This window comes from Triturus cristatus, chromosome 2_2, assembly GCF_964204655.1.
Source record: "Triturus cristatus chromosome 2_2, aTriCri1.1, whole genome shotgun sequence".
In the NCBI taxonomy this organism is placed as follows: domain Eukaryota; kingdom Metazoa; phylum Chordata; class Amphibia; order Caudata; family Salamandridae; genus Triturus; species Triturus cristatus.
In genome coordinates this window covers 110,742,715-110,886,893 of record NC_140582.1, presented here as the reverse complement: position 1 = coordinate 110,886,893, position 144,179 = coordinate 110,742,715, and positions in this window count along the sequence as shown.

Below are 144,179 nucleotides of genomic sequence, written 5' to 3'. Positions count from 1 at the left end.
CGCGTATCATTAGGACGGCAACAACATCCAAAACAACTCAATTTGCTAAAACACGGCATGGTTATTGTTGTCACGCATTCCTCATTCAATCATAAAAATAAACTTCCAAATATGGCCATGTTCAAACATTCGCAAAACATACAACCTCACGCTCATTCAAACATACACAAGACAATAATATATATATATACACAAAAAATATTCACAATGACGTCTTTTCAAACAAAGAACAGGGCCCGTCGACTCCTGTTCGTGGAGAATCAATCAAATTCAGATTCCAAGACCGACAGATACCAAAATCAAGCAGTCCAAAGACTACCAAGAGACCGTCAGACAGGTATAACCACAGACCAACCTACAGACCATCCTGCAGCCTTCCTGGTTCACTCTTGGGACTATTCTGACTAAGCCCGCTTCGTTAGCACCGCTTCAGATGTGTTCCCAAGGCTACCCAGGTACAGCCACAGGCGTTTCCGAGAGCGGTCCGGCCGGGCGCGCACCACACGTGCCACACCGGGCGTCCGATCGGTGTCTCTATTATTCACAAAAGGTCCGTGAAGCATCTGTACGTGAAGCTACCACAATGCTGCCCCGTCAGACCCCCAAGATTCTCCGTGACCACCAAATACTTACACGGTTAACTGCTTCAAAAGCACTGCTCAACAGTGCATGCCAAGAACATCAAAACAATTCCCCTCACCTGGTGCACACAGGTACAATTGCGTGTTCTCCACTGCCAACTCCTGAAGACCAACATGGTCAGCTCCTGGGTTACACTCGTAGAACTCCGGTGAAGGGTCACTAGCAGCAGGTGATACTCTGATCGTGAGAGCAGAGTAAGTTAATACCAAAGATGGCTACATTTCAAAGGATACTTTTTTCCATCCACCCGCTCAACCAGAATTACCCCTTGTCCTTACCACCCGTTTACGGGGAGGACGACCCAGTCACGGAGTCCCGGTGGAGTTGCCAACTGATGTACCATAAAAATATACTATAGGACTATACCTACCAATAGTCCCAGTACCATTACCAAACAATCAGTCAGTTGGCAGTGAAGAAGGTTCAATCATTTATTAAACAAAATACTCTATAGAGGAGCCTCTCCGAACCTCACCCATCAGGTGCACCAAGAAGACTGTTGGCTCGTATTCAAATTTGAGGTTGTATACTTTTCGGTTCAACACTTACAATCACTGTAAAAGGAAAAATACCAGTTGGCCCTCGAGCTCCAGGGAAGGACCATATATGGCACACATCAGATCAGTACAAAGGCTTGACTTTCTATTACTGAGGAGGTCAGGAGGGTTGACTCCCTTTCGTCTTGGAGCCTGGGAGTGTAGACACGGCGCCTCCAGGAATGCGCTTATCGCCCTCAAAGCCAGATGCGAACTTGAGTCTTAGAACAGTCGAGTAAAACAGCCTACCTACAGCTGCTACCAGTAACTCAGATGAACTGGGGCCTGACAACTGCACGTGATCAACACGTGATCACGGCCCGCGCTCGAGCATATGATCAGAAGATGGCGTCTGTATGGTTCTCGGCCTACTCTTTTAGCAATAGATATACAGAGAGGAAATAAACGAGTTTCCTCCAAGCAAAAGCATATATATCAAACAAAAAGTATACGTATAGATGCATCATGCTAACATAATATAGGTCCGATACTTCTTATATACGGGAAATCTACTTATTTATCCCTCAACCCATCAGCACAGGAAGGGACATCACTGGATCCCCCATCATCCACCTGCACAGAAAGTGACATCACTGAATTTCCCATCATCCACTTGGACAGGAAATGACATTACTGGTGTTCCAGCCAAAACAGTCTTCAAAAGAAGAAGCGAAGCAAGAGGACTTAATTCGCCATTACCCATCAGCACCGGAAAATACATCATGGCACCCTGGACTCCTCCCCCTCCCAGGACCTACCTAATGACAGCTGCAACACAGAAGCACAGCGGGCACACCGCTGGAGCACAAAAGGTAAGCCCATTTGTGCCCATCTGCTCACCGTGCCTGGCACCAGGAACTCTCATCCAATCATTGTCCAGCCATACTCTGCAGTACTCCTTAGGTCACTAGAGCCCGGACATCATTCCCCCAACTGCTGCTGCATCATACCTCACATCATGGTAGGAGATTTCACCTGTACCCACTACCACTGGTTCTCCTGCAGCCACCTACCAACACACCACACACAAAAACTAACAATGTCCCCAACACCCCCTCCCAAAATTCACACCACACAAGAACAGACAATGCCTGCACTCCCACCCCATACCACAGCAAACCCTCACATTAATACCCACTCACATTTATGCTTCTCAACACACAATCACAACACAGCCAATATATGGAACCTTCCGAGCCACGATGCACCCAACATCCTCTTCATCACAGAGTTCTGGCTCAACCCTTCTTGGCTCTCAAAACTGCTATGGGAATCACAACAGACTACAGTATCACTCTATAGGACTGCCTTCACAAGCCAGGAAGAGGACTTGCTATCATCTACAAGGAATCCAGCTAATGCATGGCATCCACAAAGAATACCACCCCATTTATGGAACACCTGCACTTCAAGCTTCAAATCTCTGAGAAATTCATCCTCAACTGAACTCTCACCTACCGACCACACAGACCATGAGCCACCTTTACCAACCTAATCACTGACGTTGTCGCACTGCGCACCGTCGACTCCTGAGCCTACATTCTCCTCGGTTACCTCAACTTTCACCTGGAAGACCAAAACGACCTCTGCACCACAGGACTCCCCGAAAGCTTGAGCAACATCGGACTTACCCAACTCATCACAGAACCAACACACACCGCAGGACACTCACTGGATCCCATTTTCACTCCAAGTGACAGCATCAAATACAATGCCACCACACAGCTCACATGGACTGACCAGCCACTCCATCATCCACTTCCAAATCAATACACCTCAACTCAACACCCCTACAAGGTTCAGCATTCCAAGCCTCATGTGGGGAAAAATCACAGAAGCAGACTGGCACAGCACCCATCAAACCCCACAAGCATAGTAGATCGAACAAGTAGGCCAGCTGGTACACAGAAGACCTCCAAAACTCAAAATGACACTGTAAATAGCTCGAAAGTAAATGGAGAGCCAACCATGACTTCACCAATATAACTACCTACAAGGCTGCACTTGATGCTATCACCAGCAAATTTGAGACACCAAGAAAAAAGCACTAATGGACCGCATCTAAGGAAGCTCCAACAGCTGCAAGGAGATCTTCTTGATCATCAAGGATTTCACCTCACCCTCAGCCACTGTCAACAAGATTGCTGTCCTCCAAAAACTCTGAGACAACCTAAGCAACTTATTGAACAGTAAAATCTCAAAAATCTACAGAACTTCGCACACCAACCTAGCCCAAGAAAACTCATTGCTAACCTACTCACCACCAACCAGGACGCCCACCTGACCAAATTGACAACCTTCACCAAAAACAGCACAGCAGCAATGAATGCAGACAATCCACTCAAGGGCCCCAATAGAGCCGTGCCCCACCACATCTATAACCTGAGAACATCACCAATCAACACCACCCTGACCAACATCATGAACACATCCACCACTTTCCCGGATGAATGAAACTTGCAGAAATCAACGTCCTCCTCATGAAGCCCACAGCCAACCCAAATCAACTGAGCAACTTACGACCCATCTCTCTGCTCCACTATCCAGCCAAAGTGATTGGGAAGGACATTAATAAGCAACTCACATCCCATCTCAAACTTCACCATCTTCTAGACAACACACAATCAGGATTCAGAAAGAACCACAGCACTGAAACAGTGTTCATCGTGGCCATCAACGTCATTCAAAACATCCTGAACCTAGGAGAAACAGCTTTTCTCATCTTTCTCTACCTCTTGAAGGCCTTCCAAATTGTCTCCCACAACACCCTCATCGAAAGACTCCACAAGATTGGCAGTATTTCACTATCAGGAAATGTTACTCACACTAGTACATGTCCTACCTTTCACATATACTGCACCCTGCACCTTGGGCCTACAATAGGGGTGTCCAATGTGTAAGAAAAGGAAAGGGTCAGGCCTGACCAGCAGTGGTAAAGTGCCCAGAGTCCTAAAGCCAACAACCACGGTTCAGTAAAAAATAGGAGTAAGAAGCAAAATGTTGGGGTTAACCCTGCAATAAAGATATATATATATATATATATATATATATATACACCATCACAGGAAACCCATTTGAAGTAGAGCCACACGAAGGGTAAATTTCGCTCACTTTAATGGAAGACAGCCTGCCAGCAGGACCCAACAAGGACAGCAAAGTTCAATACATCTGCGCCAGACGCGTTTCAGGGGTAAACCTTTCTTCAGTGGCGTTTCTTGCTGAATGACTGGAAATGTGGCTGAGAGCACATCTTATGATTTCGATCACCTGTCCCAGTGGGCGTGCCTTCTCTCACGGCCTTGTGGGTGATTTCAATTACCTGCCCCAGTGGGCGTGCCTTTTCTCCCGGCCTTATGGGTGATGTAGTGCTCTAAAATGATCCCCAGTGGGTGCACTCTCTCAGTCTCTATTGCAACTTGTTAAAACAAATGTCCAGGGCGGGGCCTGCCCCGCTTTGTGGCTGACAACCGGAGCGTCAAACTGGCTCCCTCCCTGCAAGGGCTCCAGCTCACCTTCGTTCTCACTGTAGACGCGCCTTCCTGGTGCTGTCAAAAGACCCGCGATACGCGGTGGGCTCCTCTTCGCGACCGGGTAAAGGCCGCCTTTTACATACACCATCACAGGAAACCCATTTGAAGTAGAGCCACACGAAGGGTAAATTTCGCTCACTTTAATGGAAGACAGCCTGCCAGCAGGACCCAACAAGGACAGCAAAGTTCAATACATCTGCGCCAGACGCTTTTCAGGGGTAAACCTTTCTTCAGTGGCGTTTCTTGCTGAATGACTGGAAATGTGGCTGAGAGCACATCTTATGATTTCGATCACCTGTCCCAGTGGGCGTGCCTTCTCTCACGGCCTTGTGGGTGATTTCAATTACCTGCCCCAGTGGGCGTGCCTTTTCTCCCGGCCTTATGGGTGATGTAGTGCTCTAAAATGATCCCCAGTGGGTGCACTCTCTCAGTCTCTATTGCAACTTGTTAAAACAAATGTCCAGGGCGGGGCCTGCCCCGCTTTGTGGCTGACAACCGGAGCGTCAAACTGGCTCCCTCCCTGCAAGGGCTCCAGCTCACCTTCGTTCTCACTGTAGACGCGCCTTCCTGGTGCTGTCAAAAGACCCGCGATACGCGGTGGGCTCCTCTTCGCGACCGGGTAAAGGCCGCCTTTTACATACACCATCACAGGAAACCCATTTGAAGTAGAGCCACACGAAGGGTAAATTTCGCTCACTTTAATGGAAGACAGCCTGCCAGCAGGACCCAACAAGGACAGCAAAGTTCAATACATCTGCGCCAGACGCGTTTCAGGGGTAAACCTTTCTTCAGTGGCGTTTCTTGCTGAATGACTGGAAATGTGGCTGAGAGCACATCTTATGATTTCGATCACCTGTCCCAGTGGGCGTGCCTTCTCTCACGGCCTTGTGGGTGATTTCAATTACCTGCCCCAGCGGTCGCCAGTAGATAGTTATAGTTAGGACCCTGTTTCCATAGGAAATCCGCAACATTCTATTTGGAATAACTTTGGCGCCGGTCGATGAATCCTCGCGAAAGTTTCAAAATAGGTGGGGCGCTACGCTCCGCTCCTACCCTGAAAGTCTCGGGGGGATTCGTCAAGCGGGGGCTGAGAAAAAAGGGGGGTCCCAAAACGCGTTTTTCCCATGCATTTTTCCATAGGACCTTTAGACACAGCTACAGCCCGAACGGCTGAACAGAGTTACTTGAAATTTGGCAGAGAGGTAGTCCTCAGGTCAAGGAAGTGCCTTTTGTAGGTCTGGTGTAAATCTGTTCAGTAGTTCCTGAGAAAATAGCATTTAAATCAATATATATATGTGGGCGGAGCCTAACCACACATCTCATCCTGAGATCTGATTGGCTGTCAGCACTTCATCCAAGAAGTGTTGGCAGCCATCTTGGGACCAATATACATGATAGCACCTCATTAAAAAGCATTGCAGTTAATAGAAGGTTTTAAGACTTTAGTTACATTATAAATCATTTGTTGATGGTACCATACTCATTTTAGGAATTGTGGTATATTCTAAGGTGATTTCACCATGTGAAAAAGCCTTCTGCTGGGATATCATGATTGAGAGAAAAATATTTTCTCATGCTTTTACCACAGAGGTTTGGAAGGTGATCTATAAGCTAAACTGAGAGCTTATTTTCTGTAAATTCACATTATCTTTCTCAGTCATGTGAGAATGAAGTCTGACATTCTCAGTAAAACATGTACATCCAACAAGGGCAGAGACTGTCAGTTGATTCCTTTGTGTTCTACTGCAGCTTTCCAGAGTGTTCCAAAGAACTACTAGAGCGCTAACCGTCCTACTTATGATAAATGTATGGCACACCTGAAGCCATCTTGCTTGGATTAAAGTGGTAACTCTTAAAACATTTAATTTAAAAAGGAACAAAATGAGGGGGTTCATTTTTCCATAAAAAGTATGATTAGTGCTGCAGAAAGAAAAATTAGGGCACATTTTGAGTGACTTCTCAAATCCTCTTCTATTTCATTAAAAAATTCTGACATGCAGACTGAAACATGCACTTTCAATACCAGCAGCAGTTTTCCCTGGTGAGCAGTAGCTTTACTACAGTGATCTAATGAGCAAAAAGAGTGCTAACATTCTGATTTTATGGCAAATGTGTGACACATTTGAATGCCTTCTTGATGGAATCAAAGTAAAAAACTGAAAGCATTTCCGACTGAGGAGACTGCAGTACATGAGGAAATTAGGAAACTTCATAACAAATAAATCTCCCAAGATGGCCACCGGAGACAAAAGAGCCCAAATGTAGCCCAAAATCACCCAGATGTAGCCCAAATATAGCCCAATGACAGAAGTGTGCAAAACACTTATTATTTTGTGTTTTTGCAGTGTTATATAGTGCAGACTTGTCAGGTATTGGAGTGCTTTACATGAGCATTGGTTACATCACACAAGAACAAATTCATTTTGGTTGTAGACATAGGGAGACTAAGTGATTTGACCAGAATCACAGAATGTCGAGCTGAAGCAGAAACTTCAACCTGGTTCCCCAGTTGCAAAGTCTGCAGTTCTGGAAGTAACACCACATCCTCTCCCCTAAGTGCAACATTTAATCAAGTTGTCAACTAGATAAAAAAACATAAAGATAACAAATAATTTAAAAGTGCTTTGTCGCTATTTGAAAACTCAGAAAATATGTCCTTATTTTAGTCTTTTAGAGCACTAACCATAATTTTGAAGCCAATAAGACCCTCTCATATATGTAATTTCTAAAGGAATGCTCTAGGTATTACAGTTTTGATTACATTAAGATGATGTCAGGCGTTCCACACTTTTGTAATAAATATAGAATGTTAGCAATCTAGTTGTTCATTAGGATACTGTTGAGAGGCAGAGGCCAGGGGCACGGACTCTGAAAATTGAAGGCAGGTAGGAGGGTGCAAAGGCAACAATTTAACCACACTGAGCAGGCAGGAAGGGCCGTGGAAGCACAACAGACTATGGAGGGCAGTGGAAAGGGGGGCAGGGGCAACAAACCAACAATACAGGACTTGCAAGAGAGGCTGTTGGAGGGAAGATCTATTACGGGTCAAGGAAGCTAGGGGCGGTCCCCAGAGCCCCGGGAGCCACCACAGAACTGAGCAGGAGAGTGAGTCAGGGACAAAAGGGGCACCTTAATTTGAGCCGGGGTGCCTAGGAACGCTTGCTCCAAAAATGAAGAAAACAGACATATGAGACATGGAATTGGAGGCAGAATACAATGGCAGTTTAATGAGAAGATGCAACTTCAAAAAAAAACGCAGAATAGAGACATAAAGTACAAAATACAGAATCCAGATAATCATACAGCTGTCATGATATTCTCTGTATCTCAATTAATGGACTGACAGAGAGAGAGAGAAAACACATCTATAAATGCATCATGAGAAACAAGTTACACCAAGGAAAATGTTACCTAGGGACACTCACATTTACTCTTAGAGCAAGCATTCCTGCAATTACAATACAACATCTTTTAAATGCAAAAGTAAAGAGAACAATGGTTAAAAAATAACATGACATTTCATATAGGTAAAATAGAATAAGATACTTCAAGCAAAGCAGAGCAAGACATTTTAAGCAAAGGAAGACAAGAGCTCCCAGTTCTTGGGGAAAACCTGCACAGCCTGTTAACCTACATACAGACGGCGAGGTTGTCCGTCGATATCTGTGGGTGCTCCCTTTTTATATCATTTTGTGGGCTCCTTTGCACGCTACATCTACCTACGTATGCTACCCAAAAGCTTCGTCTGCAGATTTTACCAGACATTTCGTCATTTACCCACTTAATGCTGACAATGGACTGGGTGAAAAGGTCAGTCTCTCAGGCCAATCGCTTATCGTAAGTTCCATAGAGCAAGCAGAAAATAATGGGTATTCTACAGGAATTCAATATATTCATGTATAAAATCTCCTCAGTTCTCCTAACTTGACGCTCTGCGGTTGCCACTTCCTTAAAAGCGGGAAACCTGCCCAGGAAGCAAGTACCAGTCCAGGATGCAGCCTACTGTATGTCGACAGCTTCAGGGGGATGTTGAACTTTGATACCGAGCACGGAGCACTCGGGTAGGGTGGGGGCTACTAGTTTGGAGCAGAAGGCCTCGCAGACCTGCCTTCAGACTGCTATACACTAAAATTGCAGAGCTATGGTCAATTTAACAAAGAGGCCTACATATTGAACAGAAGGGCCTACACAGGGGTTTTATGCTGGCTGAGTGGTAAGGATGTCTCAGGATAATTATATAGCAACACAGGATCCGCTGGTCAATTTAATACGGCCTACAAATGCGGCTGGCAGGGCAAGGACAAGGGTCTCATACTTCAGGTGTGGACAGAACGGGCCAGGGGCCCCCTGTGATACAAAATCTACCCTCCTTCAAGGCTGTGGCAATGTAATAGACCATTGTGGGCAGAAGGAAGAGGCAATGGAAGTACAACCATACATGCCAACAGACCCGATACAGCCAGGAAACGTCCAATGTTTTTAAGCTCAAATGGGCTTTATTTGATCTGTCTCCTGTCTACAATATCCTCTTTTTCAATGTAACTCAAAGGGGAAAATCAATACCCCAGTTTTTTTTCAAAATCTCCCTCTTACCAAGTTCAAAATGTTCGCAAGTATGGTACATTGGATCATGAAAGGAAATTGGATAGGGACATGGACTTGGATAACAGAGGACAGGAGAGACATGGAGAGGTGCACCAAACTGACCCTGCAGGGCAGGCATCAGGGTTTGCAGCAGCACAATACACTACACAGGGCATGCAGGACGGGAGTGCAGCACAACAATCCATAGAAAGCAAGAGGGAGGGGACAGGACCATGCACATGGACAACAGAGAACAGAGGGGCAAGAGGCAATGGTAGCTAGCTGACCATAATGGACAGACAGGAGAGAAGGCTGCAGCATAACAGACCATAAAGGGCAGGAGGGACGGATCAGGGGCATTACAATGGAACAGACAAGCCAGGAGGGAGGGAGTAGGGGTCTGCACATGTAAACAGAGGGCTGGGGGCAAGGGGGCAGGGCAGGAGCAGCAAGATAGCCATGGAGGTCAGGCAGGATGGGCACTAGAAGCAAGACACAACATGAAGAGCAACAGTGAGACTGTGATGGCATACACACAGACCATGGAGGGAAGGTGGGAGGGGGTCAGGGGCAGCTAACTGACCACACAGGGAAGGTGGGAGGGGCCATGGCAGCACAGAAGACCATGCATGGCAAGTGGGAGGGTTAGTGGCAGCACAATGGCTATGATGGGCAAGAAGGAGGGTGCAGGGGCATGCACAAAGGACGATGGAGGATAGAAGGGAGGGTCAGGACCTGTGCACAGACAAGAAAGTTCAGGGGAAGGGGCCTCACAACAGACCGCACGGGGCAGGCAGGAGGAGCAGTTGCAGCACAACAGACCAGGGAGGGCAGAAGGGTGTGGCAGTACAATGGACCATGTAGGACAGGAGGAAGAGGATAGAGGCATGGCATGTGGACAGGCAGGGTGGAGGTGGCAGGGACAGGTTACAGTCATCTGACAATGCTAGGCAGGTGGGAGGGGAGTGGCAGCTCAACAGAACACTCAGAGTAGATAGGAGTGGCAGGTCCACGGAACATGGTGGGCAAAAAGGATGGAGCAGGGGCATGCACAAAGACATCGGAGGGCAGGGGGAAGGAGAATAGGGGCAGCAAGCTAAGCACAGAGTTTAAGCAGGAGGTCAATGATGGGGCATAGAATTGGGCAATGGAGGGCAGGAGGAGTGGACTGGTACATCATACTAAATTGAGGGCAGTGGCAGCACATCAGACCATGCATGGCAGGAGGGAGGAGGCTAGTCCATGGATTCACACAACAGAGGATAGGGAGGAGGGGGATGGGGCAGCAAGCTAACTGTTCAGAGAAGGCGGGTATTAGAAACTTTATTGTTTTTAAAACATTTTGTCTGTGCAAACTACTTAAAATATGAACAAGTATGCAGCATAATCTCACTTTTATTCAGGAAGAAGAAGACGTTAGTGACTGTGACTCCGGGCTCACTTGGCAAAAACACCCCCTGACCCTCCACCCCCTATCGCAAAATGTAATGCCCGTGAAAAGGGTAGGTGAACACAGTGTTATATAGAACATAGTCCTGAGAGCACGATTGAAAATGAAAACTAGATATAGTGTATGGTATAAACTATGCACCAAAAAGTGTGATATAAGATGAACCAGGCGTGAAATATAATATGCAATACATTGTGCGCAATGACAGATTCATTAGAGAGCGCGAGATAGCACAGGCACTAGCGCGTGCTATGCGATATGCGCCTTGGAGTGTAATATGCACAGGGCAGTGTTGTGTAACCTAACTAGTCTCTAAAGTTGTAATATAAAATATGTGCTGGGGAGTGTAACATTGCATATGCACTGTGACAAAGATATGGATCCCAAATTGTAATATGTATGGCATAGCACTGTGCGTTATAACATAGGCATCGAGGAAGGCACGTTAGATGGGGCAATATAACCCGTGCGAAGACAAGTGTGGCATGACATTTTCACGGGGTGGTGTTACAGTGCACATGGGCTAGAGAGTGTCATAGCATATGCACTAGCTAGTGGAATACAATACAGAGGTGTGTGGCACTCGGCAGGCAATGGTGGGTGTAACACAGCATTGGGCTCTGTCGGGAGCGCGCTGTGACTCGCAAGTGATGTTCGTCCCCTTTCCAGAGAGTAAAATAAAAAGTATTACACATCCGGCAGTGGATGTGTGTTTTATTAACTGTGAGGGGGGTTTCTTGCATAGTTTTGGTCGAATTTTTGTCGAATCCCCTTTGAATGGCTTGGTGTGCATGTGTATTAAATGTGCCCGTCAATAGCTACCCATGTTTGTATAAATAAACGACAAGGGTGTCTACCGGGATTAGGCACGGTAGAGCATCAGACATGTCAGAGCTTCACTAGTGGTGTAAATACATTCCACGTGGATTAATTGCATGCATAGTCGCCTTTTAATGAATATCACGCAAATCGTCATGGTGATAGGTACGTACGGTTTGTCCAGCATGTCCTAGGTGTGTCTATAAATATATATTTTTTAAAAATAATAAAAAACAGTGGCCGGCCCTGGGGATTGGGGTCAAAAAAATATAATTAGGAGACAGGCCCTGGGGGATGGGGTCATCAGGGCCAATAAATTAGAATAAGAAGGGGAACCACACAGCCCCCCTTCTTAAAAAAATAAAATAAATAAAAGACTGGCATCGTCCCGGAGGCCATGCCCCCTCCATGCAGCACTCTGCAAACGCGCCCCCAACAGGCATCTCCAGTATGCGCCAGGGAGCTGCGCTGCAGACAGGTGTTCTGAGGCCAAGCCCCTTTTTACACCTCTCTGCAACGCAGCTCTGTGGCGCTTACTGGAGGTACCTAGTGGTCTAGTGTGACCCTAGGGACCCTTAGGATTCAAAGGGACTTAATCTCTCAACTTAGAACAGCCACAGGGCGCGTTTACACAGTGGTGAAGGGAGGGGACGGGGCCTGAGGTGACGTGTGCAAACACGCACCATGGCACATTTTAAATTGGGGATATAATTTCCCTTCAATACTGAGGGCCCCTGGGGGCTAACTAGCCCACCAAGTGCTTCCAGTAAGCGCCACTGAGCTGCATTGCAGAGAGGTGGTCCAGGCCGTGCCACTTTTTACACCTCTCTGCAACGCAGCTCTGTGGCACTTACTGGAGGTACCTAGTGGGCTAGTTGGACCCTAGGGACCCTCAGGACTCAAATGAACTTAATCTCCCAACTAAAAACGGACACAGGGCGTGTTTACACAATGGTGAAAGGAGGGGACGGGGCCTGAGTTAACGTGTGCAAAAACGCCCTGTGGCCTGTTTTAAGAGGTAGTTTTAATCCCCATGCCCTATTATATACTAGGGGCTTATAGAGGAGGTAAGGCTAATCACAGGGGGACCCCAACGCATAATGTTCCCTAGTGTATGTAGGTGTTTTCACTGTATTCTAAGTGTCTTTTAACATAGCACTGGCTCTAGGACTGGTTAGCCAGACTCAGTTACCACCAGTATCCGTCTGAAAAAGTTGAGGGTACAGGATGATTTTGCAACAAGGCTTCTTTCTGCTCTTCTTTTTGTTCTTTCTGCACGTTATCCTTCTTCCTGCACTTATCTTCGTATTTGAGGACTTCTGTTGCTTCTTTCTGCACTTCTTTTGTTTCTTTCTGTGCATTTTTTCTTCTTTCTTCACATGTCCTATCTCTGTAGGCATAGTTAGAAATTAGCATTTAAAAAACCTTTGAAATTAACAGAAAAAACCATAGGTTTCAGGCACGTTATAGTTAGGAATTAGCATTTAAAAAACCTCAGAAATTCACTGAAAAAACCATAGGTTTCAGGGGTGTTATAGTTAGCTGGACTTTTCACTTGTACAAAACCATTGAAATTCCCCTGTTATAGTTAGTTCAGCTAACTATAACTCGCGCGCCCGCAATGCACTGCTGATGACGTCACATATTACATCACTCATGACATGGTCAGTGACATCACTCATGACATCACTGATGACATCTCAAATGACATCACTGATGACATCACTGATGACATCATCCTTGTGATAGAGTGGCAGACCTCCTCTCACCCTAATATAACCTTTGATACACACATTCAAAAATAGAGATTAAATTTTCAAAACAATGGACATACCAATACCAGTTACAACAACCTCTTCAGTAATTCTAAGATCCACATACACATCCACTCATTCACCAACAGTCCAATACAGTCACTCATACATGTACTCACTCATCATATGTACTCATACACCTATACATCCTGTTACACAATGCCACTCATCCATAGAGTTACTCACACACATAGTCACTCATGCTAATAAAGAATCAAACATACATTTACTTGCATATACAGTTATACACACACCACCACACTTACTTCTACGGAAACTTACACATACTTAGTCTTTTAAACAATCACTTATAGAAACACATACTTATTCATACAGGAACTCTTTCAATCTCTCACTCTCACATATACTCACATATATACACCAATAGTCACATATACTAGTTTAAAACATATGTAGTTACTCATAAAGACACTATTGAGACAGTCATTCACTCACTAACACACCCATACACACACTCATCCACCCATACAGTCCTGCACACATACTGTGTTCAACACATACAAACAGTGAGTCACTCATTCATGCACCTATGCACTACGTAATACCCCCCACCGAACCATGCAGACACTCAGACTGATACTCAAAAAACCAACTAATAACCTATATAGACACCCATGTAGCTACTCACCAACCCATGCAGCCACTTATACACAAAGTGAGAGACTGATACAGATATTTACATATTTAAACATTACTCACTAAGCCATGTATTCACTATGATACACTTAATCAGTCAGTTACACAATCAATTTTTCAAAAACAAATCATCTATTTAGACACTTATATACCCATTTATTCTTCCATCGACCTTGAGATATACATATATAAAACATATTTAATTTTCAGAATAACACACATTCACTGGATGATGTCATCAGTGATGTCATAAGTGATGTCATTTGAGATGTCATCAGTGATGTCATGAGTGATGTCACTGACCATGTCATGAGTGATGTAATATGTGACGTCATCAGCAGTGCATTGCGGGCGAGCGAGTTATAGTTAGCTGAACTAACTATAACGGGGGAATTTCAATGGTTTTGTACAAGTGAAAAGTCCAGCTAACTATAACACCCCTGAAACCTATGGTTTTTTCAGTGAATATATATATATATATATATTCACTGAAAAAACCATAGGTTTCACACATGTTATAGTTAGCTGGACATTTTACTGATAAAAAATCAATGAAATTCCCCCGTTATAGTTACTGTAGGCAACTATAACTCACGCGACCGCAATCCTCTGCTGATGCTAATACTGTATTTAGACACTTATTTGCCCATATCTTCTTCCATTACATTTTAGCTATACATATATTACAAATATTTTTTTTTCATAAAGACACATATGTCATCAGCAGAGGATTACGGTCGCGTGAGTTATAGTTGCCTACAGTAACTATAACGGGGGAATTTCATTGGTTTTTTATCATAAAATGTCCAGCTAACTATAACATGTGTGAAACCTATGGTTTTTTCAGTGAATTAGCAAGGTTTTTTAAATGCTATTTCCTAACTATAACGTGTGTGAAACCTATGGTTTTTTCAGTGAATTTGTACGGTTTTTTAAATGCTAAGTTACTTTACGTCATTTGTGGCGTGCGCGCCCACTTAACGCAGTTCGTTCCGTGCACGGTTTTTATCAACTTTAATAAGCCCTGTACATTTGGTGGCCTTCGGCCACCAAAAGCACAGGGGGTGAGGTCAATGTGGATAGTGTTTCTTTTATTTCGATTTTATAATTTCATGTTGCCAAAATTACGTTTTTTTTCTCTATTAATAAGCCCTGCACATTTGGTGGCCTGCGGCCACCAAAAGCACAGGGGGTGGGGTAAGTGTGGATAGTGTTTTTTTTATTTTTATTTTTTTACCGTAAGCGTACGGTAAGCTTACGGTAAGCGTACGGTAAGCGTACGGCAAGCGTACCCCGCGAAATTGCCGAAAAAAAAATAAAACCGTTTTTGCTCTTGGGGGATGTTTGGGGACTCCCTCAACATGACTATGTGGGAGGGAGTTGTCAAAACAGCCCCGTAACATGTTTTTGGCCATCATGTTTGATAAACAACACTCAGTGCGAGAGACAAAATGGCGGACGCCGCTTCCTGGTTTCGGCCGATTCGAATGTTTACTAAGATCTAAGAGCCAATCAGAATCGCGCTCGCGCACGCCACCGTAAGCTTACGGTAAGCGTACGGTAAGCGTACGGTAAGCGTACCGTAAGCGGGCTCAGATATATATATTGATTTAAAGGCTATTTTCTCAGAATCTACTGAACAGATTTACACCAAACCTACAAAAGGCACTTCCTTGACCTAGGGACTACCTCTCTGCCAAATTTCTAGTAATTCTGTTCAGCCGTTCGGGCTGTAGCTCGTTCTAAAGGTCCTATGGAAAAATGCATGGGAAAAACGCGTTTTGGGACCCCCCTTTTATCTCAGCCCCCGCTTGACGAATCCCCCCGAGACTTTCAGGGTAGGAGCGGAGCGTAGCGCCCTACCTATTTTGAGAACTTCGCGAGGATTCGTCGACCGGCGCCAAAGTTATTCAAAATAGAATGTTGAGGTTTTCCTATGGAAACGTGGTCCTAACTATAACTACCTACTGGCGACCGCCAGTAGGTAATATATATATATTTACATATATATATACATATAGATAGATAGATAGATAGATAGATAGATAGATAGATAGATAGATAGATAGATAGATAGATAGATAGATAGATAGATAGATAGATAGATAGATAGATAGATAGATAGATAGATAGATAGATAGATAGATAGATAGATAGATAGATAGATAGATAGATAGATAGATAGATAGATAGATAGATAGATAGATATACATAGATATATAATGTTGGACTTGGCCCTTTTTGGCTAAAGTCCCCTAAACTTTTTGCTTTCCCCCTAGACTCTTTTTGTGACATGGTGTTGCCAACTTAGATGCTTTGGGCACTTTGCCACTGCTGATCAGGGCTCCCCGTATAAAGAGTAATGGTAATTGGTTGTCCATGATTGGTATGTTTGCCTTACTAGTAAAGTCCCTAGTACAGTGCATTATGTGTGCCAGGGTTGGTAATGCAATGCTACTAGTGAGCCTGCAGCACTAATTGTGCCACCCACACAAGTAGCCCTAAAGAGAGAACTCAGGCCTGCCACTGCAGTTCCTGCACGTAGTTTGTTAAACTGCCAATTTGTCCTGACAAGTGCTCCCACTTGCCAGGCCTTACCCTTCCCTTTTAATGCAGAACAGACACCCCTACGGTAGGCCCACCGTACCCCCTTGGGCAGGGTGTAGTGTATGTGAAAGGTAGGACATGTACTGAGGTGTGTGCCATGTCCTAACAGGGAAATACTCTCCATTTAGTTTTTCACTGTTGAAAGGCCAACTTGCCCATAGGACAGAATGGGGACGCTGTGTAATATGTTTCAAGCCTATCTTCCCATAGGCTTAAGATGGAGAGGTGAAGCTTAGTGTGTCTGAACTCACCATTTAATAACACATCTTTTTGTGAAGGAGGTTTTTGCATTGTGTGCTTAGAAAAACACGCTTTTAAAAGTGGCAGGTTTCTTGTCTTAAACCATCTTGCGTGCCTCTGCCTGGTTGTATATTGCCTGCCTGGGTTTAGAAGTGGCAGGGTCTGGGAAGTGTCCTGACCCCATGAAGGAGAAAGTGAGACAGCAGCAGCCTGGGCCTGCGTTTTATGTAGGGGGAAGGAGTAGCTCCATGGATGTGAAGAGGGCTGTGTTGCTGCAACAAAGGGATGGCTCCACCTCCTGCTGAGCGTCTGGGCCCCAGCCCCCACTATCAAAGGAAGAAGGTGTGCCCTGGCAGGAAGGCACCCAGAACTGGTTTGGACTGGGCTCAGAGCCCCCTGAACACAAAGACTTCAAAGACATTTAGGGGTATAAATGTAGGAGCTGAAACCCCTGAACTCAAGACTGCAATCCATACTGAAAAAGGATTGAACCTACTTTGTGATCAAGAGGAACCTCTGCCAAGGAAGAACAGCTGAAGAGACTGAAGAGAAGGACTGCCCTTGCTGTGTATTCTGGGGCTGGCCTGCAGTTTGCTGGTTTGACTAAGGAGAGGACAAGGGACTTTGCTGTGTGCTGTGTCCCCCTGCTTGTGAAGACTTTGCTGTGTGCGATGTCCTGATGTACCGTGTCTCAGCAACACTGTGTGCGAAGTGCTCTTGCACGCCTGAGACTGCTGTGTTGTCCGTAGTACTGTTCACGAGGTGCCCGTGATCGCATTGCCCCCGCAGTGTGAAACATCCTCCACGCTGCTGTATTGTTGTTTGTGGCCCAAGCCGTCATCGTAACTGAGGCTGCGAATAAAGATCGCCGCCGCCAGCAAGAGCCTCAATGTGCTAACGGGGTACTTGGAACTGAGGACTCTGTCCCAGTGATGCTTTGTGCATGGTGCTATTGCACGCCTGAGACTGCTGTGTGGTCCGTGGTACTGTTTAGGAGGTGCCCCAAGATCGCATTGCCCCCGCAGTGTGAAACATCATCCACGCTGCTGTATTGCTGTTTGTGGCCCGAGCCGTCATCGTAACTGAGGCTGTGAGTGAGGATCACCACCGCCGGCCCGAGCGGCAAAGTGCTAAAGGATTGCTTGAAGCTAAGGAAGCTACAAGGAGAAAGGGATCATGATCGTTGTTCGTCAAAAGGAATCTGCCCAAGATCATCAGCGACAGAGAAGGCAGCAACGTGATTTGGGATTGCCGAGCAGGACGTCCGACAAGCGGGGAGAGAGAGAGAGCGAGGCAGCGCACCCCCCAGTCATGGCTTGGACTCCGGTTGGGAGCCGCAAGTGTGTGTGGCCTGGGCAGGCGTGCAGGAGGAGTACAGGAGTGCTCTGAGCTATCTCCTGCTGCACCGCGTTAGATGCGCTGAGTCCCCAAGCAGCCCGGACCTGCCCAGCAGGACCGGGCCGCCCCTGTAAGTCTATGACTGTTGTCTCTTGGGGCCTAGCGGAGGCCCGTGTACGTTGACCGCGGAGATTGCATCACAAACCACATTATTATTGCATTACAAACTGCCTGGTTTTTGCATTACGAATCACATTATTATTGCATTACAAACTGCCTGATTCTTGCATCGTGAATCGCATTATTATTGCATTACAAACTGCCTGATTCTTGCATCACGAACCGCATTATTATTGCATTACAAATTGTATTATTATTGCATTACGAACTGCCTGATTCTTGCATTAAGGACTGTCCTATTATTACATTACAAACTGTATAGCATTGCATTAGGACTGCATTAGAGATCGTAAATTGCTCATTGATACTGCAAGAACCTACAAGTGATCGCTGGCCTAGTAACCGGCCAAGTGAATTATTTCAAATACGCATATGTTGGTTTTCTATTGTTTGGTCTCATCGTATTCCTTTTTATAAAGATACTGTTATTTTTTATGAAACCAGTGTGGTGTCCATTTGTGGTATTATCACTGTGTTACTGGGAGTGTGGTTGCAAATACTTTACACATTACCTTGGATATAAGCCTGGCTGCTCTTCCCTAGCTACCAGGGGGTGAGCAGGGGTTATCTAAAGGTGTGTCCCTCCTTACCCTGACCAGAAGCAAGGGTCCCTATTTGGACTAAGGTACCTACCTCAACCAACTAGAGACCCCCAGTTCTAACATTGGTGGCAGCGGTGGGATTTGAACGTGTATTTGCAAATTTACTCAGTGATTGGTGTACATCACTAGGTTGGCACAGACCACGACGTAACCACATATTGTGTTTTGATTTTTGGTTCTATTTTTGAGCGACCTTTATGCCACACGTCATATTTCAGAGGAGTCAAGAAGTCAGTGAGATTGCAGAATTCGAGTTTGACATTGAGGCATCGCTTACCTGTGTAGTGTGGGTTAACCACGCCCTATGTACAACGCTAAGTTAGCATAACCTCAATGGCTGTTAGAAAGCCAGCTTGCTGCTTCTGCTGCTTTTGCACGCGACACTGTTGTTACATGTTATTCATTCGAGAACTGCTGACTCGACTTTGCTTCACATGAGAACCGTCTGTTGTTTAACATCTTGAACAGCGAGTAGTGACCTTGGTCTGTACACCGTGTAAGGAACGAGTCTGGGTCACTAGATGGGGCAGGTTGTTGTGTTCAGGTTGATCGTACCACTTTTTAGCCATAACATACATACAGCTGCCAATACCTGAAATACGAGCCCTTTAATATTACAGAGCAGCATGTTTTCTGTTACATTCGAAACGAAGAGCTGATGCAGGAGAGAGCCTAGCTGTTCCTGTGATGTGATTCCACTAAGCTGATCTATAAGGTATGGGGTCCCCCATGCAAGCCTAAGAGACCTTCTATTAGTCTAATAATACCTTATTAGTTGCTAGAGAAAGGAGGATGGTTGTGTTCCACGGTCATTATTATTATGATTGCTCCTTTTATTTTCTATGGTATTGTAACAATGCTGATGGTGCTGATCCTAACCATTTGTCTGCTTGTGTTAGCCAAAGTACTGCATCTTAGGACGCGAGGTTTATAAAATAAACTCTTTAAACTTTTACCGTGTCTTTTTTATTCTGTTGTGGACTGATATATAGCTACCAACGGGTATTTTGGGTTCCCACCACTCCTGAGAATATCTAAGTCGCTTGTTCTGGGTTGTCTATACATTGGGACCGCCGAGCTAAATCTCGGATAACGAATGTGACACTAAGCTAGTCGGATAGGGGTTCTTAGTTCTGAGGGGAGTTTCTGGCACACCACAATTCTCTGAGGTCCTGGTTTCCTGCGCATAGTTCTGTGCATAAGCAGAATCCCTGCAACATGGCGCACCTAACGTTTGGTCTTTTGATCTGAAACGCCTTAGTAGTGCTTTTATTAGTCCACAACGCCCTCACTCTAGTTTCCGGATAACATGAGTGACGGCTTAACCTACCTAGGTTTCGACTAAAGGTTCTTTCAAGCTTGATAATTAAAAAGGTTTTCTTTTTCTGAACCCCAGTGCTACAGTATAGCTTTTCGTTGTTCTTTCAAGTGTCCCGATGGCGGTCAACGTTGCTGCGCATAGTAGGGTTCCCCTGACAGCACATTTGAGGGTCTATGGGGTCCCGGATGATGGCTTGGCTGTTATTTTAGTAGTAGGCGCTGATGCGGCGTTCCCGTATGAGTTGTTTTACTCTTGGGTGACGTTTGAAAAGGTGGATGCAAATGACAATTTGTTCCACGAATATACTCACACCGCGATGCCTGCTGCCTATGCCCCTTATCGGACACTTGAAATTCCCCTTAGTGCCTGGCAGCATACTATTTGGTTTAATGGCGCCCTTCCCCATGTGGTAGTGCCGGTGAGAATGGGCCCGTTGTCGATTGCAGGGGCCACATGGCCGGTGCTAGCCGGTTATACACCCCATCCCCGCTACATGACTGTGGCGGTGGCAGAGTTACGTATGCTGCACACTGCCCTGATTACGGTCCATAGGGCGTTAGTGCAGTACGTGTCTCTCAATGTGCAGGTGGGGGCACCTGCGGTTGCGGGACACACGACTGACCATCATGCGACGGTCATAAGTCCAGTTATGGTTAATTCGGTTGTCGGCAAGCGCCCCCAGAATAGGGATGAATTCCCTTACTGGCTTGCTGAAAAATTTTATCAATTTGAAGGCGTGTTTCCCAATACTTCTCCTTTGGATAAACACAGGATCCTCACTATAACATTACCTAAGGACCTGGTCCCGGATATTGCCGATTGTGACAATTGGGGCAAGGTCTTTGCTGCGACCTATGCGAAGTGCTACGGCACTCCGTCTATGTCTGTACTGCCCTCGGTCATCAAGAAGGTCCAAGACAATCATGGTGCTGAGGCAGCAATTGAGTTGGGATTGAGGCTTGTCGATAGCTTCGATGTGGTTTGTTCCATGGTTATGGGCAACCTCAAAGGAGATGCCATGCAATTCCAGGTGTGCAATATGATGGCACTTGTGGATCCGGGCGACAGGCCAAAGGAGTTCTCTAAAATTATAGCGAAAGCCTACAGAATGGTGGGTCGTAGCGCCTTAGGTGTGAAACCCACCGTGATCATTCCGACTGCAGTACAGCAGCCTAAAGTGAGTTCGTCTACAAAAGACGAAAAGCCCAACTTTCCGAAACAAAGTTGGCGAGCTAAGAAACAGGGGAAGCAGCAAGAGAAACGGAGGTCTCGTTCTGCATCACCGGTGCAGACACAGAGTGAACACACTTATGATTTGCGAGATCGTTCTAACATTAAGTCACCTAATAGATTTCAGGTTCCTGAACAACGCTCTCCTCGTTCTTCACAGGAAACATCGGCTTATCAATCCGGTGGAGGTGACTGTGGCAAAGGAAAGGGTGCTCAAGGTCGTGAGCAACCCCGTCAGACTGACGGTAAAGGCAAACAGGACGAGTCTGCACGTCAAAGACCCCCGTTTCAAAAGAAGAAAGTTGCTGCTCTGACTGCGAGATATGCCTCAGATGGTACGGACACAGCTTCTTAACCAGACATGGGCACTAACGCTGCTAGACAGCGCGGCGGAAGTTACAATAGTGCGACAAGCGCTGCGTCCGTTTCTGGCGGCGACAGCAACTGATACATTTGTAAGTGTTGAAACTGCTGATACTCGCGTAGCTCCCCCTGAAAGAATGTTTAAAATTACCCTTTTAATTGAAGGTGACATACAACGTAAAATTAAAGTGGTATTTTGGGATCATCTAACCTCCACCTATGATATACTTTTGGCGGAGGCAGATTGGCCCCCGGCTTTTGTGTTGGAGGCTCCTAGAGGGGAGGTGGTAATCCTCCCTTCCTTTGGGCACACTGTGCCATTGGAACATTCTAACAGGTTAGCAGGGGAGTGGGCGCAGGTGCTCGCGCCTGTGTTGTACCGTACTCAGGTTGGCTGGGACAAATTTTCTCCCAATCATAAAATTCCGTTGCGGTCGGAACCCCAGCCACAACCCCAATACCCCAAGCGGCGCGAAGCCCGATCTCACGTCGCGTCCATCCTTGAGCAATTGTAATATCAGGGAGTCATTGAAACATGTGTGTCACACATGAATAATCCTTTATTCACTGTGACGAAGCCTGACGGTTCGTACCGCCTAGTTTTGGATTACCGGCACTTAAATTCGCACTGCCGGACATGTGCGGTACAGAATACACACAGTTCGGCTCTTGTCGATAGTCTTGTGAGAAAACGTTTTAAAACTACTCTTGACATCTCTAACGGCTTTTACAGCCATAACCTGTCTCCTCATAGCTATGAGTGGACGGCGTTTACCTCGAGTGGCAAACAAAAATGGTTCAAAAGGCTCCTGATGGGCTATAAAAACAGCCCCGGGGTGGTCGTGTGGTCTCACTTTTGGAGATGATTGACCCGGAAGCATATTCGTATGTAGATGACATCTACCTAACGGACGACAAGTTGCTTCCACACCTTGCTTGTGTGGATAACATAATAACTATGTTTGCTGACTATGGTTACAAGTTCAACTTTGCCAAGTCCCACATTGCCGAGTTCACAGTGTTGTTCTTGGGGTACGAACTCAATAATGAGGGTCGAGGCTTGGCTCCGCAATTCCTTGAGAAATGCGCACGCCTCAGTACTCCTTCGACACTGAAGAAATTACAATCTTTGCTGGGTTTTCTGAATTTCGGTCGTACCTACATTCCTGATTATGCCCAGCGTATCAAGTCACTTTATGCCTTGGTACAACCGACTTTTACCAAATCTTGCTGGCTGCCTGAGCATTCGGCTGCATTGCAATCATTGCAGTCTGATCTTCTAGCTTCGAAGTTTTTACAAACTCGTGATAACCACACTAACCTGGTCATTAGAATCGTACCAGGTGCAGTGGGTTTCACCTACTTGACGTTCAATGAGGGCGACACAGTCCCCATTGCATACAAATCTCATCTGTACACTTCGGCTGAGCTGAGCTTCTCCGCTGTCGAGAAAGTTCTGACAGCAGTTCAGATGGCGATCTTGAAAGAGCGAGCGCTATCACAGGGAAAGCACATGCTGGTGGTAACACCGTACCCTGCCCTTGAGGCGGTTACTAAAGCCAGTGTACCTAATTCTAAGGCTTTGCATCCAAGGTGGATACAATGGGCAACATCCTTGACTTCGCCTGACGTCACATATATCTTTGACGCGGCATTACAGACACAGGAGTTCTTGGAGTATGAATTTGTTCATCCGGCTCCTCTGACTTTGCGCCCGCTCGAGGAGTACCATTGTGTCATATACACTGATGGGTCTGCGCAACCCGCAACTGGATCAAAGCACGCTTATTCAGCGGCCTGCGCAATTGTAGTAGGTACTTTCGTGAACGGTGAGTTCCAGTCTGATGTCGTGCATACGCAGTCATTGGGTGATTGTACCGCGCAGTTGACAGAGCTGAAAGCTCTGGTGCCTGCATTGGAGTTTGCTGATCCTCGGGTCACCACTCTTATAGTGAGTGACTTGTTTTATTGTGTTCAATCATACAACGAGAATTTACACTTTTGAAGTCGGAATGACTTTCATGATTCAAAAGGTAGCACAGTTAAGCACAAAACGCTTTGGGTTCGAGTGGCAGAACTTAAAGAAGGCCTGCCCCTCGTGAATGTAATTCACACTCTTGGTCACCAGCGTGTTGGTGTCCATGCCGTCGGTAACAGTTTGGCTGACGAGGCAGCAAAAACCGCAGTGGCGACATATTTAGTAGCAGCAGTTACAAGATCTAAAACTAGGATTGATGATGACATCTTGGCAGCTATTGCTGCATCCGAGACAGGGACGGGCTTTCCGAAAGGATTCCCTTCCCGCTACCATTATCGTTTAAGTCCTGATAACATCCCATTAGTGAGGATTAACGACGTTGGTGACAGATTGATTCCCAACGCGGACTGCAGACCATCTCTGATTACAGCTGCCCACGAAGGTGTTGCGTCTGCGCATGCCGGCGTTTCGGCGACTGTATCTCTTTTACAGCAACGTTACTGGTGGTACGGTTTGTACAAACAAACGCGAGCTTATGTCCTTTTATGTGACATTTGCCAGCAGATTAAACCTTCTACTGTCGCACGTCCACCACAAACGCAGCTGTTTATATCTAATCAACCACTTGCGTGTGTTTATTTAGATCACTGCAGTCCTTTTTCCTCTGATTCTGCGTACAAGTACATCTTGGTTGCAGTGGATTCGTGCACACGTTTTCTGTGGGTATGGCCGCAAAGGAGTACTGATGCCCGGACGGTCATCAAGGATTTGCGTGTCTTTATTGGGAGTTTTGCATGTGGTACCCTTCATTCTGATCAGGGCCCTGCGTTTGCCTCTAGGGCTTACAAAGAAGCCATGAGAAGTTTGTTGGTCCAAGTCAAATTTTCGTCTCCATACCGGCCTGAGGGCAATAGTGTTGTGGAGCGAATGAACCGTGACCTAAAGCAATCTTTGACAGCAAGGGTATTAGGTACAGGCCGAAGCCGGCTGACCCACTTGTATGACGTGCAACGTGCACTTAATAATCTCCCTAGAAGGTCTCTGGGTGGGCGGACCCCACACATGATGCTTTTTGGAGTACGAATGTTTGTTCCGGACCTTGAGGGTCTAGACATGGTGGCGGCTGCCGCGCCTTTTGACCTAGATGATCACTGTGCTGTATTGCAGAATCTACAAGAAGCAAGAGACACTCTGGCGAAGGAACACGTACCCTCTACATGCGATGCTGAGCTCCAGATTCCGGTAGTCGGCTGGCTACTTCGAGTTGGTGATCTGGTCCGTGAGAAGGTGGAGAACAAGAAAGAGTTTGGCCCCTCCTATCGTGCACCAGTCCCGGTGCTTGGAGTCCAGGGTACACGTACAGTCATTTTACCACCACTTCATGGTCGCAAGGAAAACAGGTACATCTCGATTGACAATGTCAAGCTACAGCGAGTGGCCGACACTTCATAGTATGACACCTTCAGTTTCTTGCCCTTCCATTCTGTGAAATTCTGTTGTGCTGCCGCCCTCGACCATCATGCCTGAGGTTGCCGTTGAGATGCAAGCTGTTGCTTCCCCTCTTATACCGCCTGTTGATGGTGGTTTGTCTGATGATCCTGAGTATGCTTATCCTGCAAATGTCCCGTTGCCTCTTTTACTTTCAACAGCGTTTAACCAGTCCCGTTCTTCCTTTGACACTGAATCAATGACTTCCACTGCCCCTTCCAAAATTGCTATATTTTTTGCCTGGTTCAAGAGACATTTTTTAGTGGCACCATGGACTTACATCTGGCTGGTGCTAATCTGTGTTTTTTTGTTCATGACAATTGGCCTTGTGGTAGTGTTTTTTAAAATTATAAATGGACACTACCTGAATAAACGATCTCATATTGGATCAATTGCTGGAACTTTGGCCCCCCATTCCTCATCTCACATTATGAAAAGGGACCAGACTTTTGTGAACATTACTGCCTGACCTGTGCGTGATGGGATCGCTTGGGATGCTGTTAAATTTCAAATTCATGGACCTACAGAAGTGATTAATGTGCCTAATGTATTTCGTGTTTCTATGGGTGATGTAGTTAAACAGAATATTAGATCTGATGATTGGGATGTACACGCAATAGAAGCACTATTTTCTGATCTAAAATATTATGCTGCATTTGATGCTGAGGATTTATATTTAAATTCTGCTTATTATGGTAAACAATTTTGTTATCAACATTATGGCACACATTTCCTACACAGAGCAAATACTTTTCGAAATTTTGTTGATTACACACAATGGGAACATTGTCCGGCCCCTCATCAGGGCAGTTCTACAACTTTAGTGAACAAGTTCACATACTTTTCGGATTTTAGTGTGTCAAAACCGGCCTCCTTTTTAAGATGGCACCTGAAACCGCCTCGAAGGTACGGTTGACACATAACAAATTATTATATTCCAAGTCCTTTATGGACGAATTGGCAGTCGGAGGCTATGAGCTGTGGAAAGCTAGTATCGATCTTAAATCGGTTTGGGGCACTAAACCGTGGCAGGTTCAGGGGACAGAAGCTTTGCATCGTGCCTGTCTTATCCCTAACCATATGTTATTTTTAAATTCATCTATTTTTCAGACGACTTGCTTTGGCTTGTCTACGTCTAAAAGAATGAATTCCCCCGCAATCCCGGATCTGGGTGCTTATCCCGGCTGGGGTAATTACACAGATCTTTCACTTACCAAGTTGCAGTCCCTTATTTCCAACACCACCTTTAATGTTTCGGCATTTAATCCTGAGGGTTGGTTGGTTTGGCAAACTGGTTCAGATTCTTGTCAACGTCGATTTTTAGCACTGACACCTGGGTACACTCAAGTCAGGCTAGATCCTCGTTTTGAATCATCACACACTGTAACTACCTACTCGGTGGGTAAGTTATGCCAGTCATGGCTGCAACATTCCACATTAGCGTCAGTTAAGCTTCATTTGTCACGTTTAGATGACAAAATTGATTTGAATGATTTTATTAAAGGTCCTGCAGTAGGCAGGTCCAAAAGATGGGTATATGCTATTTACAACGAAGTTTGGACATTGTCGCAAATTGAGGCTGCCTCCAGATTACGTGCTATTGACCAGGCCAATATGGAAAAAGTGTTGGCTGTGATTGATAATAGTATAAATACCTTGTCTTCTAGAATTTACACTTTAGATAGTATAGTTTCATCTGTCGTAGATATTGTGCAGGATGATTTGTCTGTGTTGTACCATGGCCAGAATCAGTTGCGTTCTGTTATGCAATTTGCATGGACTTTGCAAACGTTAAGGGCAGGGAAAGTTCCATGGGATTACATTAATGTTTCCTCTTTGTTCCTCTTTTTTAATTTGACTGCAAAGCAACAGTTTATGTCTATGAAGGAGGCCACTTATTCATTACTGCACATTGAGAAATTAGAACCTTTGCCTTTCTCTATTGCCGAGTTAAATTCGGCCACGTGGCTTATTTACGGCGTAATCACTTTACCTTTTTCGCTTTTTAAGTTTAGTTCATGCATGAAACATTATGCTCTTGGCAGGTATGAACAACTTGGTAGTGCGTTCCTGCACGAAATTTGGTCGCTCCCATTTACATATAGATGCATGCGGGAGGGCACAGAGGTTTATCTGAAAGGTGAGGAATGCACTTCTGCTCCTGATCATTCTGTAGTGTGTAGACACATACAATTACATGGTGTTTGCAATGTACACGCTCCTAATTTAGCTTGCGTTTTGAAAGGTGTACCTGTGCCAGTTAAAACCCCTTCATTTACACTGCTTGCTAACGGTAGTTATTGGCTTTTAAATAATGAGAATTGCTGTGGGATGCTAAAGGGCATTCCGTACATAGTCACTGTTTCCCAGCGTGTAGTTTGCTGTAATAATGTCCTTTTCCTGCCCCCGCATGGCCGGCTCGATGTTTCTATCTGTCCTTTGATTCCAACCTTGAGCGCAGAGTTCAACCAGATGAGCAGAATAAGGGCTCTTTTGTCTCAAAGGGAGGTCGCTTAACTTCATCCCGTGAAACCTTTCTTCTTCACGTGGCAAACACCCGCACGGAGGTGCAGGCGCTTTTGAATACTGACCTCCCCTTCCATTTTGGAACGTTGATACAGACTATCTTTAATGCCTCGTCTACGACCGGCATAGTCCATTTTTTTAAACTAGTGGGCTCCGGCCTCGTGACCTCCTTTCAGACTATTTTTGGTGTGATTCCCGCATTTTTTCATTCTATTTGTTCCAGCGTCTTTGGAGGTCTTCCTTTGCTTCTTGCCCTTATTGCTGGAATACTTTTGCTGGTTTGCGTCCTACGCAATGGCTGCGCAACTTGCGTACAGAGACAACATGCCCCGGCTGTTTCATCTGCGCAACCGGATGCTTGAATACTATGGCACGTTGCCCCTGGCGATAAGTGTCGCGTATGGATTGTCCTTCCGGTTTCCATCCTTTACTTGTGTACAACCCGTCTTTCACTGCCTGGATTGTCCTTTCCAGTGGGCTCTGGATTTGTGCCTTTCAACCTCGGTGTCACCTGTACCGGATTTTGGTCAACTGATGGGCCCCTTAACGGCTCATGAGTATGAATGTTCTGGTGTCGGGTTTATGGCCTTGGGTGCGGCACATGGAGTCCTTGGTAATTGGGCCATCGATGAGGCTGCGATTGACTTTTTGGAACAAAGTTATATCGAGGAACCTTCCTGTTGTCCCCGTGTGGTGCTGGAGGCTCCAATTGTGAGTGAACACGTGTGTTCCTTTCCCCTGTTAAACTGGATGGCAGATACTTTTGCGGAACGCTCCAATGACTTCCTCTTGGAGGCTGTTGCAACTTATTGTGCCTATACTTTTATGGATTGACTTTTTATCTTGGTCGACCCTTGATGTATCGATTGATGTCGTTTTTTTTCCATTTTTTCATGGTTTTTTCCACTTGACGACATATTTTTTTTCTTTTTTCTCGGATTTTTTTTCTTTTCGAACTTACACTTACCTTATATGGACTTATAGTTCATGCCCTTGGTTCCGTTCTTTCTAACTTGAACTCTGCGTTCTTGATAAGTGCGCCCCTAGTGGTTAGTAGTCCGATCAAAGGGGGATGTAGTGTGGGTTAACCACGCCCTATGTACAACGCTAAGTTAGCATAACCTCGATGGCTGTTAGAAAGCCAGCTTGCTGCTTCTGCTGCTTTTGCGCGCGACACTGTTGTTACATGGTATTCATTCGAGAACTGCTGACTCGACTTTGCTTCACATGAGAACCGTCTGTTGTTTAACATCTTGAACAGTGAGTAGTGACCTTGGTCTGTACACCATGTAAGGAACGAGTCTGGGTCACTAGATGGGGCAGGTTGTTGTGTTCAGGTTGATCGTACCACTTTTTAGCCATAACATGCATACAGCTGCCAATACCTGAAAGACGAGCCCTTTAATATTACAGAGCAGCATGTTTTCTGTTACATTCGAAACGAAGAGCTGATGCAGGAGAGAGCCTAGCAGTTCCTGTGATGTGATTCCACTAAGCTGATCTATAAGGTATGGGGTCCCCCATGCAAGCCTAAGAGACCTTCTATTAGTCTAATAATACCTTATTAGTTGCTAGAGAAATGATGGTGGTTGTGTTCCACGGTCATTATTATTATGATTGCTCCTTTTATTTTCTATGGTATTGTAACAATGCTGATGGTGCTGATCCTAACCATTTGTCTGCTTGTGTTAGCCAAAGTACTGCATCTTAGGACGCGAGGTTTATAAAATAAACTCTTTAAACTTTTACCGTGTCTTTGTTATTCTGTTGTGGACTGATATATAGCTACCAACGGGTATTTTGGGTTCCCACCACTCCTGAGAATATCTAAGTCGCTTGTTTGGGTTGTCTATACATTGGGACCGCCGAGTTAAATCTCGGATAACGAATGTGACACTAAGCTAGTCGGATAGGGGTTCTTAGTTCTGAGGGGAGTTTCTGGTACACCACAATTCTCTGAGGTCCTGGTTTCCTGCGCATAGTTCTGTGCATAAGCAGAATCCCTGCAACACCTGCAAAGTTGATCAATTGAGGCAATTCTGCATAGCATTGGGATGTCCCATGAAAGGTAGCACCAGGAAGGAGGAGCTGCAGATGGCCTTGAGGGCCTGGTGGGAAGCCAAAGAGACTCAGGAGACAGGTGATGTTGAGGTGAATGAGGATGACCCAGGGAATGGATTTGGTCCACAGGATTTGCCGGTGGAAGGACCAGCCTCAGGGGCTGGTAGTAACCATTCAGGGAGGAGTTTTTCCCCATGGGAGCTGGAGGAAAACCAAAGGGTCAGAGAGCAAGAGTTGGAGTTTTAACATATACATTTACGTCCATATTTACTTAAGGTTTGCGCTTGTGAAAAACAAAGTGGTACAAAGCAGCACAAATATCAGTGCTTATTGTCTTTCACAAATAAAAGCTAATTTACATTCAAAGATGACCCCTCTCTAGCAGAAACATGGGGCTGAGTAATGCAAAATCATAGGTTTTACTACAATTTACGTCTCTTGTATTGCAACCCAGAGCACTTCATTAGTATTCCTATATGCTTTGATACAACAGCGTCATCATGAATAAACATATTCTTTTAAACTTCTGGGTGGTTGGCTTATAGTAAGGATGATGCTTCAATTAGCCACTGTGCCATTGCACAACATATGCTTCAGATGTGTAGGGCAAGTGTTTGAAGCAAAGGTCGCAGATATGGAGAAAAAGCAAAAACGCCAGAAAAAAACTTCTGGGGCAAATCTAAAACTTAGAAGAAGACAAAGAAAGGTTCAGGAGACAATTCAGGCAGTCCAAAGAAATGGACAAGAAACAGGGCTGATTGAACCTGTGTCCACTGGAACAAGCATCTGAAGGAGACAATTGAAAAATGGGCCAAAAGTGAAAGGGACACAAGAAAGGGACTGATTACGCTGAATAGGTTTAATTTGCTACTGTTTCAGCTGAGCACTTTTACTTTTGATCACCTGCATAATTGAGCACAAGGTGTAATACTTCCTTTTCATTTCATCTCTGCAGATCATACTAAGTGATCATATTAAGGTGCACCTGTAATTTTATGGCTATGGGTTGCCATGCTACTCTTTTCTGCAAAAACCACTTGTTAGAAACTGGGTTCCTGGTTGACTGGCGTGTGAGCCCGGGTCAAGCAGTAACACCAATTCTAGTCAGGGTTAGGCACCAGCAATCCCCAAATTGATCTGGGCTCACTCTCTGGTAGCTTGGCACAGAGCAGCCAGGCTTAACATGAAGGCAATGTATAAAGTATTTGTGCAACACTTCAAACAGTAAAAACAGTGAAAACAACATGCAAAAAGAACCTACACCAGTTTAGGCAAAAAAGAGAATATATCAATAAATAAAATAGTACCACAACAACAAAAATCCAATACGTAGAACTTGAGTTATTAATGTTTAAAAAATAAACAGTAACATAGTGCTCAGGAGTAATAAACGCTTACTTAAGGTATCTTGCCGCGCTGGACCGGGACAAAGTCAAAAATTCAGGACGACCACGATGGAACGCAAGATGGACACAGCAACCCAGTGAGGCCCATTGAACAAAAGTGCATTGACCCTGGTTCTGTTGACATCGAGGATGTGTAGTGCAGGCGAGGTGATGCACGAGTGGTGATCCAAGCAGCAGTGGTGTTACGCTGGTCCTGATCTGCGCACCAGCAGTGATGCGTCATCTCTAATGAGGGGTGTGTGTTGCAGAGATTCATCGTCTTTGTTGAGGCTGCCGTTGATGGAGATGTGAAGGCCCTGTGCTGGAAAGAGTGTTGCACAGTGGTGGTTCTAGAAGTGATGCGTTGGGTCCTACTCACGCAGCAGCGGCTATGCATCATGTGTCGAACCATGCAGCAGAGGCAATGCGCCGGTTCTGAGCCACACAAAAGCGGTAATGAATCTGCTTGACAGAGGATGTTTCAGTTCTGGTAAAACAACCACCTCAGGCCCACTTCCAATGGTCTAGGACAGGGATGGAACCACTTGGCAGGGCAGACCCACAGATGGCAGAGTCCAGGTAGAGAAGCATGGTAGATCGTTATGTCCCTGAGACTTCAGATCATGAGGCCTGTCAACTAGCACTTGGAATCACTCTGGGTTCTGGGTTCAAGTGATGCAGGTCTAGTTCTTCTCATCCAAGCAAGAGAGCAGCACTCTGTCTTTGGGCTGTCCAAGTTCTGCCTTAGGGGGTGACATATGTATTGAAAAGGAAGGTTTGGGTTTGACAAGAGGTTTAACTTGCCTGGTCGACATAGCAATTTAAAACTGACCACATAGGCTCTACAATGGCAGGCCTGATACAGGTTTAAATGGCTACTTAAGTGGGTGGCACAACCAGTGCTGGAGGCCCACTAACAGCAAATTAATTTACAGGTTCTGAGCACATGTAGTGCACTTTACTAGGGCATTATCAGTAAATTAAATATGCAAAATGAGGATGAGCCAATGTTACCACATTTTAGAGAAAGAGCACAAGCACTTTAGCACTGGTCAACAGTGACAAAGTGCGCAGAAACCTAAGGCCAGCAAAAACAAAGTCAGGAAAAACTGACGCTCTGGAGGCAAAAAGTCAGGGAAAACCATGCAAAGGATGCCATGTCTAACACCACTGAACATGCACGGGACACTTTGGGGCAGATTTATGTTCGACTTGCGCCTCATTTACGCCGCCGTTGCGTCACTTTTGTGACGCAGCAGCGGCGCAAATCCTGCGCCATGGTGTGGGGTATTTATAACGTGATGCATCTGGGAGATGCGTCACGTTGTAAAGCCCTGCGCCACATGTAGGCGTTCCAGGGCAGGTGGGGGCGTTCCGGCGCAGGAACGCCTCCTAAAAGTGGCTGAGTGAAATCTACAAGATTTCACTCAGTCACTTTTGAGCCCATGCTGCGTCAAAACCCTGCGCCTGCTTGAAGCAGGCTTAAGGATTGACGCAGCATTGTGCAGATAGGGCACCCCCGAGCCTTGCTGGAGCTGCGTCGCGCTTGCAACGCAACTCCAGCAATGCGCCACTTTTTCGGCACAGATGCGTGACGCATCTGTGCCTTTTTTGCCCCATGGTGCGCCGCATTATAAATGCGGCGCATCCATGATGGCGGAGCTGGGGTGCAAAATAACTGCTGATATGCAGGGATGCGTCAGTTATTATAAATATGCCCCTTTGTATTCAAGCCAGATGCCCAGCCGCACAGCAAATCTGCCAAGATGGCTCCAAAGGCAAGCCCATCTGTGCCAGTCAGTGAGAAGACTGCACATCTGGTGGGGTACCGGATTTTCATCAGCCCAACTCTACTTAGTAAGCACATTGAAATCACTGCACTCTATCCCACAAGATGCTGGCTGTACTTGTCAATCAAGTCATTTGAACCTCCTACCAACATACTCTCTACCCCACCTGCCATACCGCCATGTCTCAAAGAGGCTGACAATACATAGAAGATTTGTTCCAAAAACAGTGAGCTACCTAGTGGCCTACTGAGCACACTATTTCTCTCAACAAGTGAGTTTTTTCGATGTTCTCTTTTTCAAGGGCTGGGATTTGTTATGTTTAGCTCAAACTTAGTAAATGTGCCAGGGCCAGTTATGAACACCATCTTTCATAACAACTATACATTAGTTTATAAAAACAGAAAGGCTAGGTTGGGGAAACTGTAATGTTTAAATAGAATACTGACGGCCTCATTAGGCGCACCTGGGCAGCACGCTCTTTTGAATCTTTAAAATCCCAGTTTACAGCCCACTTCTCATTATTGATTACCTTCTGATTCGCCCTCCTGAATCTACACTGCATACCCTTGTTGACATCCTTGAGATTAGTAGTCCCAATGGTTTTATGTTTTATGCCACTAGATTCCCCCTAAGAAGATTTTCACCTAGCCGAGCGCCGTAATATCCCTTGGGTTGAGTGTTACGCTTTACAAATACAAGTAGCCAACTTTATTCAAAAGCTAAATCCATACTTTTAGGTGATTTGAATTTGCACTTAGACAATCCATCAGATATCAAAGCAACAAGTCCCTTCTTTCTCTATCATCGTTGCCTTGATGGAATCAGTCAAGGGCCCGACTCATTTGCAGGGTCCAACAGTTTACCTCATTTTCGAATCCAAGGGAGTATTAAATTGCCATCACTCCTATTCTGTCAGCTGGTCAGACCATTTTATTTTACCTTCTAGCTAGTTCCACAAGAAGCAATATCACTTTGTCTCAATTGTTAGGGCCCAAGCATATGTGCTGCTCTAGACCCTTCATTAGAAGGCCCAAGACCTCATTCCATAGTATATGACACCCTCAATACCTTCCTTTAAGACACTTTATTAGCATCTTTCGACCACATAGCACCCCTCAAGTTAAAACCATTTCAGTCACAGAAAAAACTAAAACCATGGTTTACAACAATTTAAAGAAGAGCAATGTGCTGTCTGCTGCCAAGAGTGTAAACGGAAGCGAAACTACTATGAAACTGAGGTGCATATTCTCAAGGACGCATCGCCAATCTAGCGGCACTTTCCACCACGAAATTGGCGATAGATCCATCGCCCTATTCACAAGCCTGTGCTAACAGCCGACATCACCAGTTTACCTGCGATAGCTGCTGAGAAAAACATTGCCAAGGCTGACAGTGACAACTAACGCTAATCATATGCAGAGTAGGCGTGCCCATCCAAAAACTCACGATAACACCACCGCAATATTCTCAACGACCAGCCAGTTCGGCAATGCGGGCAAAAAACAACGATAAGGCATGTTAGCAGCAGGGACTTAAGACCTGCTTTCACCTGGTCTTAAGTAGGACGAAAACCTGCAGTAGAAAGGGATCCCAGCCCAGAGTCACATCTGAAGACCAACAGATGCCATGGACCCACCAAACATGCAGCTTGGAGACCCAAGAGGGCCACAACACCCACCGTCATCCCCCCAGGACCACCCCCTATCCCAAGACCACCCCCCGGACTAACACCCAGGCAGCGCCGAACAAGACAAACATTCGCCCTCTTGTACTTGTCCACAATATGAATTATCAGAGTCACCAAATAAGCTCAAAATGTTTTTTTTAACTACAGTGATTCATGAAACAGCATATGTGCCACAAGCAGCAGCAAAATGCATGAAAGGAGCACCATCAGCTTTGTTACAATACCATAGAATACAAAAGAAGTCGTCATTCCATAAAGACAGTGAGAAAGGCAAAATTACTAGGCCCTATCACCCTCCCCTCGGCAGTAAGAAGTCATCTTACATAATAGAAGTTCTCTAGGAGTCATTAGTAGACCCCCTACCTGAAAGCCTAAATGCAAAGGTCTACATCATAGGAACAGCAGAGCTCAGCTCCATGGAACAGCTTCCTTCGAGTGTGTTTCAAAAAACATGCAACCACGTTATGTCAAAGCATGATTAGTCCAAATTGCAGCTGATGCTAACATGTCTTGTCTAGGTAATAGGGATTGACCAGAACAGAACAACAAGAGACATTGTCGACCAACCGTGCACATTATTTTCAGACAGAATTTGATGTGAAAGCTGAGAACGTGAAAAACAATCTGTCACCATGTACAGGGCAGAGGTAAAGTGTCGCGAAAACAATCTCTAGCAGAGGCGTGCGCAAAAAAACAGCAGCATAGGGAAAGCAAACTCAGGCTAACATAGCAATTTCGACAAAATATCCAAAGGGCCTCATAACCCCATATAACACCCTCCCCATTGTGAATCTGTATGACATATACAGAAGACCAAAAACAGAGTTCAAAAGTCAGGCAGTGTTCAAAATATCGGTTAGAGACTTCTCCCAAACAAGAAATGGACAAAATCGTAGAAAAAATGGAAAGTTAGACGAAAAAGCTAAAGGCACATGGAGCTGTGGAAAAAAGAGTCAATAATGCAGACAGCGTAGTTGTGACAACCTAAGCAGTTATTCCATGAAGGTACGTGTGCAAAGAAATACATTTCCCTCTAACAGTTCATCCTTGTCATTGGTAGAAAAAAGCGATGACATCCAATTAAGTAAGTCGAAGGAACAATAATGTACCTCATATGCAGGAGCATCCAAAACCAGAAATGGGAAACTTGCGTGATATTCAATGAAACTACGTTGTAGGAAAATTTGTGCAGCCGCACAGATATGCCATTGAGCCAAGATTCCAAGTAAAGCTGCACGCGTCATTTGACCATCCACAGAACAAGCCTGGTCATGCGCCTCCAAGGGACCCATCAACCGGCTGAAATCAGGGACTGGACACCACGTGTTCGATAGGCACAGTTCCATCGCCCAGGAGAAATGACATCTCTTGCAATGTAGCACATGTTGAACACAAGTATAGCATGCAAATCGAAAGGTCAAGTCGTAAATCACACCGACCGTTGCAAAGGGCAAGCATCCAAAAGCCACATACAGGCAAAAGCGGTGGCATTCGAGCTGGGCCGGCCTGTGCATGGCTTCAAAGTGAGCAGCCATTACGAAGCACAAAGAGGAGGAGCAGGATACCAGCTTCAAGCGCCAATATGAAGTGACACCCGCCAAAGACACTGGAATAGATAGAATGAATGAAAGCTGGTATTACCCCGAATATAGTTTGGACAAAACAGACCATACCAGATCCCCCACATTTAAAAAAAATTTGTCAGGCCTGTCGTCTCAATTGCATTGAATATTTGGTGAATTTCATCCCCCAAAATGAATTGGGTCAGTGTCAAGAAGCGGCTGTATCTGACTCAAAGTCCGAGCCACCTGCAATCCTTGAATTATTCTCTTGCAGAAGTGAGGGCCTCCTCCTGTTGGAATAAAAAGGCTTTGTACCTGCTCTACTTTTTGAATTCTGTTTTCAAAGTCGGAATGGAAGGCCAAAGTATAGAATCTTAACTCCCTTGCGCAGGTGGGAAAAGGACCTTGCTACAGCAAGTTACGCCTTGGGAAACTGTTAACAGGTTTTGGACTCCCGCCTGCAAGCCACAGCAGTCTTGATTGTGTGACATACGTTAGCTGCCATCAGTAGGCAATGTAAAGACAGGTGTGAGGGATGGTCTTGGTGTACCCTTCAATAGGCATGCTGGATTCTGCTCAAACACGTTACATTAGCCATGCAATTGGACGTGTTTGCACACAAGAGAGTGACACACTGTCGATTCACACTCCTCCCCTGTAAGAATAACTGCTTTATCCTCCCTCAGACACCGATAAGCAAAGGGTAGTTCCCATGATTCATGCATGGAAGCATTAGCAAGTGGTTCTAGGCGGCAAACAGGAAAGTTTTGTTGTCAGGCTTGCGGACATGCATAGTTAGGCATGTCAATGGTATGCCGTAGGAATGCAAGGGATGCAACCACGCAGCGCACACAAGGAAATAGGCTTGGGGAGAGGGAGGTGCAGCTGTGAGGCTATGTTATGCACATTTATCCCACATATTTGCCAGGAGCAAAACATGGCAGACATGAATCCCAAAGTCGCACACATCACACGCCATAAAACTTGTAGGTCTGCCAATACAGCATGCAGAACCACCAATTCACCCATGTCTCACTTACCTCTCACAGGTGATCATGGATATGCATTCTGCCCGTGGATGATGACACCCCTCCGAGCCCCGAACACCCCGGACCAGAGGCAGTGCAATGTGGCCCACAAACGCACCAGGGGCATTGTTGATTGCACATTTGGCGTGTTGAAGTCACGTTTCAGGTGCCTGGGCATCACAGGTGGAAGACTCCTGTATAGCCCAGGAAGAGTGTGCAAGATGATCATTGCATGTTATGTATTGCACAACATCTGTGTACGTACCAATGTCCCATGGATCCAGGTGCCAGATGCACCGGACGATGATGAGGAGGATGGGGCACGTGGACCACACCCCACTGCGCTGCTTATCACTGATATTGTTATCGCTGTTGGGCCCACTGCAACTTTTTTACGTACGGGTTTCCTTTTTTATCGGCATCCAGTAAGTTTAACGCGGACATTTGACACGTTATCAGGAAATCATCGCCTGTTGGCGACGTTTTGAGAATACGCCATTAACATGGCATTTGTTTCCTGTGATAGACTGTATTCTGTGCACGTGCGTTCACCTAGGTTGGTGATAATTATCGCACGTTCTTGAGACTATCCCGCTGAGAGTCACACATGTAGGCCATTTCTAAACAACTGCTAAAAAGCACTCATCATAGCCAAATCTAATTGTCTTAGCAATTTGTTAGCACTGTTCAAAATTCATCCAAACAGTTATTCTCAATTATGAGCAACTTCACTTAATTCCATGCAAGAGTTTTGTAGAACTCTTGAAATATTATTTATTTAAAAAATTCAATGAATTGACCATTACAAAAATTCAAAAACTTGACCATTACATCGGATCCTTACAGGATTTTACTGTTGAGAATCATACTCCGCTATGCTCTGCAGTTTGTGACTACTACAGTAGCAGAATCTTTGACTTACTTCATAAAGTTAAATCTGGCTCACCCATTGACATTTGCCCAAAATAGGTATTTTAGTTGCAAGGAACTTTTATAATCATTTTCATCTCTAACATAATCGTTGTGTAGTAGGATACGGTTAGTATGACAACAGCATGGGAAATTGTAGTGATGCCTTTATTGAAAAATCAATCTTTGAAGACTCAGTAATGGAAAGCCATCAAGATAACACACTCTTATAATTTCTTGCCAAAGTAATCGAAATAATAGTAGGTAAGCAGCTCCACAGCTACATTGAAAAACATGACTTATTAAACAGATAAGAATTGGGTTTCAACCAGGAAGAGGCACAGAAACAGTACTGACTATAGTAGTGGTTGGCATGAAAAAACTTTTGTGCTGGGAAATGCAGCAAGACTGATGCTATTGAACATACCCACCTCACATGATATGAATGATAATGCCATCTGTCTTGCATGGAAAAACCTGCGAGGACACTCCCATTGACCTCTGTTTAACCTGTTCCTGTCAAGAGCACTAGGACCAGCTACACAAGTGCCGCAGTGTTTTTATAGTGGTGTAACACTGGGTGGTAGGAATTGTGTGTATTCTTTACATCTCCATCATAGAAATACAAGGAAAAAGTGTGATCACAGGGACATTTCTGGAGGTTTGCAGGGCATTGTAGGTAAGAAAACCTTATGGGATTCACACAAGGCACACCACCCTGGAATCCCTTAGTTATCTGTGTTTTGAAAATGTCTGTGGTTGTTAGGTTTGCATGAGTGGCACAACAGCACAGACCCTAAGACTGCAGCTACCCCTATTGTTTATCTATCAACGTAGAGCTTTAGGGCCTTTTGTCTCATGGTCTCTTGCCCTACCCACACAAGTGGGGTAGTGTTCTTATTGGGGGACATGTGGCAACTCACGGTGGTAGAACATTTGTGGCTCCCTGCAGATTCCAGAACTTTCCATCACAGAACTGTGAAGAAAATGTGTGTTTTCTACAAAGGTATGACATGTCCAAGGGCGTCTGGATAAAATTTCCTAGAGAGAGCCATACAAGCCACACACCTCAGGACTCCTCTAGTCGTCTGGGGCCAGATGTACGACCGTAGAAATACCGCCTCCCAAATTGCGAGTTTTTTGCGAATCGCAATTTGCGAGGCACTATTTCTAATGTACAACAGTGTATTTCACACTGTTAGCGCTTTCCAATGGGTTTGCAAATTGAGTGGCTCATGAATATTAATGAGCCTCTAGCAAATTGCGACCACATTGGGAATGGAAGTCCCTCCCAGATATGGTGGCCTGCTGTGCTCAGCAGACCACCATGTCCGGGACTGCTTTTAAATAAAGCAGTTTTTTTTTCAATGCAGCCCTTTTTCCTTACAGGAAAACAGGATGCATAAAAAAAAATGGAAACGTTTTTGTTTCATTCTTTAAGGGCAGGCAGTGGTCACTGGGAACACTGACTGCCCTTAAAAAATATTTTCCCCTGCATTTGCAAAGGGGAAGGCGTCCCCTGAGGACCCCTTCCCTCTTGAAGAGGGTGATCATTTGCTAGTGTTTTGTGCCCGCAATTGCGGACATAAAACATTCGTACATAGGTTTGCGCTCGCTATTATGAAGGGAAAAAATTGCAACTTGCAAAATAGGGTTTGTACATTCCCCATGCTGTATTTGCATGCACAAACGGGTTTGCAAACCCGTTTGCGCATGCAAAGATAGTCACACATCTGGCCCTAGTGTTTTAAAATGTGCAGGTTTGTTAGGTGTCTGTTGGTGTGGCTGAGCTGGGCCACAGCTACTCACTGTACAGAAAAAGTGTTCATTTTGAGTAGAAAAACACAATGTATCAGTGCTATGTTTTGGGCTGTTTCCTGTCGGTGGACTAACTAACCCACACAACTGAGATGCCATTTTTATTGGGAGACTTTGGGGAATTTAGGGTAGAAAGAAGTTTGTGACTCCCCACAGATTCCAGGACTTTCCCCTAACAGAAATGTATTGCAAATGTGTTTTTTCAGTCAAAATTGGAGGTTTAAAGGGATTTCTGGGTTATAAAACCTAGGGGCCTATTTACAAGGGCATTGCGCCACCAGAGCATCACTTTTTCCAACACTCCATATTTAAAAGGCGGCACTAAGCCACTTTGCATGCCTTAACACCTCCTTGTAAATATGGGCCTCCTAGCTGCAGTTTTTTGTGGCAAAGGGGTGTGTGTGCAATGAGTGTTGCTGTGGACGTACCCAGGCAGCACCCATTGCCTTTTGACACTTCTCCAGATTTACAAGCATCTGTAAATCTGAGCAGCACCATAAGCTAACGCCTTTGACAAGGAGGCATTAGAGAGACGCAACACTGAGCAATAATGTCATCTTGCCTTGTTTTTTGCTCTTTCTATTCTGCAGCACACATAGAAGGAGCCAAACATCATTAAATATTGTTTTTGTGCAGGAAGGTGTCCCTTCCTACAAAGTAACAGTCACCCGACAACGCAGGCTCCCTTGCACTGTGGTGCAAGGGTACCTGTATTGGCGCTAGGCAGCTTTTTTAGTGCTGGTGCACAGGAAAACATAGGGGTGTGCCATATTCTTGCCAATACAGTGCATCCCTGCATTTTTTAAATGACATAGAGCAGCACTGCTAAATTACTTGCAGTGCTGCGACATTTAGTTCTAAATATGTCCCCTGAAGAGAGCCACGCCTCCTGGTGTCTAGTTTTCAAAAAGTTGCACGTTTGGTAGGTTCCCCAAGATGCCTGCTAAGCTAGGGCCAAAATCCACAGCTACTCACTTTGCGAAAACAGAGTCAGTTTTGAGTGGAAAAATATGATGTATCCATGTTGTGATTTTAGCAGTTTCCTGTCATAGATGCTAGGCCTAACATCACAAGTGAGTTACTATTTTCATCTGGATACTTGGGGAAATGCTGAGTGGAAGGAAGTGTGTGGCTCCCTGCAGATTCCAGAACTTTCCATCTCAGAAATGTGAGGAAAATGTGTTTTGTTAGTCAAAGTTTGAGGGCTGCAAAGAATTCTGGGTAAAAAGACCTTGTGAGAGCCACACAAGCCCCCCACCCTGGTTTCTCCAATGTGTCTAGTGTTAAAAAATGTGCAAATTTGCTACGTTTCCCTAGGTAGCGGCTGAGTCAGGGCCCAAAATCCACAGCTACTGACCTTGTAAAAAAAGGGTTTGTTTTCAGTGGAAAAAATGGATGTGTCCCTTTTGTGTTTTGAGCCCTTTCCTCCATCACTCACTAGGCCTACCCACACAAGGGAGGTACAATTTGCATTGGAAGCCACGTGGGAGCATAGAATATTAGAACAATGGAATGTTGGGAGCTCCATTGAAGACAATGGAGTGCTCTGGGCTTCTAATGGCTGGTAAAAGTCAGGAGCTACAACATTCCAATGTTTGTGGTTCACAGCTATTTCTGTGAACAAAGGCCTTGTGGAGCCTTAAGGGATTTAAATCCACTCAGGCTCACTTGGGCCTTTGTTTTATTTGTTAGAATATTCTGCTCTCTAATGGAGGAATGTTCTAATAGCCTTATAACCCGCTGTAGCAGGGCTGTACTGGCCATTAAAGGCCCGCTCCCTTGTTAAAGGCCCTCGCCTTCGGTTTGGGCCTTTAACACAGGAGCTGGCCTCTAATACCGGTATTGCCCGCTTGGGTTGGCTATAAGGCTATAGTAGAACATTTGTTATAACCAATTGGATTTCACTGCATCTGTGTCTTGTAAGCCAGTGTGTAACAAAGAAGACATAATAAAAAATACCCTCTAATTCCTATGCTAGTACAGGTATCCACAATTTCAAAGACAGACAAACAACCACTTCTGCTAAACTCCATATTTTCTACCCTTTTCGGAAATACATAGGTTTCCTTGATACCCATTTTTTGATCTGCCTATTTCACCATATGAATTGGTCTAGACTTGCTACAAAATGAAAAACCATTGTACTGTGCAGCTCATTTGGTGCCTCTGGGATATCTTGGGTTCTTGCAGAATCTACAAACCCTATATATTCCGCAACCAGAAGTGCCAAGCAGACGTAACGGTATATTGCTTTTGTAAATAGGCCATTTTTAGACCTGGCACCATTGGCGTGGGTCTCTCTTCCATTTTTCGCTGTGTCTCCTCTGTTTTTGCTGGTAATAGATGCTCTAGGCGCTGTGTCATTGCCATTCAGTGCCACAGCCCGAATGCTCCCTGTGTAAAGATGACATGTGAATTGGTATATCCATGATTGGCTTATTTAGTTTGCCTGTTAGTCCCTAGTAGCGTGGCCTGTGTGTGCCCAGGTCTGGTTAACCAAATGCTGCTGGTGGGCCTGCAGCGCTGGTTTGCGCCACCCACAGAAGCAGCTTGTAAAGTGTGTCTCAATCCTGCCACTGCAGTGTCTGTGTGCAGTCTAGAACTGCCATCTTGGCTGTGAAGTGCACCCACTTCCCAGCCCCTGAACCCTCCCTTGGCATCATGGAAGCCACCCCTATGGTAGGGTGCATTGTATGTGTAAGGTAGGGCATGCTCTGATGTGTGTAGCATGTCCTGGTAGTGAATTACACCCAATTTCGTTTTTCACTACTGTAAGGCTACCTGTTCTCCATAGGCCAGAATGGGAGGTTTGGCTATTACATTCTATAGTCCTAACTGACCCACAGAACATGGTAGAAAAACGAATTTAGTATGCCTGAGTTCAGAATATTAAAATACATCTTTTAGTGAAGTTTATTTTTATATTCTGTGTTTGAAAATACCACTTTTAGAAAGTAGGTATTTTCTTGCGTAAGCCTTCCAGTGTGCTCTGCTGTTATGTGTATTGGCTGTCTGGTTTTGGAGGGACAGGGCAGGCTGAGTCAGACCTGGGTTGAATAGAGAGATCTGCATTGGAGTATGGGGAGGGGTAGCTCCTGGACCTGAATAGGGCTGTGCCTGGCAAGGTGAATGCTGGCTCCACCTCCCACTGTGCGTCTGATGGCAGACCCCCTCTTTCTGAAAGGAGGGATGCAGCTTGGTAAACAAAGTGCTCCAGGGATGGGCAGAACTGGTTCTGGCTGGGTTCAGTGACTTGTAGCTTCTGAGAACAAAGAATTTTGAAACCCCTACAAATTGTATTGCTCCTGGACAACAAGAAGAACCTCTGTCCGTGTAACTGAAGGAATCTGCAGGAGAGGACTATCCTTGTGCTTGTGTGCTGTTTCTTGGACTGGCCTGCAGTGGTTACTACTGGACTTGGAAGAAGAGGAAAAGGACTTTGAAGAAACTTTTATTTTTGCTACAGCAATCACCCAAGGGCTAGAAGAGAGCTAGCCTCCTGCAGGACTCCCAGGCACATCAGACTCCTCCACCAACCTCCTGTTTCCTCCCAGCGAGGATTTCTATCTGCAGATGAGGCTCCTGTGAGTTCGAGGGCCTCTAGTTCTACTGTGGAGAAGAGAGTGCTGAAAATCATCGCTACCGCCCATTAGCGAGCCGCCGCAGCTGAAGAGCGTAAGGACAATCATCGCGCTGCTGCCGCTGAGTGCTCGCTACCAGAGATCATCGCATCACCTGTTTGCGGGCTGCCAAAGGCTCGCTAACCTGAGATCATCGCATCGCCTGTCTGCGGGCTGCCAAAGGCTCGCTAACTTCGAGATTATCGCATCACCTGTTTGCGGGCTGCCAACGGCTCGCTAACCAGAGATCATTGTATCGAGTTCATCGCTTCACAACATCGCAGCGCGGACGCCGAGCGTCCGCCATTTTAATCGCATCGCCTCAGGATCGTCGCTCCCTCGCGGGGCGCCATTTCTTTCCATCGCAACAAGATCGCACACGCAACAGGCTCGGCGCATCATCCTCCCTTAGCTGCAAGGATTTCAAAGCATCGCCGGCTTAGCGTGGAGAAGTTTGTCGCTTTGTCCTGCACACAGATCAGCGCATCATCCTCCCTTGCGGCAAGGATTCAACGCATCGCTGGTCACGCGTGAGGAAAATCATCGCTACAACTCCTTAGCGACATTTTGGTTGCTTTGCTGCAGAATCCAGGTATCTTGTGAGTAAAAGGGTCGCAGAGACCACTACCTTGAACTGAACTCCTCTTTGCACACTTTGAACTATTTTTGCAGACTTTCAAGTGTAACCCTATTTTCAAGTATTGTGGATTTTTTCTTTTATTGGTCTTGTGTTAAGCCTATATATAAAAATACTTATTTTTTATAACTACTTGTGTGGTGTCCCTTTTTAGTGTTCCTCACTGTGTTACTGTGTATGGTCATAAATGCTTCACACACTGCCTCTGAGATAAGCCTAGCTGCTCGTGCTGCATTACCACAGGGTTGATCAGGGGTTATCAAAGGGTGTAGCCCGCTTACTCTGACTTAGGAAGATGGGTCCCTACTTGGACAGTGGCCAGCCATTGCCAACTAGAGACCCCCATTTCTAACAGGCATTATAACAAAATGTTACAGATGAAAACGTTGTCACAAATGGCAGTTTTTTCCTACTCATTTGCAATATTTCTTTATTTCAACTGCTAATTTCTTTGAGAAAACCGTGAATGATCTACAAATATGACCCCTGGATAACATCAGAACATTATCTACTTTTCAGAAACCTATAGCCTTCCTGGATCACCCATGGGTTTCATATTGATTTCCACCACAAACAGGAAGCAGGTTGCAAGCACAAAAAATAGGAAAAATTTACTACCTTTTTGACAAATGCCAAAACAGTGGTAAAAAAATTGTTTTTTTTTATTCATCTTTGCTTGTTCCTGAACACTGGGAAGATGGTGACACAAACTGTTTGTTGTTGCCATTTTTAGGAGAAAAACAGACATTTTTTCAAAGAGCACCTTTTTCCTATTTTTCTCCCAAAACTCAAAACCTACCTATTTTTTTCACTATTTTCTTGGTCCCTTCCAGGGAGGTCCACAAACCCAGGGTACCTTTGGAATCCCCATGATGGGCGAAAAAAAGGACGCAAATTGGCATGGTTATCTTTTGTGAAACAAAGTGATGGATCCCTAAGTGCAGACTACTCCAAATAGCCAAAAAAGGGCTCATTACTGGGGACGAAAAGACCATCAGTTAAGGGGTTGAAAACATATCGATTTAAGCTGAGGTATGTTTTCCTGTTACTGGGGCTTAATTTTTTTGGGGGGGGGGCTGTTTTCTGCAGCCTTATTATTTGCCAAACCAAGCATTCCCAGTGTCAGAGGTGGGGTAGCTGGGTAAAATGTGAACCCTTGTGTTTAATATTGGTTATTTATTTATTTTCTTTCTTACAAATTAAGCACTGAAACCAGGACTTGGCTGGCCGACAAAGGTACGATGAATGTAAAACCGGATACCTTTCTTCTTTTACTTCTCTATGGTCTGACAGGAATATCAGAAAATTAGGCCATTAGTGTCATTCTTATATTCTTACAATGGTAAAACGTCCAGAGGTTTAGATTTTTACTTCATAGAAATCCAGCGTAAGATTATTTTGTGTGCTGATCTCTTTTGAACTAGTGGCTTTGAAGAGCCTTCACAGCCCACAAGCTACACAGAAGGTGTATGACTCCTATGCCCATATCTATCTATAGATAAATACATGTACATTTCATGAGTGTTATTTCAATTGACGTCAAATGAACTAAACGTGAAGTGTCTCACTTAGTTAAAATTCCCATCTTCACGTTTTTTACCTCGATTTACTGGTCTTTTCTTCACAAGCTACATATTTAGGGGCAGATTTACAAAGTCTGGCGCATCTCTGCAAATCAGCAGAGATGCGGCAGAACACTTGCGACCCGCAAAACCACCCGTGCGCCACCACTTTACAATGCGGCGCGCCGTGGCACATGAATGGGCAGATGCGTGTCGCATCCCCCGGCGGAAATGCGTCGCATTGCTGGAGTCGCGTCACAAGCGCGACGCAGCTCCAGCAAGGCTCGGTGTGCCCTATGCCTAACATGCTGCGTCAATCCTTACGCCTTTTTCAAGCAGGGTTTTGACGCAGCATGGCCGTAAAAGTGAGTCAGTGAAATCTTGTAGATTTCACTGCGTCACTTTTACGAGGCGTACCTGCGAGGAAACGCCCACCCTGCGCTGGAACGCCCACATGAAACCTGACGCAGGTTTCATGTGGCGCAGAGGTTTACAACGTGACGCATCTCCCTGGATGCGTCACGTTGTAAATACGGTGCAACATGACGCATGGTTTACGCCACTGCTGCGTCACAGAAGTGATGCATCGGCGGCCTAAATGTGTTGCAAGGGGCTTGTAAATCTGCCCCATAGAATTCAAAAATGGAAATATATTTGAACTCCGAAATCCTTTTTTAACGAAAGGCGTAAAAATGAGATGGTGTGAATAAATATGTATTTTCTTCATTCTAACTTCAGAAAAAGGTTTTTAGCCTGCGAGTTGCTTCATCTTTTCAAATTGAAAAAATAATACAAATTGTAGTGACTTCCCCGTTCCCCCGCTTTTGTTGCTTTTAAGTTAATGTTATCAGACAATGTCCATTTTAAAATGGCACCCTGGTGTGCTCCTGCCAGGCACTGAGTGATGACATGTCAGATCTTAATGGTTGCCTGGACTAATGAGATTACACCCTCTTAAGCAGAGGGAAAAATGAAGACATTTGCTCAAGTTGATTTTTTTTTTTACATCGGAATGCCACGTATTGCTAATTATTTCCGTAGAGAACAGTGTTCTTTGGCTACCAGAATCAAAAAGAAAACTGAAAATGAATGGATGAAAAACTTCCTAGCGCTTACTTGCGATGTTATTGGTCATTAGCGCTCTGTATATCTCAATATTCATAATAAATTAGGCTGCTCTTTTATGTGTTTGTCCTTTTAATATTTATCCGTATTCTATGTTATTACTTCGTTTTTTTCCAGTCCATTCGTAACATGTAGAAAATAATAGATTCCGCTCTTCCATTTAGCACAAGAAGAATCGAAGTAGTTTAGCTATTTTTAAAGAGAAAATTGTCCGACTCACTTCTTCATTAAGATTTTGTGATGAATAAAATGTTATTCATTCCTGTATCCTCATAGCCATAAAAAAATGCCAAATTGGGGCCCTATTGCGATGAGGCCATGTACATGGAGGGAACATTACACATGCTGTCGGGCTCTAGTAAATTTCCCACAGGATCTAGAAGCTAATCCAAGGTCCTCCCAGTTATATGCAAACATCACACAGGTGGGTAAAAAAATGCGGTGAACGCAGATGACCATGCATGAGGTAGAATATGAGAGAGAGAGAGAGAGAGGCGCATTCTCTTTGTATCAGTATGTCAGTGGGTGTCTAAGTGACTGTATGAGGGTGTGAGTGGGTATGTGAGTGGTTGTATGGGTGACTGATTGGTTGTCTGAGTACCTGTATGACTTTCTGAGTGTCTGTGTGGGTGAGTGAGGGGGTGTGCAACTGCTTGTATGGATGCATATGTGGGTGAGTCAGTAGCTATATGGGTTAGTGAGTGTGTACGTGTGAGGAGCTGTCTGGGTGAGTGAGTGTGTGTATGGCTGTGGGAGTGGGTGAGTGGATGTGTCAGTGGTATATGGGTGAGTAACTGGGGATGTGAAAAGCAGTATAGGTGAGTGATGGGGTATATGAGTGGCTGTATGGTCGAGTATATGAATGTGAAAGTGGCTGTATAGGTGCGTGTGTGCTTGTGTCACTGACTGTATAGGTGAGTGAGTATAAGTTAGTATATGTATGAGTCAGTAAGTGGGCGTGTGTGAAACGGTATGGGTGAGTGAGTAGGTGTGTGAGTAGCTCTATGGGTGACTGACTCAGTGTGTGAGTAGTTGGATGGGTGTATGAGTGGATATGTCAGTGGCTGTTTCAGTGAGTGAGTAGGTGTATGACTGGCTGTATGGGTGAGTGAGTGGATTTGTGTGTAGATCTATGGATCAGTGAGTGGGTGTGTAAGTACTCGTATGGGTTTGTGAATGGGTTTGTGAATGGTTGTATGGGAGTGGATGGATGAAAGGTTCTGTGGGGGTGTGAGTGGGTGCTTTGGTGATTTACTGGATGATGTCATTAGTGATGTCACCAACTATGTCATGAGTGATGTAACATGTGAGACCATAAGCATTGCATTGCGGGGTGTGAGTTATAACTGCTGAATTTCACTGGTTTTGTACAAGTGAAATCTGGGTCTAACTATAATGTCCCTGTAACCTTTTTTTTCTCCTGTGAATTTCTAAGGTTTTTTTAAATTCTATTTCCTAAATATAACGTCCCTGTAACCTTGTATTTTTTCAGTGAGAATATATATATATAAATATATATATATATTATCTACTGGCGGTCGCCAGTAGATAGTTATAGTTAGGACCGAGTTCCCATAGGAAATCTGAAAATTCTATTTTGAATAACTTTGGCGCCGGTTGACTTATCTTCGTGAAATTTTCAAAACTAATGAAGCGCTCCACTCAGCTCCTACCCTGAAATTCTCGGGGTGATTCGTCAAGCGGGGGCTGAGAAAAAAGGAGGTCCCAAAACGCGTTTCCCCATGCATTTTCCCATAGGACCTTTAGTCGAAGTTACAGCCCGAACGGCTGAACAAAATTACTTGAAATTTGGCAAAGAGGTAGTCCTCAGGTCAGGCATGTGCCTTTTGCTTAAATGGTGTAAATCCGTTCAGTAGTTCCTGAGAAAATCAAAAGTAAAATCACATATATATCTGGGCGGAGCCTAACCACACATCTCATCGTGAGATCTGATTGGCTGTCAGCACTTCATCCAAGAAGTGTTGGCAGCCATCTTGGGACCAATATACATGATAGCACCTCATTAAAAAGCATTGCAGTTAATAGAAGGTTTTAAGACTTTAGTTACATTATAAATCATTTGTTGATAGTACCATACTCATTTTAGGAATTGTGGTGTGTTCTAAGGTGATTTTACCATGTGAAAAAGCCTTCTGCTGTGATATCATGAATCATGTTTGAGAGAAAAGTATTTTCTCATGCTTTTCCCACAGAGGTTTGGAAGGTGATCTATAAGCTAACTGAGAGGATATTTTCTGTAAATTCACATTATCTTTCTCAGTCATGTGAGAATGAAGTCTGACATTCTCAGTAAAACATGTACATCCAACAAGGGCAGAGACTGTCAGTTGATTCCTTTGTGTTCTCCTGCAGCTTCCCAGAGTGTTCTAAAGAACAACTAGAGCGCTAACAGTCCTACTTATGACAAACGTATGGCACACCTGAAGCCATCTTGGTTGGAATAAAGTGGTAATTCTTAAAACATTTAATTTAAAAAGGAAAAAAATGAGGGGGTTCATTTTGCCATAGAAAGTATGATTAGTGCTGCAGAAAGAAAACTTAGGGCACATTTTGAGTGACTTCTCAAATTCTCTTCTATTTCATTAAAAAATTCTGACATGCAGACTGAAACATGCACTTTCAATACCAGCAGCAGACTTCCCTGGTGAGCAGTAGCTTTACTACAGTGATCTAATAAGCAACTAGAGTGCTAACATCCTGAATGTATGGCAAATTTGTGACACATCTGAATGCCTTCTTGATGGAATCAAAGTAAAAAACTGAAAGTATTTCCTACTGAGGAGACTGTAGTAAATGAGGAAATTAGGAAACATCATAACAAATAAGTCTCCCAAAATGGCCACCAGAGACAAAAGAGCCCAAATGTAGCCCAAATATCACCCAGATGTAGCCCAAGTATAGCCCAATGATAGAATGTCCCAGAGTGTTCTAACAAACAACTAGAGCGCTAACAGTCTTACTTATGACAAAAGTATGGCACACCTGAAGCCATCTTGAATGGAATAAAGTGGTAACACTTAAAACATTTAATTTACAAAGGAACACAATGAGGGGATTCATTTTGCCATAGAAATTATGATTAGTGCTGCAGGAAGAAAAATTAGGGCATATTTTGTCTTCTCAAATCATCTTCTATGTCATAAAAAATTTCTGACATGCAGACTGAAACATGCACTTTGAATACCAGCAGCAGACTTCCCTGGTGAGCAATAGCTTTACTACAGTGATCTAATGAGCAACTAGAGTGCTAACATTCAGAATTTATGGCAAATGTGTGACACATCTGAATGCCTTCTTGATGGAACCAAGTAAACAACTGAAAGTATTTCCTACTGAGGAGACTGCAGTAAATGAGGAAATTAGGAAACTTCATAACAAATAAATCTCCCAAGATGGCCACCAGAGACAAAAGAGCCCAAATGTAGCCCAAATATCACCCAGATGTAGCCCAAGTATAGCCCACTGACAGAATGTCCCAGAGTGTTCTAACGAACAACTAGAGCGCTAACAGTCTTACTTATGACAAAAGTATGGCACACCTGAAGCCATCTTGATTGGAATAAAGTGGTAACACTTAAAACATTTAATTTACAAAGGAACAAAATGAGGGGGTTCATTTTGCCATAGAAATTATGATTAGTTCTGCAGAAAGAAAAATTAGGGCACATTTTGACTTCTCAAATCCTCTTCTATTTCATAAACAAATTCTGACATGCAGACTGAAACATGCACTTTGAATACCAGCAGCAGACTTCCCTGCTGAGCAGTAGTTTTACTACAGTGATCTAATGAGCAACTAGAGTGCTAACATTCAGAATTTATGGCAAATGTGTGACACATCTGAATGCCTTCTTGATGGAACCAAAATAAAAAATTGAAAGTATTCCCACTGAGGAGACTGCAGTAAATGAGGAAATTAGGAAACTTCATAACAAATAAATCTCCCAAAATGGCCACCAGAGACAAAAGAGCCCAAATGTAGCCCACATATCACCCAGATGTAGCCCAAGTATAGCCTAATGACAGAATGTCCCAGAGTGTTCTTAAGAACAACTAGAGCGCTTACTGTCTTACTTATGACAAAAGTATGGCACACTTGAAGCCATCTTGATTGGAATAAACTGGTGACACTTAAAACATTTAATTTAAAAAGGAACGCAATGAGGGGGTTCATTTTGCCATAGAAATTATGATTAGTGCTGAAGATAGAAAAATTAGGGTACATTTTGAGTGACTTCTCAAATCCTCTTCTATTTCATTAAAAAATTCTGATATGCAGACTGAAACATGCACTTTTAATACCAGCAGTAGACTTCCATGGTGAGCAGTAGCTTTACTACAGTGATCTAATGAGCAACTAGAGTGCTAACATTCAGAATTTATGGCAAATATGTGACATATCTGAATACCTTCTTGATGGAATCAAAGTAAAAAACTGAAAGCATTTCCTACTGAGGAGACTGCAGTAAATGAGGAAATTAGGAAACTTCATAACAAATAAATCTCCCAAGATGGCCACCAGACACAAAAGAGCCTAAATGCAGCACAAATATCACCCAGATGTAGCCCACATGTAGCCCAAAGACAGAAGTGTGCAAAACACTTATTTTTTGTGTATTTGCAGTTTTATATAGTGCAGACTTGTCAGGTATTGGAATGCTTTACATGAGCATTGGTTACATCACACGAGATAAAATTCATTTTGGTTGTAGACATGGGGAGATTAAGTGATTTGACCACAATCACAGAATGTTGAGCTGAAGCAGAAACTCCAACCTGGTTCCCCAGTTTCAAAGTCTGCAGCTCTGGAAGTAACACCACATCCTCTCGCCAAGGTGCAACATTTAATCCAGTGGTTAACTGGATAAAAAAACATAAAGATTACAAATAATTTAAAAGTTCTTTGTCGCTATTTGAAAACTCAGAAAATATGTCCTCATTTTAGTTTTTTAGAGCACTAACCATAATTTTGATTCAAATAAGACCCTCTCATATATGTACTTTCTAAAGGAAATACTCTAGGTATTACAGTTTTGATTACATCAAGATGACGTCAGGCGTTCCACACTTTTGTAATAAAAATAAAATGTTAGCAATCTAGTTGTTCATTGGGATACTGTTGAGAGGCAGAGGCCAGGGGCACGGACTCTGAAAATTGAAGGCAAGTAGGAGAGTGCAGAGGCAACAATTTGACCACACTGGACAGGCAGGAAGGGCAGTGGCAGCACAACAGACTATGGAGGGCAGTGGAAAGGGGGGCAGGGGCAACAAACCAACAACACAGGACTGGCAAGAGAAGCTGTGGCAATATAATAGACCATTGTGGGCAGCAGGAAGAGGCAGTGGTAGTACAACCATACATGCCAACAGACCCGTTTCAGCCAGGAAACGTCCAATGTTTTTAAGCTCAAATGGGCTTTATTTGATCTGTCTCCTGTCTACAATCTCCTCTTTTTCAATGTAACTCAAAGGGGAAAATCAATACCCCAGTTTTTTTCAAAATCTCCCTCTTACCAAGTTCAAAATGTTCGCAAGTATGGTACATTGAATCATGGTAGGCAGGAGGAATTGGGGTAGGGACATGGACTCGGATAACAGAGGACAGGAGGGACATGGAGAGGTGCACCAAACTGACCCTACAGGGCAGGCATCAGGGTTTGCAGCAGCACAATACACCACACAGCGCATGCGGGACGGGAGTGCAGCACAACAATCCATAGAAAGCAATAGGGAGGGAACAGGACCATGCACATGGACAACAGAGAACAGATGTGAAAGAGGCAATGGTAGCTAGCTGACCATAATGGACAGACAGGAGAGAAAGCTGCAGCATAACAGACCATAAAGGGCAGGAGGGACGGATCAGGGGCATTACAATGGAACAGACAAGCCAGGAGGGAGGGAATAGGGGGTCTGCACATGGAAACAGAGGGCTGGGGGCAAGGTGGCAGGGCAGGAGCAGCAAGATGACCATGGAGGTCAGGCAGGATGGGCACTAGAAACAAGACACACCATGGAGAGCAACAACGAAACTATGGTGGCATACACACAGACCATGGAGGGAAGGTGGGAGGGGGTCAGGGGCAGCTAGCTGACCACACAGGGAGGGGAGGTGGGAGGGGCCATGGCAGCACAGAAGACCATGCATAGCAAGCGGGAGGGTTAGTGGCAGCACAATGGCTATGATGGGCAAGAAGGAGGGTGCAGTGGCATGCACAAAGGACCATGGAGGATAGAAGGGAGGGTCAGGACCTGGGCACAGACAAGAGAGAGTTCAGGGGAAGGGGCCTGACAACAGACCGCGCGGGGCAGGCAGGAGGAGCAGTTGCAGCACAACAGATCAGGGAGGGCAGAAGGGTGTGGCAGTAAAATGGACCATGGAGGACAGGAGGAAGGGGATAGGGGCATGGCATGTGGACAGGCAGGGTGGAGGTGGCAGGGACAGGTTACAGTCATCTGACAATGCTAGGCAGGTGGGAGGGGAGTGGCAGCTCAACAGAACACTCAGAGTAGATAGGAGTGGCAGGTCCATGGAACATAGTGGGCAAAAAGGATGGAGCAGGGGCAGGCACAAAGACATCGGAGGGCAGGGGGAAGGAGAATAGGGGCAGCAAGCTAAGCACAGAGGCTAAGCAGGAGGTCAATGATGGGCCATAGAATTGGACAATGGAGTGCAGGAGGAGTGGACTGGTACATCATGCTAAATGGAGGGCAGTGGCAGCACATCAGACCATGCATGGCAGGAGGGAGGAGGCTAGTCCATGGATTCAGACAACAGAGGATAGGGAGGAGGTGGATAGGGCAGCAAGCTAACTGTTCAGAGAAGGTGGGTATAAGGAACTTTATTGTTTTTAAAATGTGTGTCTGTGCAAACTACTTAAAATATGAACAAGTATGCAGCATAATCTCACTTATATTCAGGAAGAAGAGGACATTTGTGACTGTGACTCCGGGCTCACTTGGCAGAAACACCCCCTGACCCTCCACCCCCATCGCAAAATGTAATGCCCGTGAAAAGGGTAGGTGGACACAGTGTTATATAGAACATAGTCCTGAGAGCACGATTGAAAATGAACACTAGATGTAGTATATGGTATAAACTATGCACCAAAATGTGTGATATAAGATGAACCGGGGCGTGAAATATAATATGCAATACATTGTGCGCAATGACAGATTCATTGGAGAGCGCGAGATAGCACAGGCACTAGCACGTGCTATGCGATATGCGCCTTGGAGTGTAATATGCACAGGGCAGTGTTGTGTAACATAACTAGTCTCTAAAGTTGTAATATAAAATATGTGCTGGGGAGTGTAACGTTGCATATGCACTGTGACAAAGATATGGATCCCAGATTGTAATATGTATGGCATAGCGCTGTGCGTTATAACATACACATCGAGGAAGGCACGTTAGATGGGGCAATATAACCCGTGCGAAGGCAAGTGTGGCATGACATATTCACGGGGTGGTGTTACAGTGCACATGGGCTAGAGAGTGTCATAGCATACGCACTAGCTGATGGAATACAACACAGAGGTGTGAGGCAATCGGCGGGCACTGGTGGGTGTAACACAGCATTGGGCTCAGCTAGGAGCACGCTGTGACTCTCAAGTGAGGTTCGTCTCCTTTCCAGAGAGTAAAATAAAAAGTATTACACATCCGGCGGTGGATGTGTTTTTTATTAACCGTGAGGGGGGTTTCTTGCATGGTTTGGACGAATTTTTGTTGAATCCCCTTTGAATGGCTTGGTGTGCGTGTATATTAAATGTGCCCGTCAATAGCTACCCATGTTTGTATAAATAAATGACAAGGGTGTCTACTTGGAGAGTACCCACCGGCGGGGGCGCCGGTATTGTGCACGGTAGGGCATCATACACGTCAGAGCTTCACTAGCAGTGTAAATACATTCCATGTGGATTCATTCAATGCATAGTCGCCTTTTAAGGAATATCACGCAAATCGTCATGGTGATAGGTACATCCGGTTTGTCCAGCATTTAGGGTGCAGGCCCTGGGGGATGGGGTCCCCAGGGCCAGTAAATTAGAAAAAGAAGGGGGGCCATACAGCCCTCCTTCTTAAAAAAATAAAATAAATAAAAGACCGGCATCGTGCTGGAGGCCTCGCCACCTCCTTGCAGCACTGTGCAAACGCGCCCCCTGGCCAGTTGTAAGTTGGGGAATTAATTCCCCTTCAATACTGAGGGTCCCTGAGGGCCAACTAGCCCAACAGGTATCTCCAGTGTGCGCCAGGGAGCTGCGTTGCAGACAGGTGTTCTGAGGCCACGCCCCTTTTTACACCTCTATGCAACGCAGCTCTGTGGTGCTTACTGGAGGTACCTAGTGGGCTAGTTTGACCCTAGGGACCCTTAGGATTCAAGGGGACTTAATCTCTCAACTTAGAACGGCCACAGGGTGCGTTTACACAGTGGTGAAGGGAGGGGACGGGGCCTGAGGTGACGTGTGCAAACACGCCCTGTGGCGCGTTTTAAGTTGGGGAAATAATTCCCTTTTAATCCTGAGGGACCCTGGGGGCCAACTAGCCCACCAGGTGCTTCCAGTAAGTGCCACTGCTCTGCGTTGCAGAGAGGTGGTGCAGGCCGTGCTCCTTTTTACACCTCTCTGCAATGGCGCTTACTGGACGTACCTAGTGGGCTATTTTGCCCCTAGGAATCCTAAGGATTCAAGGGGACTTAATCTCCCAACTTAAAAACGTCCACAGGGCATGTTTACACAGTGGGGATGGAAAGGGACGGGGCCTGAGGTGACGTGTGCAAACACGCCCTATGGCACGTTTTAGGTTGGGGAAATAATTCCCCTTCAATCCTGAGGGCCCCTGGGGGCTAACTAGCCCACCAGGTGCTTCCAGTAAGCGCCACTGAGCTGCGTTGCAGAGAGGTGGTCCAGGCCATGCCACTTTTTACACCTCTATGCAACACAGCTCTGTGGGGCATACTGGAGGTACCTAGTGGGCTAGTTGGACCCTAGGGACCCTCAGGATTCAAATGAACTTAATCTCCCAACTAAAAACGGCCACAGGGCGTGTTTACACAGTGGTGAAGGGAGGGGACGGGGCCTGAGTTAACGTGTGCAAACAAGCCCTGTGGCGCGTTTTAAGTTGGGGAAATAATTCCCCTTCAATCCTGAGGGACCCTGGGGGCCAACTAGCCCACCAGGTGCTTCCAGTAAGCACCACTCCGCTGCGTTGCAGAGAGGTGGTCTAGGCCGTGCCCCTTTTTACATCTCTCTGCAACGCAGCTCTGTGGCGCTTACTGGAGGTACCTAGTGGTCTAATTGGACCCTAGGGACCCTCAGGATTCAAGGGGACTTAATCTCCCAACTTAAAATGGCCACAGGGCATGTATACACAGTGGGGAAGTGAGGGGACGGGGCCTGAGGTGACATGTGCAAACACGCCCTGTGGCGCGTTTTAAGAGGTAGTTTTAATCCCCTGCCCTATTATATACTAGGGGCTTACAGAGGAGGTCATGCTGATCACAGGGGGACCCCAATGCATAGTGTTCCCTAGTGTATGTTGGTGTTTTCACTGTATTCTGAGTGTCTTTTAACATAGCACTGGCTCTAGGACTGGTTAGTCAGACTCAGTTACCACCAGTATCCGTCTGAAAAAGTTGAGGGTACAGGATGATTTTGCAACAAGGCTTCTTTCTGCTCTTCTGTTTGTTCTTTCTGTGCGTTTTTTCTTCTTTCTTCACATGTCCTATCTCTGTAGGCATAGTTAGAAATTAGCATTTAAAAAACCTTTGAAATTCACTGAAAAAACCATAGGTTTCAGGCACGTTATAGTTAGGAATTAGCATTTAAAAAACCTTAGAAATTCACTGAAAAAACCATAGGTTTCAGGGGCGTTATAGTTAGATGGACTTTTCACTAGTACAAAACCATTGAAATTCCCCCGTTATAGTTAGTTCAGCTAACTATAACTCGCGCGCCCGCAATGCACTGCTGATGACGTCACATATTACATCATTTGAGATGTCATCAGTGATGTCATGAGTGATGTCACTGACCATGTCATGAGTGATGTAATATGTGACGTCATCACCAGTGCATTGCGGGCGCGCGAGTTATAGTTAGCTGAACTAACTATAACGGGGTATTTCAATGGTTTTTTACGAGTGAAATGTCCAGCTAACTATAACATGTGTGAAACCTTTGGTTTTTTCATTGAATTTCTAAGGTTTTTTAAATGCTAATTCCTAACTATAACGTGTGTGAAACCCATGTTTTTTTCAGTGAATTTCAAAGGTTTTTTAAATGCTAATTCCTAACTATAACGTGTGTGAAACCCATGGTTTTTTCAGTGAATTTGCAAGGTTTTTTAAATGTTATTTTTTTTTTTTCTTCTTTTTTTTTTTACATATTTTTATTTTAATTTTCTATCCTTTTTTAAAGACTATGGTTAAATTTTTAAAATTCTACAATATGTTTTTATTTTACATTTTTTATAAAATAAACAGGTAAAATTTATTAGCAATACATTTTTTCCTTTTTTTTTTATTTTTTTTTAGTGCGCGTACGGTAAGCTTACGGTAAGCGTACGGTTTACGCAATGTCCGTAATTTATCTACGCTGTTTGCGTTACGTTACGCAATTTGCGTAGCCGCGCATACTGCGCGTGGGGCGCGTACGCGTGTACGCTACACGCGCACGTTACGCGGAAGTGTTGGGGAGTGACTGTTATGCGCATGCGCGCGAGCGCGTGTCTTTTTTACGCGCATGCGTACTTTTGCCGTAAGCGCACCGTAAGCGTATGGTGGGTCATGTGATCATGAAACACAACTTTTGATTGGTTGAAACTACTTTCAGTTCTAGAACTCTCCTACACCACACCCATTCCCCTCATTTCTGCTTGTGATCCCTTAGGAGAAGGAGCTGGGTTGTCTTTGTGATACGATGGCAGAACAGCAGAGCTCTTCTGAGAGTGAGGCTAGCAGCACTACCTTGAGGCAGAGAGCGAGGAAACAAAAGACCTCTTACGTATGGGAGTATTTTTCTTTTCCAGAAGGCCAGCAAAAGGTAAATGCACCCTTAGTGACTTGTAAGCTGTGTAAGCGTGTACTTTCAAGAGGGAATCCTGACAGGAAGTATTCCTTTGGGAATCACACCATGATGAGACACCTTAAGGATGTACACAGAAGGACACATGCTCGACTTACTGAAGGTAACCCTTCAGTAAATCAACCAAGCACATCTACAGCAGCTCAGCCTGGACCATCATCTGCAGTGCCGAGTCCTTCTTCTGCAGGTCAGGTGAGCCCTTCATCTGTGGGGGGAGCATCTCCTTTTTCTGGTCCTCTGGAAATTAACCCTCGGTTTGCGAGGGTTGAAGTACGGTGCGCCACTTGTCATGATCTAATTAGTTATAGGGAGACCAGTATTTCCCTAGTGAACTGTAAAATAGATCAGCACACTTGTCGTACCATCTAATATTCCCAATCTTTCTTTCCTCTGTCCCTGCATGAACACAACGGCTCTTTTAAGAGCCAACCTTACCTTTCATCTATTTTTTATATATGTTTTTAAAAACTTTTTTGTTTTTTTTTTTACCGTACGCGTAAGGTACGCGTAATTATTATTATTTTTTTTTAAAAACACTAAAAATCAATTATCACATTACAAGGTCCTTGAGAGACTACAATTAAAAACTGAAAATGTGATTGTAGAGAAGTGGAAAAAAGGGACCATGATATTATTGACTTACCATACCCACTCAAAAAAATATTTATTCATTTAAATTTTTTTTTAATTGCTTTAAAAATGGTTCTAGTTTTCGAAAATTTTCTATCTCAATCTGAAAAAAAAGAAAAAAGTATTAATATTTAATAAAACATTTTATAATACAGTACACATATTTACATATTTTTCAAAAAATATTTTTGCCTTTTTTTTGCTGTTTTCAGAATATATTGCATTTCACTATAAATTGTGAAAGCAATTGCATTCATCATTTAACAGCGGGCAAAAAAAAAATTAACAATCTCAAAGATTGTTTTAAAAAAGCCCACAATCTCTTTTTGCATAAACATAACTTTATAGAAATGCATAATATTCTTAAAAAATATCATCTAATATCAATACTTATTTCTTTAAAATACCGTCTGATATTTTTGTTTCAGAAGTATAATCACAATAATATATCTCAAATAACTCCACAATACATCGGGTTCCATTTCCTTTAGGCCAAATAGTAATTTTAAAATTCTTTTTTGGTTAAATTTCCAATGGTAATCCAATAAAAATCTAAAGTTTAAATTGTACAGATGTCACCGATTCTCTGTAACATTTTGGTTTCCGAAAGATTTATTAATAATTAAATAAGTCCACAATAGAATTGTTTACCTTTCCGCATGGCCAAATAGTAATTTTAAAAATCTTTTTTGAAAAAATTTCCAATGGCAATCCAATAACATTCCAAAATTTAAATTGTGCAGATGTTACCGATTTTTTCTAAATTTTTGGTTTTCCAAAGTTTCCTTAAAAAATGGAAAAATTCCACATTACAATTGGTTACCTTTCCATTAGGCCAAATGATAAATTGTTAAATCTTTTTATTTGTAAATTCCAAATGGTAATCCAATAAAATGGTAAAATTGTTTTGTCCAGATGTTGCCAAATCTCTCTAAAATTTAGGTTTCAGGAAGATTAGATAGGAATTTGCTAAATCAAAAGGCAAACGTTGCTTAAAAATCAATTGGGAATCATTACACAGTGTCCAGCCTTTTTCACATTGAAGATAAACTGTGTAATGACCAGAAGTTACAGTAGGTCCATCATGGAAAATTATTGCAACTGTTACAAAAGTTTTTCCTGAAATTGATAATTGCTGTCCTGTAAACTTCTTTATTAAAGTATCCAATTTTGAACCATCAGCTCTACATCGTTGCATCATTAAAATTACATACTGTCCGTATTCCTTTAAAATTAACGTTGAAAACATGTCAGATTTACACTCACCGCATTGCATGCTATGATTAGCATCTTTAACTAATTTAGCAAAAGTGACTGTTTTACTCTCTGGCAATGTTAAATAAATAAACCTTTTATTATCAACATTAGAGCAACATATATTATAACAGTTTTCACATCTATGTTCCCATTTATAAGAGAGACCAAATAAATTTTCAATGGGAACCCCTTCTTCTTCCAGTACCTGAAGAAAATACATCAGGAATTCCTGTGCGTCTTGCTGTACATTTTGAGAAAACTGTGTTCGTCCTGAACATACATCTAAAAGTTTTCTAATTTCAGTAGCACTTTCTATTTGAGTTTTATCATTACTCAGCTTTTCAAAAAGGAGACTCAGCACAGAACAGAATCTTTTTCCCTGATTTACTATTATCTGCTCTTGTAAACTTTCCAGATAAAATGCAACATTCAGCACTACATTAGCGTAGCAGTTGACACCAGAGCTATTTTCAAAATGACATCCTACAACCTGTTCTTCATTTTCCTTATTCTTTTTGCTTGCAATTACATCACTCCTCTTTTTTTTCCTCCTCTCTACATCTTCATTACAGATATTCTCATTTCTCCTTTTACGAGAAACTACACGTTTCTCCAACACAGGATACTGACCTAAATGAGGAGCATAGCTTCTTCTTAATCTATTATACTCCTTTACACAATTTGTATCAGCACTAACTTTTGAATCATCAAAGTCTATCATGAATAAACCTGATAATGTTTTCACTCGTGACAAAGCAACATATGCCATACCTTCTTTGAACACAGTTGAACCAATGTTCACAAATGCACAATCTACAGTCAATCCTTGAGACTTGTGAATAGTTACAGCATATGCTAGCAAAAACGGAAACTGCTTCCTACGTACATATAAGTCTTTCACAAGCATGAAACGAACTGAACAACGACAAATGTCTTTAACTTCTTCTATCTGATCAAATTTTATTTTTAAACATTCAATTCCATCTTTTTTCTGATAATTAATAAAACCCACAACTCTTCCCATAGCTCCATTAACTAAACCTTTTTCAACATCCAAATTTCTCCTTAAAAATACTCTACAGTTCATGCAAACATATAGATTTTTTTCTAATCCAGCTGTTTTGGAAATGTTCTTCTCTAGTGAATCCAATTTATTTTTCAGTGTGCCTGTTAATGTGACAGTAATTCTTCCATCCTCAATTTTGTCCACTGCTTCCAATTTCCTGATATCTTCCTTTTACAATTTCAAAAGCTCCTCATTGAATATTGAGCATTCACGTAGAGTTGGCATTAAGCAGATGACACTTTTGTTTTCTGCAATGTTCTTGTATATCTTCTCTGCAACTATTTCTTCCTTTGGAAATAAATTATGTAGCAGCCGACTCTGTAATGCTTTTTTGCCAGCTTCAGTGAGTAGTCCAATTCTGATATCTTTCAGAATACTTCCATATTCTTCATCGTTTGCTTGCCTCATATTAGTAGTAAGTTCCTTGTACTCAAAGAAGGACCAAATATTTGTATTACCGATGCTTCCCAATGACTTCTTCGTGTCTTCATGTGTCACAGTATTAAACACTGGTTGTCCTTTAACTGGAGTAAGTTGCAAAAGATCTCCAAAAACTATGACGTGTTTTCCTCCAAATAACACGTCATAGTCTGTCTTCAGAATTTGCTGCATTCTTAAATGCACAAAGGCAAGCATTAAGTTTGATACCATGCTCACCTCATCAATAATGAGAACTTGCATCTTCTTCAATACTCTTGAAACTTCCAAGCATGCTTCTCCAGTTAGCTTGTTGTATTGTATTTTGTTCTCATGCTCCACTGGTAACATTAGCAAACGATGTAAAGTGATTCCTTTTATGTTATATGCTGCTAACCCAGTTGGAGCAGTAACCACACAAGACAAAGTAGAATCCGTTTTTTGCTGTAGGTAGCTTCTGATGACTTTTATTAGGAAACTTTTTCCAGTTCCAGCTTGTCCGCTTACATACATCCCGATTGGATGAAATGATGTGCATGAGCACTCTTTTTTTTCATGTAGAAATCCGTGATCAATTTTGTTTCTGATCTCTTCATAAATTTGTTGCTGCTCTTCGTTCAGTTGTCTTTCCAAATTTTGTAAGTCTATAAATTCTTCTTGAGCTTGATTCATAGCCGTTTCCACTTCATTCATGGCTATTGATGCTTCATTTTCAACGATTGGTTGTCCTAGGGGATCTTGACTGAGTGTTCCTGAACTTTGGCTGTCCTGAGAACTGTCTCTAGCTATTTCTGCTGCAATTGTAGTTTCCTGTTCAATTTCTTCATTTAACATTTGCAGATAAGTTGTGAATGTATTGCATTGTATGCTGTCTTTGCAAGCATTAAAAGAATCTTCATAGCTTTGAAATTCTCCCAGTAGTTCATCCTCTGTACGCCATGGTTTAAACAGCTGTAAAAGAGCCAAGTAGTAAAATTCCTTTTTGTCAGTAGTGTCGCAACTCAGCTTTCGGTGATTTATCAAACTTCCTTTTGTTTGCTTCACCAAACATCATTCCTCACCAATGACTTTATATTTTCCATTGTTGATGTCTTCTGCGGCTTTCCGTGAATAAATGTAGTTCTGCAGCACTTCATAGAGACACATGTTCTCTTGGGATAATATGTGTCCAACATGTTTGATTTCAAAATATCTGTACTTTCTGGGTCATTCTCGGCCAAATATTCAATTTCTCCAACAGGTTTCAGTACCCGATTTCTCATTGCTGCAAGGCCTAAACTTGCCCAAATTATTCTTCTTGATTTCGAGTAGAGACTTGCATAAGATAACCTATCTGAACATTCGTAGGATCCAATTTCTCGATGCGATAACATCTTCAAACTGAAACTGTACAGCTTCTTACTGACAGTTTTCTCGTGAGAAATCTCTTCCCACATTTCCTTCAATTCTGTTTTTTCTGATTTCGTAATGTAAGACGTTACATATCGAGCAACAGCAATGGAATTGTCAGCTACATACTGTATATCCATGTTAGCGTTCCACATGGATAAAATCACTGGGTTGTAGTCATTTATATTTTTTGATTCTTCTTTTCTTTTAAGGTTGTAGGTATTCTTAGGTGATTTTCTTGTGATAGTATGTCTCACAGATGACATAAAACTGTTAACTCTTCCATTTGAAAGAACAGGTCTAGGAAATCCAAATCGACATTTAGTGTAGTATTTATCTTTGCTCTTGTATTTCCGTCGACAGTATTTTCCACACCGATGACTTTGGAAACGTAAAACTTGCTCCTTTAACTTTTTCTCTTCTGTGCTTTTTGGTATAGCACATGTTGCATATTCTTCAATGCAAGATAACACTGCTTCATCAGTATCTGTTCCAAACTTTGGGGCATCCTTGATCCACAACAGCATATGAATATGAGGAGCACCTCTTGCCTGGTACTCTTTTCTCCAAAAGAAATCCACTACTTCTCCTAGAGGTGGATTTTTTTTATTGCAGATGAAGGACATCATAGCCTCAAATCTATGATTGAAATATCTGCAAACATTAACCGGATCCAATGAGCACAGTTCTCCTGCTGTCTTGTATTCGATGTTTTTAATGTTTGAATTTGCCTCTCGTAGAAAATCCAGTAAATCATCCCAAGCGTACTCGGCACAGCTTAGGGTAACGAACCATGTTGGTGTTCCTAAATTCCGTAACATGCATTTTAATTCACCATGGCGTCGGTACCAATATTCATTTGTCCCACGCTGACAAGCCATCAGATTGATCAGTTGTGTTTCCAAATGATCATCTCGGTGCTGCACTTTCTCCATAAAATCCTTAGCAGACACATTTTGCAAATGTACTCCACTTTTTAAAATGTGATTTACTGCATAAGACAATGCAGACAAGTCGCTTTCAAATAAACGATGGAACAAATAAGGAATACTTTGTCGAAATCTGGGATCTTCAGCATATAGTCTTGTAGTCCGATACTCAGAAGCTGGAATCTGTTCCGGACGTTCATCATATCGTCCTCCTTTTCCTTTAGGAAACAGCTGGGGAAAACATCGACCTTCCAAGCTCTCCTCCCATACACTCACGGGAGTTCCTTTTGCTTTCTTCATCTGAAATAGATCAATATTGTCTCCCATAACTTCTTTTGAATGAAGAGGATGTATGCTAAAATGTTCATAAATTTCTTCTTCCTTTGACTTGTCCACTTTTTCAATTTGTCCAGTTGGTGTTTCTGTGTCTTCTTGTAAATCTTCTTCTTCTTCTTCTTCTTCTATATAAATTGATTCATACCATTTGTTATTCCTTTTCAAATACAAATTTGCTCTTTGTACTTTCCGTACATCTACCAGCTCCTGCCAAATCTTCTTATTCTTTGTAGGTACACCATTAACCAGAATAATTAATGGTTCAGTTTCCAAAGTATCCGCATCAATAGTTTCCATATTTTTTTTCAAATCCAAGGGCAAATACACCACTCTACCTTTTAAACCTCTCAGTAAATCTGAAGGAGGTAATTTACCAGTTTTGGGCTCCATACGTACTATGGTCTGGAACGGATGAACACATTGAATGAGTATAGACTCATATGTATTTAATTCAGAAAGTTCAGCAGGAATAGCATCCAATTCTAAATTATTATGTACAGCTCTGGTCGGCATTCTATTTTCCTCTAACTTGTTGTAACAGTATTTACAAATACGCTGATCTTCACCCAATTCAAAACAATTTTCAAGAAATATATATGTGGCAAAATCCTTCCACTTATAATTATCTTCATTTTCACTCTTTCTGTAGAGATCAACATTCCTAGTTTGTTTTCTATAATGAGTTCTGCGGCAACAAATACAAGTAATATTTTGTCTTTCATTAGAGATTATTGCAAATTTTGTTATGTGATCATTAAATGTCTTACTTACAGAGGGTTCTACATTCTCTTCCACTTCTTCCTCATTTACTGTGTCCTTCTCTGCACTGTTTTGTTCAGGACCAAAGTAACAAAACTGAATTTCATCAACAACCGTCTCTACATCTGATACCGTTCCACGGAACAGAGCCCTATTCAATTCATCTAACTTTATTGCTGGACTTTTAGCAAAATACAACCGTCTCACAAACTTTCTCATTTCAGTATGATGAACAGCCAGCATCCTAAAATGATGGAAAACACTATTACGCACTTTTCTAGATAGACAAGCCAGAGAAGGACCCTGCAAACCAGTATTCTCTCTCATTCTGCATGGATCCAGACTTTGAAGCACCTTAATCTTCTGTTTTACACTTTTTTTACTATATTCTCTTAGAAACTCACGAAATTTATCAATAGATTCCTGACGCACAGTGCAAATACTACTACAATTCCAAGTGTACACTGGGGCTTTAGGACGTCTCCCCATAGCCTCATCCGCCATCACTTGTACCTCATCTCTTGGAACCATTATCTCCTTCTCCATTATGCAACCATTTTTCACTTCATAAGCACGACCTCTGGTGTCAACTGCATGCAGCAAACTATTACTTTGAAAAGAACTCTCTTCATTAAAAAAAGGTTCTCTACTTGAACTATGCATCCATTTTCCTAAAAACACTTTAGAAAAGTTTGTTCTGTTCACTACTCTTTTCCTTTTGCTATGTGATTTCAGTACATTAACCATTTTGTCTAATGTACGCATCCTATTCAAAATTAAAATGAATAGTTTCCTTTTTAATTCTAATGCCTTTGCTGCAATGGCTTCAATTTCTTTTTTTCTCTTATAAAACTTAGCCTTTTGCTTATATTTCTTCACATCCTTTATCAAATTGGACATAACTCTTCTCTGAAACATTTTTCTACGTATCTCTTTAAACGCTGTTTTTCTGTTTAAGTTAATCTTTTTAGTTGCAGAAGGTATATTTGCATTAACTAAATTCTCAATTTTTTCCTGTCCTTTTCGATTGAAATCATTCTTTTTCATTTGTCATTTTGTACATTTTTCCTTTTTTTGAATATGTTCTTTAGAAATTTTTTTGTCTGCTTACCAGAAGATTTTTTCTTTTTCCCAACATGAGCATCTTCAACTAACTTAGGTCCTCCAGTTGTCTTCAAATATAGGTTTTTTTTGTGGTCTTTTTTTACTCTGGATTTTGTAGGCATCTTAAATTTTGTTCACTGCTCTTCAGCAATACCTGAAAAAAACTAAAAAAAATTCCTTTATTTTATTTAAATATATTACTACATTTGTTTTCACATTAGTCACAAAACGAAATTTCTTTGCCAATTTGAAAGCACACTTACTACTCTTTTTTTTGGCAAGTGATAATCACTTTTACAGGCTGACACATTATGAATCCACTTTTCAGATTTTTTAAAAAGCACATGTCCAAACTGCTTTTTCAGACCAGCACCATTTGTAACCTGGGTGACTGCCTACACTCCAGCAAGGGCAACCAGCCTTAGTGATGCTGAATGTATTTGCATTACTGACTGAAACCTCAAACCCCACTCGCTTGTGAATACTGTGCATGATTCCACATGGTAAGCAGCTGGGTGTGTGCTAAGAGACTGCTTCTGCACCAAAAAATGGCTCCCCCTTTCCATCTAATGCAACTGTGAAATCACCAGAGCAATACGCAATAAATCTCTGCCTGTAATTCCTATTTGCACACAGAGTCATGTTTTCACATTAGGCCCTTAAACGAAATTTCTTTGCCAATTTGAAAGCACACTTACTGCTCTTTTTTTTGGCAAGTGATAAACACTTTTACAGACTGACACATTATGAATCCACTTTTCAGATTTTTTAAAAAGCACATGTCCAAACTGCTTTTTCAGACCAGCACCATTTGTAACCTGGGTGACTGCCTACACTCCAGCAAGGGCAACCAGCCTTAGTGATGCTGAATGTATTTGCATTACTGACTGAAACCTCAAACCCCACTCGCTTGTGAATACTGTGCATGATTCCACATGGTAAGCAGCTGGGTGTGTGCTAAGAGTCTGCTTCTGCACCAAAAAATGGCTCCCCCTTTCCATCTAATGCAACTGTGAAATCACCAGAGCAATACCCAATAAATCTCTGCCTGTAATTCCTATTTGCACACAGAGTCATGTTTTCACATTAGGCCCTTAAACGAAATTTCTTTGCCAATTTGAAAGCACACTTACTACTCTTTTTTTTGGCAAGTAATAAACACTTTTACTGACTGACACATTATGAATCCACTTTTCAGATTTTTTAAAAAGCACATGTCCAAACTGCTTTTTCAGACCAGCACCATTTGTAACCTGGATGACTGCCTACACTCCAGCAAGAGCAACCAGCCTTAGTGATGCTGAATGTATTTGCATTACTGACTGAAACCTCAAACCCCACTCGCTTGTGAATACTGTGCATGATTCCACATGGTAAGCAGCTGGGTGTGTGCTAAGAGTCTGCTTCTGCACCAAAAAATGGCTCCCCCTTTCCATCTAATGCAACTGTGAAATCACCAGAGCAATACGCAATAAATCTCTGCCTGTAATTCCTATTTGCACACAGAGTCATGTTTTCACATTAGGCCCTTAAACGAAATTTCTTTGCCAATTTGAAAGCACACTTACTGCTCTTTTTTTTGGCAAGTGATAAACACTTTTACAGACTGACACATTATGAATCCACTTTTCAGATTTTTTAAAAAGCACATGTCCAAACTGCTTTTTCAGACCAGCACCATTTGTAACCTGGGTGACTGCCTACACTCCAGCAAGGGCAACCAGCCTTAGTGATGCTGAATGTATTTGCATTACTGACTGAAACCTCAAACCCCACTCGCTTGTGAATACTGTGCATGATTCCACATGGTAAGCAGCTGGGTGTGTGCTAAGAGTCTGCTTCTGCACCAAAAAATGGCTCCCCCTTTCCATCTAATGCAACTGTGAAATCACCAGAGCAATACGCAATAAATGTATTTGCATTACTGAGTCCAACCTCAAACCCTTAAACTATTCTTTTTTTATACCAGTACACCTTAATTTATTGTGAAAACATAGTCCATATTATTTTACTTGTTCCTCACATTTAAATTTCTCCCAAAACAGAAAATAATAAACACAACTTCAACAAAAAGAATTGCATTTCTATTATTCATTTCTTAATTTACCATATACATCCCCTCTCAAGCTCTAAACTCACCTTTAAAATTAGTTAGTTGTGAAAGAAATGTGGCACTCAAACAGCAGATTATCAGAGCCAGGATCTCTGTTCTTTACACCTCTCTCCTCTCAGCAGAACCAGATAATGGCAAACTTTCCCTCTCTTTTTCCACATATATACATGTTAATTTCAAATCTCAGTGCTTCCCCCTTTTTTTCAAATGTAATCACACATTTCTATTGGTTGAAAACCAACCCTTTTCCAAAAGTACCCTTCCCCCAACTTGACTTCTGCCTGCTACCATAGCAACAGCTCATGGAACACTGCTGTGTGGAGTTAGGTCAGAAGTTCGCCAAACAATGTTTCAATTCCACAGAGCAAGAGTGCTTGACTTTTCTAACCTAACAGCAAATCCATAGTACTGTTCTTTGGTAACACATTTTTCTGTACCAATACAAAACATGCTTCTATAAATGTACACATACAGCCTAGTTTTTAGTGTAGAATGGTATGAAACAGCCAATCAGTTATTTTTTTAAAAAAGAAAATATGTATGCCTCCATTTCCAAACTGTCTTTCATTTCTTTTTACCATTCTACTGAAATACACCTCCTGAGTGCATCCAGATCTCCTTTGAAGATGTTCACAGTGTGGATTGTAGGACACAGCTATGTCTTCTGGAGTGAAAAGTTTGCAGAGAAAACAGGTATGGTGAGAGACCTTGCTTTGCCAAATGTAGACATTAAATGGATTGGTCAGAGAGGGTTAAAGTGGCACCAATTGATGCCATTGGTGAAATCCTTCATGCAAAACCAACACCCTGACCTCATAATAGTGCACTGCGGTGGCAATGACCTAGGCACTTTGACTGGGGTAGGTCTGGAAATGCTTATGAAGGACACCTTTGCACAACTGTTTTCACTTTTCCCTAAAACTGACTTTGTGTTTTCTAACATATGCCAAAGGCAAAAATGGAACTGGTCCAATCATTTCTGTCCACAGATTGACAAAGCAAGAAAGCACGTCAACAAATCTGTTTCTGCTTTCCTCCGTGACTATGGTATGGGTTCCATTTACCACAACAACTTGCGTTACGACATGCAAGACATTTATAGAGGAGATGGTGTGCACTTCAATGATGAAGGGAACAGAGTCTTCCTCTTGAACCTTAGACTCTGCATCGGTACTTACTTGTAGGTACCACTTAAAAATCACTTCATAAACACAACGGCTCTTTTTAGAGCCCCCTAATATCTAAACACTTAAATCTGCATTTCATTTCTTTTTTTTTTTTTTTTTTTACCGTACGCTTACCGTACGCGTACCCCGCGATTTTTTTTAAAATCAATAAATGTTTTCTTTGTACTTTTCTGTCCTTCTTTGACCCCCTTACAAATGTTAGGGGGTCTGTAACTCTCCTCCTTGCCCCCTTTTCTTGTTATCACTCTTTTTTTTCTGAGTGAAACACACGAAATGGCGGCCGCCGCTTCCTGGTTTCGGCCGATTCGAATGTTTACTAAGATCTAAGAGCCAATCAGAATCGTGCTCGCGCACGCCACCGTACACGTACGGTAAGCGTACCGTAAGCGCACCGTAAGCTGGCTCAGATATATATATTGATTTAAAGGCTATTTTCTCAGAATCTACTGAACAGATTTACACCAAACCTACAAAAGGCACTTCCTTGACCTGAGGACTACCTCTCTGCCAAATTTCTAGTAATTCTGTTCAGCCGTTCGGGCTGTAGCCCTGTCTAAAGGTCCTATGGAAAAATGCATGGGAAAAACGTGTTTTGGAACCCCCCTTTTACCTCAGCCCCCGCTTGACGAATCCCCCCGAGACTTTCAGGGAAGGAGCGGAGCGTAGCGCCCCACCTATTTTGAAAAATTTGCGAGGATTCGTCGACCGGCGCCAAAGTTATTCAAAATAGAATGTTGCGGATTTCCTATGGAAACGTGGTCCTAACTATAACTACCTACTGGCGACCGCCAGTAGGTAATATATATATATATATATATATATATATATATATATTCAGTGAAAAAACCATAGGTTTCACACACGTTATAGTTAGGAATTAGCATTTAAAAAACCTTAGAAATTCAGTGAAAAAACCATAGGTTTCACACATGTTATAGTTAGGAATTAGCATTTAAAAAACCTTAGAAATTCAGTGAAAAAACCATAGGTTTCACACATGTTATAGTTAGCTGGACATTTTACTCGTAAAAAACCAATGAAATTGCCCCGTTATAGTTAGTTCAGCTAACTATAACTCGCGCGCCCGCAATGCACTGCTGATGACGTCACATATTACATCACTCATGACATGGTCAGTGACATCACTCATGACATCACTGATGACATCTCAAATGACATCACTGATGACATCACTGATGACATCATCCAGTGAATGTGTGTTTTTCTGAAAATTAAATATGTTTTATATATGTATATCTCAAGGTCGATGGAAGAATAAATGGGTATATAAGTGTCTAAATGGATGATTTGTTTTTGAAAAATTGATTGTGTAACTGACTGATTAAGTGTATCATAGTGAATACATGGCTTAGTGAGTAATGTTTAAATATGTAAATATCTGTATCAGTCTCTCACTTTGTGTATAAGTGGCTGCATGGGTTGGTGAGTAGCTACATGGGTGTCTATATAGGTTATTAGTTGGTTTTTTGAGTATCAGTCTGAGTGTCTGCATGGTTCGGTGGGGGGTATTACGTAGTGCATAGGTGCATGAATGAGTGACTCACTGTTTGTATGGGTTGAACACAGCATGTGTGCAGGACTGTATGGGTGGATGAGTGTGTGTATGGGTGTGTTAGTGAGTGAATGACTGTCTCAATATTGTCTTAATGAGTAACTACATATGTTTTAAACTAGTATATGTGACTATTGGTGTATATATGTGAGTATATGTGAGAGTGAGAGATTCAAAGAGTTCCTGTATGAATAAGTATGTGTTTCTATAAGTGATTGTTTAAAAGACTAAGTATGTGTAAGTTTCCGTAGAAGTAAGTGTGGTGGTGTGTGTGTATAACTGTATATGCAAGTAAATGTATGTTTGATTCTTTGTTAGCATGAGTGACTATGTGTGTGAGTAACTCTATGGATGAGTGGCATTGTGTAACAGGATGTATAGGTGTATGAGTACATATGATGAGTGAGTACATGTATGAGTGACTGAATTGGACTGTTGGTGAATGAGTGGATGTGTATGTGGATCTTAGAATTACTGAAAAGGTTGTTTTAACTGGTATTGGTATGTCCATGTTTTTGAACATTGTAGTTTCTATTTTTGAATGTGTGTGTCAAAGGTTATATTAGGGGAAGAGGAGGTCTGCCACTCTATCACAAGGATGATGTCATCAGTGATGTCATCAGTGATGTCATTTGAGATGTCATCAGTGATGTCATGAGTGATGTCACTGACCATGTCATGAGTGATGTAATATGTGACGTCATCAGCAGTGCATTGCGGGCGCGCGAGTTATAGTTAGCTGAACTAACTATAACGGGGCAATTTCATTGGTTTTTTACGAGTAAAATGTCCAGCTAACTATAACATGTGTGAAACCTATGGTTTTTTCACTGAATTTCTAAGGTTTTTTAAATGCTAATTCCTAACTATAACATGTGTGAAACCTATGGTTTTTTCACTGAATTTCTAAGGTTTTTTAAATGCTAATTCCTAACTATAACGTGTGTGAAACCTATGGTTTTTTCACTGAATTTCAAAGGTTTTTTAAATGCTAATTCCTAACTATAACGTGTGTGAAACCCATGGTTTTTTCAGTGAATTTGCAAGGTTTTTTAAATGCTAATTTTTTTTTTATTCTTCAATTTTTTCAAACATATTTTTAATTTAATTTTCTTACCTTTTATAAAGACTATGCTTTAATTTTTAAAATCCTTAAATATTTTTTTTTAATATATTTTTTAAAATAAACATGTAAAATGTATTTCCAGTTCTTTTTTTTTTTTTTTAATTTTTTTTTAGTACGCGCACCGTAAGCTCACGGTAAGCGTACGGTTTACGCAACGTCCGTAATCTATCTACGCTGCTTGCGTATAGTTACGCACTTTGCGTAGCCGCGCGTACTGCGCGTGGGACGCGTGCGCGCTTACGCCACACGCGCACGTTACGCGGAAGTGCCGGGGAGTGACTGTTATGCGCATGCGCGCAAGCGCGTGTCTTTTTTACGCGCACGCGTACTTTTTGCCGTAAGCGTACCGTAAGCGTACCGTAAGCGTACGGTAGGTCATGTGATCTTGAAACACATGATTGGTTGAAACTACTTTCAGTTCTAGAACTCTCCTACACCACACCCATTCCCCTCATTTCTGCTTGTGATCCCTTGGGAGAAGGAGCTGGTTTGTCTTTGGGATACGATGGCAGAACAGCAGAGCTCTTCTGAGAGTGAGGCTAGCACTAGCAGCACTGTCTTGAGGCAGAGATCGAGGAAACAAAAGCCTTCTTATGTTTGGGATTATTTTACTTTTCCAGAAGGCCAGCAAAAGGTGAATGCACCCTTAGTTACTTGCAAGCTGTGTCAGCGTGTACTTTCTAGAGGTAATCCTAACAGGAAGTATTCCTTTGGGAATCACACCATGAAGAGACACCTCCAGGATGTACACAGAAGGACACATGGTCATCTTTTTGGAGGTAACTCTTCAGAAAGACGAGCCAGTACATCCACAGCAGCTCAGCCTGGACCATCACCTGCAGGGCTTACTCCTTCTTCTGCAGGTCAGGTGAGCCCTTCATCTGTGGGGGGAGAATCTCCTTTTGCTGGCCCTCTGGAAATGAACCCTCGATTTCGGAAGGTTGATATTCATTGCACATTTTGTAAAGATCTAATTTGCCATAGGGAGACCAGTGTTTCCCTAGTGAACAACAAAATAGATCAGCACATTTGTCGCTTTGAATAATTTTCCCATGCTTCCTTTCCTCTGTCCCTGCATGAACACAACGGTTCTTTTAAGAGCCAACCTTATCTTTCATCTTTTTTTTACATATGTTTTTAAAAACTTTTTTTTATTTTTTTTTACCGTACGCGTACGGTGCGCGTACTTTTTTTTTATTTTTTAAAAAAAACACTAAAAATCATTTATCACATTACATTGTCCTTGAGAGACTACAATTATTATTATTGACTTACCATACTCACTGAAAAAATATTTATTCATTTCTTTTTTTAAAAAATAGTTTTAAAAATGTTTGTAGTTTTCGAAAATTTTCTATATCTATCTGGAAAAAAAGAAAAAAGTATTAATATTTTTTAAACATTTTATAATACAGTACACATATTTACATTTTTTACCAAAAAATCTTTTTGCCTTATTTTTGCTGTTTTCAGAATATATTGCATTTCACTATAAATTGTGAAAGCAATTGCATTCATCATTTTACAGCGGGCAAAAAAAAATACCAATCACAAAGATTGTATTAAAAAAGCCCTGATTCTTTTTTTAATTAAACTTAACATTATAGAAATGCATAATATTGTAAAAAAATATCATCTAATACCAATACTTATTTCTTTAAAATACCGTCTGATATGTTTGTTTCAGAACTATAATCACAATATTATATCTCAAATAACTCCAAAATACATCTGATTTCATTTCCTTTAGGCCAAATAGTAATTTTAATTTTTTTTTGGGAATAAATTTCCTACGGAAATCCAATAAAATTCTAAAGTTTAATTTGTCCAGATCTCACCGATTCTCTGTAACATTTTGGTTCACGAAAATTTTTTGAATAATTTATTTAGTCCACAATAGAATTGGTTACTTTTCCACATGGCCAAATAGTAATTTTTTAAATCATTTTTGAAAAAATTTCCAATGGCAGTCCAATAACATTCCAAAATTTAAAATGTGCAGAAGTTACCGATAATCTCTAAATTATTGGTTTTTCAAAATTGCATTCAAAATTAAAAAAGTCCACATTACAATTGGTTATCTTTCCATTAGGCCAAATGATAATTTTAAAAATCTTTTTTTTACAAAATTGCAATGGTAATCCAGTAAAATGGTAAAATTATTTTGTCCAGATCTTGCCAAGTTTCTCTAAAATTTAGGTTTCAGGAAGATTAGATAGGAATTTGCTAAATCAAAAGGCAAACGTTGTTTGAAAATCAATTGGGAATCATTACACAGTGTCCAGCCTTTTTCACATTTTAGATAAACTGTGTAATGTCCAGAAGTAACAGTAGGTCCATCATGGAAAATTATTGCAACAGTTACAAAAGTTTTTCCTGAAATTGATAATTGCTGTCCTGTAAACTTCTTTATTAAAGTATCCAATTTTGAACCATCAGCTCTACATCGTTGCATCATTAAAATTACATACTGTCCGTATTCCTTTAAAATTAATGTTGAAAACATGTCAGAATTACACTCACCACATTTCATGCTATGATTAGCATCTTTAACTAATTTTGCAAAAGTGACTGTTTTACTCTCTGGCAATGTCAAATAAATAAACCTTTCATTATCAACAATAGAGCCACATATATTATAACAATTATCACAACTATGTTCCCATTTATAAGAGAGACCAAAAAAAATGTCAATGGGAACTCCTTCTTCTTCCACTACCTGAAGAAAATACATCAAAAATTCATGTGCATCTTGCTGTTCATTTTGAGAAAACTGTGTTCGTCCTGAACATACATCTAAAAGTTTTCTAATGTCAGTAGCACTTTCTATTTGAGTTTTATCTTTACTCAACTTTTGAAAAAGGAGACTCAGCTCTGAACAGAATCTTTCTCCCTGATTTACTATTATCTGCTCTTGCAAACTTTCCAGATAAAATGCAACATTCAGCACTACATTTGCGTAGCAGTTGACACCAGAGCTATTTTCAAAATGACATCCTACAACCTGTTCTTCATTTTCCTTTTTCTTTTTGCTTGCAATTACATCACTCCTCTTTTTTTTCCTCTTCTCTACATCTTCACTACAGATATTCTCATTTTTTCTTTTACGAGAAACTACACGTTTCTCCAACACAGGATACTGACCTAAATGAGGAGCATAGCTTCTTCTTAATCTATTATACTCCTTTACACAATTTGTATCAGCACTAACTTTTGATTCTTCAAAGTCTATCATGAATAAACCTGATAATGTTTTGACTCTTGACAAAGCAACATATGCCATACCTTCTTTGAACACAGTTGAACCAATGTTCACAAATGCACAATCTACAGTCAATCCTTGAGACTTGTGAATAGTTACAGCATATGCTAGAGAAAACGGAAACTGCTTCCTACGTACATATAAGTCTTTCACAAGCATAAAACGAACTGTACAACGACAAATATCTTTAACTTCATCTATCTGATCAAATTTTATTTTTAAACATTCAATTCCTTCTTTTCTCTGATAATTAATAAAACCCACAACTCTTCCCATCGCTCCATTAACTAAACCTTTCTCAACATCCAAATTTCTCCTTAAAAACACTCTACAGTTCATGCAAACATATAGATTTTTTTCTAATCCAGCTGTTTTGGAGATGTTCTTCTCTAGTGAGTCCAATTTATTTTTCAGTTTGCCTGTTACTGTGACAGTAATTCTTCCATCCTCAATTTTGTCCACTGCTTCCAATTTCCTGATCTCTTCTTTTCCAATTTCAAAAGCTCCTCATTGAATATTGAGCATTCACGTAGAGTAGGCATTAAGCAGATGACACTTTTGTTTTCTGCAATGTTCTTGTATATCTTCTCTGCAACTATTTCTTCCTTTGGAAATAAATTATGTAGCAGCCGAGTCTGTAATGCTTTTTTGCCAGCTTCTGTGAGTAGTCCAATCCTGATATCTTTCAGAATACTTCCATATTCTTCATCGTTTGCTTGCCTCATATTAGTTGTAAGTTCCTTGTACTCAAAGAAGGACCAAATATTTGTATTACCGATGCTTCCCAATGACTTCTTCGTGTCTTCATGTGTCACAGTATTAAACACTGGTTGTCCTTTAACTGGAGTAAGTTGCAAAAGATCTCCAAAAACTATGACGTGTTTTCCTCCAAATAACACGTCATAGTCTGTCTTCAGAATTTGCTGCATTCTTAAATGCACAAAGGCAAGCATTAAGTTTGATACCATGCTCACCTCATCAATAATGAGAACTTGCATCTTCTTCAATACTCGTGAAACTTCCAAGGATGCTTCTCCAGTTAGCTTGTTGAATTGTATTTTGTTCTCATGCTCCACTGGTAACATTAGCAAACGATGTAAGGTGATTCCTTTTATGTTATATGCTGCTAACCCAGTTGGAGCAGTAACCACACAAGACAACGTAGAATCCGTTTTTTGCTTTAGGTAGCTTCTGATGACTTTAATTAGGAAACTTTTTCCAGTGCCAGCTTGTCCGCTTACATACATCCTGATTGGATGAAATGATGTGCATGAGCACTCTTTTTTTACATGTAGAAATCCGTGATCAATTTTGTTTTTGATCTCTTCATAAATTTGTTGCTGCTCTTGATTCAGTTGTCTTTCCAAATTTTCTAAGTCTATAAATTCTTCTTGAGCTTGATTCATAGCTGTTTCCACTTCATTCATGGCTATTGATGCTTCATTTTCAACGATTGGTTGTCCTAGGGGATCTTGACTGTGTGTTCCTGAACTTTGGCTGTCCTGAGAACTGTCTCTAGCTATTTCTGCTGCAATTGTAGTTTCCTGTTCAATTTCTTCATTTAACATTTGCAGATAAGTTGTGAATGTATTGCATTGTATGCTGTCTTTGCAAGCATTAAATGAATCCTCATAGCTTTGAAATTCTCCCAGTAGTTCATCCTCTGTACGCCATGGTTTAAACAACTGTAAAAGAGCCAAGTAGTAAAATTCTTTCTTGTCGGTAGTGTCGCAACTCAGCTTCCGGTGATTTATCAAACTTCCTTTGGTTTGCTTCACCAAACATCCTTCTTCACCAACAACTTTATATTTTCCATTATTAATGTCTTCTGCAGCTTTCCGTGAATAAATGTAGTTCTGCAACACTTCATAGAGACACATGTTCTCCAGATGATGACTTCTCTTGGGATAATATGTGTCCAACATGTTTGTTTTCAATATATCTGTACTTTCTGGGTTATTCTCGGCCAAATATTCAATTTCTCCAACAGATTTCAGTACCCGATTTCTCATTGCTGCAAGGCCTAAACTTGCCCAAATTATTCTTCTTGACTTTGAGTAGAGACTTGCAGAAGATAACCTATCTGAACATTCGTAGGATCCAATTTCTCGATGCGATAACATCTTCAAACTGAAACTGTACAGCTTCTTACTAACAGTCTTCTCATGAGAAATCTCTTCCCACATTTCCTTCAATTCTGTTTTTTCTGATTTCGTAATGTAAGACGTTACATATCGTGCAACAGCAATGGAATTGTCAGCTACATACTGTATATCCATGTTAGCGTTCCACATGGATAAAATGACTGGGTTGTAGTCATTTATATTTTTTGATTCTTCTTTTCTTTTAAGGTTGTAGGTATTCTTAGGTGATTTTCTTGTGATAGTATGTCTCACAGCTGACATAAAACTGTTTACTCTTCCATTTGAAAGAACAGGTCTAGGAAATCCAAATCGACATTTAGTGTAGTATTTTTCTTTGCTCTTGTATTTCCGTCGACAGTATTTTCCACACCGATGACTTTGGAAACGTAAAACTTGCTCCTTTAACTTGTTCTCTTCTGTGCTTTTTGGTATACCACATGTTGCATATTCTTCAATGTAAGATAACACTGCTTCATCAGTATCTGTTCCAAACTTTGGGGCATCCTTGATCCACAACAGCATATGAATATGAGGAGCACCTCTTGCCTGGTACTCTTTTCTCCAAAAGAAATCCACTACTTCTCCAAGGGGTGGATTTTTTTTATTGCAGATGAAGGACATCATAGCCTCAAATCTATGATTGAAATATCTGCAAACATTAACCGGATCCAATGAGCACAGTTCTCCTGCTGTCTTGTATTCGATGTTTTTAATGTTTGAATTTGCCTCTCGTAGAAAATCCAGTAAATCATCCCAAGCGTACTCGGCACAGCTTAGGGTAAGGAACCATGTTGGTGTTCCTAAATTGCGTAACATGCATTTTAGTTCACCATGGCGTCGGTACCAATATTCATTTGTCCCACGCTGACAAGCCATCAGATTGATCAGTTGTGTTTCCAAATGATCATCTCGGTGCTGCACTTTCTCCATAAAATCCTTAGCAGACACATTTTGTAAATGTACTCCACTTTTTAAAATGTGATTTACTGCATAAGACAGTGCAGACAAGTCGCTTTCAAATAAAAGATGGAACAAATAAGGAATACTTTGTCGAAATCTGGGATCTTCAGCATATAGTCTTGTAGTCCGATACTCTGAAGCTGGAATCTGTTCTGGACGTTCATCGTATCGTCCTCCTTTTCCCGTAGGAAACAGCTGGGGAAAACATCGAGCTTCCAAGCTCTCCTCCCATACACTCACGGGAGTTCCTTTTGCTTTCTTCATCTGAAAGAGATCAATATTGTCTCCCATAACTTCTTTCGAATGAAGAGGATGTATGCTAAAATGTTCATAAATTTCTTCTTCCTTTGTCTTGTCCACTTTTTCAATTTGTCCAGTTGGTGTTTCTGTGTCTTCTTGAAAATCTTCGTCTTCTTCTTCTTCTTCTATATAAATTGATTCATACCATTTGTTATTTTTTTTCAAATACAAATTTGCTCTTTGTACTTTCCGCACATCTACCAGCTCCTGCCAAATCTTCTTATTCTTTGTAGGTACACCATTAACCAGAATAATTAATGGTTCAGTTTCCAAAGTATCCGCATCAATAGTTTCCATATTTTTTTTCAAATCCAAGGGCAAATACACCACTCTACCTTTTAAACCTCTCAGTAAATCTGAAGGAGGTAATTTACCAGTTTTGGGCTCCATACGTACTATGGTCTGGAACGGATGAACACATTGAATGAGTATAGACTCATATGTATTTAATTCAGAAAGTTCAGCAGGAATAGCATCCAATTCTAAATTATTATGTACAGCTCTGGTCGGCATTCTATTTTCCTCTAACTTGTTGTAACAGTATTTACAAATACGCTGATCTTCACCCAATTCAAAACAATTTTCAAGAAATATATATGTGGCAAAATCCATCCACTTATAATTATCTTCATTTTCACTCTTTCTGTAGAGATCAACATTCCTAGTTTGTTTTCTATAATGAGTTCTGCGGCAACAAATACAAGTAACATTTGGTCTTTCATTAGAGACTATTGCAAATTTTGTTATGTGATCATTAAATGTCTTACTTACAGAAGGTTCTACATTCTCTTCCACTTCTTCCTCATTTACTGTGTCCTTCTCTGCACTGTTTTGTTCAGGACCAAAGTAACAAAACTGAATTTCATCAACAACCTTCTCTACATCTGATACCGTTCCTCGGAACAGAGCCCTATTCAATTCATTTAACTTTATTGCTGGACTTTTGACAAAATACAACCGTCTCACAAACTTTCTCATTTCAGTATGATGAACAGCCAGCATCCTAAAATGATGGAAAACACTATTGCACACTTTTCTAGATAGACAAGCCAGAGAATGACCCTGCAAACCAGTATTCTCTCTCACTCTGCATGGATCCAGACTTTGAAGCACCTTAATCTTCTGTTTTACACTTTTTTTACTATATTCTCTTAGAAACTCTCGAAATCTGTCAATAGATTCCTGACGCACAGTGCAAATACTACTACAATTCCAAGTGTACACTGGGGCTTTAGGACGTCTCCCCATTGCCTCATCTGCCATCACTTGTACCTCATCTCTTGGAACCATTATCTCCTTCTCCATTATGCAACCATTTTTTACTTCGTATGAACGACCTCTGGTGTCAACTGCATGCAGCAAACTATTACTTTGAAAATAGCTCTCTTCATTAAAAAAAGGTTCACTACTTGAACTATGCATCCACTTTCCTAAAAACACTTTACAAAAGTTTGTTCTGTTCACTACTCTTTTGCTTTTGCTTTGTGATTTCAGTACATTAACCATTTTATCTAATGTACGCATCCTATTCAAAATTAATATGAATAGTTTCCTTTTTAATTCTAATGCTTTTGCTGCAATGGCTTCAATTTCTTTTTTTCTCTTGTAATATTTTGCCTTTTGCTTATATTTCTTCACATCCTTTATCAAATTGGACATAACTCTTCTCTGAAACATTTTTCTACGTATCTCTTTAAACGCTGTTTTTCTGTTTATGTAAAACTTTTCAGTTGCAGAAGGTATATTTGCATTAACTAAATTCTCAATTTTTTGCTGTTCTCTTCGTTTTGTTACATTCTTCCCAGGACAGACATTTTGTACATTTTTCTTTGTTTTGAATATTTTTTTAAGAAATTGTTTTTTCTGCTTACCAGAAGATTTTTTCTTTTTCCCAACATGAGCATCTTCTACTAACTTTGGTCCTCCAGTTGTCTTCAAATATAGTTTTTTTTTAGCGTTTTTTGAACTCGAGATTTTGTAGGCATCTTAAATTTTGTTCACTGTTCTTCAGCAATACCTGAAAAAAACTAAAAAAAAATCCTTTATTGTATTTAAATATATTACTACATTTCTTTTCACAATAGTCACAAAACAAAATTTCTTTGCCAATTTGAATGCACACAAACTGCTCTTTTTTTTGGGCAAGTGAAAATCTCTTTTACAAACTGTCACATTATGAAACCACTTTTCAGATTTTTTAAAAAGCCCATGTCCAGAGTGCTACACTCCAGCAAGGGCAACCAGCCTTAGTGAAGCTCAATGTATTTGCATTACAGACTGAAACCTGAAAACCCCACTCGCTTCTAAATACTGTGCATGACTATACACGGCAAGCACATGGGTGTGTGCTAAGACTCTGCTTCTTCCCCCAAAAATTCACTCCCCCTTTCCATCTAATGCAACTGTGAAATCACCAGAGCAAGACGCAATACATCTCTGCCTATAATTCCTCTATGCACACAGAGTCATGTTTTCACATTAGTCCCAAAACGAAATTTCTTTGCCATTTTTAAAGCACACTTACTGCTCTTTTTTTTTTCGGGGCAAGTGAAAATCACTTTTACAGACTGACACATTATGAAACCTTTTTTTTTAATTTATTTAATTGCACTTGTCCAAGCTGTTTTTTTCAGACCACCACCATGTGTATTCGCGGTGACTGCCTACACTCCAGCAAGGGCAACCAGCCTTAGTGATGCTGAATGTATTTGCATTACAGACTTAAACCTGAAATCCCCACTCGCTTGTAAATACTGTGCATGACTATACATGGCAAGCACATGGGTGTGTGCTAAGACTCTGCTTCTTCCCCGAAAAATTCGCTCCCCCTTTCCATCTAATGCAACTGTGAAATCACCAGAGCAAGACGCAATAAATCTCTGCCTATAATTCCTCTATGCACACAGAGTCATGTTTTCACATTAGTCCCAAAACGAAATTTCTTTGCCATTTTGAAAGCACACTTACTGCTCTTTTTTTTTCGGGCCAAGTGAAAATCACTTTTTACAATTGGAAATCACTTTTACAGACTGACACATTATAAAACCACTTTTTTTGATTTATTTAAATGCACATGTCCAAGCTGTTTTTTCAGACCACCACCATGTGTATTCTCTGTGACTGCCTACACTCCAGCAAGGGCAACCAGCCTTAGTGATGCTGAATGTATTTGCATTACAGACTTAAACCTGAAAACCCCACTCGCTTCTAAATACTGTGCATGACTATACATGGCAAGCACATAGGTGTGTGCTAAGACTCTGCTTCTTCCCCCAAAAATTCGCTCCCCCTTTCCATCTAATGCAACTGTGAAATCACCAGAGCAAGACGCAATAAATCTCTGCCTATAATTCCTCTATGCACACAGAGTCATGTTTTCACATTAGTCCCAAAACGAAATTTCTTTGCCATTTTTAAAGCACACTTACTGCTCTTTTTTTTTCGGGCCAAGTGAAAATCACTTTTTACAATTGGAAATCACTTTTACAGACTGACACATTATGAAACCACTTTTTTTGATTTATTTAAATGCACATGTCCAAGCTGTTTTTTCAGACCACCACCATGTGTATTCTCTGTGACTGCCTACACTCCAGCAAGGGCAACCAGCCTTAGTGATGCTGAATGTATTTGCATTACAGACTTAAACCTGAAAACCCCACTCGCTTCTAAATACTGTGCATGACTATACATGGCAAGCACATGGGTGTGTGCTAAGACTCTGCTTCTTCCCCCAAAAATTCGCTCCCCCTTTCCATCTAATGCAACTGTGAAATCACCAGAGCAAGACGCAATAAATCTCTGCCTATAATTCCTCTATGCACACAGAGTCATGTTTTCACATTAGTCCCAAAACGAAATTTCTTTGCCATTTTTAAAGCACACTTACTGCTCTTTTTTTTTCGGGCCAAGTGAAAATCACTTTTTACAATTGGAAATCACTTTTACAGACTGACACATTATAAAACCACTTTTTTTGATTTATTTAAATGCACATGTCCAAGCTGTTTTTTCAGACCACCACCATGTGTATTCTCTGTGACTGCCTACACTCCAGCAAGGGCAACCAGCCTTAGTGATGCTGAATGTATTTGCATTACAGACTTAAACCTGAAAACCCCACTCGCTTCTAAATACTGTGCATGACTATACATGGCAAGCACATGGGTGTGTGCTAAGACTCTGCTTCTTCCCCCAAAAATTCGCTCCCCCTTTCCATCTAATGCAACTGTGAAATCACCAGAGCAAGACGCAATAAATCTCTGCCTATAATTCCTCTATGCACACAGAGTCATGTTTTCACATTAGTCCCAAAACGAAATTTCTTTGCCATTTTTAAAGCACACTTACTGCTCTTTTTTTTTCGGGCCAAGTGAAAATCACTTTTTACAATTGGAAATCACTTTTACAGACTGACACATTATAAAACCACTTTTTTTGATTTATTTAAATGCACATGTCCAAGCTGTTTTTTCAGACCACCACCATGTGTATTCTCTGTGACTGCCTACACTCCAGCAAGGGCAACCAGCCTTAGTGATGCTGAATGTATTTGCATTACAGACTTAAACCTGAAAACCCCACTCGCTTCTAAATACTGTGCATGACTATACATGGCAAGCACATGGGTGTGTGCTAAGACTCTGCTTCTTCCCCCAAAAATTCGCTCCCCCTTTCCATCTAATGCAACTGTGAAATCACCAGAGCAAGACGCAATAAATCTCTGCCTATAATTCCTCTATGCACACAGAGTCATGTTTTCACATTAGTCCCAAAACGAAATTTCTTTGCCATTTTTAAAGCACACTTACTGCTCTTTTTTTTTCGGGCCAAGTGAAAATCACTTTTTACAATTGTAAATCACTTTTACAGACTGACACATTATGAAACCACTTTTTTTGATTTATTTAAATGCACATGTCCAAGCTGTTTTTTCAGACCACCACCATGTGTATTCTCTGTGACTGCCTACACTCCAGCAAGGGCAACCAGCCTTAGTGATGCTGAATGTATTTGCATTACAGACTTAAACCTGAAAACCCCACTCGCTTCTAAATACTGTGCATGACTATACATGGCAAGCACATGAGTGTGTGCTAAGACTCTGCTTCTTCCCCCAAAAATTCGCTCCCCCTTTCCATCTAATGCAACTGTGAAATCACCAGAGCAAGACGCAATAAATCTCTGCCTATAATTCCTCTATGCACACAGAGTCATGTTTTCACATTAGTCCCAAAACGAAATTTCTTTGCCATTTTTAAAGCACACTTACTGCTCTTTTTTTTTTCGGGGCAAGTGAAAATCACTTTTACAGACTGACACATTATGAAACCTTTTTTTTTAATTTATTTAATTGCACTTGTCCAAGCTGTTTTTTTCAGACCACCACCATGTGTATTCGCGGTGACTGCCTACACTCCAGCAAGGGCAACCAGCCTTAGTGATGCTGAATGTATTTGCATTACAGACTTAAACCTGAAAACCCCACTCGCTTCTAAATACTGTGCATGACTATACATGGCAAGCACATGGGTGTGTGCTAAGACTCTGCTTCTTCCCCCAAAAATTCGCTCCCCCTTTCCATCTAATGCAACTGTGAAATCACCAGAGCAAGACGCAATAAATCTCTGCCTATAATTCCTCTATGCACACAGAGTCATTTTTTCACATTAGTCCCAAAACGAAATTTCTTTGCCATTTTGAAAGCACACTTACTGCTCTTTTTTTTTCGGGCCAAGTGAAAATCACTTTTTACAATTGGAAATCACTTTTACAGACTGACACATTATAAAACCACTTTTTTTGATTTATTTAAATGCACATGTCCAAGCTGTTTTTTCAGACCACCACCATGTGTATTCTCTGTGACTGCCTACACTCCAGCAAGGGCAACCAGCCTTAGTGATGCTGAATGTATTTGCATTACAGACTTAAACCTGAAAACCCCACTCGCTTCTAAATACTGTGCATGACTATACATGGCAAGCACATGGGTGTGTGCTAAGACTCTGCTTCTTCCCCCAAAAATTCGCTCCCCCTTTCCATCTAATGCAACTATGAAATCACCAGAGCAAGACGCAATAAATCTCTGCCTATAATTCTTCTATGCACACAGAGTCATGTTTTCACATTAGTCCCAAAACGAAATTTCTTTGCCAATTTGAAAGCACACTTACTGCTCTTTTTTTTTTCGGGGCAAGTGTAAATCACTTTTACAGACTGACACATTATGAAACCACCATGTGTAACTACAACAAAAACAATTCCCATTTCTATTATTCATTTCTTAAGTTACCACATACATCCCCTCTCAAACTGTAAACTCACCTTTAAAATTAGTTAGTTGTGAAAGAAATGTGACACTCAAACAGCAGATTATCAGAGCCAGGATCTCTGTTGTGTTCACCTCTCTCCTCTCAGCAGAACCAGATAATGGCAAACTTTCCCTCTATTTTTCCACACATATACATGTAAGTTTCAAATCTCAGTGCTTCCCCCTTTTTTTCAAATGTAATCACACATTTCTATTGGTTGAAAACCAACCCTTTTCCAAAAGTACCCTTCCCCCAACTTGACTTCTGCCTAGTACCCTTCCCCCAACTTGACTTCTGCCTGCTACCATAGCAACAGCTCATGGAACACTGCTGTGTAGAGTTAGGTCAGAAGTTCGACACACAATGTTTCAATTCCACAGAGCAAGAGTGCTTGACTTTTCAAATCTTACAGCAAATCCATAGTACTGTTCTTTGGTTACACATTTTTTTGTACCAATACAAAACATGCTTCTATTAATTTACACATACAGCCTAGTTTTTATTCTAGAATGGTATGAAACAGCCAATCAGTTCTTTTTGCTTTGAAAAAAATATGTATGCCTCCATTTCCAAACTGTCTTTCTTTTCATATTGCCATTCTACTGAAAGACACCTCCTGAGTGCATCCAGTTCTCCTTTGAAGATGTTCACAGTGTGGATTGTAGGGCACAGCTATGTCTTCTGGAGTGAAAAGTTTGCAGAGAAAACAGGTATGGTGAGAGACCTTGCTTTGCCAAATGTAGACATTAAATGGATTGGTCAGAGAGGGTTAAAGTGGCACCAATCGATGCCATTGGTGAAATCCTTCATTCAAATCCAACACCCTGACCTCATAATAGTGCACTGTGGTGGCAATGACCTAGGCACTTTGACTGGGGTAGGTCTGGAAATGCTTATGAAGGACACCTTTGCACAACTGTTTACACTTTTCCCTAAAACTGCCTTTGTGTTTTCCAACATATGCCAAAGGCAAAAATGGAACTGGTCCAATCATTTCTGTCCGCAGATTGACAAAGCAAGAAAGCACGTCAACAAATCTGTTTCTGCTTTCCTCCGTGACTATGGTATGGGTGCCATTTACCACAACAACTTGCGTTATGACATGCAAGACATTTATAGAGGAGATGGTGTGCACTTCAATGATGAAGGGAACAGAGTCTTCCTCTTGAACCTTAGACTCTGCATCGGTACTTACTTGTAGGTACCACTAAAAAAATGACTTCATAAACACAACAGCTCTTTTTAGAGCTCCCTAATTTCTAAACTCTTAAATCTGCTTTTCATTTATTTTTTTTTATTTTTTTTACCGTACGCTTACCGTAAGCTTACGGTACGCGTACCCCGTGATTTTTTTTAAAATCAATAAATGTTTTTTTTGTACTTTTCTGTCCTTCTTTGACCCCCTTACAAATGTTAGGGGGTCTGTAACTCTCCTCATTGCCCCCTTTCCTTGTTTTCTCTGTTTTTTTTCTGAGTGAAACACACAAAATGGCGGCCGCCGCTTCCTGGTTTCGGCCGATTCGAATGTTTACTAAGATCTATGGGCCAATCAGAATCTCCTTCGCGCACGCCATGTTTCTTCCGTACGCTTACCGTAAGCTTACCGTACGCGTACCCCGTGATTTTTTTTAAAAATCAATAAATGTTTGTTTTGTACTTTACAGTCCTTCTTTGACCCCCTCACAAATGTAAGGGGGTCTGTAACTCTCCTCATTGCCCCCTTTTCTTGTTTTCACTCTTTTTTTTCCAGAGTGAAACACAGAAAATGGCGGCCGCCGCTTCCTGTTTTCGGCCGATTCGAATGTTTACTAAGATCTAAGAGCCAATCAGAATCGCGCTCGCGCACGCCACCGTACGCGTACCGTAAGCTTACCGTAAGCGTACGGTAAGCGTACCGTAAGCGGGCTCAGATATATATATTGATTTAAAGGCTATTTTCTCAGAATCTACTGAACAGATTTACACCAAACCTACAAAAGGCACTTCCTTGACCTAGGGACTACCTCTCTGCCAAATTTTGAGTAATTCTGTTCAGCCGTTCGGGCTGTAGCTCGTTCTAAAGGTCCTATGGAAAAATGCATGGGAAAAACGCGTTTTGGGACCCCCCTTTTATCTCAGCCCCCGCTTGACGGATCCCCCCGAGACTTTCAGGGTAGGAGCGGAGCGTAGCGCCCCACCTATTTTGAGAAATTCGCGAGGATTCGTCGACCGGCGCCAAAGTTATTCAAAATAGAATGTTGAGGTTTTCCTATGGAAACGTGGTCCTAACTATAACTACCTACTGGCGACCGCCAGTAGGTAATATATATATATATATATATATATATATATATATATATATATATATATATATATATATATAAATACATACATACATACATACATACATATAATTAAAAAAAATAGGCACGGAGCACTCACAGGACGCTGTTGGTTTTAATGAGTAAATCCATTTTGGCGCTATGCCTTCTTCAGTACTTATGTGCACCATGTATTGTATTTCAATTGCATTCTCAGGCAGTTTCATTGGAGTATAAAAACACAGCCACCAACAAATGACTGTCTCAACTGATCATCCAAATTCCAGCATTACTGGCTGCCATATCAGTGTGTATTTCCTTTGCTTGAAACTAAATGGCAGGCATTTCATTGTTCAATTATTTATAGTTCATCAGGTCTCAAATGAACACATTTAGCATTTGGTCTGACATAGTTTGAAAAACAAAAATGTCCGATATAACTTACACAACCAGTATGCATGTGAGCCTTCTTGGCCTCTCCACCAGGATCCTGATGACAGAAGTAGAGGCTGAAGGGGCTGAGTGATTATCCATGTACAGAGTGTTGTTTAAAAACACAGCACTCTGTAGGTTGATGTCTCACCACTTTCCTATATCATCAGCTGCCACTGCAATATTTATGAAGCATTCATAAAGATGCTCTGTGGAGAGGGTGGCCTGGTGTAAGGATGGGAAATCATGCACTCCTCTAAACAGTACCCAGTTCCCTTTACTCCTTAGTGGTTCTCCTTGCTCACTACTTACTGGTCCAGCACAACCAACTGCCCTTGGAGGCCAATTCCTATTACCTCCAGTAAGTCCCATACAACAGGATTGCTGAAAACTGAAAGCAGGCCACGCCCCCTTTCTCCACCACTCTGCAAACATGCCTCCTGGCACACTGTTGCTTGGGGGATGAAGTCCACTTTAGTTCTGGGGCCCTCAGGAGGCAAATGGACCTCATCCCCCACCAGCATTGCAGGGAGAGGTACATTTTCAGTGTGGTGGAGATAGGGGCGTGGCCTCTGACCACCTCTCAGCAATCCCACTGTGTGTGACTTACTGGAGGTAACAGGAGGTCTTGTTGGTCCCTAAGGACCTTCACCAACCTCGGAGACCTCAACCACACTCAACAGTGATCAAGAAGGTGTGTTTGCAGAGTGGCGGAGAAAGGGGGTGGGAACTCAGCGATATGCCTGCTTTTTTCCCTATTTGGTTAGGAAGGGGACCTGCGTGGTCCCCCTTCCCTGGACCATTTTGAGCACTGGGAACCCCATCCCCAGGGACCTGGCCCATTTTTTGTAATGCTGAATAAAGGGAGGGGGGCCACGTGGCTCTCCTCCCGAGTCCGATTTCGGCCCAGGGACCCCATCACCTGGGGCCAGGTCTTTTCCTTTTTCAATTTGTTTTCAAATAACGGAAGGGGGCTCCCCAGCCTCCCTCCTGAGGCTAGTTTCGGCTTCTGGGATCCCATCTCCCGGGGCCGGCCTTAACCTTTTTTTTAAAAAAGGGTAGGGGGGGGCCTATGCGGCCCCGCTACCTGGGCCGATATGGCCCTGGGGACCCCTTCCCCCGGAGCATGGTCTCTTGCTGGTCAACGTGGGGGGAGCCTCAAGGCCCGGAGGGAGTGGTGCTCCCATCAAGCCATAGGAAACCTTCAATGCCCCAAGGTGGGCACTCAGGGACATTGCTGGAGACAGCCCTGGGGGGATGACGGTCCCCAGGGTCATGAAGGGCTCCTGGGGGGGTGCCACATGGCTTGTGTTTAGATGTGATGTAGGCAGGGACACAGAACCATAGATTGCTCCCTTCCACAGGGGGGAAGCATAAATAGCTGCTCCCTTCAGACGGGAGCTTTGCCGGCTCCCACACCCTTCACTTAGCCGGCTTGGGTCCTGAGGCTCCCCCTGCGGCCTCCACCATGTGCATGGTGAGTGCGCTAGGTAGGCACCATGGCATGTTCCTATTTAAAATGGTGGCCCTGCTGCCCCCTCACTTTTCAACAAAACATTGTCATGGTGAAGGGGTCCCTAGGGCCAAATGAGGCTGGGGGAGGGGGCCACGCAGCCTCCCTGACCATTAAAATAAATATTGCCCAGAAATTGGGTTCACCAACGCCTAATGATGTTTGGGGGCGATAGCTGCACTGGCCCCCTCACCTTTATACATACAGCCCTGGGGGGTTGGGTCCCCAGGGTCTAATGAGGTTTTGGGAGAGGGGCAACATAGTCCACTTTGCCTTTAAAAAAAATAGATGGTCCCAGGAGTTGGGGTCCCTGGGGCCAATGATGGCTTAAGAAGGGGGACACAGGTCCAATAAAGTCTAGGAGAGGGGGACGCGTGCCAACTCCACTTTTATTTAAATTTAGCCCCTAGGTGATAGGTCCCCGGGGCCTAATTAGGCTCAAAGAGGAGGGCCATGCACCCGCTCCCTTTAATATTTACTTGCAGTGGCAGCTGGTCCCATAAATATAAGGTGGGCAACCACTGACCAGCAATGCCCTGGGGTGTGCCAAGGTGTAAGCAAGGTGTTTGAAAGTTTCAAAACGGTATAACTACACGCCCCATTTTATTCATCAATGACCTGTTAACTTCAGCACCTGGAAACAGAAGAACTGCAACATGAAGCGCTATCTCTCCCTTTTTCTTTCCCTTTAAATGCAGATATAGACATGGTTCAGCAGAGAAATAATCATAACATGCCCCCCTTTCTGCTTATCTGTGCTCAGTGTCTAGGGATTCCTACTAATATTGGATATTCCTTGTAAAATATATTCTCCAGGCCAGTAGGTTGAATAATGTAAGATAGTATTTTATCTGCAGTTCCATGCTTTGTTCTTCTTGGGAACCAAATGCCATCGCTCTTCACAACGCACAGACTTCTGCAGGAACACATTTGAGTATGAGCTGTGGGTTTTAAAGTAACCATATCGAATGTTGATCCGAAGAAACCCCACCTAAATACTTATTTACAATGAAGCTTATGTTCACTCGTTGCTGTGAACTACCCCAATGAAACTACAAGTCCCAGGCTGCTGTGTTCTGTTGGTTAAAAACAGAGATTGAAAGTCAGTTCCATCCCATTACTTGAAAGTTCCAAGCAATGCACAACTGTATGGACTTATGAAACAATGCGCTAAAACAGGAGCAGAAGTATAAATTAAACCAATCCATTGTGCAAATTTAGCAAAGTCTGTGTTTTGTGTCAAGTCATTACTTCAAGTAATCGGAAGAGTATAAATTGATGTGAGAGAATAAATTGATGTGACTGATGGATCACATAGCATAAACTCTCTATTTTGCCTCTAATATCATAGCACTGAGTCCCTGCTCCTGTGCTCCCTCAACCCAAGATAAAACCTTTTTTTGTTTCATTGTATAACTTATTCAGGAATGTTAGGCTTGCGGGGAATCATAGATATGAAACGATCAGGTGGTCCGTGAGGCATCTCCAACTAAACGACTACATCTATCATGCTCGCATATACATGTTTGGGTGACGGAAATGTTGGAGCAATACTGTCGCCGCACCTTAGTCAAGGGATATCTTGATGCAAGCGAAATTATCCCTTTCTCATCGGTCCTTGTTGAGTCACGTTTCCAAAAATGACGCAGACGAGTGAATGGAAGACATAAAAATTATGGGGCAGAATTATAAGGAACTGACGCATCTGCATAGATGTGCCAGTTTCCTTGCGCCAGCATCAAATGTCCTTGCGCCACCATGGATGCGCTGTATTTACAATACAGTGCTCCATGGCGCAACGAATAACAGATGCGTCAGAAATTCTGACACATCTGTTGGCCCAAAAGTCATTCATTGCTGGAGTTGTGTCGCAAGCATGACACAACTCCAGCAATGTATTTGGAGGACTATACTTACTGTACTGCGTCACTCCTCAGGCATAAGGTTTCGACGCTGTGGCATCCTAAAAGTGGCGCTGTGAAATCTTGTAGATTTCACTGCGTCACTTTTAGGAGGCCTTCCTGTGTGGGAACGCCCACCCTGCATACATTGGGGCAGATTTACAATAACTGGTGCATCCCTGCATATCAGCAGGGATGCACCAGTTATTGTGCGCCACAGCTCCGCCACCATGGATGCGCCGCATTTACAATGGGGCAAAAATGGCACAGATGCGTGAAGCATCTGTGCCGTAAAAGTGGCGCATTGCTGAAGTTGCGACGCAGCTCCAGCAATGCTCTGGGGGGCCCTATCTTGCTAATGCTGCGTCAATCCCTACGCCTGCTTCAGGCAGGCGCAGGGTTTTGACGCAGCATGGGTCTAAAAGTGACTCAGTGAAATCTTGTAGATTTCACTCAGCCACTTTTAGGAGGCGTTCCTGCGCCGGAACACCCTCCCCTGCGCAGGAACGCCTATATGTGGCACAGGGCTTTACAACGTGACGCATCTCCCAGATGCGTCACGTTGTAAGTACCCCAAAAGTACCACAAAAGTGACGCAACGGCGGCGTAAATGAGCCGCAAGGGGCTTGTAAATCTGCCCCTTTATACCTGACACAGGTATAATGTGACACAGGGCTTTACAACGTGACGCATCTCTTTAGATGCGTCACGTTGTAAGTAGGCTGCATTGTTTGTGCCGCCGTTGAGTCAAAAAAAGTGACTCAATGGCGGCGCAAGGGGCTTGTAAATCTGCCCCAATGTTTATTGGTCCTGCCTTTACCGGCCGCCATTGCCTTCCCTGCTCTACTATACCTCAGTGGCAGCCCTCCTGCCTCTTTCCTTTTCATTAATCAGAGTGGAAACTGCAAAGGGCAAAGATTAGTGTTCATGTCAGACAGCGGAAAGGGGACACGGGGAAACTGAAAATACAGTCCAGTTTTGTCCGGCAAAAAACAGTGGTGACAAAGAAATGGGATTCACCAAAGAGATACAACTATTGTTCTACAATATTCCCCTTTAGCAGGGCTCAGCGCTGCTTAGTTTTTGTACTTTGACAAGCACAACATATGCCAAACAAAGCGCGTGCACTCAACCCAGGCCAGCCAAGAGCCCTCGTCCATGCTTTCAGGACAACAATCAAGTCACGGGCCACGGGACAGATGTGCTCATGGAAATATTTATTCTGAAAATATTGATTCCAAAATGTGTGTATTGTTTTTTTTTACAGAATTTTGTTACAAAGCATTGTCTTTGGGGAACACCGCTTTCAGTTCCTCTTTTTCTTCAGTTCCACTTATTCATACGCGTGCCTGGGTTTCCGAGTGCATTCATGAAATGCGTGTGCACTTCAGTGTCTAACAAATCTCCCATGAGCCTGCTAAAAGTATCAAAAATAGGCCCAGACCAGTATTGCTTCAAACCCATTGTTGTAAAAGCATAGTTTCACACAGTCCTCTCTGACTCTCTACACAACACTGCTCACATTCCCTTCCTTTTCTGCCTCATAACTACAACACTGTTGCAAACTCCTGTAAGATTCAGAGTTTGGCAGAATGAGGGAAACGTGCATTATTACTACATATTTATTGCACACACATGACATATCGAATCCCCATTTTCTAAATAAAACACGTATAAATTATCAACACAATATGATACATAAAGGACAAGTGTACACTCGCATATTAAGTGTATGTCACACACTAGGAAATAAAAAAATAAAAATGTACTTAGCCATGTTCTGGCTCGCCTCCTTCGGTCCTCGTGCTTCAGTCAATCAGCACTGGTCTGCAGCAATTCTCCACACCAATCCAGACGCTGCTCTTATGCTGCGGATAATGTTAAGCAGCATGAGAGCAGCGCCGACATTGGCTGGAGCAGGCTGCCTCAACACTCTTGCAGGCACTGGGGCCTGTGCCTGCTCTACACCCAACTGTCTATGAGAGCTGGGTGGAGATGTTTAAAGTGTGCATGTCAGGCTGGACGTCACAAGACAGCTGGCCAAAATGACATGCACAATCTAAACTGGTGAAGTGAGCGCCACTCCCCTGCTGCCTTTCAGCAGCAGGGGCCACTCCCCCAAACACGGCTTCCTGGGAAAAATGAAAAATAAAATGGTAATAAATCAATTATATTACCATTTGTTTTTAACCTTTGGGGCGCTGGCAGCCCTGGGCCCTATAAGGCTTGGGGAGTGTGGCAGCATGCCCCTTCCCTTCTAACTTGGCCCCAGGGGATGGGGTCTTCCAGTCCTAATAAGTCTAGGGGTGGGGGGACATGCAGACCACTCCCCTTTTAAACAAAGAATGGCCTTGGGATATGGGGTCGCCAGCGCCTATGAAGGTTTGGGGAAATGGGCCACAGGGCCCCTTCACCTTTTTATTGGTTTGGCCCCAAGGGATGGGTTACCCGTGGCCTAATACGGCTCGGGGATGAGGGCCATGTAGCCCTCTCACCTTTTTTCATTATATTCTCTACACACCTATGAAGCATTAGGAAAACATGCGCTTTGTAAACACAAACAACCATGAGCTGGGCATAGGCTGTACAAATTAAGGTAGAAAAGTTATATGTAAGGTACCCACCACTATGTAAACAATAAAATAAACTAACACACTCATTGGATGGTGTCATCAGTGATATCATCAATGATGTCATTTTAAGTTGTAATCAGTGATGTCATAAATTATGTCATAGAACGTGTCATGAGTGATGTAATATGTGAGGTGATAAGCAGTGCATTAAGGTGGCGCAAGTTATAGTTAGCTGTGCTAACTATACTGGTGGATTTCTGTTGGTTTTTTTGTTAACACTGTCACTGACATACTCACCTAACAAAGGGTGGTCCCAAAACATGTTTTCTCCATGTTAATTTCCATTGGAACTTTAGAAATTAAAAAAATATATATTGATATCTGAGGGCAGAGAAGGATTCGCAACCCTCCCGAGCACGAGCTTCATTCTGATTGACTGCCAACACTCCAAACCAAAAAGTGTTGGCAGCCATCTTAGTAGTAAAAAAAAGATAAAAATCAAGAAAAGGGGCAGAGTAGAAACACCCTGACCCTCGAGGCCTGCTCAGGGCCCAAAAAAGCATTTTTTGCAAAAAATGATTGGCAGAATTTGCGCTGGATGCGTGAATCCCACTGAAAAATAAGAAAAAACAAAGCGCGGGCTTGCGCTTCATTTTCAATAAGCCCCTGGGTGGGCCAGGTTCTGGGGGCAATACCTAATTATGAAGCGGGGGCCCACGGGGGCCCCCACAGCCCTGGGGACCGCCATCTCCCCAGGATTTAGTTTATCATATGCGGGGGGCATGCGTTCCCACGCAGCACCGGGGAGCACCACCTCCGCGTGGCTTTTTAAAAAAATGTGTGGGGGCTCCTGCTCCTACCACGTTGCCCTAGGTACTGCCACCTCCCCAGGGCATTAGGTTATTTTAGGGCGGGGGACCTTGTGGGCTCCCTGAGCCTATATGATGAAAATGCGCGGGTCCGTTGCGGACCCCTGACCCCAGGAACCACCACCTCTCCGAGGCTCTAAACAGTTGGGAGGGGGGCCATGCGGCCCCCCTTCTGGAGCCCTAGATTGCCATTGCTATGGCAGGGCAGGAGCACGGCTCCTGCCCTGCCATAGCAAACACTGCTACTGAGCCCGTTTCTGTTCATGCACCAGCACTTTGTCCTGTACAGAGGCAGCCGGGGACTGCATCTCCCAATGACCCTTGCGCCTGGAGGCACCGCGGCATTACCAATGCACCAGAGGTGCATAAAGGCACTCTTGGGCCGCGCAGTGTCCGGGACAAGGGCGGGCCCATCTGGGCCCGTCAGAAACAGGAAGCGGCAAGGCAGGGTCATCCCTCTTGCCAGTGGGTTCCTGGTGACCTACAAACCTCCCGTTTCAATGAGACTGTACGTTCTGTGATAATTACTGTTATTTGCTGGGGACATAGTGCTTCATAAACTATGGGGAAAAGGAAACACCCTAGCTCTGCACTAAGTCCACCCAAGATCACATCAGTCAATCATGAACTACATCACAGGGGCTATGGGGGCCATTGAGAAACAGATTTTAAGTGTGGTGGAATCTTTAACTCTAACTACATGTACTGAGGATGGTCCCAGTCCATTAGGTCTGTGCTCAGCCCAATTAACTGTGGAGCACCAGGCAGTTCAACCTGATAATTTACAAGCTGGTGGACCGGTTGTACTGAATAAAGATGAGAATTTTATTACCCCTGATTCCCACCCGCAGCTTAAACGCCCTAAAATCTTGAAGAAATGTAGTGCGGACGATATTGGGACCTCATCAGAAGGACCAAATAATATTAAAAAGAAGGTCCTAGTACGGAGGCGGATAGACACTATTAAGCCTGTTCAAGCTGGAAACATTGTTTCACCAGTGGCACTTCCAAACTATATTTCAATGGTTGCATCTGTCCAAGCCTTAAATGAACTTGTGTATACTACTTTTTGCTCTATGTAGGGGCCTTTACATGATCCCACCTAATAATCAGAGCAGAAGAGCTGGCTCCGTTCCCTTAAGGACTATGGATGATAGACTTGATCTCCCACCTGCTGCAACTCCCTACCTGGTTATTCTAGCAAGTGTCCGGACCATATGTGCATCTATCGAACAAACCTGGGAATCGTGAGGAAATAAATCACTCAATTGGCTAAACACTAAAGTTGGTTTGGGGGTGCACTTTTTGCTGATTTTAACTTGGCCAGACACATTGGGTGGGTTGGCGGAGGTCACAAAGTATTGAAGGGCGATTGTGTGGTGATTTCCTTTAAATCTCCAATACTGGTAAAAGATTTAATAAGTAAGCTCAGTCCAGCATTGTTGAAACTAAATCAAATTTCAGTCTTACCATTGGAATTATTTTATCAACCTCCCCTACGATCTTCGATCCATCCGATTGAATCTACACTATCCTTTTCTCATCCACAATCATTACCTCAACCGTCAACTTGCAATGTAGATCATGCTCACCCATTTGTGCATCCTATCGCCTTGTCTAATAGGTTTGACTGTCTTTCTGACCTCACTGGGGTGGACTGACTGGGGGTAGATGTTTCAAACTGGGTTAATTAGAATATAATATTTCCCCAGCAACCTCAACCTTGATCGCTGAAAATTGTCTAGTAATAGCAGAAGAATTAGCTAACACACATCAAGTGGCGGGGCATTTTCCATTAGGTAACAAGGTAAAGATGGATACTATAAAACCAATTGTAAACAGTAGACACCATTTGATAGACGAGGACCTATTAAATCCACAACTATCTGTGGTGCAGGCTCCCTTGAGAAAAGAGAATAGTAAGGATTCCACTATAAGCTCTGGGAGCAATATTACATTTATGTTGAAACGTAGCGGGCTCAGTAGTAAGCAAAATATACCAGAATGTTTAGATTTTACAACAGGTTTTAATATCATGTTGCTACAAGAAACAGGGGCCATTGAACCCATTCACCTTAACAGCCTTAAGACTATTCACTCTCTATTCATCCAATCACAGGGAAGACCGAAGGGTGGCCTCTGCGTTTATATATCCAACAAACTAGCCACCACTGATGTAACTGTATATTCTTTTAATCCTTTTTATGGAATTGTTCAGGTTGATTTCTCAGCTTCCCTTTCCTTGGCTCTAGTCAATGTTTATAATAATGCATGCATACCAGATATATTGGATATCATATGTCTTGATGAGGAGCTGGAATTAATAATGGATAAGGGAGCAAATGACCAAACTTTGATATGGGTGGTGATTTTAACATCCAACCATGCCAATTGCTAACTAATAAAGTTTGTGGCATGATCTCCCCTACTGGGTATGATGTTACTCACTTTTCTCATTCAGGGTACTAAGAGAATCTCAATGAGTTACTTTTTAAACATGACCTAGGTTTTAGCAATGAATTTGGAGACAGCCCAGTTGAATTACCCTGTACATTTGATGGCAGCATTGGAAAAAGTGTTATTGATTTTCTACTCTACCCTATGCGCTATTATACCTTAGTTACTAACTCATCATTATGTAATTTTGCAATGAGCGATCATTTGCCCCAGAGTCTAATGCTGGATACTACCTCCCCAATCAAGCAAGGGGTAGGGCACCACACCTTAGCTGTGGAGAATATAGAACTACCTTGTTTGAATGGCTTTACCCTGCGCTGGTCTATAGTTGACCCGTCTAGTTTTTTAGAACAATTAATTAGCCAGCAGAGAAGGGCTTTTGAGGTTTATCTGGATGAGTCAGCAGAAGCTAGTATGGTCATTGAGGCCTTTAACCAAATTAGCAAGGGAATTAAGGTTGGGCTGAACACCAACCAGAAGAGTGGGGTTAGGAAACCCCAAGGGTAGTTTGACCTTGCCTGTACCCAGGCCCACAAAAAATTAAAGGGGGGCCTGAAAGAGACACCTAGGAACACCACAGAAGTACAGAATTGCAGGCGGGCCTACAGGCTAGTACTGAAAAATCGCAAAAAAGGCCTCAAAGAGGAGTCGTGGGAAAACCTGCATGAGGCAAGCCTTAATAAAGACACCACGACATTCTGGCATTTTCATAAACTCCCCTTTCTTCAGCAATGACGATAAGCCAGAATTGAGGTCGCAATAATGGAAGATGACTGGGTATCTCACTTTTCCAGACTATATACGGGTTCAACCGAAAATGGTCAAAATAGCGTGTGTCGGGAGATACCCTCCTTGGGTCTACATTTCTGTCGAAATACTTTGATTTTAACTTTACATTGGAGGAGGTGAATCGGGCCCTGGGCTCAAGTAAGGGAGGAAAAGCACCAGGTCAGATGGGATCCCGATTGATATTTCTAAAAATAATACTGATCTTTGGGGCCCTCTTTTGACTTGGGTTTTTAGGACCTGCCGGAATACTGGATTCACAAGCTCCTGGTCCAATCCCATATTGTACAAATATTCAAAAGGGCGATCAAAACTGTCCAGCGCACTACAGACTCATTTCTTTGCTGGATTCTATAGTTAAGGTGGTGGACCGCAAGCTTTTAAGCAGATAGCAGGAGTGGGCAGATTGTAACAACATTATGTCTGATTTTCAATATGGTTTTCGCCAGGGAATTGGGACCACAAAGCAGGCTATTAACCTGAATTAACTGGTGAGCAAATGTACACATATGAAAGGAGGCAATTTGTTTTTGGTGTTTGTGGACTTGACCTCCGCATTCGATTCTGTTGTTCACGACAAACTCTGGTCTATTATGACCTCAATGGGTATTGACTGTGCCATTGTCAATTTCCTTAGATATCTGTACTCAACTAGCTCTGCTAAGATCCGCTTTGGTATGAGAGGTAAATGTACACGATCCGTTGACATAAAAAAAGACTCCGTCAAGGGTGCGTACATGCCCGTTTCTATTTAATTTAAAATTAACAGCTTGGGTAGCACCCTTGCGGACACATGCACCGATCTATCCCAAATCGGTCACCGGCCAAATACCAGCTGTGCTATATGCAGGCGATGCAGTGCTTATGGCCCGCACCCCATGGCTTTGCAGCACCTCTTAGATAAATTTGTACATTTTATAGAGAATTTGGGGTTACTAATTATCATAAGCAAAACCTATCTTAGGAAATCAGGCCGAAAGGTATCTAAGGGGCATAATACTTTAATAGGAAATGCAATTTTACCTCAAACATCCACCTTTTCGTACTTGAGAACATACTCTCATGTACCCTTAGTAACTGGGTAGATGATCCTTATAATAGCAAACATAATGGAGGAAGTGCAACTAAGAAGAATAATGGCATAGTCTTGGACCAGGATTTACAGGATAACGGCCTTTTGAAGGTCCTACTCTTGAACACTCGCTCTATTAAAAAACATGAAGCTCAATTATATGACCTCCTACTTGAGTCCGACTCCGATTTAATGTTTGTGACTGAGACATGGTTTAATGAGGGCTCAAACCCCATGATTGCGGGGCTATCCCACTTGACTATCGGATTATAAGGAAGGATCGACCAGTGGGTAGAGGGGGCGGAATTGGCAACATTTTCAAATAAACGTTTTCATGCTCTATCATACCCACGCAGGATATTGAGGGTGCTGAAAGCCTGTGTTTTCTGTTTACCACTTCTGACCATCAATCAATTGCTGGTATCCTTATTTATAGGCCACCTGGTCCTGCAGGCAAGTTTGCTGAGTCACTCAGTCAAGCCATCTCCCCCATTTGTACCAAATATAGGCGTTGCCTATTGTTAGGAGATTTTAATATTCACATGGACGATCCATCTGATTCTGAGGCTCTAAGGCTGCAGGAATCTTTAGAGATTTTTGATTTGTCCCCCTATATCAATATCCCTACCCATTAAAAGGGTCATATCTTAGATCAGATATTCTCCAACGTTAGAGTTGAAACAGACACCCCACTAGAGTTGGTGTGGTCTGATAATTTTCTTCTGCGTTTTAAAATCATGAAGACTATACCCTATCCTCAATCTAGGGATAAGCCCCACCCTTGCACCTTTAGACCCTTCAGCCAGGTCACTCCTGACATCATGAGGGCAGCTTTGGGTCAGTGCCCGATTCCCTTTAGCGGTGATCCTGAGATCAACGCTCTTAGTTTGGAGAAGTGGCTCGAAGATCGTGCATCGGAGTTGGCTCCCCTCACTACTCGTAAAACTAAATCTGTTCGCCCCTCCGCACTGTGCTTTACAGAAACCCTTAGGAAGAGCAGGAGTGCCTGCAAACAACCAGAGAGAGAGTGGCATAACAAGTTTAACTCTGAGGACAAAGCCATCTATAAACAAGCTCTGAAAGCCTATTACAATAATGTGCGTACTGAAAAGAAAAATGTCTTCACCTCTAAAATCAAGGGTGCAGCAAACAAGAGCAAAGAAATTTTTAAAATTGTCAAGGACTTTTCATCCCCCAGTGCAGTGAGCATGCTGTTCACCCCCACTTCTGTTTGGGTTCATCAGATGGCTAGCTTTTTCCATGATAAGATCTGTTTGATACAACAATCATTCGTTTCTATGGACACACTTAAAAACGATGAGGCGTGGGGTGTTGACCCCGCGCCCTCTAGGGTCGGTTACTCGATCACCCAATTTCCCCCTATTTCTTTAGAAAAGTCACTTGTGATCATGGCAACACTGAAGGCGGGCTCCCCCACAGACCCGTGTCCCACAAATACTTTGATGAACATTGCGTAAACTATAAATCCTGCTGTTAATTTAGTTTTGAATATTTAGCTCGAAAAGGGGACGGTACCCAGCTGCTGGAAAAAGGCAATAATCATTCCACTCTTAAAGAAATCTATGGCTGATCCTGCAGTCGCCTCCAATTATAGGCCCATATCTTTGCTTCCTTTTTCTCAAAAGTTCTTGAAAAGTACGTTAATTCAGTACTAACAGAATATGTGGAAGTAAACCACGTTCTCCATGATAGTCAGTCAGGTTTTAGAGCCTCCCTCAGTACTGAAACAGCGCTGCTGGAAGTTTCTGAAATTATCAAAACACAGCTGGAGAAAGGGGGCAGCGCTGTGGTGATATTATTGGACCTGTCTGCGGCCTTTGATACCGTGCCCCATGACCGGGTCCTGCGAAGGTTGATGGAGTGTGGTATTGGGGGCACGGTATTCAAATGGTTCACCTCCTTTCTGAGCAAGCGGCAGCTGGAAATCTGGTCCCCTCCCCTATCAGCTGCAATTCCACCTATGAAGTTGGGTGTCCCACAGGGTGCAATCTGAGCCCAATGCGCTTTTAACATTTATATGGCCCCCCTTGCTCTCCTTGCAGAGTCGCACGGTACGAAAATTATTTCTTACGCCGATAATACACAACTGCTGTTCACGAGCGACAAAGGAGTGCACTTCGAAGGGGATGAGATTAACAGATGTTTGACAGAGGTCTTTACTTGGATGCGACTCAAGCAACTAAAGTGCAACCCGGAAAAATATGAAATGATCTTTATTGGTTGCCCTCCATGTGAGGATTGGAGCCTATGGTAGTCCTGTGACATGCCTCCTCCCTCTGCTCCAGTTAGTACGGTAAAGAACTTGGGAGTTAAACTGGATGCTAGTTTAGCGATGAAGACTCAAATTCAAACCGTTGCTAGCACATGTTTGGTTTGGTAATGGTAAAAAACTTTCTCCCTCTGCTACCAGTTGAATACCGGAAATCCGTAGTGCAAGCCCTAATTGTATCCAGGTTGGACTCTGTGAATGTCCTATACCTGGGCTTACCCGAATATCTACTCAATCGCCTGCAGGTTGTTCAGAACGCCGCAGCCACAGCTATTCTTATGGTAAATCCCAGAATGCATATGTCACCCCACCTGAAGGCATTGCACTGGTTCCCGGTCAGAAAGAGGATCCAGTTTAAGGCTCTAGTGCTGGCCTATTGAGCATTCCATGGTATGGGTGCCATTTATCTGAGAAGGAGGATCCAACACTACCAGTCCCAATGGGTCTTGAGATCATCAGGGCAGTTCCTCATGTTCATCCCCAAGTTTGCCCGTTCCCGGGTGGGGGGATGCTGATAGAGCGCTTTCAGAACTCTATATTGTATGGGTGCACTTTACTCATGGTTAAAACGCATTAACATGCCCAAAGCCATAGCAGTTGTGAAATGCGCAGCCCACAAAAGGAGAGAGGATTTTGTCACAAAGGGGAACAATTATGGTGATGAAGTAGCTCGTTTTTGTGCCATACATGCGTGTGTTTTTCATGGACAATATACAGGAGAAAGCACAGAAGAGACCGAGCTCAGCATGATGTTAGCTGTAGCTGATACATGGGATGAGGTGAAGCGGTTACAGGCTGAGGTCTCAGAGGAAGAAGCTGCTTCATGGGTTAGAGCAGGCTGTGAAAAGAGAGATGGCGGCATGTGGGTATCAACCAATAACAGAGCAGTACTTCCTAACTGTTTATTGAGCCCAATGGCAAGGCAGATTCATGGAGCAGTTCATCTGGGACGAGATGCCATGGTGCAAGTGTTCAGCCAAACGTGGTTTAATCCATGCTTTCGTATGAATGCTGAAGAAGTGTGTCACAGGTGTGTTATGTGTCAGCAAATTAATTTTGGAAAGAGAACTGTGGTTACAATGAGTCACATTGGAAGGTCAGGAGGTCCTTTTAACAGGATACAATTGGATTTCATTGAGATGCCAAGATGCAATAGGCTGAGATATGTTTTGGTGGTGGTGTGTATCTTTTCACTTTGGGTTGAGGCATATCCAACTCGACGATGTGATAGTCTCACTGTGGCAAAGCTACTGTTGTGAGAACTGATACCGAGATATGGATTTCCGACCTCAGTGGAAACAGATAGAGGAACTCACTTCCATAGTGAACTCATGAAACTGTTGTGTGCTGCTTTGAACATAGACCAGAGATTGCATTGCAGTTACACACCCGAAGAGTCTGGTCTAGTGGAACAGGTGAATGGCACAATCAAAATGAGAGTGGCTAAGGTTTGTTCATCGACTGCATTGAAATGGCCAGATGCATTGCCTCTAGTTCTTATGAGCTTGCATAGCACTCCTAATAGGAGAACAGGGCTTCCCCCTCACAAAATACTAACTGGGAGAGCCATCAGATTGCCTATGGTACCAGCCACAGCATTGATAAATATCACTGATGATATGGTGTTGGACTATTGTAGGGGACTGGATGATGTGGTTAATTCTGTGTCCCACCAGGTCGAGGCTGTGACTGCATCTACCCCGAGAGACCTGCTGCATGATCTAAACCCTGGAGACTGGGTGCTTGTTCATAAGCATGTGCGGAAGAGCTGTCTTGATGCTCGTTGGAGAGGACCGGGGAACAACCTTTACAACGCAACTTTTACAACGCACTACCTTTACAACGTATTTTTTACAACGCATAATCCATTACAACGCATGACATTACAACGCATGACACTACAACGCATTTTTAAAAACTACCTTTACAACGCATTCCATTACAACGCATACTACCATTACAACGCATACCATTACAACGCATATTATTACACTACATTATCCAACACTTACCCTACTGTTGCACCCCCTGGAGTTAGAATAGTAATTTTTACCCCTATACTATCCAACACTTACCCTACGGATGCACCCCCTGGAGTTAGAATAGTAATTTTTACCCCTATACTATCCAACACTTACCCTACTGATGCACCCCCTGGAGTTAGAATAGTAATTTTTACCCCTATACTATCCAACACTTACCCTACTGATGCACCCCCTGGAGTTAGAATAGTAATTTTTACCCCTATACTATCCAACACTTACCCTACTGATGCACCCCTGGAGTTAGAATAGTAATTTTTACCCCTATACTATCCAACACTTACCCTACTGATGCACCCCCTGGAGTTAGAATAGTAATTTTTACCCCTATACTATCCAACACTTACTCTACTGTTGCACCCCCTGGAGTTAGAATAGTAATTTTTACCCCTATACTATCCAACACTTACCCTACTGTTGCACCCCCTGGAATTAGAATAGTAATTTTTACCCCTATACTATCTAATACTTACCTTAAATGTAATTTAATATTATGCGTTGTAATGGTATGCATTGTAAAGGTAGTATGCGTTGTAATGGAAATGCGTTGTAAAGGTATTTTTTAAAAATGCGTTGTAGTGTCATGCGTTGTAATGTCATGCGTTGTAATGGATTATGCGTTGTAAAAAATGCGTTGTAAGTGCATGCGTTGTAAAAGTGTGCGTTGTAACGTCATACATCCGAGAGGACCATATCAAGTAATATTGGTCACGAGTACAGCAGTACAAGTGTGGAGTACTACCAAATTGGATTCAGGCTTCTCATACTCGCAAGGTGCCAGAGCCCGTGGAGGAATCACCTATTCCACAAGTTTCACGAAGAGCAACTGAACCTGAAACCCTACAGGAAGAATCAGAACGAGGAGTGAACTCCTCTGATGTAAATGAACAGCTAGCAGAGCAAGGAGAAAGAGAACCGTCTGCTGAGGAGCGAACCACAGAGCTTGAAATTGACGATATTGTGGAGGTGCCCTCTGATCCAGACCTAAGTGAATGGTCTGGTGCAACGGGATCAGACAAAGAGGAAGAGCGGAGAGCAGATTCCAAAGCAGAAAAGTGGCCAACAAGAAAAGAAAGGCTGAACATAAGACTTGCATCCGAGAAAAATCTTGCTCCAATTCCTGAAACATCTGAATCTGAACAGAGCGAAGAAGAAGACGGTCCAGATGATCTGAGACGATCAAGAAGAAAAAGAACATTGTCGCAAAAGTACGCATCTCCAGAGTGGACATATCTGGTTGCAGATGCAGAGCCCGAAGAATTCCGGGAGACTGGGAACTGGAACAGTGAGATATGGAGGGGACACCCTCTCGATTGATATTCAGTTGTTAGTTCCAAGAGTTGAAGCCTTTGGAACCCTGACACTGCGAGGTCCAAATCTACCCAGGTTGAGGAGGTTGCGATTTTTCATTCTTCTCAACATACTTGGTTCTAACCTCATTAGAGATGAAGCTTAAACTGTGACCGAAGAACGCATTAGGCCTTAGAAAGAAGTTAACCTAGCCCCAAGTGGAAGAAGATTTAAAATTAGGGTCATTTCAGTAGAGAGAAGAATTTAGGATTAAGGTTGACTACTTCTCTACAATAGGTTTAGTATTCATGAACTGAATCCGGCAATAATTAAGTGAAAAGAAAATCAGATAAAGACATTGTAATTCTCAACTTAAAGTCAAAGAAAAGAAGAACAGAGACTTGTAACGCTTCCTTGGTGCTTCAAATTCAACAGTGAAAACATGGCTTCTGAAACATCAGGACGTAAACAGAAATGTATTATTGGTACTCCAATTGCGATAGTGCTGCTTGTCATAATTGTGGGGATTGTCACGTCTTTGATTGGGTCTCACAATGATGAAAAGAATGGGGAACAAACTACCCTTACCCCACCCGTTTCAGATGAAGATATAGAAGAGGGTCCATCCATGAAAGATAAGGAGATGATCAAGGAAACTAGTCGCAAATTACACTTAGATTTGTCAAAGTGTGATTTCACGCTGAATGCATATGCTCGTTTGTTGTATGAATATGTGGATACAATGAAAGCGAAAGATTGTTATGTGTGTATGCAATTACCAGCATCAGTGGAGGAAGGCATACAATATTATCACTTGCCCTTAACGTATGGCATAACGTGCAGTGTGCTCTTAAGTATGTTTTATAGTAAGGCCCACTTTGAATGTTATTACTCCAATTATGATGTGGTAATCTCGGAAGTTCTAGTTCTCAAGTACATGAACAAATATGATTACTATAAACAGGTAGAGCACATGTCTAAGTATTTCGTGCCTACCATCACTTTAGATACGTCCTATGCTCACTGGCATAATTTGACCTGCATGTTAACTGACATTGAAAAGAAGTTTATAGACCAAATAGAAGATCGACATAGGCAAACTTTATTTAGACCAGATCCTAAGCACAAGGTAATTCCACGGACCAAAGAAGAATTGGATCACAAGGCAAAGGGGAGTTCAGGACCCATAGCTTTAGATTTCCAGCAGAAAGGAAAGTTGTGTATTAGACATCCGTCCACATATTACAAAAAATATTTGTGGTTGAGAGTGATTTTGAACACATTTTTCTGATTGAAGAATCCATATGAAAAGCACTATTGGATAAATTGACCATAGTGCCTAATGTCTATTTTGTGTGTGGAAAGAATGCTTCTATGAAACTGCCCAAGAATTGGGATGGGACATGTTATTTAGCCATAGTATTTCCCAAGATATTCCATGTGGATGATTAATGGCCTCTGGAAGGAAAAAGATCTCACAGAGGGAAACGTGGTGTAAGTGCTAGAGAAATCATTGGTGATGTGTTTGGGGCGATGATACCTAGTCTAGGTGTGGTTTTGAATGATGTAAAAATTTGAAAGTTGGCAACAATAGTAGACAAACTCTCCGTGAATACAGCACAAATCCTGTTATTAGTGGATGGTGGAATGGTCTCGATAAGGGCTATGGTTTTTCAAAATCGTCTTGCTTTAGCTGCCCTACTAGCAAAAGCTGAAGGAGTCTGTAAACCTTTGAGAGTCCAACAGTGCTGCACTTATATTCCTGACAACAGTCGGGATATAAGGAAGTATATCACCAATATTTCAGAGATCCTTCAAGAATTGAGTAATTTGCTGCCGAAGGACTCTGGGACCAAATTGGCAAGGGTTTTGGACAGATTGGGAGTTGGTTTGGCAATTTGGGACAGGGAATTATGGGTTACATCTTAAAACCCATCATAATAGCTGTCATTTGTATAATTGTCTTACTGGGAGTCATTAAAGCATACAAATGGCAAAAGGCCAAACATCAGGAAAATGTCCTGAAAAAACGAGAACAGCAAATGGAACGACAGCAGGACAGTCATTATCAGCACCTTAAGGGGTTAGAAAGATTTAGACACGGACAGCAAGCTACATCTTTTGTTTAGGTCGGTCTTTTCTACAAGAAGAACATTCTGAGAGAGTGAATATTGGTGTTATGACACTAGTCATAAAAGGGGAGAACTGATAGTGTTCTTGCAGCACTCTATATTGTATGGGTGTGCTATACTCATGTTTAAAATGCATTAACATATATTCTTAGTGTGTGTAGTGTCTTATGATCATTAACATGTATTCATTAGAATCATTTAAACATTCATTATAGTGAAATATTATAGTATGTATCGTAATGCCTGCATATATAAAGGCCAGGACAGTCTTATAGCCACATAATGTAACTGCATTTGGTTTAAGTTGCCCGAGTTCTTAGGCCCAAGACTGTAGTTGTTTTGCACCTCCTTAGCTTCTCGAGAAATAAATAATTAAATGCATGTTGTTTCCGAGAAATAGCAGTGTTCTCATCCTACTGCAGGTGTCGGAATGCCAACTCGTTATTTTCAGATTGGAAAAGATACAAGGGATGCTTTGAAGAGGGTTGGAAGCGAGAAGGGAGGACGTCTTTCGTGTCTGGCTGGCCTGGGAGCCAAGGTCGACTTGGTGAACAAAGAAAATTTATTAAGAAATCATGAAACTCGCCACATACAAAAAGTTGCAATGGAAAGTTTTACTAGGATGACTCAATAACAATCAAATTCTATATTGTATGATGCGCAGGGACAGAGACCCCAGACTTCTGCTAGCTTTCGGAGAGAAGGGAGCAACTTAGATCTAGCTCCGAGCCTTAAGCATTTTAACCCATTTGACGGGAGTACTTCTTAGGAAGTCAACACGTGCTGACACCTTTGGGATTTGATGGAAGGGTATTAGATAACATCTCCTTTTAGTACAGCGTAGGGCCAGATTTGTTTTAATGAAAAGAGATTTAGACTCTGCATCCATTTTGAGTTATATCCTGATTTGGGAATGTACTATTATCTTCTTTTTATGCCGAATCACTTATATTCGCAGAATCAGCTCTGTATTGATTTTCCTATATCTATGTATGTTAATTTTGATATGTGTATACATCTTATTATTCTTGGCTTTATAACAACCTGACAAACCCAAATTCGGAGTCTGTGGTCCTTTCAGGTATATTAAATTGATGTATTGTTATGTAGTGTTTCTTCCCCTCCATCACTTTTAGTAGGTTAATAAAAGAACATCGGCGCTAAATGCTAGGAAGAAGACAAGGGTGCAATTTAGCGTAATCAAATGGTAGCAGAGGATGTTTACCCTCTAAAAGGTGAGGGTAAAAGAAAATAAGGTGTAGAGTAGGAAGCATAGAGGTCCGGATGCAGCGGACGGAACATCGGCGCAGAGTGGCGGAAACTAGCGGACGTTGATGGTGTATCGGAAATAAGGGTGGCGTGAGTATGAAAGATCTGTGTGATTTGTTAGATTGCGGCGTGTTTTATTCATGTGATGTTTTGCGGAGTTGGGGCACATATTGAGTGACTGTGTTTATTGGTACTGGTCCGAACACGTGCGGATCAGGTAATTTGGTGAATGGGCTCAAGAGGAGACCAAGATCCCGGGATAGTGTTGTATTGTAATTGTCTGCAAAAACTGTGGGAGTCGTGAAGCGCTATCGGCTATTGACTTGTGTCAGGGAACTTTTTATGAGTGCGGGAATGTATCGCTGTGAGAAACCCCAGGTATCGGGGGTAGATTGCAGTGATTAAGCGATCAACACAGGTCGGGGGTCACAGCAGATACGTGTTCTTGTGTGAGTCTTCTATAGATCTTTTAGCGGACAGACAATTACTTGTTTTTGTAACTGTAAGTTATTGTGACTGTGGTAGGACCGGTTACTTGGTTAATAACTTTGGGTTATACAGTTACTTGTAATGCAAATGCGTGAGTGAGTGTATAAAGCAAAATTGTATAGGCGGGTGAGCCGCTGCAAGGAGTGAGCAGTGACATCAGTGCAGGCCGCGCTGAGATTGGTCGGTTGGTGTAACACCGCACTGGGATTGGTTGCTCTGCGTCCGTAGTGAAATATTGGATTGTGTGTTGCAAATCGATCGATTTTTATGATGCGTTGTTTTCGGGTGTTGAGAGATTTGTGCAGAGGCGATAGGGGGGTGGTGACTCGGTCGGAGAGGAAGCTCCGCTGGAGGACACCCCAGCACATTATATGGCAACGAATGTGGGCTTGCATACGATCATTTGGCTTTAGAATTGGCATAAAATTATAGAGAATTAAGGGGGATTGGCTTTCCCTCATTCTGGGTCATTTCATATGGAGGTCCTCTAGCAGCTGAGGGGGGTGATGGCTTCCCTTAAACCTCCACCTCGACTCACACAATTTGAGGCATTAGGCGCTTGGATGAGAGTCGCATTAGCGAAGAGAAGAGAGGCTTCACAGGGACGAATGAGGAAAGCGATGAAGGCATATCAAGATGCCAGATGGGATGCACAGCTGAAACGAAGGAGAGTAGACACCATAGAAGGAGAGCGATTGTACCCCTTCCGGTTGTTAGCAGATGGGGCAGAGAGAAAGAGTAAGACCGAGGATGACAGTGATACAGATGAAAGTTTTCTTGACAGGCTTTTAGCAGAACGTCCTCCACCATGTGACTCTAAGTCAGTGGCAGAGAGATCACACCCACCAGAGGAGACTATAGGACCAGGACAGTTGGGTTCAGAGGAACAGCCAACAGGAGTTAGGGAAAAGATTGCAATAGTACAGATTCCAGGAGGGTCAGGGGGAATGAGATACCCCAATTGTGAGCCAGCACAATCTACAGGGAATACACAGTTACCAGATGCTCTGTCAGTCACAATTGGACCACTGGTCCCCATATATACTCCTAGAGAGAGACAGAATGACAGTCAACAGTATACAGGTGAAAGGGAAGAGACAATATCTGGAGGGAGTCTTACAACTACAGGAACAGGTCTAGGCCAGGTACCCGTGGCTTATGGTACTCCACTGCCTGCTGCTGCAGATCCGTTGAGAATGGACAGTGAGTCAGAATGAAGACTGACAGAAGTTTTAGTGAATTCTAGGTCAGACCTTTGAATGTGGGTTCAACCAGTGAGAGAGACAATGCTGCCAAGAGAAGAAATGACGAGGGCAGCACCACCAAGGGTACTATTTGGGCTGCAGGTTGTGTGTGCAGGTAATCACTGGAGGAGTAGGAGCTGGGATAGTGAAGATTGTTCAGCCTTGAGGAGGGAAGAAGGGGCAATACCAAGGAGAACACAAAGTTGTGACAGAGAGGACTCAGAAAGAGAAAGAAATCAGAAAGTGTCACAAAGTGCAAGAAAATCACCAATGTTAGATGTGGTTTCATTAAAGGTGGAACTAGATGAAATGGTTGAAGGGAATCTGCCTTTGGACAGAATTGAAACATATGACCCAAATGAACTGGTATTTGTAGCCAAAGACATTACAAGAAAGGCAAAGCGGGCTTATGGTGCACTATGGCAGTTAGCTCAAAGGTATGAGGTTGATTTGACAAAGACCAAGATGATGCAGGGTTCTTGACTAAATTATATAGACAAGGAGTTGGAAGAAAAGCGAACCATTGGGTTGAAACCCCAAATTAGAGAACTGGTAATAGGGATGCGAGCTTGGAAAGAACTAGACAAATGGGAAGAGAGATGAGCCAAAAAGAAATGTGCCAAGACCGGGATAGGTACCTCTCCAGCCCAGGGGGAGGGATGGGAGCAGCAGGTAATTCTCCCTTGAGAGAAGTGCAGAATGGAGGGTATGTACATGTACCATGGAGCAGGTGTGATTTGGCTGCATTTACAAATGATTTTCCTTGGCTGAGGGAGAAACCTGCTGAGTGGTACAAACAAATAGACCGGTTTGTTAAGATCTCGAAGGTGTTGTGGATTGATTTGAATACTTTGTTTGATATAGTGGTCCCGGCAGATCTGTGAGCTGCATGCAAAATCGCCATTGAGTGGCCAACTGCAGAGCCACCTAGAGACTCAATAACCCATGGTCCTTCACCTTATGTGATGAGGAAATATGAGCAAGTGATTACCTGGTTGCAGTCTAAGGTAGCTCCGCAGATTGTTGATTGGCTTAAAATTGATCGTACGACTCAAGAGCCTAAGGAATCAGTGCATGATTATTATGAACGATTGTTATTAGCTTTTAAACAGCATAGTGGGTTGGACACTATTGATCAAAAGGATATGGGACAGTTCATCTGAAAGTTTGTGTTAGGCTTGAAATCTGAGATCAGTTTGATGATACAGCACCACCTGATATGCTGGCAGAATAAGTTGGTGGATGAAATATTGCGATATGCCAAATATTGTAGTGATCAAGTGGAATCAGCACAAAACAAATTGCAAGACAAGTTGATGTTGGCTCAGTTGAGGAATGCAGACCATATGCAGGGGACTTGAGGAGATATGGGTCGAGGCAGAGGAAGTGGCAGAGGTATGGGTCAACAGATGGTTACCCAACCAGGTCAGGGACAAAGAAGAGGTATGGAGATGAGCACTAGTGAGTGGGTGGCACAACAAAAGGTTACTGCCTGCCATTATTGTCACAAGACGGGGCATTGGAAGCACGAGTGTCGATTGAATCCTGCTAATCAATTCCAACATGAGGGAGAGGGACACATGTACGAGAATATACAGACCCCACTATATCTAGGTCTATGTATGGAGATTGTGAACCGCAAGTACAAGTTCCACAGCCACCCAGAATACCCATGCATAATCAGATGCCGTATTTTGAAATACGAGACAGATACGATCAATCTCAGGGTCCTCAGGGGTGTCAGAGGGGGGTGCAGGAAGAATGCCCTCTAGACGCACTACTAGAGGTAGAACAGAGTGGACCCTTTGTGGATGCAGATGTGAATGGCTATCCTGTCACCTTTTTATTAGATACTGGAGCTGCTCGATCCACAGTAAAAACAGACGTGGTCCCGAACTTATCTCTTTCTGGACAATCGATTCAAGTAGTGGGAGTCAGTAATCAGAAAATGACTAATCCATTAACAAATGCCTTACCTGTTAGAATAGTGCCGTTCCAAGATAAACATCAGTTCATGGTTTGCAATACAAGTCTGGTCTGTCTATTGGACCATGATCTTTTGTGCAAATTAAATTATACCATTTCATGCACTCCAATAGGTGTGGAGCTGCAGACCTATGATGATGATGCCGATTTCAAAATGGCTAATATGAGCATGTGTGCGGAAATGTTTGTGGTTCTCACAATAGCAGAATTGCCGCATGATTTGAGAGACTCAGTTGATTCGAAGGTGTAGGATTTCACAGGTGAGGAGATAGGGTTAATCCAAGGAGTGGAACCTGTTAAGATACAGGTGAGACCGAATGCTGAGTTTCCACGAACTCCACAATATAAACTGTCTTCAGAGACAGTGGCTGGAATAACTCCTGTCATTGAGTCTATGATTACACAAGGTTTTCTAAAAGAGATACGAGGAAGTCCTTGTAATTCACCCATCATGGTACTGCAGAAGCCCAGTGGCAAGTAAAGAATGCTACAAGATCTGCGCAGGATTATTGAAATCATGATTCCTTGTCGTCCTGTGGTACCGAATCTGGCTGTTATTTTATTTCAAATACCATGTGAAGCAGAATGGTTTACTGTCATAGATGTGTTTCAAGCATTTTTCTCCATACCTTTACACGAAGAGAGCCAATATTTGTTTGCATTCCAGATGGGCGACCGTGTCTTAACATGGTGTAGAATCCCTCAGGGGTATACAGAAAGCCCCTCCATCTTTAGCCAGTGTCTGAAAAAGAATCTTGAAGGGCTAGTGATGCCTCAGAAATCAGTCCTGGTTCAGTATATTGATGACCTTTTGGTCACCTCGGAAACTGAGGACGCGTGCAGGATAGACACAGTGGCTTTGTTGAAACATTTGGCAGAGAATGGACACAAAGTGTCTTCAAATAAATTTTAGTATTGTTTACCTGAAGTTCAGTATCTGGGACATCGGATTGAGAAAGGAAAATGAAGGGTGTCGCCAGATCGCATAGAGGTGATATTGCAAATGGGAACTCCGAAAACAAATAAATTAGTCAGCATGTTTTTGGGCATGGTCGGCTACTGTCGACAGTGGATCCCAAACTTTTCTTTGCAAGCAAAGCCTCTGTTGAGACTAACACAGAAAGATGTCAGTGATCCGGTACCATGGGTTGAAGAATGCCTGAGAGCCTTCCATGAGCTACGAGAAAGCATATGTCGTGCCCCAGCTCTTGGAATGCCAGACTATAACAAAGTGTTTTCGCTCTTTTGCTGTGAGAAGGAAGGTTGTGTGTTAGCGGTCCTTGTACAGACACATGGGGGTGCCCGTAGACCAGTGGCTTACTTTTCAGCTACATTAGATCCAGTAGCTTCTGCGTTGCCCGAATGTTTAAAATCCGTTGCTGCGACAGGTGTCAGCATTGAAAGATGTGAAAGCATAGTGATGGGTCATCCCTTAATTGTATACGTGCCACATTCAGTAGAATTGTTGATGACAAGATCTAAAACTCAGTATCTCACGAACAACAAGTTGACTAAGTATGAGCAAGGTTTTTTAGCATCAGAAAATGTCACATTGAGACGTTGTACCACTCTGAACCTCGCTACATTGTTACCTATTCCCCAAGAGGATGGAGGTGAAAATTGTGAAGAGCGTGACTGTCTAGATGTCACTGAACTATCTACCAAACCCAGACCTGATATTGTTGATGAACCTTTACCTGAATCTGATTTGATCCTTTTTGTTGATGGTTCATGTCTGAGAGACAATGAAAGGTACCTAAGAGCAGCATTTGCTGTATGCACCATCACCGGAGTAGTAGAAGCTGTCTGCTTAAATAGAGTATTCTCTGCTCAGGTAGCAGAAATCATTGCATTGATACGTGCCTGTACTATTTCAAATGGAATCCGAGTGACGATTATAAGGACAGCCAATACGGGTTTGGTGTAGTCCATGATTTTGGTCAGTTGTGGTCCCAAAGGGGATTTTTAAAATCCTCGGGGTCTCCGTGTCGAAATGGTGAATATGTGTGCCAATTATTGGATGCTCTGCAAAGGCCCAAAGCCATAGCAGTTGTGAAATGCGCTGCCCACAAAAGGAGAGAGGGTTTTGTCACAAAGGGGAACAATTATGGTGATGAAGTAGCTCGTTGTTGTGCCATACATGCGTGTGTTTTTCATGGACAATATACAGGAGAAAGCACAGAAGAGACCGAGCTCAGCATGATGTTAGCTGTAGCTGATACATGGGATGAGGTGAAGCGGTTACAGGATGAGGTCTCAGAGGAAGAAGCTGCTTCATGGGTTAGAGCAGGCTGTGAAAAGAGAGATGGCGGCATGTGGGTATCAACCAATAACAGAGCAGTACTTCCTAACTGTTTATTGAGCCCAATGGCAAGGCAGATTCATGGAGCAGTTCATCTGGGACGAGATGCCATGGTGCAAGTGTTCAGCCAAACGTGGTTTAATCCATGCTTTCGTATGAATGCTGAAGAAGTGTGTCACAGGTGTGTTATGTGTCAGCAAATGAATTTTGGAAAGAGGACTGTGGTTACAATGAGTCACATTGGAAGGTCAGGAGGTCCTTTTAACAGGATACAATTGGATTTCATTGAGATGCCAAGATGCAATAGGCTGAGATATGTTTTGGTGGTGGTGTGTATCTTTTCACTTTGGGTTGAGGCATATCCAACTCGACGATGTGATAGTCTCACTGTGGCAAAGCTACTGTTGCGAGAACTGATACCGAGATATGGATTTCCGACCTCAGTGGAAACAGATAGAGGAACTCACTTCCATAGTGAACTCATGAAACTGTTGTGTGCTGCTTTGAACATAGACCAGAGATTGCATTGCAGTTACACACCCGAAGAGTCTGGTCTAGTGGAACAGGTGAATGGCACAATCAAAATGAGAGTGGCTAAGGTTTGTTCATCGACTGCATTGAAATGGCCAGATGCATTGCCTCTAGTTCTTATGAGCTTGCATAGCACTCCTGATAGGAGAACAGGGCTTCCCCCTCACAAAATACTAACTGGGAGAGCCATCAGATTGCCTATGGTACCAGCCACAGCATTGATAAATATCACTGATGATATGGTGTTGGACTATTGTAGGGGACTGGATGATGTGGTTAATTCTGTGTCCCACCAGGTCGAGGCTGTGACTGCATCTACCCCGAGAGACCTGCTGCATGATCTCAACCCTGGAGACTGGGTGCTTGTTCATAAGCATGTGCGGAAGAGCTGTCTTGATGCTCGTTGGAGAGGACCATATCAAGTAATATTGGTCACGAGTACAGCAGTACAAGTGTGGAGTACTATCAAATTGGATTCAGGCTTCTCATACTCGCAAGGTGCCAGAGCCCGTGGAGGAATCACCTATTCCACAAGTTTCACGAAGATTAACTGAACCTGAAACCCTACAGGAAGAATCAGAACGAGGAGTGAACTCCTCTGATGTAAATGAACAGCTAGCAGAGCAAGGAGAAAGAGAACCGTCTGCTGAGGAGCGAACCACAGAGCTTGAAATTGACGATATTGTGGAGGTGCCCTCTGATCCAGACCTAAGTGAATGGTCTGGTGCAACGGGATCAGACAAAGAGGAAGAGCGGAGAGCAGATTCCAAAGCAGAAAAGTGGCCAACAAGAAAAGAAAGGCTGAACATAAGACTTGCATCCGAGAAAAATCTTGCTCCAATTCCTGAAACGTCTGAATCTGAACAGAGCGAAGAAGAAGATGGTCCAGATGATCTGAGACGATCAAGAAGAAAAAGAACATTGTCGCAAAAGTACGCATCTCCAGAGTGGACATATCTGGTTGCAGATGCAGAGCCCGAAGAATTCCGGGAGACTGGGAACTGGAACAGTGAGATATGGAGGGGACACCCTCTCGATTGATATTCAGTTGTTAGTTCCAAGAGTTGAAGCCTTTGGAACCCTGACACTGCGAGGTCCAAATCTACCCAGGTTGAGGAGGTTGCGATTTTTGATTCTTCTCAACATACTTGGTTCTAACCTCATTAGAGATGAAGCTTAAACTGTGACCGAAGAACGCATTAGGCCTTAGAAAGAAGTTAATCTAGCCCCAAGTGGAAGAAGATTTAAAATTAGGGTCATTTCAGTAGAGAGAAGAATTTAGGATTAAGGTTGACTACTTCTCTACAATAGGTTTAGTATTCATGAACTGAATCCGGCAATAATTAAGTGAAAAGAAAATCAGATAAAGACATTGTAATTCTCAACTTAAAGTCAAAGAAAAGAAGAACAGAGACTTGTAACGCTTCCTTGGTGCTTCAAATTCAACAGTGAAAACATGGCTTCTGAAACATCAGGACGTAAACAGAAATGTATTATTGGTACTCTAATTGCGATAGTGCTGCTTGTCATAATTGTGGGGATTGTCACGTCTTTGATTGGGTCTCACAACGATGAAAAGAATGGGGAGCAAACTACCCTTACCCCACCCGTTTCAGATGAAGATATAGAAGAGGGTCCATCCATGAAAGATAAGAAGATGATCAAGGAAACTAGTCGCAAATTACACTTAGATTTGTCAAAGTGTGATTTCACGCTGAATGCATATGCTCGTTTGTTGTATGAATATGTGGATACAATGAAAGCGAAAGATTGTTATGTGTGTATGCAATTACCAGCATCAGTGGAGGAAGGCATACAATATTATCACTTGCCCTTAACGTATAGCATAACTTGCAGCGTGCTCTTAAGTATGTTTTATAGTAAGGCCCACTTTGAATGTTATTACTCCAATTATGATGTGGTAATCTCGGAAGTTCTAGTTCTCAAGTACATGAACAAATATGATTACTATAAACAGGTAGAGCACATGTCTAAGTATTTCGGGCCTACCATCACTTTAGATACGTCCTATGCTCACTGGCATAATTTGACCTGCATGTTAACTGACATTGAAAAGAAGTTTATAGACCAAATAGAAGATCGACATAGGCAAACTTTATTTAGACCAGATCCTAAGCACAAGGTAATTCCACGGACCAAAGAAGAATTGGATCACAAGGCAAAGGGGAGTTCAGGACCCATAGCTTTAGATTTCCAGCAGAAAGGAAAGTTGTGTATTAGACATCCGTCCACATATTACAAAAAATATTTGTGGTTGAGAGTGATTTTGAACACATTTTTCTGATTGAAGAATCCATATGAAAAGCACTATTGGATAAATTGACCATAGTGCCTAATGTCTATTTTGTGTGTGGAAAGAATGCTTCTATGAAACTGCCCAAGAATTGGGATGGGACATGTTATTTAGCCATAGTATTTCCCAAGATATTCCATGTGGATGATTAATGGCCTCTGGAAGGAAAAAGATCTCACAGAGGGAAACGTGGTGTAAGTGCTAGAGAAATCATTGGTGATGTGTTTGGGGCGATGATACCTAATCTAGGTGTGGTTTTGAATGATGGAAAAATTTGAAAGTTGGCAACAATAGTAGACAAACTCTCCGTGAATACAGCACAAATCCTGTTATTAGTGGATGGTGGAATGGTCTCGATAAGGGCTATGGTTTTTCAAAATCGTCTTGCTTTAGCTGCCCTACTAGCAAAAGCTGAAGGAGTCTGTAAACTTTTGAGAGTCCAACAGTGCTGCACTTATATTCCAGACAACAGTCGGGGTATAAGGAAGTATATCACCAATATTTCAGACATCCTTCAAGAATTGCGTAATTTGGCTGCCGAAGGACTCTGGGACCAAATTGGCAAGGGTTTTGGACAGATTGGGAGTTGGTTTGGCAATTTGAGACAGGGAATTATGGGTTACATCTTAAAACCCATCATAATAGCTGTCACTTGTATAATTGTCTTACTGGGAGTCATTAAAGCATACAAATGGCAAAAGGCCAAACATCAGGAAAATGTCTTGAAAAAACGAGAACAGCAAATGGAACGACTGCAGGACAGTCATTATCAGCACCTTAAGGGGTTAGAAAGATTAAGACACGGACAGCAAGCTACATCTTTTGTTTAGGTCGGTCTTTTCTACAAGAAGAACATTCTGAGAGAGTGAATATTGGTGTTATGACACTAGTCATAAAAGGGGGGAACTGATAGTGTTCTTGCAGCACTCTATATTGTATGGGTGCGCTATACACATGTTTAAAATGCATTAACATGTATTCTTAGTGTGTGTATTTTTTATGATTATTAACATGTATTCATTAGAATCATTTAAACATTCATTATAGTGAAATGTTATAGAATGCTTTTGTATGTATCGCAATGCCTGCATATATAAAACGCAGGACAGTCTTATAGCCACATAATGTAACTGTGTTTGGTTTAAGTTGCCCGAGTTCTTAGGCCCAAGACTGAAGTTGTTTTTGCACCTCCTTGGCTTCTCGAGAAAAAATAATTAAATGCATGTTGTTTTCGAGAAATGGCAGTGTTCTCATCCTACTGCAGGTGTCAGAATGCCAACTCGTTATTTTCAGATTGGAAAAGATACAAGGGATGCTTTGAAGAGGGTTGAAAGCGAGAAGGGAGGCCGCCTTTCGTGTCTGGCTGGCCTTGGAGCCAAGGTCGACTTGGTGAACAAAGAAAATTAATTAAGAAATCATGAAAACCGCCACATAGAAAAAGTTGCAATGGAAAGTTTTACTAGGATGACACAGTAACAATCAAATTCTATATTGTATGATGCGCAGGGACAGAGACCCCAGACTTCTGCTAGCTTTCGGAGAAAAGGGAGCATCTTAGAACTAGCGCCTAGCCTTAAGCATTTTAACCCATTTGACGTGAGTACTTCTTAGGAAGTCAACACGTGCTGACACCTTTGGGATATGATGGAAGGGTATTAGATAATATCTCCTTTTAGTACAGTGTAGGGACTGATTTGTTTGAAAGAAAAGAGATTTAGACTCTGCATCCATTTTGAGTTGTATCCTGGTTTTGGAATTGACTATTATCTTCCTTTTATGCCGAATCACTTATATTCGTAGAATCGGCTCTGTATTGATTTTCCTATATCTATATATGTCAATTTTGAGATGTGTATACATCTTATTATTCTTGGCTTTATAATAAACTGACAAACCCAAAGTCGGAGTCTTTGGTCCTTTCAGGTATGTTAAATTGACGTGTTGTTTTGAAGTGTTTCTTCCCCTCCATCACTTTTAGTAGGTAAATAAAAGACCATCGGCGCTAAATGCTAGGAAGAAGACAAGGGTGCAATTTAGCGTAATCAACGCTCCTTTCAGGTTCTAGCTGCACATCTGTGGAATGATCTGCCTTTGCATCTCAGACAGGCCCAGGACTTGCTGCTTTTTAGGAGACAGCTAAAAACTTGGTTGTTTCAGCAATAGCACTCTGGTAGGCAAGGTGGAGCTCATCCTGTTTCGGTTTCTGTTAGTTTAAGTGCCGGGACACTCTATGTGAGTAGCCGTGCGCTTTATAAATACCTATTCAATTTAATTTAATTTAATTTCATTACATTTCGTTTGATGGTGATGGGAATTGGAGAAGTGCAGTAAAATCGAGAAGGATGCAATTCCATATATTAATTACGGTGTCTGTGCAACTTCTCAAGGAAACTAGGCCGTAAACACCCTAAAGAAATGTTGAACATTTATAATGCCAAATGTCGGTCAATTGCGATGTATGGCTCCGAGCTGTGGGGGCATGTAAATGTGGACTCATTACTGCTGTTAGAAAACTGATTTTTTAAAAATCTTCTTGGGCTCCCAATCAGCCGTTTTAATTTTGTGTGTCATGCGGAATTAGGAGCAACTTATCTAGCAGATCTGATAAAGGTACAGACAGTTCTTCTCTGGCATAAGCTATGGATATCTGATCATATGGATTTTAATTGTGCAATTGTACAGGACTGTTGTGGCTCTGAGTATGCCCTGAAAAACCAATGGCTAAAATATATTACAAATTTTATGTCTGATATCAGCCACCCCGAATACTATGATGATCCTGAAACCCTGCAGTATATTACGAGAAAATCATTAAAGAGAGAATGTTTAAATACACTAGAGAAAGCAAGATTGTCGGTGGAACCGGTCAAGCCAACTCTACAGCATAACCAAATGGTTCTGACCAGTTTCTCGATTAAACTGTATTTAACCAGCGTTCTTAATGCCCAACACAGGTTTGTTCTGACACGCTTCAGGCAAGATATCGTTTACCATCTGACGAGTTTCCCTAACACTAATAACTGGTCACGTCAATTAACATGTTGTCCCTATGATACGACCTCTAGTCAATCGACCACTCATGTACTGTTTTTCTGTAAATTTTTTACCAATTTAAGAATCATTTTTATCAAGCCCCTTTTGAAATCCTTAAATTTTAGACAATGCAGACGGGCGTATTAATTTTTATAACTTCTTCCAAATCTATAAACATGTGTGGTATTAGCAAGATTCTTGAGGGCTGTTTTTACCAGAAGAAAGACATTAACTTCTGTATGTTAAATCAGATCTGTTTTTACTGCACTCGTTATTAAAATTCTGATAAAATTTATTTTGTACTGCAATGTATACTTTTATGATTCTCCAATTGAATCCAATAAAGATGATTTGATTTGATTTGAATATGAAACACTGCTTTGCTTCTTGGAAAGGAGAGCAGGAAACCTGCTCTCACGTCCAAGAAGCAAAGCAGATTGCTTTTGGACACGGGGAGCTGCATGTCAGCAGCTCCCCTTGTCCAAAAGCAATGCCGGCTCCCGCAGGAGGTGGGGAGCCGGCTGGGACCGCGGGGCATTGGGGCTCCCCCGCGGTCCCCAACATGAGGCCAAGGCCAGTGGATGGTGTCTCCGGGCCAAAAATGGCCCGTGGGAGGGGCCATGTTGCCCCCTCCCTTTTTAATTTTTTTTATAACAAAAGAAGGCCGGGGGATGGGGTCCACGGGGCTCAAATTGGCCTCAGGAAGGAGGCCACGCTGGCCCCCTCCAAAATCAAAAATGAAAAGGCCGGGTATGCCCCAGTGGATGGGGTCCCCAGGGCCAAAAGTTGCCCAGGGAAGGGGGGCCATGCAGCCCCCTCCCATAAAAAAAAGGTTTAAAAAAAAAACACAACTCCCAGAGGCCCTGCCTTCTCCCTAAACGACTCTACAAGTGCGCCTCCTGGCGTGCTCTGTGTTGGGGTATAAAGTTCTACTAGGCCAACTAGGCTACCAGGGACCTCCAGTAAGCCCCACACAGCGGAATTGCTGAGAGGTGGTACAAGGCCTTGTCCCTTTTTACACCACTCTGCAAACATGCATCTTGGTGCACTGCTGGCGGGGTGGTGTGGTCCCTTGGTGTCCTTAGGACCTCAGGACTAAAGTGGACTTCATCCCCAAAGCAGAAGTGCACCAGGACGTGCGTTTGCAGAGTGGTGTGAAAAGGGGGCGCGGCCTCTGACCACTCTTAGCAGTCCAGCTGTGTGTGTTTTTTTTAGAGGTAACAAGAGGGCTAGTTAGCCCCCAAGGGCCCTCAGGAGGCAAAGGGACTTCATCCTCCAACCAAGAGTGTTCCAGGAGGTGCATTTGCACAGTGGTGGAAAAAGGGTGTGTGGCCTGTGTCCACTTCTCAGCAATCCAACTGTGTAGGCTAGTTGACCCCTAAGGACCCACAGCAGTAAAGGTAACTTCTCTCCCTATCCAAGATCATGCCAGGGAGCCCGTTTGCAGAGTGGTGGGCAAAGAGGGCATGGCCTGCTATGAGAACTTAGAAATCCTGCTTTGTGGGAGTTACTGGAGGCAATAGGACAGGAATTTGTCTCCCAAGGATGTCCTTGGGGGGCAACTACCCATTCTGTTATCTCCAGTAAGTCTTACACAGTGGGATTGCTAAAAGGTCTTCGGAGGCCGCGCCCCCCCTTTCTCCACAACTCTGCAAACACCCATCCTGGCACACTATGGGTTGGGGATGAAGTCCACTTTACTTGTGAGAGACCTTGGGGTACAAGAAGCCCTCCTGGTACCTCCTGTAAGTCCTTCACAGAAGAAATGTTAAGCGCTGGTCAGAGGCTCAGCCCCCTTTCTGCAACACTCTGCAAATGCGACTACTAGTTAAAGAAGCATTAGCAATGTAATAGGTCTCACATTTGCAAGAGTTAGAGCTACTGGCTTTGTAAATGTAAAGGTTTTCTACTAATGTTTTTTGGAGTGGAGTGTATGTATGTTGTATGTAGTGAAATTATATGGTATGTTGTGCAGTGAAATTATGTGGATAGAAAGTATGTGGCATTTAGTGTACAGGAACTATGTAGAGTGGGATTATGTGTTATGAGAGCAATTATATGGTATGGTAGTCTGTGTTGTGGAGTGGTAAGCTCAGGTTTAGTCATCCTCATTTCCATTGAAGCAAAACTATAAAGTCAATGAGACAAAAAAAGAAGGAACCACTGAGGAGCACTTCTGGACCTAGCCACAGGTATGAAGAGGGCCACTGGAACTATGCGACTGTTCGGCTGCACCGACTTTTGCACTATTATACATTTTCCGCATTTGCCACATAATTCATCATCTGCTGTATAATCTACAGATTTAAACAAAAACAACTTGTTTCTAGCTCAAAGGGCTCAAGCGTTACCAAAAATGCAGCGAAAAGTGTTATAGCGTGGTGGAAGGCCCTCTGCAAAACTAGAATGGTCACCTCTTATTTATTGGTAAATGTGGGTGTTAAATGGGTACTAATGGTGTGCAAGCCACTCTTGCTTCTTTCTGCACTTCTCTTGCGTCTTTCTGTCCCTTTCTTCCTCTTTCTGCACATGTCCTACCTATGTAGGCATAGTTAGAAATTAGCATTTGAAAAACTTTTGAAATTCACTGAAAAAACATAGGTTTCAGGGAGGTTATAGAGTTAGAAATCAGCATTTCAAAAACCTTTGAAATTCATTGAAAATAACATAGGTTTCAGGGACACTATTGTTAGAAATTAGCAATTAAAAAACATTAGAAATTCACTGAAAAAAACATAGGTTTCAGCCACATCATAGTTAGAAATTAGCATTTAAAAAACCTTTGAAATTTACTGAAAAAACCATAGGTTTCAGGGACATTATAGGGGGCATATTATCAAGAAACGGCGTTAAAATTATCGCCGCTTTAGCGGCATAAAACTGTCGCTAAAGCAGCAATAATGGGCCTGATAATATGACACTGAGAATTCCCATAGAAGCTCATGTTCTGGTGTCAACATGGGCTTCTATGGGAATTCTCAAGGGCATATTATCAAGCCCATTATCGCCGCTTTAGCGGCAGTTTTCTGCCACTAAAGCGGCGATCATTTTAACGCAGTGCTTGAAAATATGCCCCATAGTTAGTTGGACATTTCACTCATACAAAACCAGAGAAATTCAGCCATTATAGTTAATTCAGCTAACTATAACTCGCGCCCCCGCAATGCACTGCTGATGACGTCACATATAACTAAGGGTGGGCGTAGTTCGCGAAGTAGCACTTCGCGAAGCTACGCAAAGTGAAGTTCGCACTACGCGAGCTACGCGTAGCACTTCGCGAACTGCGTAGTAACATGTTCGCACTGTGCAAGATGTTGTTTTCAATGATTGCACAGTGCGGACAAGCAACCGGCACTGTGCAATCATTGAAAATGGCATCTTGCACAGTGCGAGCTGTAGTTTTCTGCTGCTCGGGTAGATTTTTACTCGAGCGGCAGCTTTCTCAACGCGAACTGGTAGTTTCTCATCGCGAGCGGTCGCGAGCATACGCGACCCCTCGCAATGAGAAACCTGGACTCCTCGCGTTGGGAATCTCGGCGGGAGGTTTATTTTCCATGCTCGCGATCGTGAACAAGGAAAAAGTCTCGCCGGGATGTCATTTTGCTTGCTCGCGGTCGCCAACTTGATGTTGAGGACCGCGAGCAAGCAAAAAATGACCGCAGCACTACGCAACACTACGTTACGCGTGTTCGCACTGTGCTACGTGCAGTTCGCGTAGTGCGAAGTAGCGCGAACTTCGCAAACTACGCGAGCGTAGCGTAGTGCTTCGCCCAGGCCTACATATAACATCATTCATGACATGGTCAGTGACATCACTGATGACATCCCAAATGATATCACTGATGACATCATCCAGTGACTGTGTGTTTTTGTAAAGTTTAAATATGTTTTATAGATATATATGCCATGGTGTATTGAAGAATGAATGGGTGTATGAGTGTCTGAATAGACGATTTAGTAGCTGCGTGACTGACTGTATAAATGAGTGATTAAACGTGTCTTAGTGAATGCATGGGTTAGTGACTAAACTGTGTAAATGTCTGTATCAATCTGTCAGTTGGTGTGTAAGTGGCTCCATGGGTTGGTGAGTGGCTACATGAGTGTATATATGGGTTATTGATTGGTTGTCTGAGTATCTGTATGGGTGCCTGAGTTTCTGTGTGGGTGGGTGGGGGTGTATGACTCCCTGCATGGATGTGTGAGTGGGTGATTCACTGGGTTTATGGGTTCAAGAGTGCGTCTGTGAGGGGCTGTATTGGTGGGTGAATGTGTGTATGGCTGTGTTGGTGAGTGAATAGATGTCTCAGTGGTACATATGTGAGTATCTACTTATGTGAAATGCAGTATATGTGAGTGTTAGAGTATATAAAGGACTATATGTGAGAGTGAGTGATTGTGAGAGTGGCTGTATGGATGAATGTGTGCTTGTATCAGTGATTGTATAAGAGAATAAGTATGTGTTAATATATGTATGAATAAGCGAGGTGGTGTGTGTATAACTGTATAGGTGAGTAAATGGAAGTATGATTGATTCTTTGCATGACTGACTAGGTGTGTGAGTATCTCTATGGGTGAGTGGCAGTGTGTGGGTGTCTATTGGTGTATAAGTGCATATGATAGTGCTGTATTGATGAGTGACTGCATGTATGAGCGACTGTATAGGTAAATTAGTAGATGTGTGTGTAGACCTAGGAATCAGTGAGTGGGTATGTAGTAACTGGTATTGGCGTGTGTATAGTTTCAAAAATGGTAGTCTGTATTTCAGAGTAGGTGTATCTCAGGTTATATTAGGTTGTGAGGAGGTGCATCTGATTTTCACATGGAGGATGTCAGCAGTGATGTCATCAGTGATGTTATTTGAGATGTCATCAGTGATGTCACTGACCAAGCCATGAATGATGTAATATGTGATGTCATCAGCAGTGTATTGCAGGGGCGCGAGTTATAGTTAGCTGAACTAACTATAACGGCCGTATTTCTCTGGTTTTGTACGAGTGAAATGTCCAACTAACTATAATGTACCTAAAACCTATGGTTTTTTCAGTGAATTTCAAAGGTTTTTTAAATGCTGATTACTAACTATAACGTCCCTGAAACCGATGGTTTTTTCAGTGAATTTCAATGATTTTTTAAATGCTAATTTCTAACTATAACGTCCCTGAAACCTATGGTTTCTTCAGTGAATTTCTAAGGTTTTTAAATCCTAATTTCTAACTATGTCTACAGAGGTAGGACATGTGCAGAAAGAGGTAGAAAGGCGCAGAAACAAGCAACAGAAAGGCAGAAAGGCAGCAGAAGTCCAGAAAGACAAAGAAAGGTGCAGAAAGAAGTAAAATATATGTTAAAAGATATGCAGAAAGAACCAACAGAGGTGCAGAAAGAGGCCTTGTTGCAAAGTCATCCTGTGCCCCCAACCTTTTGCTGACGGGTACTGGTGATAACTGACTCTGACTAACCAGGCCTAGAGCCAGTGCTATGCTAAAAGACTCTTAGAATACAGTGAAAACACCTACATACACTAGGGTACACTATGGGTTGGGGTACCCCTGTGATTGACATGACCTCCCCTGTAAGTCCCTAGTATATAATGGGGCAGGAGGATTAAAACTACCTCTAAGTCAGAGATGCAGAAACATGTTACTTTAACTGGTAGTCATGTTTGCAGAGTGGTAGAGATAGGGTGCTGGGTCTCAAACCAGCGCTCAAGAATTCCGCTGCATAGGACTTACCGGAGGTACCAGGAGGGCTTCTTGGCCCCCAAAGTCCCTCAGGAGTAAAGTGGACTTCATACCCCATACCGTAGTCTGCGAGGAGGCATGTTTGTAGAGAGGTGGAGAAAGGGGGCATGGCCTCGGAAGACGTCTTAGCAATCCTTTGCCCACCACACCTCAAATGTACTCCCTGGCACACTCTTCGATGGGGATTGAAGTCCCCTTCACTGTTGGGGGTCCTTAGGGGCCAACTAGCCAACCTCTTACCTCAAGTAAACCCCACACAGTGGGATTGCTAAGAGGTGGACAAAGGCCACGCCCCCTTTCTCAACCACTCTGCAAACGCGCCTCCTGGCATGCTCTTGGTTGGGGGATGAAGTCCCCTTTCCTCATGAGGGTCCCTGGGGGCCAACTAGCCCACCAGGTACCTCCAGTAAGACCCACACAGCTGAATTGCTGAGAGTGCTCCGAGGCCACGCCCCCTTTTTACACCACTCTGCAAACACGTCCCCTGGCGCACTGCTGCTCAAGATATGAGGTCCTTTTGTGTCCTGAGGTCTTCAGGACACAAGAGGACCTCATCACCCCACCAGCAGTGCCCCAAAAGGCACGTTTGCAGAGTAGTGTAAAAAGGAGTGTGGCCTCGGACCACCTCTCTGCAATCCAGCTGTGTAATGCTTACTGGAAGTACCTTGTGGGCTAGTTGGCCCCCAGGGACCCTCGGTATTCAAGGGGACTTAATTCCCCAACTTAGAACATGTCAGGAGGCGCGTTTGCAGAGCGCTACAGGGAGGGGGCGGGGCCTCCGGCAATATGCCTGCTTTATATATATATTTTTAGAAGGAGGCCTGAGTGGCCCCCCTTCTTTTAGTATTTTTGGGGCCCTAGGAACTCCATCCCCCAGGGCCTGACCTTTTTGTTTTATTTAAAATAAACAGGAAGGGGGCAGCACAGCGCCCCCGAGGCTAATGGTGGCCCCGGGGACCCCATCCCCCAGGGCATGGCCTCCTTTTTAAAAAATATATTTATAGGGAAGGGAAGCCACGTGGCCCCCCTTCCCTGGGCCACTTTGGCCCGGGGATCCCATTCCTCGGGGCATGGCCTCTTCTTTTTTAAATATTTACATGGGAGGGGGGCAGCGTGGCCACCCTTCCCTGGGCCACTATTGGCCCAGGTGACCCCATCCTCCAGGGCTTGGTCATTTTTTACATAATTTGAATTTGAGGAGCGAGCCACACGGCCCCCCTCCCCAGGGCGATTTGGGCTGCGGGGACCCCAACACCCGGGCCCAGCCAATCTTTCTTTTTAAGTAAAGGAAGGGGGCCACGTGGCCCCCCTCCCGGGCCACTTCTGTCCTTGAGGACCCCATCCCCTGGGCAAGCGCTTAACTTTGGGTTTCCTGCTCATGCTTCAATGGAGCAAAGCAGAGTTTGCTATGACAGGGCGGGAGCTGCGCTCCTGCCCTGCCATAGCAAACGACAATGTCCCGGGGGTGGGCACCCACTGGACATTGCAGGAGCCGGCCCTGGTTGGTGGCAGTCCCTGGGCCATCAAGGGCTCCAGAAGGGGGGCCGTGTGCCCCCTCCCAACATTAAGATCACCCCGGGGAGGTGATGGTTCCCGGGGCTTGGTGGTCTGCAACAGACTCCCCCATTTAAATAAACAGTGCCCTGGGGAGGTGGTGGTTCCCGGGGCAGTGTGGGGGGCTTGAGCTCCCCATTAATTATTTAGCAAAGCCCCTGGGAGGTGGAGGTCCCTGGGGCTTGGGGGGCCTGCAAGGCCCCCTCACCTTATTAAAATAAAGCCCTAGGGAGGTGGCATTCCCCTGGATTGGGGGGCCTGGGAGGCCCCCCGCCCATATTTGTAGATTACACTGGGGAGGTAGCGGTCCCCAGGGCTTGGGGGGCCTGCGAGGCCCCCCACACATAAATAAATAAAGATTGCCCGGGGAGGTGGCGGTTCTTGGAGCTGTGGCGAGGCGTGTGCCCCCCGCACATTATGTATAAATCCCCGGAGAGGTGGCGGTCCCAGGGCTGCGGGGGCTCCCGCGGGACCCTGCCCTATAAAACCCCATTGCCCCTGGGACCTGGCCCACCTGGGGGCGTTTCAAAATAACGAAGCGCAGGAGTCTGCGCTTCATTTTTTATGTTTTGCGCAACCAGTGTGAATTTGGCAGATTTTTTTTTTAAATGCTTTTTTGTGCCCTGGGGGTTCTTGTGGGACCCCCTGAGCAGGACTAGGGGGTCAGGGTATTTGTAACCTGCCCCCTTTTCTTGTTTTTTAATGTTTTTTCACCCCTTTTATTGTTACTCGGTTACCGAGTTACAAGATGGCTGCCAACACTTCCTGGTTTGGAGTGTTGGTAGCCAATCAGAAGTCAGCTCGTGCTCGGGAGGAGTCGTGAATCCTCTTCGGTGCTCAGATATATATATTTTTTATTTCTTGAGTTTCTCTGTAACTACTGAATGGATTTACACCATTTAAAAAAAGGGCGTTCTCTTAACCAAGAGCTTCCTTTTTGTCAAATTTGGTGTAATTCCATTCAGCAGTTCGGGCTGTACCTGTGTCCAAATTTTCCTATGGAAATTAACATGGGGAAAACGTGTTTTGGCACCCCACTTTTCTCTCGGCCCCCGCTTGGCAAATCACCCCAAAACTTTCAAGACAGGAGCTGACCGTAGCTGGTCATTAGTTTTGAAATTTTGTGAAGATTTGTCAAACGGCATCAAAGATATTAGCAAATGAAAAAATGCTTTTTGAATAGTAACAAGGTCCATGAAGACGGAGTAAGCTTGCTGAGAATACTTTTTGTGAAGTGCTGTGCTCATTTTTACCGAAATGAACTGAACATTGTAATACTCACCCACATGCTTTCAAAATTCAGATTGAAAAAGACATTTTATTGTTGAAACGCATCTCTGGTTTAAAAAAACAGCAGTTGAATAAAACAAACGTTCTTAGCCTCACCCTCTCTTGAGTGACAGGACTCTTTATGAGTGTGAAGGAGGATTTTGGGATATTTTGGCGTGTGAGCAGTAGCGCCACCTAGTGCACCACCTGCGTTCAGGCGCAGAGAGGCGGGCTGCAAAGGAAAGGTGAAGGCAGAGTAAGCAACCTCTCAGCCCCCTGTACCTAACACTGCGGCATGTCTAGAAGGAAAGGCTGGAGGGGCTTGCTGCAGCAGTGCAAGATGTGCAGGCTCCTCATGCTGAAGCCTGGTCCCTGGGCGTGTCGTTTGTGCTGAGGACTTTGGAGCAGGGCACGTTTAGCCAACAGTGAAGACGAGGGTGAGTGGCAAACCAAATGTGGACAAGAACGGAGGATTGCCAGCGCTGTTTGAAAGATCAAAAGAACAGTGAGCCTGTGTGCACAACATTATTTCAACATCAAACAACACGCAAGAAGCAGGCTGGAAAGTGAATGTCTACCAAGATGCTGAGAATAATTTTCGTTAAGCGCTGTACTCATTTTTACCGAAATGGACTAAACACGGAGTAAGCTTGCTGAGAATAATTTTTGTGAAGTGCTATGCTCATTTTTACCGAACAGAACTGAGCATTGTAATACTTACCCACACGCTTTTAAAATCCAGATTGAAAAAGACATTTTATTGTTGAAACAAGTCTCTGGTTTAAAAAAACAGCAGTTGAATAAAGCAAACGCTCTTAGCCCCACCCTCTCTTGAGTGACAGAACTCATTTTGAGTGTGAAGGAGGATTTTTGGATACATATATATATATATATAGTGACCAATATATGTAGTGACCAAGGTGATACGCTGCCGAAACGTGTCTAGCTCTTGTTGGATTAAATGTGCCACTATTTCACGAAGTCTGTGCCTGACTGTTCGCCGCCACCAGGATTGGAATAGAATATATATATCTGCACAGTGACCCTACTTACCCAGTGGCACGCCATTTTAAAAGTACTCACAATAATGACGTTGCTTGTCTTAAGTATTTTGTGGCAGATTCAGTTCCAAAATTACGCAGAGGGGGAAATCGCGAGCTACAGCTGAGACAACTTGAAACAAAAATAATTTTAGAATTTGATAGTAAGTGGCCCAATGGTTTGAATAATACTGAGGACATGTATAATTACATTTAATGTCTTCAGTTCCCCATTTCTCTATGTACTGGCATGGCTATTTTTATTGCTATTTTTATTTTTATTTTTATTAGGATCTTTATCTTCTGCATCAACTGAATTAAAAATGGTATCTGTGTCTCTTCTCTACCTTGTTGATGCAACACAACAAGTGTAATTTTAGTTGTATGGCGATCTTAATATATAGGTTCCCTAATATTAAGTATAAAATGAAATTTACCTTTTTGACTGAAAACAACCTATAGAACTCTAAAGCTTGCCTTATAAAAACAACACACATTATTTACCTCTTTTTACCACTATTTTTTACCGATATGAGAAGTTGTTTGAATATTGTTTATATGATTTTAACAATATTATCCAGAAATGATTGTTTTATTGTTATCAATATTTATATATATTTATTTAACCCCTTCGGCGCGACGCTGAAGATTCCGTGCGCGGGCGGGGCCATGACGGAACGGTTCCGTCATAAGCACAGCCCAACCGACGTGCATGACGGAACCGTTCCGTCAAGCGCGTCGAAGGGGTTAATCATTCGGTATGCACTTTAAAGAATATTTGCACTAATTTGCACAGTTTTGCACAGTGGATTGATGGCTGCTTTGTTATTTGCACTTTATTGACTATCATTCAATGAATTTTGATTAAATAATGCAATTTAGATGAATCCACTAAATTGGTTTATATGTTTTTAGTGACTGGGCTAGATACCTTACTCCGACATCAGTTAATGACAACAAATTGGTTCAGCTTGGATTAGATGGAATGTGTAGAAAGAAAATAGGATTTGTATGTAAAAAAAAATTACAAATCCATCTATCATTTTATTTATTTATACAGACATATCAAATTTTTAATGAACCTATATGTATAAGTCCAGTCACTAGAGTTAGGCTGCACATGTATACATTTGCATATGTTACAAATGTAGGTATTTATACTGGTATATCATATTTTGAGATTCAACTCGATATTTTTATAAATTCATTGTGAGCACCAAGCTCAGGATACAAAACAGATAGTGTTTTCTCTTTGTTTATGGTCACATGATCAAACACGAGTAAACCATGGTAATACACCTTTAAGCATTAAAAAAGAATCATGTTCACTGTGACCGATGTGTGATCATGGGCTCCTGGGCTCGAAACGCGTCACTGCTGTAACTGAGCTGAATAAATTCCATCTTGCCTAATCTTTGTTGTCCGTCTCCTCCTTCGCCAGTTCTTGTTAGCTGGAGGTTGTTTTGGAGTTACACTTTGTCGAATATTGCTGCAGAAGTTGGTTTGCTTCCGACAACGGACCCCCTCCCCGGAAGTTGGCGGCCGCCTTTAAACCATCTCCTGTACTATTCCGTGGCGGAACTCTGGCGGCCGCACCCTATTGCTGCCGAAAGACTGAGGAAACTGGAATGAAAAGCGACCGACGACTGGGTCGGAGTACCTGTTGAGGATCGCATGTTTTCGACGCGGTGAGTTTATTAGGCAAATGCATAGGTGGGGAGGTTCTATGATTGGCGTCAATAAATTGTAGCTGTGTTCTATCCTCGCTACAAAAAGGCACCCAGTAAGTTACAGCATGTCAGCGGAAACTGTCCGCGAACGAGAGGCGGCAGCAGAAGAGTTATTTGGCAATGCGCCTGTGATGGCAACCAACTTGGAGAATCCTCCCGGTACCAGCAATGGAGGGGAACCCAGTATCAGTACACTCATTAAGGAAAGGAATGAAAGATTGGAAATAACGAAATGGTGGGAGCATCGATCATTGAGTAAATATGCTGAAGTAGAAAGAGTCCCTCGGGGGTTGCACATTCTTTTGGCTCCCAGTTTCGATAAACCCAATCCCTCCATGCTAAAGGAATGGGGGGAGAGTAATTTGGCAGCATCAGTGAACTTAGTTCATATTTTAATTAAATATGCTGCCATCGATCGAATAGCAATCTTAGAAGAAATAGATAAACTAAATGGGGAAATCGAGAAAAGGGATGAATGTGAGAACACAAAGAAAATGATGGATACCATGAATGAAAGACTGCGTAAGCATGAGGACAAAATAAAAAGCAGAAAGGCACATAAGTTTGCACGAGATCAGGCAGACTATAACAATGGCCAAATCTTTACTTTTGCCCGGAAATACAATGCAGTGAAAAGACAGGAATACAGCAAGAAGGGACAGTCAACAGTTTCTCAACCTACACTATCTCTCAACACAAGATCCAATGTGGAAAATGAGTTTTCTAGCATGGAAACAATCTCTATAACCAGCGAATCCAGCTTAGACTCGGATTCTACTAGGCAACAAGTTTCAACTAAATTAAATCTGGAACAAGAATTGGATTTTTTAGTAGAAGAAAGACTGCAAACATTGAGACCGAGACAACAAAGGAAACAAATAGAAAAAACAGAAACAAACGGAGACGAGATAGAAGACGCAAGCACAAACAAAAATCAGCAAAAAAAGAAGAAAAAAAACAATTGGCAAAGGAAGAAACAGTAGAGAACAATTCTATCATCAATCTATCGACTGTCACCTTAACTAAAGCAGAAGAACAACTATTTCCGCTTGGTCTGAATTACTGCCCCAAATAAAATTTCAACTATGCTAACACACGCATAGAGTTTATTAGGAAACTCAAGTTAAAGAAATTCTTCGCTATGAAATCAGTGAAAGAAATTGTAGAATCGGAAACTTGTATTAAAGATCCCACTACGGAAGACAACAGATTATTGTCCTCAGATGTTCCCACCTTACTGACCTTACATGATCTCGACAATGCCACAAACTCGCAACCCTCAGGGCCAGATTCTGATCTAACAACGCAACTGAGGCTCAACAAAATCAATATGGTACAAAAGGGCGCTGGCATAAATCAGTTTAAAGTAAAATCCAACTTTATTCCACTAATGCCTAAGGAGGCAGTAGATACTTTTCACGATTGTGTGATTAATGACATCAAAAAATGGTATCAACATATCAAGGGCACGAAAAGAAACAAAATCCAATATACAAAACTACAATATGTCAACCTTATGAAGAAATTCTTTGGTGAAAACAATGAAATCGTGATTAAAGATTCAGACAAAGGTGGTAACCTGGTTATCTGGCCTAAGAATGAGTACATTAAAGAGGCCAATAGACAATTAAATGATGGCAACTGCTATGAAAAAATGATACATAGGGAATATACCAAAGCTAAAGAGACTCTTTATAAACAGCTTTCACAATGGCGCAGGGAGGGACTTATTTCATCTGAAGAATTTAAATTCATAACCAATGAGTTTCCAGTTCTCCCTGTCCTATATTTAATCCCAAAAATCCATAAAGGAGTAATACCGACACCTGGAAGACCAATTATATCGGCCATCAAAAGTGCTGGAGAACAGGTGGGCCAATACATTGACTTTTTCTTGCAAGATCTAGTTAAAAATCTACCAAGTTATGTAAGGGACACCATTGACTTTTTGGAAAAGATTAAAGATCAATATTGGAATGAAGATATGCTGCTTATAACTTTAGACGTGGAGTCTCTTTACACAAGTATAAATCATGTACAAGGAGTAGCCGCGGTGAGACACTTTTTGGCTAACAGGACATTTGAATATCACGAACATAATAATGTTATTGTCAATCTCATTGAGTGGTGTTTAAATAATAATTTCTTTCTGTTTGGGAAGGAGCTGTATTGACAACTCAGAGGAGTAGCGATGGGTTCCTGTTTCTCCCCCAGCTATGCGTGTTTACACGTAGGCTGGTGGGAGGAACAGGTCCTAAATATAGAACACAAAGAATGGGTAAATGAAAAGATAAAATGCTATTTTAGGTATATTGATGATATTTTTATCCTGTGGCAAGGAGATGAACAAGAAGCCATAAGTTTTGTGGAAACTATTAATTGCAACTCCCTCAAACTTCATTTCACATCACACATTAACAAAATGAGCGCAGAGTTTTTAGATGTGAAAATTTACATCAATATTGAAAGAATTGATACGTCTCTATACAGAAAACCCACAGCTGGGAATACAACGCTTCATGCTACTAGTTTTCATCCTAAGCACCTAATAGCTAGCATTCCCTACGGTGAGATATTGAGGCTAAAAAGAATATGCAGTCTAACTATGAATTTTGAATCTTGCCTAAATGATTTGATCATGAGATTAAAGAAAAGAGGATACACAGACAAAATATTACAACTAGCTATTGAGAAGGCAAAATTAAGACCCAGAGAAAGCCTTTTCAAATCCAAGGAACCCACGAATTCAGGTGCAGAACTAAAGGTGGCCACAAGGGGAGAAACTATTTCAAATGAAAGTCCCAGACTAATAACCACATTTAGTAATAAAGAAAGAAATATCAGGGCTATTGTGAAGAAAAATTGGCCCATACTATTGACAGATGGAGTACTCAATTCAAGATTACCAAGTACCCCTACTATTACATTCAGGGGAGCTAAAAATATGGGTGCTGTCCTGGACAAAAATAGCCCTGAAACTAAACAAAACACAATGTAGCTTCAACCTGCACACAGATTCCGTAAGTGCTCTAGCTGTAGAGCTTGCAAATTCGGAACTAAAACAAGTCAGTACCAAACTCCATTTAATACACAGGAGGTGGCTATCACTGGAAGTTTTAACTGCAAGACCGAATTTGCGGTGTATGTCCTGACGTGCACCTGTGGCTTGAACTATATTGGCAGCACTAAGCTGCAGGTACATGTCAGGATATTGCAGCACCTCCGTGCTATTCTGCACAGTGACCCTACTTACCCAGTGGCGCGCCATTTTAAAAGTACTCACAATAATGACGTTGCTTGTCTTAAGTATTTTGTGGTAGGTTCAGTTCTGAGATTACGCAGAGGGGGAAACCGCGAGCTACAGCTGAGAAAACTTGAAACAACATTTTTTTTAGAATTTGATAGTAAGTGGTCCAATGGGTTGAATAATACTGAGGACATGTACAATTTAATTTAATGTCTTCAGTTCCCCATTTCTCTATGTACTGGCATGGCTATTTTTATTGCTATTTTTATTTTTATTGGGATCTTTATCTTCTGCATCAACTGAATAAAAAATGGTATCTGTGTCTCCTCTCTGGCTTGTTGATGCAACCCAACAAGTGTAATTTTTGTTGTATGGCGATCCTTATATATAGGTTCCCTAATATTAAGTATAAAATGAAATTGACCTTTTTGCCTGAAAACAACCTATATAACTCTAAAGCTTGCCTTATAAAACCAACACATATGTTTTACCTCTTTTTACCACTATTTTTTACGAATATGAGAAGTTGTTTGAATATTGTTTATATGATTTAACAATATTATCCAGAAATGGTTGTTTTATTGTTATCAATATTTATATATATTTATTTAATCATTCGGTTTGCACTTTAAAGAATATTTGCACTATATTGCACAGTTTTGCACAGTGGATTGATGGCTGCTTTGTTATTTGCACTTTATTGACTATCTATCATTCAATGAATTTTGATCAAATAATGCAATTTAGATGAATGCACTAAATTGGTTTATATGTGTTTAGTGACTGGGCTAGATACCTTACTCCAACATCAGTTAATGACAACAAATTGGTTCAGCTTGGATTAGATGGAATGTGTAGAAAGAAAATAGGATTTGTATGTAAAAAAAAATTACAAATCCATCTATCATTTTATGTATTTATACAGACATATCAAATTTTTAATGAACCTATATGTATAAGTCCAGTCACTAGAGTTAGGCTGCACATGTATACATTTGCATATGTTGTAGGTATTTATACTGGTATATCATATTTTGAGATTCAACTCGATATTTTTATAAATTCATTGTGAGCACCAAGCTCAGGATACCAAACGGATAGTGTTTTCTCTTTGTTTATGGTCACATGATCAAACACGAGTAAACCATGGTAATACACCTTTAAGCATTTAAGAACAATCATGTTCACTGTGACCGATGTGTGATCAAGGGCTCATGGGCTCGAAACACATCACTGCTGTAACTGGGCTGAATAAATTCCATCTCGCCTAATCTTTGTGGTCCGTCTCCTCCTTCGCCAATTCTTGTTAGCTGGAGTTTGTTTTGGAGTTACACTTTGTTGAATATATATATATATACCAGGGCACAACAACTGGGGTTTACCAAATTGTCCCTAGCTCAGGAAGTCGATTGCCTGTGCCAAGACAGACGAGATACTCTGAGGCCACCTTGGCCCCCTGGAGCAAAAACCAAAGACTCAACTACAGGCGAAACCATAGACGCAAATGCCGCAAAAGAAAACAAAAATGTGGGCAAAACAACAACAAGGGGAACAGGAATCAGATACAAGTGCAAACCCCAATGCAGTAATTAACTTAACTAATGTGCCTTTAACAACGGAGGAAACAACAGTCCTGAGATTAGGTCTATCGTACTGTCCACCATGCAATTTTAACTATGCTGATACGAGAATGGACACCTTCAGGTTTGTACGGAAGCTTAAATTAAACAAATTCCACATGCTGCAACCCAAAAAGAAAAATGCTTCATCAATAAAAGAGAATCTGGACAGCCCTTCCCTTTTAACAGCCGGCGATGTAGGCTTATTTGAAACAGAGTGGGCTCTACAAAATGAACAAGGAGGGGCAATATTAGATGGTGACACTGCACAGCATAGTGGCGAAGAAGCATATTCAACACCTTTTAAACCCAAATCAACCTTTCAACCGATCATGCTGTGCGATAATTTGGATATCTATCATGAACTTGTGAACTCAGGATTTGAAAAAGTTATACATTGCCACCAATAAAACCCGCTACGGTATAAACAAACAAAATCTTTGTTATCAGCAACTTATAAAGAAATTAGAATCAGATACTAATGTAATTATAAGACAGGCGGATAAGGGAGGCAACGTGGTCTTATGGCCACTTCAGCTGTATATGGAAGAAGCTGAACTGCAACTTTCCGACATTGCATGTTACAGAAAAAGTAATATCTATATTGTAAAAACAGCCTGGGATGAACATCATCGGAAACTTCTTGCTTGGAAAAGTGGGGGACAGATAACAAATGAAGAGTACCGGTTCTTAAAGAAAGAACATCCAGTTATTCCCCACGTTCTATTTAATACCTAAGGTGCACAAAAACACTGTTAAACAACCTGGCAGACCGATTATTTCTGCCATCAACAGCACTATGGAGAGCACTTCCAAATATGTTGACTTTTTCCTTCAGGATTGGGTTAGGGGATTAACATCTTATGTACAAGACACGTCGGATTTCTTGCGTAAAATTGAACATGTAACGTGGGATGCAGACATGTTATTAATGACTCTTGATGTGACATCTCTCTACACTTCAATAAGACAGTGTGATGGTTTAAAGACAGTGGAACACTTTTTAAATCTGCGACCAATGAATTGCGTGTCCCATAATAGAATGCTGATGTCTTTGGTAGCTGCATGTCTTGAGCAAAATTTCTTCCTCTTCAACAATCAGATTTACCATCAAGTTAGGGGCGTTGCTATGGGGGCCTGCTTCTCCCCTAGTTACTCATGTTTACATATGGGACTGTATGAGGAGCAGGTCCTGATGGGAGAGGTCAAGGAAATGATGTTGGAACATGCTATTGTTTATCCAAGGTACATAGACGATTTGTTCCTTATCTAGAATGGTACAGAGCAGAGTGCGCATGTATTTGTGGAGAAACTGAACATTAACTGTTTGAATTTGCACTTCACATCTATGATTAGTAAAAGATCGATATATTGTTTAGATGTTGAGGTGTATGTTGATAACAATTCGCTGGTAACAAGATTGTACAGAAAACCCACTGCAGGAAACACGATTCTTCACGCCTCTAGCCACCATCCGCATCACCTAATATGCAGCATCCCGTATGGCGAGATGCTGTGTATCAGGCGCATTTGTAGTTCAGATGCAGACTGTGAAAATGCACAGGAAGCTAGCAAGCTTCGTTTTTTGGCAAGGGGCTATTCACTGAATGTGATAGATAGCGCTATTAGGAAAACAAGGAATTTACCTAGGGGTGAATTGTTGGTTCCCAAAGCTAAGCAATTATCTAGTACGATTACTTCAAATATCCAATCCAGGATTATTCTAACCTATAGCAGGCAACATCAAGAGCTCAGGAAAATCTACAATCGTAACTGGAACTTAGCGCAGGGAGATCCAGCTATTGGCGACTCAGTCGCTAATAAATCAACATTAACTTTTAGAAAATCCCCGTCTATGAGCAACAGGTTGGTGAGTAATAGCCCGGAGATGGCCATTCCAACAACTTGGATGGCACAAATTAAGGGATTTAAGAAGTGTTTTACTTGTAAGGCGTGTACATTTGGGTGTAGTAAAACTCTTTACACTACTCCCTTTAAATCTGAACCCGTCCTGATAAAGAAAAGATTGACATGTAAGATGGAATTTGCAGTGTATGGGCTGGAGTGTCCATGTGGGCTGAGGTATGTTGGTAGTACCAGGTTACCGGCCCACAAGAGGATACTCCAGCACATCAGGGCTATTATGGGTAAGGATCAGGCGTATCCTGTCGCTAGGCATTTTGAGCAGTCACACGACAGTAATCTCAATTTTCTCCACTATTTTGTGATAGGCACAGTCCCACCAATGAAACGTGGTGGTAATCGTGAAGGAAAATTACGCCTTTTGGAGACTCGCTATATTTTAGAGCTCAATACAAAAAATCTGTCTGGATTGAATGCTAGCGAAGATTTCTTTACCTGTTTATAGCCCTCTAAAACTCTAATTAATGTGGGCTTACATTATGACTGATATATGATACAGGATAGCTTTGTATATAAAATGGTAATGAATGGAAGAAGTGAAAACAGAGGAGGAAAAGCAATAATAAATAATAATAAAGAATAATAAACAAATAAAAATCCCACATACCATTGTAGGTATGATCAATTGAGATGATATCTGGCATATCCTCGAACTATTCAAATTGTGAGAAGTTATTCCTATATTTTAAATTGATTTTGCACTGTTTTGCACATAATCTTTGAAGTGGTCATATTTTAAGGTCCAATTTTGAGGATATTGGCTAAAACAATGGCCCACTTGGGCACTATTGTGGATTTGAAAATTATTAATGAATATGCATTACTATATCATTTATAACATTGTTGGTAATAATTTGACTCAGCACTGGCTATTAATAATGCGCTGAGTTCAGGAAATTCTATTTAGAAATTCTATATTTACAAATTCACCGATGTCGTAAAAGCCTATATTCATTATCATGCATTTGTGTTTAAAGACAAACAACACATTTTTTTTAGAAACTGGTATGGTTATTTAAATTTATTTATATCTTTATATCTTTGTATGTATTTATATATTTATATATTTATAGGTTTTTATGATGTATTGACACATGAGGCAATGTATAATACTTACAATCATTATTTTCAGTATTTCTTTGCTGTTCATGCTGATGTTGCAACAATATGATGCCATTTCCTGTAAAGTACCTTAAATGCCACTTCTTCCGGTAGCAATGCGTCATGTGATCAAGACCCGAGTGGGGGTCGAAACGCGTAATGGCGGTCTGGCTGGGCGATTGAATAAAGCACTTTGATTGGCACGATTTCTCTGGGTCCGCTCTTTGTCACTGTGTCTGAGCAAGGCAGTGTTAGCGGCGAGTTGCATTCATATAGATATATATATATATATATATAATCTACTGGCGGTCGCCTATAGATAGTTATAGTTAGGACCGTGTTTCCATAGGAAATCCGCAACATTCTATTTGGAATAACTTTGGCGCCGATTGACGAATCCTCGCGAAATTTTCAAAATAGGTGGGGCGCTCCGCTCTGCTCCTACCCTGAAAGTCTCAGGGGGATTCGTCAAGCGGGGGCTGAGAGAAAAGGGGGGTACCAAAACGCGTTTTCCCCATGCAATTTTCCATAGGGACCTTTAGTCCAAGGTACAGCCCGAACGGCTGAACAGAATTACTTGAAATTTGGCAGAGAGGTAGTCCTCAGGTCAGGGAAGTGCCTTTTGCAGGTCTGGTGTCAATCTGTTCAGTAGTTCCTGAGAAAATCAAAAGTAAAATCATATATATATGTGGGCGGAGCCTAACCACACATCTCATCCTGAGATCTGATTGGCTGTCAGCACTTCATCCAAGAAGTGTTGGCAGCCATCTTGGGACCAATATACATGATAGCACCTCATTAAAAAGCATTGCAGTTAATAGAAGATTTTAAGACTTTAGTTACATTATAAATCATTTGTTGATGGTACCATACTCATTTTAGGAATTGTGGTATGTTCTAAAGTGATTTCATCATGTGAAAAAGCCTTCTGCTGGGATATCATGATTGAGAGAAAAATATTTTCTCATGCTTTTCCCACAGTGGTTTGGAAGGTGATCTATAAGCTAAACTGAGAGCTTATTTTCTGTAAATTCACATTATCTTTCTCAGTCATGTGAGAAGGAAGTCTGACATTCTCAGTAAAACATGTACATCCAACAAGGGCAGAGACTGTCAGTTGATTCCTTTGTGTTCTACTGCAGCTTCCCAGAGTGTTCCAAAGAACAACTAGAGCGCTAACAGTCCTACTTATGATAAACATATGGCACACCTGAAGCCATCTTGCTTGGATTAAAGTGGTAACTCTTAAAACATTTAATTTAAAAAGGAACAAAATGAGGGGGGTTCCTTTTGCCATAGAACGTATGATTAGTGCTGCAGAAAGAAAAATTAGGGCACATTTTGAGTAACTTCTCAAATCTTCTTCTATTTCATAAAAAAATTCTGACATGCAGACTGAAACATGCACTTTCAATACCAGCAGCAGTTTTCCCTGGTGAGCAGTAGCTTTACTACAGTGATCTAATGAGCAAAAAGAGTGCTAACATTCTGAATTTATGGCAAATGTGTGACACATCTGAATGCCTTCTTGATGGAATCAAAGTAAAACACTGAAAGTATTTCCTACTGAGGAGACTGCAGTAAATGAGGAAATTAGGAAACTTCATAACAAATAAGTCTCCCAAGATGGCCACCAGAGACAAAAGAGACCAAATGTAGCCCAAATATCACCCAGATGTAGCCCAAGTATAGCCCAATGACAGAATGCCCCAGAGTGTTCTTAAAAACAACTAGAGTGCTTACTGTCTTCATTCTGACAAAAGTATGGCACACCTGAAGCCATCTTGATTGGAATAAACTGGTAACACTTAAAACATTTAATTTAAAAAGGAACACAATGAGGGGGTTCATTTTGCCATAGAAATTATGATTAATGCTGAAGAAAGAAAATGAGAGCACATTTTGAGTGACTTCTCAAATCCTCTTCTATATCATTAAAAGATTCTGACATGCAGACTGAAACATGCACTTTTAATACCAGGAGCAGACTTCCATGGTGAACAGTAGTTTTACTACAGTGATCTAATGAGCAACTAGAGTACTAACATTCAGAATTTATGGCAAATGTGTGACATATCTGAATACCTTCATGATGGAATCAAAGTAAAAAACTGAAAGCATTTCCTACTGAGGAGACTGCAGTACATGAGGAAATTAGGAAACTTCATAACAAATAAATCTCCCAAGATGGCCACCGGAGACAAAAGAGCCCAAATGTAGCCCAAAATCACCCAGATGTAGCCCAAATATAGCCCAATGACAGAAGTGTGCAAAACACTTATTATTTTGTGTTTTTGCAGTGTTATATAGTGCAGACTTGTCAGGTATTGGAGTGCTTTACATTGTGGAAATATGATTTTTTATGGTCAATTGTGTCCCCTATCTTAGACCCCAACGGCTCCATGTACATGCTATAAGTACATGTATGTTCCCTCCAGTTCCAGCTATAAAGACGCAAATACATGTGCGTCCAACGTCAACATGCTCTCTTTCAGATCCGCCATGAATGGGTCGAATATTCCATTCCTAAGTATGAAAGGCCACCGACTTTATGTGGTTCACTTTTCTAGTTTTGTAGTTCAGGCGAGTAGGCCCTGAATTCTGCCATCAAGCCTTTTTCTGCTTCTGCCTCTGAAATGCTCCAGCTTGGACCTGCATCCGTGTCCATGAACTTTGTCTTACTCCCTGCGCGGCTAACGGTGCCTGACACGGCCTGTTGCCTGCCAAAAACTGTATTCAGCCTTCAAGTTATCTGCTCCGCTCCTCATCCAATGCATTCCTGTCTAGTAGTTTAGGTAAACATCCTTCCAGCTACCGAGCAAAGGGCTCGGCCTCGCTGTCTTTTTGCAAGTAATTCATAGCCCCTGTTACTATGGAAGATTCCTGCCCCATCGCATCGCATGTAGACACATAGACGCTTGTACACGCACTAACAGTCAGTATAGAATAGGATCTGTCCGAGAAGACCTTTCCTTCCAGATAATATAGTTCCTTAAACACAAGATATCAGATATGATTTAGGACTAGGTTGTCCTGACACCTCAGACTTCTGTCTCCACATGTAGGGCCAAATGTCAAGTTCCCTTCACCCTCTAGTTGTACGTCAATCACACGTCATGCGGCTGTGCACGCATCTCTGCCAAATATTTCTGCTGACACTGCAGGATTCTCTTATGGATCCACCCACTTGTGACATCATTTTAGATGACGTTTCTAGTATACGCCTGTATTTACGCCTATTTTCATTACGTATGTGTATTCTTATCTGTATTATCAGCTGTTACGCCTCCTGCATCTGTCTTAATGCAATGCTTTTTATATATATATACTGTTACTTGCCAATAAGGTATTGCCTATCCCTTCCTGAACCTTCGTGGTGATGGAATATGATTGCCTGGTTCGAACCATAATTCCATTGTAAGGAATAAAGTCCTTTTCAGAACCTCTAATACCACGGATTCTGCCTCTTATTTTGACTGAGTTATTCTTACTAGACTTTACCGCATAAAAAATAGTACAGGTAATTTAAATATTTACCACATAAATTGGCGCCCGAATAGGGACACTTTCTCATCTCACGCGCCGGAGGTGCGTTGCAGGCCCGGTCTCCTGCCACAGCTGGACGGACAAAAACGCGTACCCGCAGGATTTCCTGTATCTCCCTCCGGCCAAGCGGGGGTGACTGAGGCTGCGATCAACACCCAGACGAGGCGGTGAGAAGTGCGAAGTATCCCGACCAGAGCCTAGCTGAGAGAGCAAGATCCGAGGTATACAGAGGCCCACCAGGTTCCGAAGTTCCGAGTCGAGTCGAGTCCAGTCCGGTCCAGTTCAGTTCAGTTCCGAGGCCTTCCGTTCCGTGCTACCCGGTGAGTACCGTTGCTGGGGAGGCAGTTAGACGTGCACATTAATTTGTGCCGGTCCTGACGGGTTTGGGTACACAGATCCGGTCTGCACTGTTTTAGCAGTGTATCTGTACTGTTTAGCAGTATATCCAGTATGTTCATGTATATAATTCAATATCATCTAGTATTAGTATTATGTCAGTAACTAGTTTTCTTCTAATTATCATTGTTCGTTAAAAGTTAAATGTTAAATGTTAAATGTTTTACGGTGTTCAAAAATTGTGGTATGAATGAGTGTTTATTATTGTGTTTATTGTATTCATTGTATTCAAGTCCGGTTCAAGTAAGAATCAAGTAGCAAGGTTTAAAGATGCCGTTCTTTTCAAAATTAAGACAGATCAAAACTAGAAAAGGAGTACTCGAAGAAGCTGTTCCCATTCCACCTAGGGACACTCCAGGGTATTTTATGTATCATAAACATGGCCTAGATGCCGTATTATATCTTGACTTATGGGTGGACTACACCAAGGATCTAGCAGAAAGTCAGAGGTGGCCCGCAGCTGGGACATGGGATGCAGATTGCATCATGAGAGTAGAAGAAGAATTATGGAAAAAGAAAGCCAGACAGTCACAGAAAGACGCTATTGAGTTATGGCGTAAAGAATCGCACAGGCGCACAGAGAAAGCGCTCAGACTGGAAGAGAAAAGTAGGGAGAACTCAAATAGAGCCCGAGAAAACGTATTAGTTGAGGAAGGTATCCGAGTAAAAACAGAACAAGTAGACAGACAACGAAACACTCTTATGAATGGTATGTATCCTCTTTTGGCCGAAGGTTTACCTAAGGCCACCCCGGAAGTACCGAAAGATTTGCCAACCCCATTACTCCCGATTAAAGCACATCCCAAGACCGCAAAAGATATTTTCCTTTCCTCCTATTTAGACGATGTAGCTCCAGAATATGTTAATGGTCCACCACACACGCCACCTGTCGATGGTGCTCAACGCCGAGATCATCCGCCCCCACATCCGCAACAACAAACTCCTCCGCACAATCCCACAGGTCCATCTGTTTCCACCGCTTTTCCTGCATCCACAGTCTCTACCTTACACCCCACAAATCCTTTTGTGTCTAGCACCTCAGAAGGTGCGACAGCAATTTTTGCCACGCCACCATCACGAAGTAAATCGTCTCTTAGAGATTTAGCAAACCAACGTACACCCCAAATAGCAAC